Raw genomic sequence first — 144,179 nt, forward strand, 5'->3', positions numbered from 1 at the left:
GTAATTGACATTGGCTTAACTGTTTTTGTTTCCTTTGGAGATATACATATATCGTCCGCGAGTCATTATAAACTACCTAAAAATTCATATACATTTTGTGTGCATAGCATATCTAGAGATCTTGTTTTAATTCCAAATAAATCTTATTCGTAGAACCTCACGAACTTATTCTGTATGCCTAAATATACCCTAGTATAAATATTTTATTTTCTTATTTTAGATATATCGTATCCGTAGCACATATCTATGATTACATTTATTTACATTATGCCTCTGCATCGGGTGTGAACGATATTTTTCCACTTGAGACAGTTAAGGATGACTCTACCTAAGAATCATGCAATATGAAAGTGAATTCCCGATGTTAGAATTTAAACATTTTAAAACACGGGTCTCGCCGCGCGTTTTACATATCTAAAATTAAATGTTGAGTGAGGAATGATGTCGTACGTTTTACAGATAATTTTGTGGTGGAGTCTGTTTCTCTAATGTTTTTCTAACACTATGCAAGCAAACTTATTCCCTCTTTTCGAAAGGTCTGCAAAAAGGTGTGTTCTTACTATATGACGTCATCAGGCATGGCCGCCTTTTTCATGCCGTCACAATAGGAAAGTCAGAGGAAAGCAAGAACATTTGACGTCATAATCGGATGCTAACCAATAAAGAACTGAGATCAAACGAACCACACCTTGATAAATATTTGTATTTTGTATTTGTATGTTCTAATTTCAGATATATCGTCCACGAGTCATGAGATGTTTACCCGGATGGAGTTTATAATATTTATGGGAGGTGTAATAGCCGTGTTGTTTTACGTGTTACAACCACGTGTTAGTAGTAGGGATATAAATAATCTTAGTTATGTTGGACTGGACAAGATTGTAAGAAAACTATTACAGATCAAAGCCGGTTGATAATGCATTAAGGGATTTTTTTAATTTTAACGGTTAAGTAAAGTTTTTTTTTAGGGAGATTTTATGAATTAAACATAGTTTATTTTGTTTTATGAATTATATCATATCCTGTTTTTGTTAACTGTCAAGTGGCAAATATTTCACTACCATTTAGATGGGTCTCATTGGGGTCTAAGCGTGACGCGGGATTGCCGATTTTTTGTACAAAAAACACGCGACACGTGAAAGTCAAATTATTGTGGCGTGAAAACGGGAAATGAGGTCTTGCGGGACCGGGAAATGACAAAAAAATGAGATATTGCTTACGTATATAGTGTAAGCGGGGTACGGGACTCTGACACAACAGTAAGCGGGATCCGGGATCAGAACCCCCAATGAGACCCCCATTTAGGGGGAGAGCTGTAATTGTCATTGTGAGCAACAGTGGATGTCACCTGGTCTGCCAATTGCCACTTAACGGCAGCCATTTTGAAATTAGTATATATTGAATGAAATAATATGATATGCATCGACACAAAATTTCTCATTTGAACTGCTACTATGGCAACGGCGGTCCTTTTGGAAATTAAGAAAATGAATGTCATGTCTTCACATACTAATAATACTTACACAAAGTTTTATTCAATTTGATGGACTTTCTGATTTTTCACATTCTATCTATGTCAACGTCAGCCATCTTTGAAATGCAGACCCTCGATTACACATTTATACATGGGGGTTAACATTACGGTAAAGTTCAATTTTCATTGGTTCATACAATTCTGAGAAATATTCTGGACAAAAAACTATGAAACAATAAGAAAGATTACTAGATTTGCCATTGCAAGCAATAGCAGATGCACCCAAACCACATTGTCACTAAACTTGAGAATTTTTAAACAGTCATAACACAAAAAAAAAAACCCACTTCAACCTATCTGGCTGTAAATTTACAAAAGTTTGGGGCATTTTTCAATGTTTCACATTGTTGAAGTGTCCATGGCAATGGCGGCCATTTTGGAAATTCCAAGTTCAAAAGTCTTATTGTTACTTGCCTGTTTAAATTTATATCAATTTACAATAATTTTTTAGTCTTTTATTTTTTTATATTTTTGCTGTTTCCATGGTTACCATGGTAACCGTGCCAATTTCGAAAATTCCAACAGCAGTTTCAATATTGAGTTATGCCATGTCACATATATTCATGAATATGACATATTCATGAATTTTCTTTGAGCTTTATCTAATATTCCTTAAGAAAATGCTGCTTTGATGTTATTTCCCAAAGTTTACATTATCTTCAGTTTTCATGGCAATGACAGCCATTTTTCAATTGCTAAGTACTGTTAGTACCTAAGGGCACTACTTCCAACATTTGTATAAACTTTCAATAGGTTGGCTCTTATAATAAAAGATTTAGAATTTAGTTTTTCTCAGAATTTTCTCAGTTTCCATGGTAACAGAAGCCATTTTTAACTATTCCATTGCATTCATTGCATAATTTCACTAAGTGGTCTGTATTATGGTCCCTGAATTTGTTTTAGCGGACTCGAACCTGGAACATTTGTGTTAATAGTCCGATGCGCTAACCACTACACCACGTCTCTCGTTAAAACAAACTTGAATAGAGTACAGCACATTTAAAATGCCAGTAGGAAAAGAAGTAATGTTGGTTATAGGCATTAAAATAACATAGGTTTCGATGAACACCAATAAAATGCCGAGTATTACTGTTATTTTGTTACGGTGGAAAACAAACAAAAGTCCTACAAACATAATTTCTGAGCTATTTGTCAAATATAAAAGTAGTAGTAGGAATTATGATACATATAGTTGATGATAACAAAAATAATAATTGTAATTAGAACATGATATTAATAATATTGAAAACACAGCAATAAAACAAATCGTGGTTTTAGCAGAATCTATGTTAACACGACGGTTGCCACATTTAGAGCAAGATCGAATAAGCACCTGAGATCGCCCTGTTTTTATGGGGTTTGTGCTGCTCAGTGTTTAGTTTTCTTTGTTGTGTTTTGTGAACTATTGTTTGTCTGTTTGTCTTTCTCTTTCTAGCTATTGGGTTGTCAGTTTATTTTTGACTTGTCATTTTGAATTCCTCTGATATATTTAGTTTTTTTCATTTTGACTGCCTATCGCGAAACTAAGTTTTGCTATACATGAGTAAGCGTACATTAATTAACAAATCAGTGCTGCCTTACAAAGATCCGAAATGACAGTTGTAAAACAATCGATCGAGAACATCAGACTTGAAGGTTGCACATTATACCAAGATCTGATAAAATGTTCCACCTGTGCGGCTAAGTTCAGATCGGTGACGAATACCATTATATTATACCATGTAAATATTTCAAAGATGATAGAAACAAATATTTACCACAATATTGTAAATCTGATGTAAATGTTATAAAATTCGAACAAATATATTCAACCCGAAATTGTATTGATCTTGAGAAATTCTGAAGACTTATTAATTGTACCTCTGTCAAAGTCTTTCCTCCTGGTTAAACAACTATTATATATGTGTGTATTTATCTTTTGCCAAAATGTTTGAGGAATTACTTTTATAATTATAATAAAACTGAGAATAGAAACGGGGAATGCGTTCAAGAGAAAACAGCCCGACCATAATGCAGACAACAGCCGAAGGGAACCTATGGGTCTTTAATGCAGCGGGAAAAACCCACACCCTGAGGTGTCCTTCAGCTTGACCCTACACAAAAATGTATACCAGTTCAGTAATAATGGACGTCATGATAAAGTCTGGTCTACTATGACGTTGTGTTTCCGTTGTGTCGTTTGTTTTCTCTTATATTTGAGTGTGAATTCACGTTACTATAAGACGTGTCACGGTACTTTTCTATCCCGAGTTCATGTATTTGGTTTTGATGTTATATTTGTTTTCTCATCGGATTTTGTCTTATGCTTAGTCCGTTTCTGTGTGTGTTACATATTAATGTTGTGTCGTTGTTCTCCTCTTATATCTTATGCGTTTCCGTCAGTTTTAGTTTGTTACCCGAATTTTGTTTTTTGTTTATAGATTTACGAGTTTTGAACAGCGGTATACTACTCTAGCCTTTATCTATACACAAGAAACTAGAATTTAAAATGATGCAAGACTAACAAAGGACAAAGGCTCCTGACTTGGAACAGGCGCATAAATGCGACGGGGTTAAACATAGTAAAACTCAGCGTAAGAGAAGTCCGAGTCCAATGTCAGAATAGGAAATAAAAGAAATAAACGAAATAACAATCCTACATGAATAACAACAGACTACTAGCAGTAACTGACATGCCAGCTCCAGACCTCAATTAAACTGATTGACAGATAAACATATATCAAGTATAATCCTTGAATATATTAAAAATATATTATTTCAAAACCGAGTTACATTGAATCATTTGTGTGTGTGTGTGTGTGTGTACACATCCATTTGAATCATGCGTTCATTTATTACGTGGTATTATTAACAATATTAAAATTTCGTGTATATATAAATTGTTACAGTTCTTTTTCGGTTGATATCCTTTTCGGCTCTTTTTATTGTTGATTCTTTTCTGTTTGCAAATCGTCGCTATCTTATGTTCGACCGTCAAAAAAGTGGTGCACACGTGTTATTAAAAAGTTGTTAAATTAGTTATCAAAGGTACCAGGATTATAATTTAGTACGCAAGACGCGCGTTTCGTCTACACAAGACTCATTAGTGGCGCTCATATCAAAATATTTATAAAGCCAAACAAGTAAGTCTGTCCTTCTTATTTAATTTGACAAAGGAGTAAATAATGATACAAACGTTGATGACGTCGAGGTCCCATGACAACCATATGTCAATGGGCTGATAGACAGAACACGTTTAGCCAATGAGAAAGGGTGTTTTGTAAATGTACTGCAAAAGTAAGAATTATCCTAAATACTAAGGACTTTTTTATCCTAGGCATAGTTAACTTTAGCACAACTTTTTGGAAATTTGGGTCATCAATGTACTTCGACTTTGTACTTCTTTGGTTTTATTACTGTTTTGATCACAGCGTCACTGGTGAGTCTTATGTAGACGAAAAACACGTATGGTGTATTAAATTATAAGCCTATTACCTTTGATAACTATCAGCATATGGAAATATCCTATTGTAATGTGTATTTGTTTATTTCTTTGTCCTTAAGTTCTTGCATTTATTTGTACTGTAGTCCTGTCATGTAAAGTTGTCATTTTAGTGTTATATTTAAAATTAGTTTGTAAACCGGATTTGTTTTTTCTCTATCGATTTATGAATTTCGAACAGCGGTATACTACGGTTGCCTTTATTAATATTTAACATTGCCATAAAAGCGCGAGGTTTGGCTAGCTACAAAACCAGGTTTAACGCATAAGTTTTTCTTTACATGTCCTGTACCAAGTCAAAATGGCAGTTGGTATCTTATAGTTCGTTTCTGTTTGTGTTGCTAAATCTGAAAATAGTTACTTTTTTATAAAATAATATCATGTGGCAGTCAAAAACTACTGGCTACTGTTCAAATCGAAACATACAAGGCTCCTTAACTGGAATACGCTTGTATTACGCTACACTCGAATAACCGGTAAGGCCTAATATTGTAGGGCAAAAATTTATCCTGCAGATTTAAACGAGATTGAACGTTACTTTGTTACATAGCAACGTACAATATCAGAACATGTTAACAAACAGAACAGTGTGTCCCTATGCATAGAAAAGCATTTATTTAATTAATGCTTAAAATAAATTCCTATTCTAAATTCAAATAATATATTAATTACTAAAAGGAAAAACTATCGAAAAACGTATCAATTAGACATAACATAAATTCCACTAAACTTATGAATGATATTGGTACATAAACGTGACGTCATACAAAATGGAAACTTTTGAACTGATCGTTATGGTTTCGACAATACATTTCAACCTGTAAAAAAAATTGTCTCATAAAATTGCTGGGAGGAAAAAGTATATTCCTTCTGATTTGCGATAACATTTCATGGATTGTTGCATTAAATAAAACTTCATGTTTACAATGTGAAGTACGGTATAATACAAGTAATTTGATTGGACGACTAATCAGATTGTACAATCAATAGGATCTCACCGGCAGTCTATATACAAAGTGTAGTAGTCAACCGCAGACCAGCTTAACAAGGCTCCGTGTTGAAGGCTGTTCTTTAACCTATAATAGTTTACTTTTACAAACTGTGACTTGGATAGAGAGTTGTTTCATTTGCACTCATACCACATCTTCTTATATCTAAATAGAAATCTCAAATTGAACGTACTACTATTATTGTAATAAAACAATTATTGTATTGCTTTGGATATTTTCTGATTTTCAAGATGTTATATTTATCTTTGATTTTGTATGCTTTCTTAAAATAAAAATGGTTGAAGATCACAAAGGGACATGTGAACGACAAACTAACCTTATAACTTATAAAAATCTAGATTTATAAAACCTGAAATTTTCGTACTTCCAAACGAAGTAAAGGTGATAATATCTATTAAATCAAATGTGTTGCAAATAATGAAATGCCTGTATGAAGGCATCAACATGACATTTGTTTTTTATTCGTTTGATGTGTTGGATCTTTTGCCTTTGTTAATTGATAGGTGAGTTTCAGTTTAGAATTTTTGTTATTCGACTTTTTACGAAAGTTAGTATTTGGTTTATTGATTAGTAAAAGACCATTCAAGGTCCGTTCTTTTAATTAACAAACAGGTAAATATCATCAACAGGAATACTGGTTGTGTCGGTGTTTCTTGCTATGCATGTACTATCAGCAAAAATACTGTATGTGTCGGCATATCATCAGCAACAATACTGATTGTGTCGGTTAATCATCAGCAGGAATACTGGTTGTGTCGGTGTTTCTTGCTATGCATGTATCATCAGCAAGAATACTGTATGTGTCGGCATATCATCAGCAAGAATACTGGTTGTGTCGGTATATCATCAGCAGGAATACTGTATGTGTCGGTATATCATCAGCAGGAATACTGGTTGTGTCAGTATTTCTATCATCAGCAGGAATACTGGTTGTGTCAGTGGGAAATATCATCAGCAGGAATACTGATTGTGTCAGTATATCAACAGCAGGAATACTAGTTGTGTTGGTGTTTCTATCATCAGCAGGAATACTGGTTGTGTCTGTGTATCACCAGAAGGAATACTGGTTGTGTCGGTGTATCACCAGAAGGAATACTGGTTGTGTCGGTGTATCACCAGAAGGAATACTGGTTGTGTCGGTGTATCATCAGCAGCAATACTGGTTGTGTCGGTGTATCATCAGCAGGAATACTGGTTGTGTTGGTGTTTTCTGCTTTGCTAGTATTACCAGCCATGGAAAATTGATTTTAAAGGCCAATTATTCCTGGAGGGATCAATTGACACTTTTGATCATTTTGATTTATTTGTAGATCTTACTTTGCCTAGCATTTGCTGTTTATATTGTATCTCTATCTATTATAATATTCAAGATGACAACGAAAAACTGCAAACGATTCATAAAATTACCAATTTAGGGGCAACAAACCCTATATATTTGGGATTTAAATTTATACTGTTTTAGTTATTTCTATTAAGAGCTTTCATTGGCAGTTATTGCACGTAGATATTTAAGATAACCCTTTTTATCATCTTCAACAGCTATAACAAAACAAAATTACTCATTAAAGGGTGGTCCATTTACCATAATGAAATGATTTGTTCTCAATTCAAGACAATATGTGTCAGCCAAGCAATGCTTCCCTCAATAACCATCATTGCATAAACGTTATTGTTAGGATAGATACACCTCAATATGAGAACAGCCATTAAACAACACAACAAGCGAAAGAGATCTCGATGTAGTAATAACATCTTAAACGAAAACCAAGGGTATCTGCACTTTCCTCTTTTTTTTTATTGCCTTTGTCCTGTTATCACTTTTGGGCGGCCCACATCTTTTTAACAAATCATGAAAACCCAAAAGCTAGAATTAAAAAAAAACACCAACAATTACTTCAAAGTGTTTATTATAAAGCAAATGGGTACATATGATATTAATAAAAGCTATTTTAACATAATAAGTAAAATAATATATTTCTACATGAAATGGTTTATATTTCTCGACAGAATCAACAAAAAAAACCCCAAAAAAACTGTGTAAATAAATTTTAAAAAACCCATATCATTGGGTCTGTTACAACACCATGGGGTCTATTGCAATGAAAACAATATGTTTTACATGTTTTCATGTTTACCTTTAAACTTTTTATTTGTTCGGCTTTCTAACTATTTTGATGTGTGCGTTACTGATGAGTTCAATGTAGACGAAAGGCGCGTCTGGCGTATCAAATTTTTAGCCTGGTACCTATGCTAACTATTTACACATCAAATCTACAAAAAGAAGAAATACCAGGATCATTTCCCTCAGTTCATATCGTACCCTTCGGAACTGTGTTCCGTTATCATAGTCCGTCAGCTCTTTTCGTGTACGAAAACTCCATTGAAAACTCACAACAGAAATTTAATGCAGACTTGTAGTTAAAAATGAAATACTTTTTCTATGCATATATCTGTTTATTTATTTTCATTTATGAATTATGAGTCTTTGCAGATAATAAGTACGTACACGAAGACGCTTGTAAAAATTAATATCCCGAAATAACTGAGGGATCAGTTGACTCTGCTAGGAGTTATAAGTCCTTGAAATCAGGAATATTGTGATATGTTGTTTGCCAGGTGAGGAAAATGGGACGTTAGGTACGCCTTCGGATTGTTATCTTCAAGATTTTATGATACATCATTTGAACATTAGCATATTGATGTCACCAGCTTGAGACCAGCAATCTATCTTTTGTTTAGGACTTTCTCTAGTGTAAAACATATTCCGGAAAAAAATAAAGTAATAAACATATGAATCCCATAAAAACGATACATTGATTGTTTGCTGCCAGGTCAAACAATGAAACATACATTTCCGTAACAAACTTAGAGCTTATTGATAAGAAGATAAAACAAAGATATACGGATCTAACACTTCATAATGAAAACAAGAGCTACTACATGAAAACAAATAATTGACTAATTAACTTACAAAATACAAAGCAAAATATATATTCCTTTGCAATAAAAACACCTCAATATGTATGTATTTACGTTGCTGTAATATTGTTTTCTGTTATTTAAGTATTTCATAATTCTAATAATAAGCAAACCAAATAAAAAATAAGCAACAACAGATCACTAAAAACACATACGGATGTCTTGTGTTTATGTTTTAAAGCTTGTTTTGATAAATTATTGTGGAGTAACTTTGTACATATAAGGATGAAAAGAACACGAACAGTAAAACGCAAATAACTTGGTTATTATAAAAAAGTGCTGGTTATAATTCCGTCTCAAATCTGAGGTACCTGCATGCTCATTACACGTATATTTTTTTTATAAACTAAATCCACGTTAACTTGAACGTTTTTTCTGCGTTAAGACTGGCAATGTGCGTTTGATTTTTAACTTTTTGATAGATACACGTTTAGTATCAGTAATGAACGCATACCATCCACTGTGTCATTGTATCTAGGCCACATTCATTCGCAAATCACATGAACACTGCACTACTAATGGTTATAATTAACTTTAGTTTAGTCATAAAGAATTAAATTGCATATATAATACAATATGTCTATAATAATACACAAATTGATATTTCAAAAGTCAAAAAATAAATAAAAAGGCATTAAGTTTCAAATAAGTATTATATGATCTTGAATAAAATGTGTAAAATAAAAAAATAAACATTATATACATGTATCTTCAGTGTGTATGAAAACAATAAAAAGATAAGCAAAACAAATTGTAAGACACGTCCAATTCAGAAAGCCGAAGTCAATTTTAATTGTTTATTTAAAAAACCTTTTATGTAAATAAAAATAAATCTGTATTATAGATTTGAAATAAAATACAATAAAGCTTTTATAATATACGTTAAGAAATTAAATGAAAAACATGGTGCTACCGAACTTGTTTTTTTCTAGAAGGCAAAAAAAACCAGAGAATTTTCTTAACATTTATTTATAAACAAAATACGATTTGTGTTATCTCCCCTGAAATGCGAGAGTTGAAAAAATTGATTCGAACAAACAGAAATATTTGATGATTGTATAAACAGTCTAAATAATAAAAACTTCACTGAGGTGTCTTACAATAATTTACAGATTTAAACACAGAAATTGATCGTTTGCGTACTGCTTTTATTTTATAATCCAATAAGAAGATTTCTCCATTCAGAATTCATATAAGTGTGTGTAACAATACATTAATATTTCAAAGAATTTTCTATACGTATTTTCCTGTCTTTTGATCAGTTTTCAATAGATGCGTACAAGAGAAAATCATTCTTGAATTAAAATATAAAAAAGTTAAAATAAATCTGACAATGTGTTTTCAACGAGTTTTATATTTTTGCCAATGTTACTGAATGCACGTGCAATTTTCCTCAAAGTTGGTTTCAGATTGTGCATCCTACAAAACTTGAATCTCCATTCTTCTAAGATATCCTGGTTCAGTCTAAACAAATCTCTATCATTTTGTCTGTGGCTGATCTGTTCCCAGGTATTAAAATCCATTCCAATTTCGATAAGGAACGGGAGGGAGTATTTCCCTACTAATGGAGCCAATCTGTCAATGTGTTCTGCTGTGGGTACCAGATCCCACTTCTCAGGTTCCATGTCTGCGTTGTTAAAATATAGGGAAATGATTGCAACATAATTTAAATGACAAGTAGAATATTACAAAAGAAATATGCAATTGAATGTAGAAAATATATCAAATATTGGTCTTATTTTGTGAAATGCAATACTTATATCATGCGAATGTTATGTGTGTTTCTATTTCATACCCGATAACAATCTAAATGGAAGCTGACATAATGTATATATTTTTAATTCCTATTGATGAAAGGACATATATTTTACATTACATTGTATGTTATAGGCATGATTGGAGTAGTTTGCATTTTTATCTGCATAATCGTGAAAAATACCAGCAGATATATCATAAAGAGGTAATTTGACAATAATCAGAACGTTGTATTAATGTCTGACCCTATTGCACTTACTTGCTGTACGTTTAATATTGCTGAATGTATGCACTATTCCCTTTTTAACTAAGTTTTATAGAACCTTGTTGACTGCCTACGTAGCATTGTCATAGAAGTCAATACTATGTAATAGAACACATTCATATCTTTATAATACTTCTTAATTTTACAGACAATCAGTTTCCACGTTCATATTACTACATGTTTTGGAAAATAATTGATTCACGTATATTTGTACTTACCATAATTAATATTTTCGCTTTTCACAAGCTGCAAAAAAGAAAAACCTATTATTGTCACCACTGTCATAATTGAAAGCATTTGTATTGATGTACAATACAGTTAAATTGTATTTGATATCATAAATATAAGAAGATGTGGTATTAAGTGCTAATAAAACAAGTCTCCATCCAAGTCACAATTTGTTAGTGAATTTACTTTTAACTATCATTGTTATTCTCAGTGTCTTTATGTAAATCTATCTATGTTCACCAATATCATCTTAAACAGTTTGCATACGTTTGTTTCATTCGTTATATTTTTTTAGAGAACTTAGTAGGAATTGTATTGTATTTCATAACGATCAATCTTTTCATTTTCTTCATTTGTGTTATAAAGACATATATCAATAGAAATGTATATTTCGACTGCTAAACACCATCGATATTCAAACAGATTATCATAAGGACTTTTTTTCTTTTACTAAAATTAAGTTTTGTCTTTCATGTTATGGCTTTTTGATTGTGTTTTCTTTGTACATTCATAGTTATCCTATTTACATGATAAACATCTTGATATACATAATCAGTTATTGGATGTGTTTGTTAATATGAGTATATGTTGTAGTAAACATTGTTATATAAACATATAGCATTAGATTAAACTAACAACAATTACAGGCAAAACAAGGTTACTTTATTTGATGATTCATTAATATATATTTACCTTACAAAGAATATGAATACTTTCTTTACCAATACTTTCTATCGCCTCTTTGATGTCGTTAAATGTCACCATCCTGCTATCTCGACATCGTAGAAAAATTGCAAAGCTTGATGTTAAGGGATCTTCAGTTTCCAGTATGACATTAACTTCCCTGTTCGAAAATCCTAAATGTATTGCTAGTTCTGTGGCCTCGAATGGACTGTACAATAACGAGAGACGTCGTAAATGTATGTCTGATGGTGTCGCTTTCAGAAATTCATCTTTGGTAACTGTATCAGAAATATTGCATATTATTTAAAATACCAAAAAGTAAAATCATAAAAATACTTATCTCCGAGTAAAATTCAAAACGAGAAGTCCCTTATCAACTTACCGAATTTGTAATCACTTAAGCAACACGACGGGTGCCACATGTGGAGCAGGATCTGCTTACCCTTCCGGAGCACCTGAGATCACCCCTAGTTTTTGGTGGGGTTCGTGTTGTTTATTCTTTAGTTTTCTATGTTGTGTCGTGTGTACTATTGTTTTTCTGTTTGTCTTTTTTATTTTTAGCCATGGCGTTGTCAGTTTGTTTTAGATTTATGAGTTTGACTGTCCCTTTGGTATCTTTCGTCCCTCTTTTATCAAATGTAAAAATCAAAAGCTCAAACATATGATACGAATGGATAACAATTGTATTAATTATGACTTGATACATACATTTTCTTATGTAAAAAATGGTGGATTGAACATGGTTTTAGAGCTAGCTTAACCTCTCATTTGTATGACAGTCGAATCAATACCATTTTATTGACAACGATGAGTGAGCAAAATCAAACAGACATAATAGGTAAAATTGTCAAACATACAACAGTCAACCTTTTGTTATAATCTTTATCATCAAAGAAACAAACAAATATGTAACAAATAAGCACACACTGGTATAAAGACCAAAAATATAAGCACAAAATAAAGACATGAATACACACATTTGCAATTATACAATAACACAATGATAAAATGTATAAGTTCAAAGCCACGGTATATATGTTACAAAGAAACATAAAAAGGCATATAGCCAAAGCACAAAAGCAAAAAGGAATACACACAAAGCACATCAGCAAAATGTTTTTTTTTTATTAACACAAAATAGCCATTAAAATCTTAGAAGAGATACGTCCTAATAAAACGATGTTGCTCAAGTATATACTACTGTGATATAAACAACACTATAAAAAATAAGGACGAACGCATTTTGTGTAAAAACAAAATAAAACAAGGAAAATTATACGCACAACACTATTGCAAACTAAAACTTATATTTAGAAATATCTTCAAACCGGGCGAAACCATAACGCCGGGAAATGTTCAGATATTCTTAACATTCAACTAAACCAGTGAGAAGTCAGTCCCTATCAGATGGAAAGAAGGTCAAGCAGCAAATGCCTACGGTATTATTCTAGACACTGTTCAGGTAACGGGTCATATGTTTATGATTCGGAAACGTTATTATACAATGCATTTCTTCACATGTCAGCCGTTTGCCTTGAGAAAAACAAATATTAACTTTCGAAATGATTTGTTAAAGGATAATCATGTTATTAAACGAAACATTACGAATTTACGTATTTTAATTGAACAAGGATTATGTTAATAAATAAATACAAGAGTCATATGAAATTAGTTTTTTGTTTATTTTAACTATTGCAATGTACAAAGTTGAGAGGTTCCTGTTGTATTAAAGTAAGTAGTTCTCCACAAGATGCGATCAAAAACATAATACTTAAAATTGAAATAACACAATATTCAACATTTGTTATACATTACCTGTGCACCCTGGTTTACACTTTTCGTCTTCCTGAGAATAAAAGGTAATTATAAACTAATTGAAAGTTACTAATTTTATTTTGTAAATCAATTTGTTATACATTATTAGTAGATATGTCATCAAACTGATTGGGTTAAAATTTAAAACCGTTTGTAAAAGTCAAAAACTGTCTTTTTCTATTAGCGTATATCATGTATATACAAGCTTTGATGGGCTTTGTTAATGGTTAAAGACCGTACGGTGACCTATAGTTGTTAATTTGTGTGTCCCTTGGTCTCTTGCTTATGGAGAGTTGTATCATTGGAAATCATACCACAACTTCTTTTTTTGTATTTGAATACAGAATTATCAATATGTAAACTTTAATTCATTGTCAGAGTATATATTTGAATAGTAATTTCCATTTTTAAATGTGTATTCATTTAAAAGACAGCTGATTAACAAGGAAAACACAATTCCTTGCATTTCATAAAAGGAAGGGTATTTAGTTTGATCTTTATTTTTATCGTTTATTTATTATAACATTTTGGTTAACTAAAAAACAAAGCATTGCATCTTTGGCAGTTCATATTTTTTCGGATCTTATTGGTAAATTTGATACAATTCAAAATGATAAGCGAGTTTATCGATAACAAATTAGAATGTCGAATCGAACTTAATGTGTGTTTATTTTAGCATTCTCCCTGCTATCCCCTCTTAAGGAAACAATTCATAACATAAACTACTACCTTTTCTTCAATCCACGATGTAATTGTGTGTATGCTGTGTTCAATACCATGTGAAGGACATATCCATATTTGGTCTGTGTGAGCTAGATCGTTGTCAGAAAGAACACATGCGTTAATTGGTGAGTTACAACATATCCTTGTCATAAAGGATGCATCGCTGGTTTGAGCCTGATCACTACTTGTTCTGATATACAGCTGACTTATTTTCTCCAAGGCTGATATAAGGCATTCATAGATGCTGGAAGCTACATCCCTCATTATAAGTGTGCTTGATGTGGCATGAACAAGACGGACAACAATCCTTTCATCTTCGCAGGCAATGTACATATCTAAAGACGAATCAATGGTAAAGACCCCTGACCTATGGAACAGCATTTCCTTGTTGATATCTCCGTATGTTTTCACCGCCCAGACATATAGACAGTAACTAATAAATCTAAAGGATAATGCAGGCGGTATCATCAATGATGACGATTGAAAGGCTATGGCAATACTCCTGGTTGTAAAGCCAGCTGATTGGAGGTATCCAGAATCATCTTTAGCTCGTACCATACTTGCTACATAGTAGAAGTCAGCAGGTATACGGTTGTGATCTAAGTCGTATCTTTTTGGTTCTACCAATATATCCAGGTGTGTCATAACTTCCAGTAAATAATCTTTATCTTTGTAGAATTTCTTATATTTCTGTTTCTTCCAAATTTGTTCTATTATTTGTTTTGAGACTACTCCTTTCTTGCTCATTACATCCCACAACTCCTCTCTCTGTGCATCTCCTTGACAGAACCTTCTATCAGTTACAATTGATTTAAATGCATCAATGAGAAGAGTGGGAGACAAAATTATACGGTCGTCTAATTTATGTTCATCAAAGTACAAAAGCTTGCCAATGGAATGTTGGAATTTCAGAAATACCTTCAACTCGGTTTCTGATAACGGTCTAATAGGTTGCAATGCGTTTATTTTCCCAAGATGCTCTAGTGTAATCAGAGGAATGCCTTTTCTGATCAGCGTTGCAAATTCTAACTCTAAAGGGATAAAGCACTTTGGAAGTGGTTCACCCCATGTTGGTTGCCTCTCTGATTCGCTTATAATAGCAGCCTTGATCTTCGTCATTTCTGGGTCATATTTGTCGTGTGCGTTTACAAATATTTTATCATCAAGCACTAAATGTTGCATTAACGATGTCTGGTGAAACATCTTGTTGATTTCTGCAAACATTTCATGTCTTCTTTGTTCAACCTCATTCTAAGAAAAAAATGCATTTTTTGTACACAATATCTATAGTAAGAAACAATAACCTTAATCGAAATGACATGTTTATGGTAAAAGGATTGTAAAGTGTGCATATTCTAAAAGCAAATACGCCAGATACAGAATAAGTATACAGATAGTATACTCAATGCATTTTTGTAGCATACAATCTATGACAAAAAAAAATCAAAAAAATTGATACACGGTTATATAAAGACAGAAATCATAGATAGATATATGAAGATGTGGTATGAGTGCCAATGAAACAACTCTCGATCCTTATATAGACAAAACACAAGTCTGGCGTACTACTGTATAAGCCTAGTTCCTACGTTAGGTTAGTTTAAGACTATTCCATATACCACATAACACGGAAAGACACCTACTAAAAGGAAATAAGACAAAACATAAAGAAGACCATACCTTGGCAGTTTATTGTTTAATATTATATATAGTTTCTATACCATTTAGTTAAAAGCAATATACGATTAGCATTTGCCAATGCTTTCTTATCTGAACTGATCTTAAAAGACATTACATTACATATAATATACCAGAAAGAAGAAATAGTATAAGTTGATTGCAAGTGTTTAATGCGGCAAACCCTTTACTGTTAAAACAATTCACTGGCGTAGTCAAATAAGATCGGTCTAGTCACGGGTCAAGAGTGGTTACATACATGAACACTACAATATTTTATTGAAATATATAAAAATTTAAAAAAAAAAACATTTAAACAAATGATAACCAGTCATAGATTGACCAGCAGGCAAAGCTTGAGTAATTACTTAAAAAAAAAATAACAAATATTTAACCAGAAGTGTTTTACTTATTCAGGCTTTCAGGGGGAATTTATCGGATATGTTCCTTACGTCGTAACTACTATCCCCTTCTCTTGCATGAATGTGACCTACCAATTAGACTATTTACCGGATATAACATAAGTAACACGACGGGTGCCACATGTGGGGCAGGATCTGCTTACTCTTCCGGGGCACCTGATATCACCCTTAGTTGTTAGTGGGGTTCGTGTTGCTTATTCTTCAGTTTTCTATGTTGTGTCATGTGTTCTATTGTTGGTCTTTTTTTTAATTTTTAGCCATGGCGTTTTCGGTTTATTTTCGATTCGTGAGTTTGGTATTTTCGTCCCTCTTTCAGATAAACAAAGATGTTTAAAACTAATCATCATTAATAATAGTCGCGGACTTTTAATTGCATTTAACATGTTCGCTTTGAATATATTATGTTTAAAACATCTATTATTTTTGTTGTCAAAGATGTAAACCTCAACTTATTGCACTGATTATATATAATAACAAACATAAAATATTAGTACACATACATACAATATTCTTTTTTTACATAACATCCATATTAATCAGAGTCAATTGACTAGAGTTAACTGATGCATTATAACATACTTACAGCTGTTACCAGATCTTTGTGTGTTAACACAACCAGAATTTTAGGAAATCCCTGTACGCTTCCTTTGCAGTATGTTACAATTGTGTTGATCCAAAAGAGCAGGTAATCTGTTAGAGTAGAGAAAACGTATAAGGGGGAAAGAAATAATGAAATTAAATGGTCACGTTCCGAAAGAATTAAAAAAAATAGAGGTAAGTTGGCCACGAGCATCACTGAAGAGACATGTATTGTCGAAATGCGCATCTGGTGCAACAAAATGGTACCGTTAATTTTATTATTACAAATTATTGCGCCTATAGTCTAAACATGAGCATATTTTAGCTTCCAATGTGTCGCTCTGACGAAATATGCGGATTTTAATTTGTTCCTCAGGTGTTTCACACTAGCGTGTATTGAAAATGAATGTATATGTATACAGTAAGATGTTTTGATGTAAATTTAAAAAAGACAAAAAGTATATTTTTTAACAAGCCAGGAAAATTTTTAAAATGCTGTTTACATTTTGGAGGTAAAGAGATTGAAAGTGCAAAATTATATAGATATCTTGGAATCACATTTACTTCTAGTGGTATATTTAAGCAGTGTAAAGATGAATTATACAACAAATCTTTAAAAGCTTGTTTTAAGCTACAGAGATGCTTGTCATCATCTAACCCTAGTATTGCCACTTTTTTACATCTTTATGATCATACAATTAAACCCATACTATTATATGGCAGTGAAATATGGGAAATGTTTAGAACGGATTCAGCTGCTTGTAAAAAAGATAATGATTATATATTAGAAAAAGTCTTTGGTCAGGATTCTTCTGAAAAAGCTCATACCAAATTTATGAAATATATTCTTGGTGTAAACAGAAAGTCAAGTAATATTGCTTTAATGTCAGAGCTTGGTATGTTTCCTATGTATTTTACTATAATCTTATCAATGTTAAAATATTGTCATAGACTGGAACATTTGAAAGAAGGATTACTATTTGATGCATTTATATGTTATAAACAGTTACATAGCTCTATTGTAAATACATGGTATTCTAGTATAGATTATATTCAGAGAGAGATTGAATTACCAAATGTTGACCAATCAATTGGTTCTTTATGTCAGTATGTTAAAAATAAACTATGTAAAAGTTATTTCACATTTTGGAATAAACTTAAGTATCAAACAATTAACTCCCAAAAAGGAAAGCTTGGTACTTATTTATCTATAAAAAATTGTTTTAAAAAAGAAAAATATTTAGAATTGCAGGACTTCAAAAAAACACATTCAATTTGTAAATTAACAATAAGTGCTCACTCTTTAAAAACTGAGACAGACAGATATTCAAAAAAACATATAGAAAGATCTCAGCGTCTTTGTTCTTATTGCTCACTTGGTAAAGTTGAAGAGGAGCTTCATTTCTTATTACAATGCCCTCTTTATGATATTCAAAAGGACGATTTTTTTAAAGACATTTCTAACAATTGTTGTAATTTTATAAATTTAAATAAATCTTCTAAATTTTTATGGCTCTTGACCCAAGAAAATGTTACTCTTATGGAAAACCTGGGCTGTTATATTTGTGACTGTTTTGAATTAAGGAGATCAGGTATGAACACTGACACTAAGTCAAGTAAATAATTTGAGAATAAATATATATACATGTATAATGTAATTTTATTATTCTTTTATTCACAATATATACAATGTATGTGGTTTTGAGCTTGATTCTGACCAATGCTTATATTCCAAATATATATATATATATATGTATATGCCTCTATTGTTGTTGTTACCAATTATGTAAATCATTTGTATCTGATTTTATGCCCTTTATGGGCCCTGTAATTTGGGAAATAAAAATATTCTATTCTATTCTATTCTATACATACCTCTACCTGTTTTATGTCCACTTTTACCTGGTAGGTATTGTTCATAGGGACATAGATCATCAAGTTTTCTACTTCCATCCAATACAATTATGTAAATAGCTCTGTATGTTAGAAATGTCTGATGTGTTGAATAGAAGACATCCTGGCCACCAAAATCCCAAATAATTATTGGTGCTATCTTTTTGTTGTGTAACTGCTTTTTCCCGACTTTAGAGGTCTTCTTGAGAAAGTAATCTTTCGTGATTGATACTTTGACTTCTTTAACTTTTTTCGAAACCCCAAACATTTGTTTTAACTTTCTGATCAATCCAGGTTTAGTTACAGTTTCTATGTGCACCTCTCCAGCGTTACCTGACTTTGCATGATCCGAGTCATCCATTGAAATGTCTGTATATAGCAAATCTTCACCTATATATTTGTCTTTTGAGAAATCCGTATAATCTTTTCTGGTTGGACTATCCTGTATCGCTTGTATATTTCTATTTGCAAATCCCCCTGACTTTTCCCCGTCCGAAACTAGTAATCCTGATTGGTTTCCTGAACTATAGGTGCTATCTTGTATGACTGTCTCATGCTTGTCATCGTTGCATTTTGCTCTTGCGTTTTGCTTACATAACTGAACTTCTAGTTTTTTGCTTATATTCCCGTCCATACTGCTAATATTAACTGGTATGGTTTCAAATTGATGTTCAGACCTGTTCAATCCTGTTTTAAAGCTTTTAGTGGAAGACAAACTATCCGAGTCTGACCATTCTGACCATTCTGACCCTTCTGGTGTTGTAACTGACATTGGATTTTCCTTTGATTGATGTCCAAGTTTTTCTTTACTGGACGACAATGATAATGCTTGTGACATGACTGGTAGATCTTGACTCGTTGTCGTTGATTGACGTCTTAGTTTTTCTTTGCTGGACGACAATGCTATTGCTTGTGACATGACTGGTAGATCTTTGCTTGTTAGTGTTGTATCATCTGACTTTATAGTTTTCATTGATTTGACTCCTTTTAAAAGTGATCTGCTAAAGGTTATTTCTTCCAATGAGAAATCTTAAATAAGACAAAATGACTAGTATTATATAATAGTATAATACCAGATTCATGTTTAATTTTGACGATTTTCCAGCATTAAAACAAAGCAGTATTTTCGTTCTATTTATTTATAATTAGTCAGAAGAATTAAAACGTTAACCTACATTTGTGATTTTCTTCAGATTTAGTGTTTTCTATGCCAATTTCCAACCATCATATTGTCTCATATAGAAAACACACCGTGTTAATAGAATGAAATGCTTGTTAAATGTGTCAACAGTTGATTCTCCTTGCAACCGTATTTTCATGTTTTTGTAACGTGTCAACTTATATAGTAAGTTCACACTTGATAAAATAGTTTGCGTGCAATAGATACATGAAAATAAATGAAATCAACACGATATAAATGAAATGAGCCTAAAGCGCTTTCCTGGATTTACCTTCGTCAGTAACGGCCAAGGCCGAATATTTAAAAACCTAGAGTGTATAGGAGCCGAAACAGATGAAGAGCTGAACAAAAGCACACATAAAATAGCCACAGGCATATGAGAGCAATGTTACCTAAAAGAGTTATGAAACAAGATAGAACGGCTACAGTGGCTGTCCTTGATATATTGTAAAGGTATTTAGAAAAAATTTACAAAGATATTTCTACAATCCACGCGTCCTCTCGAAGTACGCGATTTATTTGAATCCAACTAATGATATGTATTGTTTGAGCTGTACATTTATACACCGTATGTTTTCTTTTTATTGAGAGTTTATGGAGGACCAATTACACCAAACACATGAAAAAGGAGACCTGTTATGGTTTAGTGGAATTTTTTGCGGTCCACAACTCCTCCGCAACCACTAAATGATCGAATTTAAAAGCTGTATAACACGTGAATAAAATATGCAAGTTATGTATCATACATTTATATGCAAGGTTCGATCATTGGTGGGTCCAAAAAGGAGAAAAATCGTTGTTATAGGATAACGCCTACTAAAACACATTTTTTTTAAAGTAAGAAATGTAGCACTGAATATTTAAACAATTTGTCGAAATGGTATTTGTTTCTCTTTATTATAGATATATGAGAAGGGTTTAGGAAATTGCAATAGTTTTGCCACTTCAGATTATATACTTTAAAAACTCAGGAATTTTCATCATTTCAGCAGTTACGTTAAACTTCAGGTATTTACAGTTTTTGACTTTTAAAAGTTAAGATCCAATATTACAACATAATCTTACAAATAATACAGTAGTAAACAGTTGTGTGTTAATAAACTCTGATATTTGTCAGCTTAAAACTACTAAAGTTGTCTAATTGTAAGATGTATGTTAACCATAGGTGGCTATACATCATTTGTACATAGACGGGGCTCCTTAAAGAGAAAACCATATAATATTTTTTTCAAATAGTTACACACAGAGCAGAGAAGTTATTTTGAAGCTACCATGTATGCAAAATTTCATGTCAATAAAACAGCTTTGCATTTGGATCCTATTGCATGGGTAGCTTTCATACTGGTTCTAAAAAAATAATTTTAAAGATATTGTGATAATTTAATTCAGTTCATAAAAATATTATTTTATTGATGATTAATGATTTGCATGTTCTGTTTTGCATTAATTTGATAATTTACCTTGCTGTCCACCAAGCCAGTCTTTTGATTCACGGTCCATATAAGAAAGACCGTTGTATAGTTCTATCCCATCTGTAGACATTCTAAATCTAGTAGGCTTTTTCCCAACCAGATACCTGGCTATAGTTGTCTTTCCTGTTCCCTGTTCGCCAGCTAACATTACTCTTGACTCATAGTGTGGATAACTTTCTTCCTCTAATAGACTAGAAAATACCTGTGCTGACTTCGTATCGAATTTTTTAACTTCAATTGGAAGACCTTAACATCAAAATATTTGAATGTCAAATGAACAATTGATACATTGTATATTAACGTACACATAAGTCAATGTACCTTTTAAAATAAATTTGCAGTTGATGGGTAAGTGAACAAAAGTTAGTTTCACAAATCTTGATTTTCTAATTACTACTATGCGGGCCCTATGTACATGTACTAGTTCGGTAAAGTAGATATTATTTGATCATTCATACTGAGAGAAATAACGTTAAACTACTAGGGAACAGACCTAGCCGTGACTTAAGGAAACGCCGTATGTAGTTTTACTTTATCGTTTGTTTCCATAAAGATTAAACATCAATATGCAAAAGGTATCATACCAGCAATTTTAATTTTAGCACAGTGATCAGATTGCTAGCGATGTTGAAAGAGGATATGTTTTGTTGTTTTTCAGTGGCAATTAGTGCCCTATGCAGATTAAACATCATTGTCTTGACTATGCGAATTTACAGGTTATTAAATTCTATTTTTTTAGTCTTCGTACTGCTGTTTTCTGAGTGTAATGATTCACAGCAGAGATATTTACCTGTCGATGTAATTTGCCTTTGTTAAGAGTTCATCCGAAATCCATAGTTTTTGAACGGATTACTTTGAATTATGTTCGTACTTAATTAATCGGATTAGAGCAGTTTAAACGAATTTTGACTATATGTAAGTAGAACATCCGTGATTAGTCGTACGTAGAACAAATAGCTCATAAGAAATTATCTGTCTCTTTTTTTCTAATGTTTTTTCCTCTTCCTGAGAAAGGGAAAATCTCTGAATGCATTTGACGTTCTTTTTTTTTTTTACTATTTTGTGTATTTGTTTATTTCGCAGCTATAGCAGTATTGTTAGTTTAAAAAAAACAAATATCGGATTTCAAGGTAAATTTCAAACAGAAAATAATGACAATATAAAAAGCTCAAATGAATGAAAACAACTGTTATATTTCTGATTTTGGCATTCCCTTTCAAAAGTAAACGGTGGATTAAACATGGTTTTCTAGCTAGTTAAATCGCTTGATTGTATAACAGTCGCATCAGATTATAAGGTACTGACCACAATATGTGAGCAATACGACACATCCATAATATTTTTTAAATGCCAAACATTATGTAGCGCAATCAACATTGTGTTATAATCTTATTAATTTTAAATACAAATATCTCAATATATATGTAGGACTGTCATTATGACTATAATACTTTCCGTTGTTTAATATTCGAATTTTGAAATAACAAACAAGTAATCTTTCATCTAGATATATTTGTGTACAAAGTCATCTTCCTTAATCCTGTTCGTTTCGATTAAATTGACACTGCTTTATCATGAAAGCATCTGACGTTTCGCGATCTAAAGTTTATAGTACTATTAAAAAATGTTTAAAGTATAAAATTTGACTGTACTTTTTTTTAATATATTTCCACTGTTAGCATATACAACACATTCTACAATTGAACCATTATTCTTTTTTCGATTTGTATAATGTACATGGCTATATAGTTTTTAACATCGTCCAAAAACCAATTTCTATTATTCTTGTTGATCGCAGTTAAAGATTCGTATCAGAAGCACACGTTTGTTGTACTTAAGGGCATACGATACAGTTATGATCCTGTATTTTAAAGTTTGAAGAAAATTTCCATATAGGCTATTTTTTGCCTGATTAATTCAAATATGAAATAAAAGATATACCTTCATGTGCTACTTTTGTAGTTAAATGAGATCGAAATTTTGTATATTTGCTCAAAATTCGGATTTGTGGCCATATTTCCCTTTTCGAAAGAAAGACATAACTTTTTTTTGTTTTAAAAGATAAAATACAAATTGTTTTTTGTTAAATAGTTTGTAAATTCTGTATTTTATAAGTATCCTAAACATTTATGCATTTTTTATTCAGAAGCAACTCATATTTATCAAATGGTCATGAATTGAAAAAAAACGTCATTTTTTGCTGTATATTTATCTAAATAACAAAAAATTGCACTATTTACAGTTTTATAACATTTGATCCACATAATCTCCCTGCAAAATGAAACAAAATATCGTTTTAGGAAATAGGGGTCCATGCACTCGTTTTCAAATTTAATCAGTTTGAATGATAAAAATCAGTCGAAAAATGCATTTTTCCCGATGTGTCACAGTTTGACGTCGCAAAAATAACATTTTACGTTAGCAACGTCATTACCTCCCCTGTAACTGTATCGTATGCCCTTAATAGTCTCTTAGTTCTAAGAAATATTACGTGGTTAGTTGTCAATGTAATTCATAAATTGACTTATTGTCCAAACAACGTCTTCATTATATACATTGTAATAGATCATGAATGGTTATGAACGATGGAATTTTAATTTACGTTACATATCTTACAATGCATATAAAGTGTTTATGTAGTCGTCCGTATTTCATCGAAATCTTCAAGAAACGTATCTGAAGTGTAACTTGATTCATGGCAATCCATCTCATGGAGTTGAATTAACTTTAATATTTCTTATAAACTATATTTTAAAATGAATCTTCAGATTGTTTTTTTTTACATAAAGCTCTTTTTGGAATACTCGTTGTTTTATTTTGTTTTCAGTCTCAGTATGTATTGAAAATATGCTTTTTGTGAAAACCAAAACCAGCTGATTTGTTTATAACACTATAGTCATTGATAGATAAAAGTTATGGAAATATATGATGAACAATTTTGCTATATCTGAATCATTAGACTTTTGAGATGTTTAAAATGGACTTTTAATACCAAAATTTATTTATGTTATATTTTGTTTTGAAGATACTTTACACTCATTTTGCCTTGATGAGGAAAATTGTTTTCATTTGTTTAAAAAAACCTACCGATCTTCACACAGGGTATCGTCAAACAATCATTACTATATTTCGTATTCCAAGAGAGAAAATGTATGTAATGACCATTTGTTACCTAAACCAATAATGCACGTAAGAGGACGTGACTTCTTGTGCGGCGAATATTCTTTTTATTGCAGGAGAATATGCTGATTTAAACGAAATCCAAACTATATAGACTGCAATTTGTTTGAGCAACGATATATCTACACAATAACACTTTGTTGTCGCTTTTAACATGTTTAAGTTAGATCCGAATATTGTTTTTCTTATAAGCGATAGTGTTAAACGGTTTTTCATTATGTTCATATTTACACCAAAAAAATAAAATAAGAAAAAAAAAACGAACTGCCAGGAAATTTAAAAACGGGAAGTCCTTTATAAAATGAAAAAACAATTAAAAGCTTAAACAGATTATACGCCTTACTTGGTACACGCATTTCCTTATGTAAAACTTTTGAATAAAACCTGCTAGCTAAATTTCATTTTGTATGACAATGGCATTGGATTTCGTTATATTGACAACACTGCGTGAGCAAAACAAACCAACAAACATAATAGATAAAAACGTTTAAAAGGGACAATGAAAACTATTATTATAACTTAATCTTAATCACTTATAAACAAGTAACAGTTTTAACAAAGATTTATAAGATGGGATACAGCCAAGATGGTCTATAAGCAAAAACTTTCTCAAACAACCTGTTAAAGATTACTAATAAAAAATACTGAAAACCGAGGAAAATTAAAAACGGAAAGTCCCTAATCAAATGGCAATATCAAAAGCTCAAACATAACAAACGAATGGATAACAATTATCATATTCCTGATTTGATACAGGCACTTTTTTAAGTAGAAATGGTGGACTTAACCTGGATTTATAGCTTCATGTATCTAAACCTCTCGCTTGTAGACAGTCGAATAACAATGTACATATGCGTGTGAAGCTTATATTTATAAAGTGGTTGTTTGACGTGAATGTTGGCAACAAGTATCCTTATTAAACAAAATATGATTTTAATGTTTTTGGCAGTAGATAACCAATGTCCATTACAAATATTGTTCTTTTTCTTTATTTCTGATATGCCACGGTACAGGAGTCGATAGATTGTAGATCCATGAAAGTGCATAGTGTATATAACAATAGTATCTAGTTTGCTTTTAATTTACTGATAACAAAATCAATATTAATACAAAAAAAAAACAATATGCAAAGATCGAACGACAGTGCTGAAATGGTAACCTTATAGAATAAGTTTATTTAAAGTATCGATAAGTTTATTTAAAGTATCGATAAGTTTATTTAAACTATCGATAAGTTTATTTAAACTATCGATAAGTTTATTTAAAGTAAAATTGAGGATGTACTATCCGTTTGAAATATGTTTTCTACAGATACAACCGTTAAGAACACATAAGTATCAGTATTTATTGCTGGAGTAAGCCGGAGAGGCCGGAGAGGCCGGAGAGAACCATCAACCTTCTACTGTTCAACTAACAATTCTGGTCAATTTAGATTCGAGTCAAGCATACCTTTTACGTGTGAGATTCGAGCTCAAAATCGCAGTGTTGACATGTTACAGAAACAGTAGTTAGACCACTAAGGCATATCGGTCACGAAGTACCACCCCCAGATGAGTATACACAATCACACTTTTGTTCGTGCAATTGTTTGCACCTTTTCCAAATCAAGTACCTGTTATGCAAAAGTTGTCATGTGTTGATGTGGTTCATAAATATTTCTCATATCTCATTTTATTATGTAGATTTGACCGTTGGTTGTCTTATTTGAATTATTTTACACCAGCCATGTTTTGGGCCCTTTATAACTTGCAGCTCAGTGTGAGCCAAGGCTCCGCATTGAAGGTCGTACTTTTACCTACATTAGTTTATTTTTCTAATTGTGACATGGAAGGAAAGTTATCTCATTGGCACTCATACCACATCTTCTGATATATACGTCGTGGCGATGCGTTTGTTTTTCGGGATATTTAGTTTCATTCAACATTAAATGCTATTCAGTGTGCAAAAATAAAAAGTTACATACCAGGTAAACAATTCTTTTCAAACTCCTGCAATAAAAAAAAATAAGATATTGAGATAAATGTTTTTTTTCTTTTTATTTCAATAATTAATAAAAAATAAAAAAAATTATACATAATAATAGTAGTTTAGATACGCCCTCGTATTATTCTCTGATTATGCAAATGTAAGTGCCCAGGAAAAATTTGCAGTCAGAGTTTCATACGTTGCATCCATCGCACTGTGCATGTAAGTACCAATCCTGTTTTAAGGACGCATATGTGATCCCTGTAAGGTCATCAAACCCATGATAACGTCCGTTAAAGTTTCTCAGGCATTTCGAGCACTTTAACCCCTCAGTGGAACATCTTCTCTTATAAACAGTAACCCTCTATCAATGACATGTTGCTATGAAACACCAGCTTAGGAACATCTTATACACTAAACGATTCTGAAATAATGTTACATGAACTTTCGGAATATGAAAGCATCTAATAATGTTGCAATAAAGTTTTGGTTCCGGATTTTTAATTACTAGGTGTTAGTCAAGGTATTACTCAGACTTAACATTTTCTTGTATTTGGATTTAAAAAACTGAAGTTGGTATAATTTTTTTTGTCATATTAGGTGCTATTAACATATATTTACTAAATATATATAAGTTCTTTGCTGCCCAATCTTTGAAACATGAATACTCTACGGATATGATTTTTGTTTATATTATAAACATCTAACAACCCATCAAACGTTTTAGTTTTACCTTAAATAACGTTTTACAAGCCGCACTCCTGGTCACATCTATTGGCTTCTTCCCCTGAATCACAAAAAAAACCATTATAATATATTGATGTCAGCTTAGATTGTGTTTATTAAAATGCCTCTTTAAAAGACTAATTTCTGGCAAAAGAATTAAAACACGATCATATGAGCAAGAAGCTGTATAAATTACTAGATGTACCTCATTTATACTGAACAATATCGCAAAAAAGGAGCCGGAACGACACATTATGAAAATACTTTGTAAAGATTGGGGAAAAAAGAGTAAAATATACAAGGAACGTAAATCATGAATGAGCTTGGCGCATCAACTTCCGGAGAAAACACTTGACTTCATATTAAAGAAAACTCTAAAGCTGAAGATTATTCCGTTTCTTATAGGCTTCAAATTTAAATAATACGTAATTAAATGATGTGTTAAGGTAGGGTTATTTCATTTTAGATTGTTCTGCATTAGTTAAAGATAACCTGCAGATTAAGGAACAGTTCGAGAATTCTAAACTATCAGTGAACAATTGTTACACGTGAAATAGCGTGCACACTTTTGCTCTTCAACATTCATGTTGCTACAGTTGTTTCTATGATTAATAAACTTTAAATAAGTGCTCAATTCTCCCCCTTATTGATACATCAAATTTAACGTTGCTGTAGACAAAGATCCAAACAGACACAGCCCACGGAAACAGATCTCCTCTAATGAATTTAACTGGCGGACGAGAGAAGTCAATGGATGTAGATATGGTTTACCCTTGAAAAGTCCTTTAGGTCAGTCCCCAAAGAAATATTTGAACACATAATATAATATTTCCTATCAAAATGCATGCACTAATTCGGCTGCCGTTTTAAACAATCAATCATGGATGAGACCAATATTGCTAATAGTTATCAAAGGTACCAGGATTATAATTTAGTACGCCAGACACGCGTTTCGTCTACATAAGACTCATCAGTGACGCTCATATCAAAATATTTATAAAGCCAAACAAGTAAAAAGTTGAAGAGCATTGTGGATCCAAAATTCCTAATCTAGACATATTTTTGCACAATTATATATTTAGACCTCATTAAACAAATAAATTATATCCATATAAAGGCAACACAATGCGTTTATTCCGCTGGTATTTTGGATTTAGTGACATTTTTCTTACGACATTCTCGGTTTTTTTTAACAATGCATCACATACAAATTGAGAAAGTAAACGAATAATATATAGCGACAAATACCAGATCAAGAAGCAGAGACATGCATCAATCCAGCAAGAAAATTCCGTTGTTATATATAGTTAATGTACCACAGTAAAACATTTTAAAATCGATTCCCTGATAAGGTGGCAGACTAACGGGACTCAATGTTGCTTTTACACGATACAATGTGTCCAGTTACCTGTTGGATTATACAGTGGCTGCAATGTTAACTCAATCTTGTTTGTCTTGTCTTCCCCTATACAATTCTAAACTTAACTAAGACCTATTTTACTTTTGTAGTTCGACCTGACGGAGTCAGATTTAAACTGGATAATAATAAGCCTATTTAAAATGTACTCGTACGTGTAAAGAAAATCGTTACATACATTTGAAACTTGGCATAAGGGAGTTTATTAGACTGAAATTCGTTATTTGTTGAGTGCTTATGAAGTTTGTATAAATACTACTCGAACATAGGGTGAATAAAATCGTCGACTTTCTGTCGGTCCGGGTTAAAAAATGTATATGTATATATAAGTACGTCTGAACTAGTGACTACTCTTCAACAGATTTTATCCATCGGATCACCAGCAGTGATGGTGATATAAGGCTGAAAATACATTCTGTATATAACATTCGTCTAAACATCAGCCAAACAATATAAAATCTGTAAATTTGCTTTCGCAAATTTTTGGGTCTTCCCTAATTCCGGCGAGGGAATAAACAATGTATAAAATGACTGAATAATAGCCAACGAGAATTCTTACGGGAAGATGAATCATCTAATTATGACAAAGAACACTACAAAATGAAATATATAACAAGTCCAAAAGGGTACAACATCACCATAAAATAACAATAAAATGAACAAATGTTAAATATTTCGGATAACAGATATCCTTCATCAGTATGAAAACGATGTAAAATGAATTAGTTCAATCTATTCTGATTATTAAACTATAACAATCTTGAATTCTATACAATAACAAAAGTGAAACAGTTTCACTCGAACATAATATGTTGAGACGCTAGTAAAATTTTGAAATTTAAAAAGAAACGACTCAAAGACATGCATAAAATAAAATAGTAATTAGAAATTCCAAAAAAGACGTCAGTTAAGATGTAACAATAACTGCGTGTAAATACATTCCAAATAAACAGCACTGATCGATCTGAGCTGGTGAAATATTTCAAACAGAGGCTGCATATTTATCATCCCAAATAAATAGCTGTTTAATAATGATAAGAGAAAAATAATAGTTGGCTAAGGTTAATAATGGAACGTGGATGCGTACTTGTACATTTCTACCAAATGAAAAGAACCCTGGTATTTAAACTAGTAAAATTCCCAAACTTCCCCAAAAAACCTTAAAACTGTAAGAGTCAAGTAAGAAAGTGATGTCAGGACAATGAGTGATGGTATGGAAAATGAATTACTCATTTGTTATGATATTGTAATTATTATGTTTATTTATGTTGGCCTAATTTGTGTTGTATGGCCTGATAGTTGTTTACCAAATAATCCTATTTAAATATGATGTAGTCGATATAACTACAATCTTAGTCGCCTATTTAAATATGATGTAGTCTATATAACTACACCCTTAGTCTCCTACTTAAATATGATGTAGTCTATATAACTACACCCTTAGTCGCCTACTTAAATATGATGGAGTCTATATAACTACACCCTTAGTCTCCTATTTAAATAGGATGAAGTCTATATAGCTACATCTTAGTCGCCTATTTAAATATGATGTAGTCTATATAACTACACCCTTAGTCTCCTATTTAAATATGATGTAGTCTATATAACTACACCCTTATTCGCCTATTTAAATATGATGTAGTCTATATAACTACACCCTTAGTCGCCTATTTAAATATGATGTAGTCTATATAACTACACACCCTTAGTCTCCTATTTAAATATGATGTAGTCTATATAAAAAGTAAAAATATGAAAAAAGTAATAAAACACACAATACCAGTATATTATTGAAATAATGCAATTGTTTGTGTTTATGTATACATATTGTCAGAAAATCGATAGTGTAGGAATGTGCGTATAGATTTACAATATTCTGAGCTTGTTTGTCTTCCTGTCATCCTCTAGTACATGTTTTGGATTTTATTGATTATTTGTCTTTTTTTTTTCCTTTTTAGGTTATGATATGCCCGTAATCGTCAGCTTGTAAAACATCAAAAAGATAAATTGTATTTTCTTTGATCCTTCTTTTTATTTACATTTTTTTTATAATGCTGTACATTCAAGCATATTTTTTTACTCAAGATACCGTTTTGATGGGTGACAAATTATTGTATTGTTAGGTGACTTTAATAAAAAAAAAATATTTGTCTTTTGTTCTTTGATTGTATTTTTGGTTTTTTGAAAACAATTGGGGCAATGAATAGTGTTTTTTTTTATTTCAGTGATTGAACTATCAATAACCTGTAATAATCAGTTATACTATCTTTAGCTGTCCAATATTTCTAAGAAAGAGGACGGTTATTCTTAAGAAATATTGGTCTGAGAAAGGTAACATAATGGTTTCTTAAAGGTAAATGAAAGTCAATCACTGAAATAAAAAACGGGGAAAACAATTGAATGACGATACAACAATGTTTTAATGTCTAATCTGATAGAGATATGTTTTATACTCAGCAGCAGGTGAATAATACAACAGGTATATTTTACATGATTTACCTGTTCGTGGATGGCATAATTGAATCGTTCAAATTTTATCATTTTAGAAATACCGAATATGACTTAAAATATTTATGCAGCATAGTTGTAGACATATGTGTACATACACAATGGCCTCGATTTCCTAACCTACTGTCACGTGCATATAACATCTAAGGATATGTAACAGTCCCGCGAATGATAGTAACCATTCAATGTAATGACTACACCTTATATCAGGGATCAATTTCAAGTGAGAAAAACACTAAAAACCACTTCTTAGTACAAAAGGGCGCATGTTTTTAGTTTTGAAGAAACTTTCCCAAAGAACTGTACATCTTTCAGGTATCCCAGATTTTTCTATATTCCAGGACATATATCTTCTTTATTTTAAAAGTTATTGCCCCCCCTTCTTTTACAGTTGATCAAAATATTATCAAGCCCTATAAAGGTCTTTTTTAAAGTTAAATATTTAGCATTTGTCGAGTCATTACAATGTAGACTCTAAGACAAGTTTGAGAGAATAATCATAGACAGCACTTGGACAAACTCATCTTATTTAGGGGGGGGGAGACAAGGGATGATAATTTTGAAAGAAAAATAGATTTGTGTTACTTGGGGAAAAAATTAATAATTTGGCGAAAAATATATGGTGCTGGCGATAGAGGTGGCGAAAAAAAAATAATTGACCCAGGGGAAACCCTGGTTGTGTTGCAGCACAACATAAGAATGAAGTGTTTTACATCCGTTAAAAAGGGACTTACTCATTTGAACGATACAAAGCAGACACACATTAATAAATAAAGACCAGACTCCCTTTGAAAATAGATATTACATAATTAGTCATAACACATCATGTTTTCAGTAAATTGTCGTGTATGCATCCCAGTGATGCTGATATGCAAAGGATTCAAATCCTACGCAAACCTGGTGATTATTAGTAATGTGGATTACTAACTCTGATTGTATTAATGAAAAGTTAAGGATGTTTCAACTGCCAGGAATTATAAAGCGTATCTAGTAAAAAGTGAACTCACAAAAATATTGAACTCCGAGGAAAATTCAAAAAACAAAAGTTCCTAATCAAATGGCAAAATCAAAAGGACAAACACATCAAACGAATAGAAAGCAACTGTCATACATGGTACCTTTTGATAGCTATTATTCGGGTGTTTCTCTGTCTTATAAGTTCTCCCAATTATTTATATTGTAGTCCTGTCATGTAATAATGTCATTTTAATGTTATATTAAACATTGCCATACAAGCGGGAGGTATTGCATGCCATTAAAAAGGCTCAACCCACCATCCTTTTTTAAATGTCCGGTACCGAGTCAGGAAAATGGTCATTGTTTTATTATAGTTCGTTTCTATGTGTGTTACATTTTAATGTTGTGTTACTGTTGTGTCGGAATCCCTTCATTGATTTGATGCGTTTTCCTCAGTTGTAATTTGTAATCTGGATCTGTTTTTTTTCACAATAAATTGATGAATTTCGAACAGCAGTATACTACGCTTGCTTTTATTCATGTTCCTGACCTGATATAGACAATTTTATGTAGAAAATGGTGGACTACATGTAGCTTAATCTTTTACTTGCATAACAGTCGCATGTAGTTCCATAATATTAACAACGATGTGTGAAATAAAAACCCAAACAGACATAGTCGGTAAAAAGATGTAAGCAGCCAACATTGTGTTAAAATCTTAATCACTATACAAAATATTAATACAGAAGCACACAATTGCATATTAACAACAAGCTAAAAAAATAATACACAATTATCATGATAGTAAAATAACACAATGGTGGGAAATATAAGTAAAGAGTAAATGTATTCATTCGACTGGAAATATGTAAAATTGTCCGTCTTGTCCATGCTTAACAATAGTCATATTTCATTTTGTGCATTTCATATATTCTTTATTTTCATATATGTATTTGGCTGTTTGTTACAAACATGCAAATACAGTTGCGGAAGAGAAACATAGCAAACCTACATTTCGTTCGTGTCGTTATCATTTAGGTTTTGTCTATGTTTAAGTTTTATTTTAAGTTAATGTTCAAAGTTCATGACATTTATAAATCTACTAGAATTACCAATCCAGAAACAAAGCTTCATTGAAAGGTTTTTAAAGGCATACACTAATGGCCGGTTTCATGCCATTGTTTACCCCTGTTATAATGCAACCTGCCCTAGTACATTGTAGTACACGTTTTTCAAAACACCATTTAATTGTAGTCGAGTGTTGTTATCAAAAGAGACTTTCCCATCCCATTGTCTGAAATATTCCTTCAAGGTTTTGTATGACATTCATTAAATCGGCCTACTAGATCTGAACACCGATTATACTTATCCGAGATAAGATTGTATAATATTCGATCTGATTCTCAATGACATTTAACCAGGGAAAACATAACTGCCCTCATATTAAGGAAATATAATTAATTTTTTACCAAATTATCAACTTGTATTTTTACATACTGAAACACTTGTCTCATGATGATTAACTGAACAGTGATATATATCTTTTGTGAATTGTATTTCAAAATGGTAAATGCGCTATGGTCTTTGTTGTATATCATGTACATATATGCATGAAACAAGAATATCCCACTTTATTGTGATTAGTAAAATGCGATAAATTATGTTTGCACTTTGTAAATACATCTGTTTCACAAACCACGCCATTTATGGGGATATGTATATAATTTGTGTTTTCTTTACGTACTGGATCTCTTCAAAAAGACATAATTTGGAAATTGTACCAGTATGAATACAAAACAACAAGCTAGAGATACAAACATTACCTCAATAAAATAAAATAAATACTAACGTGTTCTATCATTGATATGTATTAATTATTCAATATTCACAGAACCATCAGACAATATTAAGCAAATGAGTTGCCGCATTGACAACATGGGAAAACAGAGACAAATGCCCGACACCATTGTTAAAAAAAAAAAAAGATCATTTCACCTGTCAATGCTGGGTTCTCATGACTAAGGAGTTATGCAAATCAATTTATCTGTGAATACAATTATTTTATAGTTATAAAGGTATTTTTATAGTAAACAATAGCTGTACTAAGGAGTCAAATAAAACAAACCAGATGCTAGCAGTCAGTCCTATAAAGTTTTTAATGAATTCATACATCAGAGTGGTAACCAAATAAAAACAAATTTTGGAAGTATGACTTTTCTAAACACATCTAGTTCATATATTGGCTACATTATGTAAGATGTATGATATTGTTATGACACGATTATTAAACTAGCCATTTAACGGCAGAAATTGTAAACGTTTATTGATAGATAGTCATACAGTGAGAGGTGGACTGGAGACAGATGACGAATTTAATACTTTCTATGATCTTGAATGTAGGAATGACCTACTTATATACCTTACATTTTTTTTCTTTGGTTTAATGAAAAAGATATAGGAAGATGTGGTGTGAGTGCTAATGAGACAACTCTCAATCCAAATAACAATTTATAAAAGTAAACCATTACATGTGTTAAATCTGTTATCAAAACAGTTTCAAACCTGTTATATAGACATTGCAGGTCTTGTCATATTTTGTATTGTCTTATTGTTAGTAAATGTTACAAGGAATATTTTGTTAATGTCTACTTCTTTTATTATTGTTTTAGACTTTGTTGACCGGTAATGATTTAAACTGATCTAATAAAAGATGTGCACATCTTTTTGTTTGATGAAGAAACATTTACAGTTGTCAGTGTGTCTTTTTCTAAATTTCCCTAGTCTAAAATTTTCCAAACAATAGTATAATTCAATCTACGTCATAGCCATAAATGCTCTGACTATTTTTAAAATAAAATGTATACTTTGAATTGTGTTTAATAGTTTTGAGAAAATTGATACTAAAAGGTGTTCCTGTATTTTTGTTGCTCACTCTATGCAATCGTGTTTTCTGTTATTCTATGTAAAATCTCATATTTTGTGTTAGATTACAAAAACAGTGCAATTTCAGTAGTTTCGAGTACTTATATCAGTGTGCGCTCATATAATTTTTGTTTGGTTTAATTTTTCAGTACATGTCAGTTGAATATTGTTTATGTTTTATGTTTTTGATATAATCTCATCACATTTAAATTGTCATTGTGAGCTCTATCAATAAACTTGTGACAACAGAACCTTGTGTTTTCTCGATAAAGTGTGACCACAACCTTAGGAATATTTTTAAGTCAACTTTTCAAATGTTCTGCATTCTACAGTGTTTGTTATGGAAGATTCTAATTTGTCACTGTTCACTAATTTTGCAACCTTACTTTACTAAAGAGTATCCACACACACACACACTAGAAAGCTAATTGCGTCTAGTTTGACATCAAATATGATGCAGTAAATGAATGTTTTGTTATTTTAGATAATTCAATATAATTGTAAGTTTAACTTATAATCCACTGACCTTATTCTGTATATTGAGAGCAATGCCACCATCAATCAGCAACTTGACCATTTCTGTGTTTTTATGCAATACAGCAAAGTGCAGAGCAGTGTCACCATACTGGATAGAAAAACATAATTATAATTTTAACAAGATAAGACACAAAACAGGAAACAGTAACTTGACGATTAATGCGTATCTGTGATCTACAGCAATATGAAGTGTAGTGTCACCAAACTGGATTGCCAAAAACACTATTTTAACATAATATGAAATAAAACAGGAAGCAACCTATTGCATTAAAGGAGGTAAAACAACATAGACTGGCACTAAGCGTAAAGTCAAACTGGTGCCCGATATCAGAGTTTTATACGAATTTGTCATTAGTTAATATTGCATGGTGCATGGATGCATTTATGCTTAAGGGATATGCATAGATTGATTATTGTTTAGGGATCAGCTAAAGCCCGACTACAGCTTTGGGAGGTTTTTTCGCTGTGTTGAGGACCAAATGGTGACATTGATATTGTTTTTTCACAGTACAGTATAAAAGGAGATTTGGTTTGATTGACATCGAGACCCCAATCCACCTACGTTTAAATGAAGTGGATGTAAACATTTATAAGAAATCGTAAGGCCTTCAACAATGAAGACAAACCATAAAGCACTTGGCGGGGGTAAACGTATTTATATGCTCTCGTCCCTCTCTTAACATGGGACAGTTGTTTAACAACACAGTATATGAACACACTAATAAATTCAAAAAGGTTTAAATCATCAGATTGGAGAAAAACACCAAACAAAAATATATAACTGATGTGTTGTTTTTGCATCTCTTGTCTCTGTTAACAAAATAACCCACATATTACAGATCCACGAATAGCTTATCTATGAATACAAACGTATTGATGACAAAGCAACAGTATTGATATTTAAAATGTTCCTACCTGTACAATCGTAATAACACTACAAATTGATGTCCGTTGTGTTTTTTTTTCAAAACAATGCTAAATTATGTTTTCTTAATGATATATACAAATATAGTGTCTTAAAAAATAGAAGTACTAGGCACAATATAACAGGCATCAAAAATTATTTCAGCATATAAACCACGAACAACTATCAATACCAAAGACTAATACGACTTTCCCGAATGATGACGACATTAACACAGAAAATGATGACCCTGTCGATGAAGCGTTTTCTAGAATATCCTCCATCAAGAAAACTCAGACATATGGATGCGTCAAACGGTGTAATGTGTGTTTGTGTATGAAAAAATAGATGCTCAAGATATGGCTCGATCAATTTTGTCAAAGTATATATGGTGCAGTTAACAAATAGTTATAACATACAGATCTCTTAATCAATACAAAAAGAGTGAGGTCAATTTAATTTGAAGAAATAAAACGGTATACTATGTTAACAAACATTGTTATTTGTCGTTGCAAATATAAAGACGTAGTACATAGTTTTGTGTCGGTTTTGTTGATCATTTACTTACTCTGTTCTGTGTATTTAGATCAATACCAGCATCAATAAGCAACATGGTGAGTTCTGTGTTTCTTTCTATTGCAGCATTGTGAAGTGCAGTTTCACCATCCTATACAAAATGACATACAATAGTTTTAACATATCATGTAATGATAACGATAGCAGATTATGTCTAATAAGAGAATAAAACAACACTGTGTCAATAAAATGTTATTAAAAAAATTAACTGCAAAAAAACTTATTATCATTTAAACGAATGTGTATGTGTTTGTGTATTATTTTAGTTAACGATTAACGTGCAGTGAAAGTTAATTATGTTAATGGCGGTGTTATTGTCGCCGTCATATTGTTCAAATTGGGTACAGATGTGCGGTCAACGTTGACTATCGAAACATAACTAACTACAATATGTAGTTTTGTTGCTCACTCTATGCAATCGTGTTTCCTGTTATTTTATGTAAAACATATCATATGTTGTGTTAAATTACAAAAACAGTGCAATTTCAGTATTTTCGAGTATTTATATCAGTGTGCTCTCATATACTTTTTATTTGGTTTAAATGTTCAGTACATGTTAGTTGACTATTGTTTATGTTTTATGTGTTTGTCGTATGATATTATCTCATCACATTTAAATTGTCGTTGATTGTAAGCGTCACCACTAGAACTGTTACAATTTGCCCTTGTGTTTTCTCAATATATTGTGATCACAACCTAAGGATTATTTTTTAAGTCAACAAACTTTTCAAATGTTCTGCATTCTACAATGTTCGTTATGAAAGATTATAATTTGTCACTTTTCACTAATTTTGCAACCTTACTTTACTAAAGAGTATCCACACACACTAGAAAAATAATTGCGTCTAGTTTGAAATCACATGATGCAGTAAATGAATGCTTTGGTATTGCCGATCATTCAATATGATTGTAAGTTACTGACCTCATTCTTTATATTGAGATCAATGCCACCATCAATCAGCAACTTGACGATATCTGTGTATCCGTGATCTACAGCAATGTGAAGTGCAGTGCAACCAACCTGGATTGAAAAAAATACAATTTTAACATACTATTAAATAAAACAGGAAGCAACCTATTGGACTAAAGGAAGTTAAACAGCATAGACTGGCATTTAGCGTAAAGTCAAACTGGTACTCGATATCAGAGTTTTATACGAATTTGACATTAGTTAATATTGCATGGTGCATGGATGCATTTAGGCTTAATGAATGTACATAGATTGATTATTGTTTAGGGATCAGCTAAGGCTCGACTACAGCTGTGGGAGTTTTTCTCGCTGTGTTGAGGACCCAATGGTGACATTGATATTGTTATTTCACAGTACAGTATAAAAGGAGATTTGGTTTGATTGACATCGAGACCCCTGTCCACCTTTAGTATTGTTCTACACTTTGTTTACCAATAAGGATTTAAACTGATTTCATAACATAATTGCGCATCTTTTTTGTTGTTTCGTGAATTAAAATTTACAATTGTCAGTATGTCTATTTCTAAATTTATCAGTCGACACCTTCCTCTCTTGTCTTTAAAATTAAAAAAAAATGATATAATTCAACGTACGTCGTAGTCATATGGCTACCCAGAGTGCAATGCTCTGACTATTTGTAAATAAAATGTATTCTTTGAATTATTTTTAATAGTTACGACAAAATTGATACTAAAATATATTCCTGTAGTTTTGTTGCTCACTCTATGCAATCGTGTTTTCTGTTATTCTATGTAAACCATATCATATGTTGTGTTAAATTACAAAACAAGTGCAATTTCAGTAGTTTCGAGTACTTATATCAGTGTGCTCTCATATAATGTGTATTTGGTTTAAATTTTCAGTACATGTCAGTTGAATATAATTTATGTTTTTGTCGTACGATATAATCTCATCACATTTAAAGTGTCGTTGATTGTAGGCTGCACCACTAGAACTGTTACAATTTGCCCTTGCATTTTTTCGATATATTGTGACTACAACCTTAGGAAATTTTGTTTAAGTCAACAAACTTTTCTAATATTCTACAATCTACAATGTGTGTTATGGAATATTCTAATTTGTCACTTTTCACTAATTTTGCAACCTTATTTTACTAAAAAGTATCCACACACACACTTGAAAGCTAATTGCGTCTAGTTTGACATCACACATGATGCATTAAATGAATGTTTTGGTATTGCCAATTTTTCAATATATATATAAGCTTAACTTATAGTCCACTGACCCGATCCCTTATATTGAGATCAATGCCGCCATCAATCAGCAACTTGACGATTTCTGTGTTTCCTTCTTCTACAGCAATGTGAAGTGCAGTGTCACCAACCTGGATTGAAAAAGATACAATTTTAACATAGTATGAAATAAAACAGGAAGCAACCTTTTGGACTAAAGGAAGTAATACATCATAGAACATTTCGAACCATTTGCTTAATATATATAACCAAATTATTCAAGTTCGACATACAAAAATGCTGAAATAAGGCAATGTTAGTCCTACGTGTGTGTACCGATACTGTAGCTGTAGTTGTTGGCAATTATGTCCATGAAAACACCAGAATTCGACACAGGTTACACATAGTAAATATTGAATAGATGGAATCTTCTAGTTCAGTAACTTTAGATAAATTAATAATTGGATCAAACTAGTACATAAACGACATCATGACTACATCATGTCTGTGTGAACTATCTGTATGTGCAGCTTATTCATGTTTCGTAGTCATACAAATATGTTGTAGTTGCCCTGTTTAATTGCATCAACAAAATAATATTTGACTAGATGAAGTAACTTCATTGCTTATGGCATGCCCTGAGGTCATGCCAAGCATCATATAACTTCAATTATGTTAAGATTATAACTATGTCCTCTTTCACATAATCATAAAAGAGATGTTTGAGTCTAGAAGTTTTCATTCTAGTTTAGATATTTGAAAAAAACGCCAGTGTCTTCACGTCATCCCTGTTGTATGCTACATTTCTGCAAGAAGGGTATCACAGTAACGATTTTCCATAATTTCTTCGCAAATATTTTAATGTTGAGAGAGCCAATGTTGCTTTGCTTAAGTATACCATGTATAAAAATGTGGCATGTATCAAAGGACACTTAGTGTTACTGATGGTATGTCAAGACAAAACTCTTCGTAACTATATGTAATGTATATGTGTTGATTTTGATATCATATGGCGACCATTTTGGAAAAAATCGCCATTTTGAAATTTAAACTTTGTCCATATATAGGTATTGTTGTACTAATGATTCAGGACTACTCGCATCCCAAATTTCAACATGTATAAGTGAAATTTCTGATTTTGATTTTTTATGGCGGCTATCTTACAAACAAACACGCCATATTGAAATTGCAAGATGTATTCATAGTCTATACTTTTTGAAACACCTCTCACTACTGTCACACAAAATTTGGATTTGAAACTGACCTCATATAAGTTATTTATGCATATTTTGATATTTTATGGCGGCCATTTTGAAAAAAAGCCGCCATATCAAAATTGCAATGTGGGTCCATAGCTAATATGTTTTGAAATACCTAGAACTACTACCATGCCAAATTTGGTTCTTTTATCCATCAAACCCACAATTTTTTCACCAATCAGCCGGAGTAATATATATGCGACGTCAAATAGTAAGTGACAGCGGCACATATGATTACGCGGCGTAATGCTTCCGCAATACTCGACATCCTAAACACGGCACCAATGTTAGGTTTTCAGTTCTAAAATTCGCGTTGCTTTACGGGTACGTTGAATACTACTGTATATTTTGATATTATCTTCAAATTCAAGCACTACCATAGTTACGATATTCTACATAAATACGTAACGTCACATATATTTAAGCAGTTTGTTCCTGTAATCTGGGACATTTGAGCCCAAAACTTTACAGTGCACATGTATATAGTTATATTGGATCATTGGCGGATCCAGGGTGTCCGGGGGTTGGAACCCCCCTTTTTTGGCTGATCAATGTATATGCATGGGAGCATATAGCTATAACCCCTCCCTTTTCACTCTGGGTTTTGAACCCCCCCCCTTTTTAAAATGGCTGGATCCGCCCATGTGGATAAACAGTCATAACCAGTATCGTGTATAAATATATCAAAGAAATGTATTTTGGACTCGCCAGTATAACACTTTTTTTCACAAGTTGATTGATTGGAGATTTAGCAGCTATTATCTTGCCTAGTAATTTTCTCTTTGCCCGGTCCCATGTTTGCAATCAAACTAGTACACTTTTCAGTGTTTTGACCAGCTGAAGTCCGTCTACAGGTGAGGACTTTTTCGCAGTGTTGAAGACCCACAATTTGGTGGCCTTCAGTTTTCTTTTTTTTTTACTCTTTGGGCGAGTTGTTGTCTCTTTGACACATTCCCTATGTCAGTCTCTATTTCACATTGACTTATACATCGACAAAAAAAGCTTAGCAAATGAGTTTTGTGTAGACCATCGCACTTCACCGTTACCACCATCGTACTTCGGCGTAGCTATCAACAATGACACCATTGAACTTCGGCGTGATCAAAAACGCACTTAAGGTGGATCGGCCCTTTAACAGTGCGCATATTTTAACGCATATTTCTTACGACGAGTGCCTTGGAAACGGTTGCCTTTCGGGGTATTCTCAAAAATAGCTTTGGCGACCTTGGAATGCGAGCGTGTATGAAAACACCCTTAACGATGTAAATAAGCGATGCAAAACGTTCTACAAAACAGAAAAAACGTACGGTCAGAAATATATAGTGCTTTATTTTTCACATAATAGTTTGAATATACACGATTTTCAAAGCATAACATTATAAAAAGGAAAATATAAATACTGACATGTACGACGTCGACGGTATCTGATGCGTTTGATTCCAAACACACATTCTCATCATACACGTTCAGCCCTCAAGACCGTTCAAACTTTTTTTCATCAAACTACTGACATATTGATGTCTTTAAGATTTATATATGATTAAATTCTCCCTCGCCATGCTCGGTCGAATTTAAAACATTTCTTTGCTAAATCATTTGTATAATAAATAAAACAAGACTCTAGATATAGGTTTAGTTGCTCGCAGTAACTTCGATAATGTCGACACCGTCTGTCGATAATTCGGTATTAACACCACTAGATTTTGTCGGATAGCGTATATCTAGGTCTGGATCGGAGTTTGACATAACGTTCTCAGGAACCCAACCTTTTAAATCGCCAACGTATTTCACGTGCATATATTACCCGTATATATTTTTAATCAAAACAAGAACTCGTTATACAACTACTCTCACTAACTAGTTTTAAACTTATAAATAGTATAACTATAACACAGGGGAAACCCCACCTCTCGACGAACAGACATTTAAAAATATCTTGCTGATGACGCAATGTTTACCCGTAAGCATATGATAGCGATTATCGATATAAACAACTGCATGTTTACAATAATCGTACGGCTTCCAAAAACAAATAAAACCCGTATAGTATGCTTTGAAGTCACCGGGGTTTAATTTCAAGCTATCTTTTAGCGTTTTATAACATTTTGTTACTGTTATATTAATTATTTTTTTTACTTGAAAGATCTTTTGTTAGGATTTTATTCCCGAGAATGTGAAAAAAAATATTTAGAATTACAGGACTTCAAAAAAAGACAGTCAATTTGTAAATTAAGAATAAGCGCTCACTCTTTAAAAATTGAGACAGACAGATATTAAAAGAAAACATATAGAAAGATCTGAGCGTCTTTGTTCTAACATTTTCATTTAATCAAATAATGGGCACAAACATATCGAACAAATGTTCTCGTACCATAAGTCTATGAGTTTCCCGAACACTAGTCCTATATAAGACATCGGCGGCGTAAATGTGTTCTATTTAATATGATATTTTCCTATAACATATTTTGCTAACTGTTATTTTGTTAATTTGCAATTTTCTGCTGTAAAAAAGAGGAAATATCAGCTTGAAAACTTTAGTCCTGAAGAAAGTGTCATTAAAATAGACCAATGGATCCAGCAACACATTTCACTACATTGATTATTTATTTTACGCAGAAATAAAAGAACACTTCCATAGTTTTCTGTTTTTCACTTTTTCATGTAGATTAAAATTGACCAATCGTAACCGGGACGTGGAATTCCGACCTTATATCGATCTATGATATTATCCCTCAATACTGCATGCTTTGCGGAGGACAGCAAATTGTTCCGTTTGACATGCATGTCCATAGTTTTAATAAAGGACACACACCCGTAGTTACCGGGCAGTTTCAAACACTACTAAAAACTTGATTAATAAAAAAAATCTAATTACTAGGTTCAGGAAAAAGTTAGGATTGTAATTTTAAAAACTTGCCCAGTATACAGGGACGCTATATTACTAATTAGTCGATGATGTTGGCAAACTTTAAGTTCTGTCTTACTTTTTGACATGCGTTTTTAAAAGGGAAGCTAATAAAGAGAGTATCTGATTAAAGTGGAGTGTGTCATTGCGACCAAAAATACGAATGACAATTTATTTTGTAAACAATGGTTTGATCCACCTGATGCAAAGAAACGTAAAAACTTTATCGATATATGCATGATGATATAAACAGATGTTTTTTTATGACATTGACCTTTAAATTTGAACTTTTGTTGATAGTTGTCCATTGACAATCTTCTTATTTTCATATCGTATAGGGTTAACATAGACATATGCAAAATCTGAAAGATTTTCCGTTGCTTAGACAGAGTGTTCATACAGCTGGATGTATAAATACGAAGCCTCGTAGTATAAAAAAGGGGGAATTTGCACATACCAAGCATACATTATCGAATCATTTTCTTATGGTAGTGCATATATCGAACTCCTCCTACTTTGCATAACTTTCATGAAACTTATCATTTAAATGTTTTCATCCGTATTATGCTTGAAATATTTTTCAGTGAAAGTTCAGTATGCACACATTAAATTGTTATTTATTATATGCAATACATACAAAAGAACATAATTTCTGGGCCTTTTATCATAGCTGCCTACGCCGTATCGATTTTTGTCATTGGTGAAGTCTGAACGGTGACCTATAGTTGTTATCATCTACGTAAATTTGTCTCTGGTGGAGAGTTTCCTCATAAAAATTATACCACATCTTCCTTTTTTATATGTATATTTCACACATCTCTCTAACCTTTGTAATTGAAAATACGGTATTAAATCAAATGCTTCGCTGAGTGCAGCCTGATACAACCGCAGATGACTAACCCCGAACAGTTTGGGCAAATTTGGACCCAATATTTAAGCTCGATAATATCTTAATTTGGATTGTGATCAAATTTTTAACATAATATAGGTTTCTGACACAAAAAAAAACGTGGTCAATGATCTTACATGTACAAATCTATCGCACAATATTGTTAGTGTCCAATTGAAGATATCGTCTTGAAACATTTAGAAAATTTGAAATTTTTATCCCCTTAAAACATTGTGAACGAAATCCCCCCCCCCCTCCCAAATCCCAGCCTTTCCTTAGTAGCACAATTCCAGAGAGATCCATACACTTAAACACAAATTATTGTCTGGAAACGAGAAAAATGCTTTTTTTTGGACCTTTTTCGGCTCAGAATTCCTACATGTTCGAGGCAATTAACCCCAAATTCAATCCCAGTCTTTCCTTTGTTATATGGAACATTGTGGTACAATTTCAGAGAAATCCATACACTTGCACACAAGCTATTGTCTGGAAACTTTAAAAATGCTGGTTTTTTGCCCCATAACCCCTAAAATGAATCCCAACTTTTTACTTGTGGTATTCAGAGCAATCAAAACAATTATACACAAGTTATTATCTTGAAACTTAAAAAATGCTTCTTTTGGGCCCCTTATTCCTAAACGGATTGGACTATCATCACCAAAATCAAACTCAACCTTCTTTTTGTAGTATTGAACCTTCTGAAAAATATTCTAAAAAATCTGTTCAGAACGATGACGACATCATACATGTACCATTATACGATCCTAGAATATTTGTTGCAGTCGTATGAAAAGAAAATGTGGTATGATTGCCAATGAGACAACTCTCCACATTAGATAAAAAATGACACAGAAATTAACAACCATAGGTCACAGTACAGATATACCCTGCAGTATATAGGCATATTTGTTGTTCATTCATTATTTTGTACATAAATTATGCGGTTAGTTTTCTTATTTTAATGGTTTTAAGTTGTTCATATGTCATTTTAAGGCCTTATATGTAGGATAGGTTTTATTCATTGTTGAAGGCTGTTTTGGAGACCTATAGTTATTTTTGTGTTATTTGGACTCTTGTGGAGAGTCACATTTACAATCATATCACATCGTCGTATTCAATATTTCAATTTATACATTTAATAATCATTCCAATACACCAAATATAGCAGAACTATTGCTTACACTATGTAGCATACACACATGGCTTTCCTAGTGCATGTACATGTACTGTTAGTTTTAGCAAAAAAACACAAACTTTCAAAACTTGACTTTGACAATAAAATACATAATCAAGTAACTTCAACCTTGATCACTTATCTATGAATTTAAAATAAGGTTGAGATCTGTGTTGCAATCTCTCTCAATTTAAGTGATATCTAATTTTACAAAACAATATTTATCTAATGTTATGATCAGTCATCTGGATCTTTATGATACTGTTAATTCAGAAATTATTGTGATGTTTTAATTCATGCAAATAATGCGAAGGGGTTATTATCTCAATAATAAGAACGCGCATTCTGATAACTGAATATTAAAGATCTTTGTGCAGAATTATTGGTAATTACAATAATTGAACTAAACATTTAGTCTCATCGTGAAACATTGTAATAATTTCAGAATTTACTTTTATAGGTAAATAGGTTATCAGTTATCATGGTTATATGTAGCCTGGTTATTGAGACACAAGTTGTTTTCTTTGGTTGCTGTCTCATTATATCCAGAAAATATAACTTTCGAAATAGAAACAGAATAGCATCTGGATGGACAACAAATGCCAAATGGTGTAAAATAATTCAAGTGGCCATTTGGGTCAGAGGTTAAAGATGAAACAAAGCATGTGCATTTACCACAACTGCCACTTGGTATTATGATCTCCAATATTTCAAAATATATCATAAGCTGCCTTCTGTATTAAAGACAACTGCATATCATGAATCATGTTTTCAGAAAAATTCACAACAGGCAACTGAAAAAATAATTAAATTAAAACAGGTCTTTTAAAAAAAAATTGAAACATTTTTGATTTTTATTCCTTTTATCATATGAGATCAAATTTATAAGACATTTATTTACATTGTTAATTTCAATATACTAGTAAATATTGAAATGTATACATGTACAATCCTTCGCTGATCAGTTCTATATATATTTTTCCATTATTTCTATATATCAATATGCTTCTTCAGTGATTTTTTTTACAAGACTCAATAATCTGTATTCATAATTAGGACAGGTAGATAAAGTAGGACATTTTGTGATCTTGTATTTTTTTATGGATTTTGCCAGCAGTAAAGCATACAGTCCCAAACTATAATTGATCTTTGGCTTCTTGAGAGCATGGATTCTGACAACACATGGCATATAGACACCAAGTGTAGATTGATTCCCATATGGATTCTGACAATGCATGTACTTTGATTATTCTATACATGGTGATGTAGTTCCAAATATTGTTGATCTTGGCTTCTAATGTTGTTATCAAGTTTCAGCAGTTTACATATAATTCCCAATTGCAAGACAAGATGATACTGGCTTCGGGTGTAAATTCTGCCAGACTCAGTACTTTGCCAATATTTTCCAAATAAAGTTGAACATTTCAGGATGTTTTACAAAATACAAAACTTGGAAGAGTGTTCAAAATGCAGTTGCGAATATAAGACCTCGGGCACTGTTTTTTTTTAATAACGAAATATACGTTTTGATCGAGGACAATATCGTTCATGATTCTTCTATATACTCTTGTTTATATTTACGGCTTACTTATATACAATTTTGAAATCTAAAATGTAAAAGTGCAACAACACTATCTACACACTTTAGACAAAGCAAGCAATGATTTTTTTATTCAGGAAAACATTTATTGTTTATTATTATTCCCCTCGGGCGCTTTATTTTCTTCCCCGGGCGCTTTTTTCTTTCCTCTGGGCGCTTTTTAGTAGGACCGTGTGTACAGACTTACCTGTGCAGTTTGGGTAGTTTTAAATGTTTTTAGATAAACAAAAGATTTAATTTATTTTGCATATCTGAAAGATATAATCTGGATCTAAAATAATTTTTCGTCCTATGCTTGAACTGGTATTTTGTTCATCAATTAGTGAATTGGAATTCTTTTATTAAAAAGAAAAATACCATACCCCTTCCTGCCTTTTGAAGTTCAATGATCATTACCTAAACATTTTTCATCTGAACTTATTATTTTATTTTAGACAAAAACTATATGTTAATGTAACCTAGGACATGCATGAAATATTTGCCACTGGACGTTAAGCAACCAACAACCAATCAATATATAGAACATTGTCTTGGTATAAAGCTGGCATTTAAGGTAACGCCTTCCTCATATTATAGATATAGGTGACCGATCCCCTCAAGTATTATTTTGGTGTTTTTTTTCATTTCATAATGAACGTGATAAAGTTCATGAAGAGCGCTGGAAAAATTATCGTCACCATCTTTCTGTTAAATGACATTATTATATATGTTTCCATAATGATATATAAAAAATGGTGTCGTATAAAATAGAAGGCATAGGCACAATATAACAGACATCGAAAACTATATTAGCATGTAAACTATGAACAACTATCAAAGTTAAAGGCTTATACGACTTTCTCGAATGATGACGACTATAACACAGAAGATGATGACGCCGTTGATGAAGCGTTTTCTAGAATGTACTCCATCCGCAACACTCAGACATAACATTTAAGTACAGCTATTTGTAAGATCCAGACAGGGGGTGGTTCATGTATGTCTCAGAACTGCTTTATTCTTTTATATAATATGCAGCTAAGATTGAAATAAAGTTTGCAAGCTTATTTTTTTTATTTTGCTGAACGGTTGCTATGGAAACATGCAGCCATTTTTTTGAGGAATTTATGATGAAATCAGGCATGAAAATTGGAAAATGTCAACTTATAATTAAGCATTATTTGAAGTTTATATTTCGATGTTGAGGTTGTGAATTTTTTTTTGATATAAGACTAAAATGGTATTCAAAAAGGTGCAAAAATCTGTATTTTGACATTTTCTGAAAAAGCTTAAATATTATATTTTAAATCATAAAAAAATGACATTGGGCATCTTAAAGTTCATACATTTAATTATTAATTATATACTCAACAGTTAGATAGTTAATTAACACTAGATCTGCTTTTGGTTACCATGGGAACAAAAAAGTTCAGATTTGATACACAACCATTATGTACCTTATAATATCTGTTTTGCAGCCCTGTAAATGGACTTCTTTCAACCATAATCAACAAGCAATTATATTTCTCTATATTTACAACTCGTCTCTCTTAATTCATGAAAGGATTATTTGGTTATTGTAATAACAAAATATGGCATAGATGGAGAGACATAGTTAATAATGTAGGACTACTGCATTTGGTGCATGGTTTCATAAAAAATTGTATTCCTGGATTTTTCTCAATATCACAAAATTCAAATTTTATTTTGGTCTAGAATCGTAAAAGTGAACGGTACGTCTAAACACTGCTAAGGACTCCTTAGTGCACTCAAGACCTATACAATGCAACTAAGGACTAGAAAGATTGCTGTTATATGTATTATTTTTACATATTATGGTAGAGATAGATATTTAATGCAAAATTTCAAATTTTATAGAAAAATAATCATAAATAAATAAGATATTTTACATTATTTAGACTGTTCATTCCTCCTTTTCCCACTTTTTTATAAATCTGTAAGAAACGTTCAAATTTCATGTTGGAAAAGGAGGAATACTTATGTAAAATAAAGGCAACAGTAGTATACCGCTGTTCAAAACTCATAAATCCATGGACAAATAACAAAATCGGGGAAACAAACTAAAACCGAGGGAAAATCATTAAATATAAGAGGAGAACAACGAAATAACACTAAAATGTAACACACATAGACAAAATCCCACGAGAATAACAAATATAACATATATACATAACATCAAAACCAAATACTGTGGATTCATTTATTTTCGTGGGTATCAATTTTCGTGGATAGAGAAAAAAAGACGTTTCGTGGTATACGTAAATTCGTGGATCGCTAATTACAAAAAAAAATTCAGATACGTAATTTGTGGATTTCTTTTTGATTCAGGAGATCATATAACCTCCTTGGTTTGGTCAATAATGAAACAAACAAAAAAGAAGGAATTCATTGAAAAAGTTTTGAATTGTCAAAATCCTCCCTTGGTCATTCTAGGTTAAAGTGTTCATTGATAACTTCTATTACAATAATGGACAGAGACAACTAATTATTTGTTTGTTTTACAATTTATAAATTCTTTTCGGAATTCTATAAGGCATTCAAAACTTTATGATTGAAAGCTCATTTCCCTAATCACGATATAATAAACAGTCATATAAGTATAAGGTGTGAAAATAAATGTTCCTGTCATAAACAATATTACCTACGGGCAATATCCCCGTACTTAATCCTATTGATTTTAAATCACTAGTAACCAAACTATGACACGGTAATTAACAACTTGCAGTTATTTTCCATGAACAGTGTTAATCAATTTTAGAAAGTAAATTATCACTGATATTCGATATATTTATTATTGATTTAATTAAAATATTTGTATTTTCTTTCAATAAAAAACACGTGTTATGTTACAATGTTTATCGCTAGTCAACACTATACTAGAACTGCATAACATAACCGGAAATAAACATCCGACTCCATACACATTTCTCGGGATTATTCTTCGTTGAATTCTTAAATTCGTGGTTCGCTGTGACCCACGAAACCCACGAAAATTGGTATACCACGAATAAAAATGAATCCACAGTACATGGATTTGGGATATACAAGTACCGTGACACGTCTTATCGCAATGTGAATTTACACTAAAAAATAAGAGAAAACAAACGACACAGCGTTATAATGTAATACACACAGAAACGAACTATAATATAACAATGGCCATATTCCTGACTTGGTACAGGGCATTTTTAAAGGAAAAATGGTGGGTTGAACCTGGTTTTGTGGCATGCCAAACCTCCCCTTTTATAGCCATGTGAAATATAACATTAAGATGACAACTCAACACTACAGGACTACAATATAAATAAATTGGAGAATACAATTGACAAAGAAACACACGAACAACAGCCAACAAAAGGCAGCAAGTTGAAAATTTAAATACGCCAGAAGTGCATTTTATCCACACAAGATCTACTAGTGATGCCTAGATACAAAAGTTTGAAAGCCGAAACAAGCACAAAGTCGAACAGCATCGAGGACCAAAAGATAAAAAAAGGTGTGCCAAAAACGGCCAGGGTTTTCTGTTAGTTACCAGAACATCCTTATCATTTAGAATAATTTATACTTTTGCAAACAGTAAATTTATAAAATTAATAAACAAAGGCTGTACATGATAGAACTGAAATATTAACTAATTACAGGAAACAACTGAAATACATTACATAACCAGACATTTGCAACACAGTATGTAGACACATCCGAATATGTATAAACCTCAACGCCAAGTGACGTCAAATGTGAAATTGTAAAAAATGACAAAAAATGATGACGTCATTTGAATTTGTAAAACAAAGGATTAAACTTAATCAACTTTTAATTGGCCAATGTTTTTTTTGGGGATAGGAAATAGGTTATTTTTGTATATGTTTGAATTGTGTGTTTTTAATTCAAATTAAAATGAAAGAAATGGAATAAAATTGAGAATGGCAATTCTGAATAAGTGAAAGAGAAAAAAACGCGACCATATAGCATAAAACAATCGAAATAAAGAAATGTAGCAAATTATCTTATATTTCTTTTATAACTCAAATTCCCAAGTGAAGTCACACAAGCATTATAATATGAAACAAAAAATATAAGTAAACAGCACTAAAACAAATCACACATTGTAGCACACACATCAGAAATCAACCGTATATTAGTCTATTAAAGTTTATTAATATATTCAACGTGAATAAGGTGAGTGGCTGCATTGCCACACTGAACTGTTGTTTCTTGGTGGGGTATTAATGCTGCATAGTGAATCATGGTTGAGGCCTAGATTCCTCATGTTTCAGTAGTTTTATTTGTTTAAAATGTTTGGTCGCGGGTGCTGGAATGTGTCGTCGACTTGCTTTGCCATCCTTTCAGATGATGTGTAGTCTCAGTCCCAGTATTGTGTAATGATCCCATCAGTATTTTGTTTCATAATCAGTTAAGGGCATGCAGTCTAATTAGTTGCGTAATTTTTCTATTTGTTGTTTTGGCTTTAAATTAGCTTTCAGTAACTGCAAATACTCTCAGATATGTACTAAGTGTCTTTTGTTGTTGGTATGTACAAGTAAACGGCCATGTCCACTTTATGTTTATGTTTTACGGGGAGGATTGGATTCCCACTTACATGTTTCACCTTGCCACATTCTGTATGTATGTGCATTTCCCAAGCCAGGAGCCTCTATACACAAAGATTTATTCAAATAGAAAACTCTCTAAAATCAGTTTTTCTCACACTAATACTCATTTATCAGAATTATAGCCTTAAAGAAATCACTGTGTATACTCTAAGTTTTTTTTTGACTGAACATTTTATACCCCCTCCCCTGTTTCAATTTTTAAAAGAATTTGAAAACAAGACTTTAATTATTGCCAGCTTACCCTATTTGCATATTTTCTAATATAAAATGCCTAAAACCTGCTTAAAACTAATTTGATATTGAAAGCATATCAGAATACTATAAATGTAATGTTTAGCAGTCAATCATTTCAACATTCGAGATAATATAAAGTATCCAATCCTGCCTCTGTCTCCGGTCCACATTTTACTGTATGCCTATGTGTCAATTAAAGTTCACATTTTTTACCTCTTATGGTCAATTTAGAATTCTTGTCACAACAGTATCATCTGTAACCATATATCTGACACAATTTACCTAATAAATATACTAGAAGTGTTCAAACAAAGCCATATTTGCAATAGTTGTATGTATGCAGATACCAGTCTGAGATATAAATTCACTTAAAATGTTATAGAGATGACTGCTAACATCCGATTTTTGCATATGTTCCAAGCATAGTTATTGTTTTCTATATCAGGAACTTAAAAAACAAAAAATCATAGCATTTACAAGTCAAATTATTTGTTTTATGACCCAGGGGGTAGGCAATTTTCCATGTTTTTTGCCCCAAGGGCCTCAAATTTTTAAGTTATTCTGCTGTTTTTAGCAATTTGGAATATTTAGTACATATTCAGGATAGAACACACTATTGTTAGTTTGGTTTAGATATTTTTGTATTTCTAGCTTGTATTATTTTATGCCGTGGTGACAAAAAAGCAGATTTAGGTGCTACGGCTTACTTTTGGGTGATCGACAGGACACAAACACTCCATAAATAGTATTCAGGAAGGATCGATGAGTTTCAATGACTGCAAAGAGTAAATGTAAGCACTTGCTAACAATTTAACTTACATATATGCAAATATGATGAATACATTTTGTATTCAGGACTTTAAGTAAACTATGCATACTGCAAACTGTGAATTTATGCTGAGTCATCATATCTAAGGCCCAGGATTCTACCAATCTTCATGAAATATTTATAAATCTTCATATTTGAGTTAAATTCTTAAAAATCTGTGAGATAAGCAAATTTGGTAAAATTCTGAATGTTCTCTTTTTTTCACCCTATATAGGTTGCATTTCTGTAAATATTGACAATGCAATTTTCCATAGGAACTCCTCTTACGGCTAAAACTGTACCACTTTTACTATGAAGTTTTGAAAAAAATCAACGTTTATATGCCTTGAACTTTTCAGAGTTTAAATAAACACTAATTTTCTCAACTACACCTTCCTCGAATGAACGGTTACCACAGATTTCAATGTAAATAATATGCACGTGTATATTTACTGGTAACCTTCCAAAGTTATGTCTCTATGAGATGGAACACAGAGAGCATAACTGGAAACCAGTATGTAAACAAAATTAATTTTCTATGAATATTCTTAATCTCCCCAAAAGAGGCGTGGTTAGAGAAACAGCTGTATTCACAAAGTGCAACCTGTAATACAGTGGTTGTCATTTGTTGTGTTACATAACTAAAATATTTGTTACATTGATTTTTTTGTTCATTTGTGATTTCGGGGCCCTTTGTAGCTGACTGTGCAGTATTGGCTTTGCTCATTGATGAAGGCCGTACAGTGCCATATAGCAGTATGGAACCTAAATCCCTGTTCGTTGTGCTTTTCTCCAGATACTATGTGTGTACTGGAAACAATAGTTTCCAAACTCGATGTTTTTTTAATCATATATCACATACTTCTGTTTATCTGACTTATTCTTTATTTTAAGGTATGCTTTGAAGAAGAAAACAAAAAACAGTTTGCAAATGAACAGTGTATCAAATTTTTATTAAAGTAATATACTTCAACAGTGTATCAACTATATTTTCTTTTAAAAAATACAAGTAAATCTTAGGTGAATTTTTAATTAACCTTGATTGTTATAAAAACAATTAATAATTAATCAAAACAACTATTGAAGGAATAGTGATTTTTAAAAGTAGGAATAGGAGAAAGACACCATTTAGACACGTGCCTGTTTTTCTTTGATATACCGATTGACACGTGCCAAATAACATAACTATGATAACAAGAGTTACTGATTAAACAATCATGATCTTTTTATTTTAAGTATTTTGTTTCAGCTTAAGTTTGATATCTGTTTACAAAGCCTTCATATGGTACTATGTGATATGTGCTTTACTCACTGTTGAAGGCCGTAGGGTGACTTATGGTTATTTATTTCAGTTTCAATTCGTTTCTTGTGACGATTTGTCTCATATCATAAGTTTCACCATCGTCCGTCAGTACTGTAGTTGTCACGAAGTTGGTTTCCATTTTCTGATGTTAGTTTGCCTCAACAAAATGTTATGAAACATATACACAATGCTTATTACCACAAAACAGAGATCAAGTTTGAATTTTGTTGGCGTCACTTTAACTGTTCCCGAATTATGCCCCTTTTGCGTTACTTTTCTTTGTTTGATACTTTAAAAATTGTTAAGACCGAGTACCTGATCAGTTTAGAACAGTATAGTTTACCTTAAATGACCTGGTTAACTGAAGAAATTTCTAAAAGTGACCAATTGATCTTTAAGGAAAACCTTTCTGGAGCCCTTTTTTTCTGTCATACATACCATATAATATTTTTCGACTTTCATGTATTTAATTTTTTATTATTTCTGTTGATATAAAAACAGAAGATGTGGTATACTTCCCAATGAGACAACTCTTCACAAGAGACCAAAATGACACAGAAATAAACAACTATAGGTTATCTATCATACGGCCTTCAATATTAGGCATAGCCCATGCCGCATAGTCAGCTGTAAAAGGTTCCGAAATGACAATGTGAATCAATTCAAACAAGAAAATCTAGCGGCCTTATTTATTACAAAAAGTGTACGAAACACAAATATGTAACACATAAACAGACGACAACCACTGAATGACAGGCTCCTTACTTGGGACAGGCACATACATAGAGAATGTGGCGGGGTTAGATATGTTAGCAGGATCCCAACTATGTACAAATTAATCCTCAAGTTAATCTTTATATAGATAAATTAGTAATGATTAAGAATTTGACATATTGTGTAGACACCTATAACTACTAGTATTGTTGAAATCTTTATGTTGCCTGCTAAATGTCATTAAGTGTTTCATTCGTTTGAATGCTGTGTAATGGACGTATAACCTACATCTCCTACAGTTTTAGTTCTATGTTGGTGTACTTTCAAAAAGGTGTATGAAAAATTATAACTGAATATAAATGTAATGCTTTTCCTCCCCTAAGTAATATGCTTAGAGAAAGATGAACCAATGAGAAATGTACCTCAATTTAGAAAGTTAAATAAACAGAAAAAAATGTTTCACTTTCCAATCTTAAACTCTCCCTATTTTTTCCATTTTTCGTTCAATAAATTGTTTATATTTATGGACGGGAGCTCACTTTTAATTTGTATACGTTTTAAATCAAGGATAAATGTGATTTTATTCATAAAAGGGGGGGATATTCCAGTTTTCAGACAATGCTTTGAGCAGTTATGAAACTTTGGTGACGAGTTTATATCTATTAACATAACTTCCCTTTAGTTTTTCATGAATTTGTGATATGACATTGAGAAGTTATTAAACTTTTATTATTCTTTGAAAAAGCGACGGGTGTAACATGCCTCTTGGCGCAGCTGTTTATTTTTGTTTTTTGGAATTACACCCCTTTCAAAGTCTATGATCAGTTAAGAGTACATTTGAACTTTGCAGTATATCTGAGGTAGTTAATGTACACCTTAGCTGTGCATTATCCTGATCTGTGAAAGATTCAAACAAAAACTACCCAACCTCCACTCCTCCCCCAAAATGCAACAGGGTATATATTTAAATTTGTTAAGTCTTTTCAATGAGCAAAGACAGTCATGACAGTACTGAGAGTGAAACAAAGCAAAGCATGCAGTTATATTTCCATTAGAAACATGAACATTATTAACATAATTATATGTAATTCTGTACATAAACTATATTACATATCATTTGATTGTCTGTTATGGGTGATATTTGTTACCATGGCAACTGTTGTATTAATACTTAGTTTAGAGCTTATATATGCTTCAATGCATGTATTTTCATAAAGGTTTGGAAACAATTGAGAACATTGAAATCCCTAGACTGCAGAATTCAACAAATAATAACTATTTTTCCAAGGGGAAAATACTAACATTGTGATCAAATTTAAGAGAGCCCCACGCAATGTTTTATTCATTGTGATCAGGTAGTATTCAAACTTTGTTACTATAATGCTAGCTTTGTTTTACATATTTTCAATTTTAGGAAGAACACACGAGAAAATTTGATAATTTCACAGTACTTGATGATTCAGATTCAGATTATTTTTTTTTGTATTTTATAACAAAAAATCTAAAAGTCGGGGTTGAACTGCAATACTAACTAAGCTCTGAAGCTAAAACCAAGTTATATCGACGTTATACATGTATATGAAATTTCTGAAAATAAAATTGATTCTATTCATAATCATGATTCTATTCGCAATCAGGCTCTCCGAATCTACATGTATGATTTTTTTTAAAATAAACCTACCCCCCTTTTATTAAACCTTCGGTTCTAACCCCAATGTTTCATTACATATTACATTTGTTGAACATTCTGAAAAGAACAGACTAGACTGTGAGTGAAGCACAGCATGCAGTCATATTCCAATTTGAATATAAACACCGTCTATATATAATATATGTATTTTTTTACATAAGTTTCTATTGATACATTTTAAAATAGATGTTGCTATGAGTAATATGTATTTCCATGGTAACTATTGAAGTCAGCAACTATAACGATGGTAATTTAGAGTAAGATTATGCTAAAATGTATTTTTTTTTATTAGTTATGAAACAATTCAGTACATTTAAGCTCTAAAACTGCAATATTATATTCCAAGGAAAAAAAATTAGTTGCTATGGTGATAAAACTAAAGAAAGTCCCAATATTTTTTCTATTTAATTTGGTAAAGTGGTATCCAAACTTCATAACTAAAGTGCTAACTATGCTATACACAGTTGCCCTTGTCTGAAAAACACCACAGACAATTTGATAATTTCGCAAAAATCCCAAATTCAAAAAAGTTGAAAATATGCAGTTTTTGGCAAAAATTTTCAAAACATTTACAAATTTGGTTTACATGCAATCTTAACTAAAATGATGCTTAAACCAAGATGTATCAATGTTGCATATGAAAATTAATGAAAAATGCTTGATTCTATTCATATTCAGGCACTGAATTGTAGTGATTTAGCTAATTTTTAAAAGATTTTACTATGCTTCACAACCAAAAAATAGAGTGTCCGTTACCATGGCAACTACTCGTATTTTCCAACTCATATTTTTTTTAGCAGTATTCAGTTACTGCTTCTTCTATGCAATTTATAGATCAAATCCGAAACCCTCATAAATCACATGTATATGGCACCCTGCCTGGTTCTTATAAAGAGCAATGGAGGCGTCAAACGGTGTAACGTGTGTTTGTATATGACAAAATAGATGCTCACAATATAGCTCAATTAATTTGGTTTGGTAAAGTGGTATCCAAACTTCATAACTAAAGTGCTAACTATGCTATACACAGTTGCCCTTGTCTGAAAAACACCACAGACAATTTGATAATTTCGCAAAAATCCCAAATTCAAAAAAGTTGAAAATATGCAGTTTTTGGCAAAAATTTTCAAAACATTTACAAATTTGGTTTACATGCAATCTTAACTAAAATGATGCTTAAACCAAGATGTATCAATGTTGCATATGAAAATTAATGAAAAATGCTTGATTCTATTCATATTCAGGCACTGAATTGTAGTGATTTAGCTAATTTTTAAAAGATTTTACTATGCTTCACAACCAAAAAATAGAGTGTCCGTTACCATGGCAACTACTCGTATTTTCCAACTCATATTTTTTTTAGCAGTATTCAGTTACTGCTTCTTCTATGCAATTTATAGATCAAATCCGAAACCCTCATAAATCACATGTATATGGCACCCTGCCTGGTTCTTATAAAGAGCAATGGAGGCGTCAAACGGTGTAACGTGTGTTTGTATATGACAAAATAGATGCTCACAATATAGCTCAATTAATTTTGTCAAAGTATATATGGTGCAGTTAATAAGTAGTAAGAAAATACAGAACTCTAAATTAATATAAAAAGGGTGAGGTCAATTCAATTTGAAGAATTCAAATGTTATACTATGTTAACAAACATTGTTATTTGTCGTTACATATATAAACATTTAGTACATAGTTTTGTGTCGGTTTTGTTGATCATTTACTAACCTCGTTCCGTGCATTTAAATCAATACCAGCATCAATAAGCAACATGGTGATTTCCGGGTTTCTTTCTCGTGCAGCATCGTGAAGTGCAGTTTTACCGTCCTATACATAATGACATACAATAGTTTTAACAAATCAGGGAATTATAACGATAGCAGATTATGTCAAATAAGAGATTAAAACAACACCGTGTCAATAAAATGTTATTAAAAAAAATAACTGCAAAAAAACTCATTATCATTTAAACGAATGTGTACGTGTTTGTGTATTATTTTACATGTTTTAGTTAACGATTCACGTGAGTGAAAATTAACTATGTTAATAGCGGTGTCATTGTCACCGTCATCTTGTTCAAATTGGTTACGAAAAGATGTTCGGTCGACGTTGACTATCGAAACATAACCAACGTCATTATGTAGTTTTGTTGCTCACTCTATGCAATCCTGTTTTCTGTTATTCTATGTAAACCATATCAAATGTTATGTTAAATTATAAAAAACAGTGCAGTTTCAGTAGTTTCGAATACTTATATCAGTGTGCTCTCATATAATTTGTATTTGGTTTAAATTTTCAGTACATGTCAGTTGAATATTATTTATGTTTTGTTTTTGTGGTATGTTATTATCTCATCACATTTAAATTGTCGTTGATTGTAAGCTTCACCACTAGAACTGTTACAATTTGCCCTTGTGTTTTCTCGATATATTGTTACCACAACCTTAGGAAATTTTGTTTAAGTCAACTAACTTTTCCAATATTCTGCAATTTACAATGTTTGTTATGGAAGATTCTAATTTGTCGCTTTTCACTAATTGTGCAACCTTACTTTACTAAAGAGTATCTACACACATACTATAAAGCTAATTGCGTCTAGTTTGACATCACGCATGATGCAGTAAATGAATGTTTTGGTATTGCCGATAATTCAATATGATTGTAAGTTTAACTTATAATCCACTGACCCGTGTCTTTATATTGAGATCAATGCCACCATCAATCAGCAACTTGGCGATATCTGTATTTCCGTGATTTACAGCAACGTGAAGTACAGTGTTATCAAACTGGATAAAAAAAACAAAATAACTATATATTAACATAATATGAAATAAAACAGGAAGCAATCTATTGGACTAAAGAAAGTAAACCAGCATAGACTGGCACTTTGCGTAAAGTCAAACTGGTACCCGATATCAGAGTTTTATACGAATTTGTCATTAGTTAATATTGCATGGTGCATGGATGCATTTAAGCTTTATGAATATACATAGATTGATTATTGTGTAGGGATCAGCTAAAGCCTGACTACAGCTGCGAAGTTTTTCTCGCTGTGTTGAGGACTCGATGGTGACATTGATATTTTTATTTCACAGTACAGTATAAAAGGAGATTTGGTTTGATTGACATCGAGACCCCTATCCACCTACGTTTAAATGAAGTGGATGCAAACATTTATAAGAAATCGTAGGGCTTTCAACAATGAAAGCAAACCAAACGGCACGTGGCGGGGTTAAACGTATGTATATGCTCTCAAATTTCCCTAAACATGGGACAGTTGTTAAACAGCACAACATATGAACATACTATACTAATAAATTCAAAAAGGCTTCAATCATCAGATTGGAGAAAAACACCAAACAAAAATATATAACTGACGTGTTGTTGATGCATCTTTTGTCTCTGTTAACCAAAAAAAAACCCACATATTACGAATACACGAATAGCTCATCTATGAATACAAACGTATTGATGAAAAAGCAACAGTATTTATATTCAAAATGTTAAGTCCGACATATAATGCTTCAAATTTCTTTTTTTGCGCCAATTGTTGAAGCTATAATTCCTACCTGTACAATCGTAATAACACTACATATTGCTGTTCGTTGTGGGTTTTTTTCAAAACAATGCTAAAGTATGCTTCCTTAATGATGTATAAAAATATAGGGTCTTATAAAATAGAAGGAATAGGCACAATATAACAGGCATAGAAAACTATATTAGCATGTGAACTATGAACATCTATCAAAGCTAAAGGCATATACGACTTTCCCGAATGATGAGGACTATAACACAGAAGATGATGACGCCGTCGATGAAGCGTATTTTAGAATGTCCTCCATCCGCAATACTCAGACATAACATTTAACAAACATGGACGCGTACATAGGTGTAACGTGTGGTTGTATATGACAAAATAGACGCCCACAAAATAGTGGGATTAATTTTGTTCATGTAGATATGGTTCAGGTAAGAGGTATTAATAAAATACAGAACTCTAAATTAAGTATAAAATGGAGGTAGTCCATAACATTTGAAGACATCAAAAGTTATACTTAGTTAACAAACATTGCTATTTAACGTTGCACATATAAGCACGTATTATGTTGTGTTTTGGTTTTGTTTATTATTTACTAACCTTGTCCTGTGCATTGATATTAATACCAGCATCAATAAGCAACATGGTGATTTTCGTGTTTCTTTTTTGTGTAGCATTGTGAAGTGCAATTTTACCATTTTGTACATAATTACAAAGAACAGTTTAAACATATCAGTGAATGATAACGATAGCAAATTCTAATGCAACAACGTTTGTAACGTTTATTTTGATTGGATAACGTCACTTATTCACATGGCATCAATTGACAATTGATGCTATCGGACGTACGCGCAAGCGCAGACGGCATATGACAGATTTAAAATGCATGTTTTAACGTTGTTTTCTGTCAGTTTCATTAGAATGGAGATAACAATACTGTATTTTAAGCTCCGACGGCATCAATTGTGGATTTGATGGTCGCAAATATCCGTTTACTGTCTCCGCTAACGCGTCGCCAGTAAACTTAATTTGCGACCATCAAATCCCCAATTGATGCCGTCGGAGCTTAAAATACAATACAGTTATCTCCTAATTATATCCTATAACAGAATAAAACAACACCATGTCGCACTATTACAAGTCAATAAAATGTTATCAAGAAATTATCATTAGTACATTATATTTTTATGTAATTTGACGAAAATAAGTTCAATAAATTAGAATCAAAAAGCTCATCATCTGTCGTGTTATTTCTTTGTTCAGTTCGCTAATGATGGAAGGTTATCATGACTGAGGAAGAATTTCAGATATGATTTCTGACACACTTTTGTCATAATATAAATTCGATAACTAATAACATTAGACACGTGATACATCATAATAACTACGTTATAAATGATAAATACTAGTATTATCATTGACGTCAATAGCTTTGATGTTTTAATAATTAGATGATTTTTTTCGTTGAAAAACTTATTATTTAATAAAATCAGTTGAGTGAATAAACCATTTTCTTTGCAGTGATTTTTTTTTACTTGACGTGAAATCTCTGAATTGCATTTTAACAGATTAAAGGACTAAATGGTATCGACTTTAGCAGTTAATGCATATTATAAGGTTACGGTCTGCAATTCTCTACAATGAGTCAACATAACAGATGATTATTTTACTTATCTTAGATTTAAAGTTGGTATAGCGGTATGTTAATTTTGGAGACCTTTTTTTAGACCGAATGGTTAGTATTCTCCTTGTAGCTCCTACTTTTATCCCCCTTGCTTCCAGACAAAACAAATGACAAAATATATTTCCCAAATTATTCATCCTTTCTCTTTCATGCCTTTTATTCTTTTCAAATTCTTGTCCTTTCATCCGAATCCGTGAAACTGTGATTTTCAAAAATTTATCAAAGTCAGGAATTTCAGCAAAAAATAACGAGGCGGAAGGAGACTTAAACTTTATCGGTAACTAATTATGGTTAACTCACATACCAAAAACCAGCCTTATACACAGGAAAAATTTTCAAAACATATGATAAACATATGTTTACAATCATATGTTTTATGACATATGTGAACATATGTTTATAAACATATGAAAAACATATGATTTTCATATGTTTTCATATGTTTGGAAAAACATTAATGAAAATTGGAGAAAATGTCTAAATGAGTATTGAAGCATATCATCCCAACAGCAGAGCTTTCTAATTCTGAATTAAACAGAATGTAAAATAAGTGAATGAGTTATGATTAATAGATAATAATATGAATAAATATTCTTTACTTTTTATAGTTTGTTCTTTATTCTTAATTAATTTTTTTTATTGATTATCCCATTATTCTCTCTCTGTTCTTTATTATTTATTTTTTATTATTTATTCTGCATTTTTCCCCCTTATTCCCTTTTCTTAAATCCTTAATTTTGATTCCAGACCCTCGTATTACGTACTTGTTACGTCGAATTCGAAAACCGGGAAAACTCGGAAATATTTTCACCGTTATCGTTTTGTGCACTATGACGCAAACCATGGACGCTCACGCGATCATCTGCAGCAGTCTAAGCTGTTTATTTAAGTTTTAAGAATGGACAGAGATAGATTCTACTTCTTCTTCTACTTATAAACAGATAAATTGAATTGAGTGGCTTGTCGATCAACTAGAAGAAATCGGGATACGAAACATGGAAATGAAAGTCTAGAGAAATTCAAGGCAACAAAAGTTCGAAATGTCGAAAGTGTTTTGTTTTCATGGATTACGTACATTAATGTACATGTACCTTGGTAAATATAATAATGCAACTTTTTTTTTAATCATAATTGGACAAAAACAGGAAGATGTGTGTGCAAATTTTTCACAAAAAAACTATTTGACTGTTGATTGTAAACCCGAGAACGATATTGTAATGTATATATCCGATAGTAATCAGTAATTGCATTTATTAATCATCTGTTTCATTATCTATCATGAGGTTATTTTTTTATTCATCCCAAATAACAATATTTGTAAACTCTGTAGAGATTAGTTAAATTTTAAAAAGGGGGGATCAATACTGAATGAATGGATAGATGTCAGTGAGGTTCTATTACTCCCATTCTTTTCATATAATTTAGATTTATAAAAGGTATACAGCTTTTCATACATTGCATAGCCAAAGGTAATAATGTTCATGTAATTTTTTCCCAAATTTTTTTATGATCAAGCCAAGGACGTATATATTAGTTATACATGTACATCCTTGGATCAAGCTGAGACTACAATTACACTGTTATCAAGTGGTTCCAAGACGAGAATCAAATTCCAGCATATCAAGAAAATCATGATTCATTACATTTGATTGAAGCTCAAATTATTATGAGTGCATGAAACTGAAAGGTCTACTTAACATGTACATTGTACTTAAGTGTACATGAAAATATAGAAAAAAAAACAAGATGTGTTTGTCATGGTTGTCAACAATTATATTTTATTTTTGGTGGATACATGCCACTTTTAAACAACGCATATAGGCTATTTTAAGGCGGACAGTTTTTATTGGTGGAGGAAGCTGGAGAAAAACTACCAACTTTCAAGAGGAAAACTGACAATCCTAGTCAATTAAGATTGGAGTCAAGTGCAACCGTACTAGCAGGGTTCAAACTTACAACCTCAGTGTTGACTGGCTAGTGATTTAATACAGTAATAACTACATAGACCACTCAGCCACGGAGGCCTGCCAACAATTATCAGTTAAAATACAAGTACAAATGTAGTCCTAATAATTATGAAGTCTTGAAAGCTATTATATTAAAATGTACTTAATTAAGGTCTTTCCTTTTTCAAAAGGGAAAGACCTTACTGTATTTCTTCTGTTTATTATTATTATTAGGTCTTTCCACTTTTCCGTGGAAAGACCTATTGGTTTTCTTCTGATTATTAGGTCTTTCCACTTTTCCGTGGAAAGACCTATTGGTTTTCTTCTGATTATTAGGTCTTTCCACTTTTCCGTGGAAAGACCTATTGGTTTTCTTCTGATTATTATTATTAGGTCTTTCCACTTTTCCGTGGAAAGACCTATTGGATTTCTTCTGATTATTATTATTATTAGGTCTTTCCACTTTTCCGTGGAAAGACCTATTGGTTTTCTTCTGATTATTAGGTCTTTCCACTTTTCCGTGGAAAGACCTATTGGTTTTCTTCTGATTATTATTATTATTATTTTTTTTCTTCCGCCAACTTTTTGTTCCTTCGCAATTTTTTTGTTTCGCAAGATGTCGCTTAGACATATGGTATATGATATCGAACAGTTATTACGCTTTTGTAACTGACACCGCGTAACCAAAATCTTTTCAATGTAAGAGTTATCTCCCCGAACACTGTTTTTCTTGTGATCACTTAATATTCGCAACCGTATAAGATACCGACAAACTTATTTTACCAAATTGCTCGTTACATCCTCAAAATGATTTGATTTAGTTCGACGGAAGCCATCCGGAGACTGCATATGCGAGTTATTTCCCCTTTTATATTTGATATAAGTGATATGCATTTTTAACTGGAAAACCATAAGTGTTAGAGGCCTAGGGTCTTTTGATTTGAGGTCCTTGGTCCAAAAAAATGAAAATGAGGTCAAGGTCAAAGGTCAAGGTCATGATTAAATTTTTGATTTTGGCTTGTTATCTCTTATTTTCAGAAATCTTATAAGATATCGACAAAATATTTTCACATAATTAATAGTCGCGACATGTTGTTACACATAAACTTTAGTCGAAAGGGTACGTAAACATTTGCTGCGAGTTTTCTCCCCTTTTATATCTAATATCAGTCGTATGGTAATATAACTCATTAACAATATAAAGTAAAGACCTAGAGTCTTTTGATTTGAGGTCCTTGGTTCATGACCTTGAAATTGAGCTCAAGGTCATATGTTAATTTAACGTTCTAGATTTTGACCTTTGCTTTTACCTCATATGTATTCATGTTAAAGCTATTAGACTTTTTGCAGTAGGTTGCAAGCAGTATGACGTTGAAAAATCTAACCGGAAGTGATCTTTTGTAAACCGGAAGTAGCTAATTTTTGTAATAAATTATTGTAAAAGTATGTAAAACCATATATTTTTTGAATCAGCGTCAAGTAAACTATAAGACAGTACTGGAAGTAACATATTTTGAACCGGAAGTAAAAAAATATCTCCCTTATTTATATCTTATTGTATAGAAACCTTATATTTTTGGAATCAGCGTACAATAAGTTGTCATTTGACGTTGAAATTGACATTTAAAACCAAATTTTAACATTTTCATATAAAAAAATCATTACTGGTGGAAAGACCATCAATGGTTCTCTGAACAATTGGTTTTTAATTATTATTTTTTTTCTTCCGCCTAATTTTTTTTGCTTCGCTAACTTTTTGTTTCACAAGATGTCACTTAGATATTTTGTATATGATATCGAAGAGTTAATACGCTTTTGAAACTGACACCGCGTAACAAAAATCTTTTCCATGTAAGAGTTATCTCCCCGAACACTGTTTTTCTTGTTATCACTTATATGTCGCAACCATATAAGAAACCGACAAATTTATTTTACCAAATTGCTCGTTATATCCTCAGGATGAAATGAATAATTTTAGTCGAAGCTATCCGGAGACTCCATATGAGAGTTATTCCCCCTTTTGTATACGATATAACTGATTTGCATTTCTAACTGGTAAACGATAAGTGACATAGGCCTAGGGTCTTTTGCTTTAAGGTTCTTGGTTCAAAAAAATGAAAATGAGGTCAAGGTCAAAGGTCAAGGTCATGGTCAAAATTTTGATTTTGGCTTGTTATCGCTTATTTTCAGAAATCTTATAAGATATCGACAAAATATTTTCACACAATTGTTAGTCGCGACATGTAGTTACACATAAATTTTAGTCAAAAGGGTACGTAAACATTTGATGTTAGTTTTCCCCCCTTTTATATCTAATATCAGTTGTATGGTAATATAACTCATTAACAATATAAAGTAAAGACCTAGAGTCTTTTGATTTGAGGTCCTTAGTTTATGACCTTGAAATTGAGCTCAAGGTCATATGTTAATTTAATATTCAAGATTTTGACCTTTGCTTTTATCTCATATATATTCATGTTAAAGCTATTTGACTTTTTGCATTAGGTTGCAAGCAATATGACGTTGAAAAAGCTAACCGGAAGTGACCTTTTGCAAACCGGAAGTAGCTAATTTTTGGTATAAATTATTGTAAAAGTATGTAAAACCATATATTTTTGGAATCAGCGTCAAGTAATCTATAAGACAGTACCGGAAGTAACATATTTTGAACCGGAAGTAAAAAATTATCTCCCTTATTTATATCTTATTGTATAGAAACCTTATATTTTTGGAATCAGAGTACAATAAATTGTCATTTGACGCTGAAATTGACATTTAAAACCAAATTTTAATATTTTCATATAAAAAAAATCATTACTGGTGGAAAGACCATCAATGGTTCTCTGAACAATTGGTTTTTAATTATTATTTTTTTTCTTCCGCCAACTTTTTGTTCCTTCACAATTTTTTTGTTTCGCAAGATGTCGCTTAGATATATGGTATATGATATCGAGCAATTAATACGCTTTTGAAACTGACACCGCGTAACCAAAATCTTTTCAATGTAAGAGTTATCTCCCCGAACACTGTTTTTCTTGTGATCGCTTCATATTCGCAACCGTATAAGAAACCGACAAATTTATTTTACCAAATTGCTCGTTATATCCTCAGGATGATTTGATTTATTTTGACCGAAGCTTTCCGGAGACTCCATATGAGAGTTATTTCCCCTTTTATATTTGATATAAGTGATATGCATTTTTAACTGGAAAACCATAAGTGTTAGAGGCCTAGGGTCTTTTGTTTTGAGGTCCTTGGTCCAAAAAATTGAAAATGAGGTCAAGGTCAAAGGTCAAGGTCATGATCAAAATTTTGATTTTGGCTTGTTATCTCTTATTTTCAGAAATCATATAAGATATTGACAAAATATTTTCATAAAATTGTTAGTTACGACATGTAGTAACATAAATTTTAGTCGAAAGGGTACGTAGACATTTGACGTGAGTTTTCCCCCTTTTTATATCTAATATCATATGTATGGTAATATAACTCATAAACAATATAAAGTGGAGGACTAAAGTCTTTTGATTTGAGGTCCTTGGTTGATGACCTTGAAATTGAGCTCAAGGTCATTGGCAAAATTAACGTTCTAGATTTTGACCTTTGCTTTTACCTCATATGTATACATGATAAAGACATGGGACTTTTTGCAATAGGTTGCAAGCAATGTGACCTTGTAAAAGCCAACCGGAAGTGACCTTTTGTTTACCGGAAGTAGCTATTTTTTGTTCTAAATAAATGTAAAAGTATATAGAACCATATATTTTTGGAATCATTGTCAATTAAACTATCAAACTATACCGGAAATTACGTCGTTTGAACCGGAAGTTAACAATTATCTCCCTTATCTATATCTTTTTCCATAGAAACCATACATTTTTGGAATCAACGTTCAATAAGCTGTCATTTGATGGTTCAATTGACATTTAAAACCAAATTTTTAATATTTTCATATAAAAAAGATAATTACTGGTGGAAAGACCATCAATGGTTCTATGAACAATTGGTTTTTAATTAGGTCTTTCCACTTTTCCGTGGAAAGACCTATTGGTTTTCTTCTGATTATTATTATTTTTTTTCTTCCACCTAATTTTTTTTGCTTCGCTAACTTTTTGTTTCACAAGATGTCACTTAGATATTTTGTATATGATATCGAAGAGTTAATACGCTTTTGAAACTGACACCGCGTAACAAAAATCTTTTCCATGTAAGAGTTATCTCCCCGAACACTGTTTTTCTTGTTATCACTTATATGTCGCAACCATATAAGAAACCGACAAATTTATTTTACCAAATTGCTCGTTATATCCTCAGGATGAAATGAATGATTTTAGTCGAAGCTATCCGGAGACTCCATATGAGAGTTATTCTCCCTTCTGTATATGATATAACTGATTTGCATTTCTAACTGGTAAACGATAAGTGACATAGGCCTAGGGTCTTTTGATTTAAGGTCCTTGGTTCAAAAAAATGAAAATGAGGTCAAGGTCAAAGGTCAAGGTCATGTTCAAAATTTTGATTTTGGCTTGTTATCGCTTATTTTCAGAAATCTTATAAGATATCGACAAAATATTTTCAAACAATTGTTAGTCGCGACATGTAGTTACACATAAATTTTAGTCAAAAGGGTACGTAAACATTTGATGTTAGTTTTCCCCCCTTTTATATCTAATATCAGTTGTATGGTAATATAACTCATTAACAATATAAAGTAAAGACCTAGAGTCTTTTGATTTGAGGTCCTTAGTTTATGACCTTGAAATTGAGCTCAAGGTCATATGTTAATTTAATATTCAAGATTTTGACCTTTGCTTTTATCTCATATATATTCATGTTAAAGCTATTAGACTTTTTGCATTAGGTTGCAAGCAGTATGACGTTGAAAAAGCTAACCGGAAGTGACCTTTTGCAAACCGGAAGTAGCTAATTTTTGGTATAAATTATTGTAAAAGTATGTAAAACCATATATTTTTGGAATCAGCGTCAAGTAATCTATAAGACAGTACCGGAAGTAACATATTTTGAACCGGAAGTAGAAAATTATCTCCCTTATTTATATCTTTTTGTATATAAACCTTATATTTTTAGATCAGCGTACAATAAGTTGTCATTTGACGCTGAAATTGACATTTAAAAGCAAATTTTAATATTTTTATATAAAAAAAATCATTACTAGTGGAAAGACCATCAATGGTTCTCTGAACAATTGGTTTTTAATTATTATTTTTTTTCTTCCGCCAACTTTTTTTTCCTTCGCATTTTTTTTGTTTCGCAAGATGTCGCTTAGACATATGGTACATGATATCGAACAGTTATTACGCTTTTGTAACTGACACCGTGTAACCAAAATCTTTTCAATGTAAGAGTTATCTCCCCAAACACTGTTTTTCTTGTGATCGCTTAATATTCGCAACCGTATAAGAAACCGACAAATTTATTTTACCAAATTGCTCGATATATCCTCAGGATGATTTGATTTATTTGGACCGAAGATATCCGGAGACTCCATATGAGAGTTATTTCCCCTTTTATATTTGATATAAGTAATATGCATTTTTAACTGGAAAACCATAAGTGGTAGAGGCCTAGGGTCTTTTGATTTGAGGTCCTTGGTCCAAAAAAATCAAAATGAGGTCAAGGTCAAAGGTCAAGGTCATGATTAAAATTTCGATTTTGGCTTGTTATCTCTTATTTTCAGAAATCATACAAGATATCGACAAAATAATTTCACACAATTGTTGGTTACGACATGTCGTAACACATAAATTTTAGTTGAAAGGGTACGTAGACATTTGACGCAAGTTTTCCCCCTTTTTATATCTAATATCATACGTATGGTAATATAACTCATTAACAATATAAAGTAGAGGACTAAAGTCTTTTGATTTGAGGTCCTTGGTTTATAACCTTGAAATTGAGCTCAAGGTCATATGCTAATTAAACGTTCTAGATTTTGACCTTTGCTTTTACCTCATATGTACACATGATAAAGCCATGGGACTTTTTGCATTAAGTTGTAAGCAATGTGACCTTAAAAAACACAACCGGAAGTGACCTTTTGTAAACCGGAAGTAGCTTTTTTTGTACTAAATCAATGTAAAAGTATATAGAACCATATATTTTTGGAATCAGTGTCAAGTAAACTATCAAACAATACCGGAAGTAAACTTTTTAAACCGGAAGTAAAAGATTATCGCCCTTTTCGATATATTTTTTTTATAGAAACCATATATTTTTTTGAATAAGCGTTCAATAAGCTGTCATTTGGCGCTAAAATTGACATTTTAAACCAAATTGTAATATTTTTATATAAAAAAGGTCTTAACTGGTGGAAAGACCATCAATGGTTCTCTGAACAATTGGTTTTTAATTATTATTTTTTTTCTTCCGCCAACTTTTTGTTCCTTCGCAATTTTTTTGTTTTGCAAGATGTCGCTTAGAGATTATGGTATATGATATCGAACAGTTATTACGCTTTTGTAACTGACACCGAGTAACCAAAATCTTTCCCATATAAGAGTTATCTCCCCGAACACTGTTTTTCTTGTTATCGCGTAATCTTCACAACCGTACAAGAAACCGACAAATTTATTTTTGCAAATTGCTCATTATATCCTCAGGATGTGCTGTTTTATTTTGACCGAAGCTATCCGGAGACTCCATATGAGCGTTATCCCCCCTTTTGTATATGATATAAGTGATATGCATTTCTAACTGGTAAACCATAAGTGATAGAGACCTAGGGTCTTTTGATTTAAGATCCTTGGTCCAAAAAAATGAAAATTAGGTCAAGGTCAAAGGTCAAGGTCAAATTCTAAATTTTGATTTTGGCTTATTTTCACCCAATTTCATTAACCTTATAAGATATCGACAAATTGTTTTTACTAAATTGTTAGTTGCGACATGTCGTAACTTAATAATTTTGGTTGAAAGGTTGCGTAGACAATAAATGGGAGTTTTAGCCCCTATCTTATCTAAAATTATGCGTAAAGTGATATAACTTATTAACCATACATATTAGAGACCTAGAGTCTTTTGATTTGAGATCCTCAGTTTATGACCTTGAAATTGAGGTCAAGGTCATAGGCTAATTTGACGTTCTAGAATTTGACCTTTGCTTTAAATTCATATTTATACATCATAAAGCCATAGGAACTGATATTTTCAACTGAACTTTAATATTTTCATATAAAAATAGATCCTTACTTGTGGAAAGACCTTCAATTGTTCTCTGAACAATTGGTTTTTAATTAGGTCTTTCAACCTTTCGGATGAAAGACCTATTGTTTTTGTTCTGATTATTATTATTATTATTAGGTCTTTCAACCTTTCGGATGAAAGACCTATTGTTTTTGTTCTGATTATTATTATTATTAGGTCTTTCAACCTTTCAGGTGAAAGACCTATTGTTTTTGTTCTGATTATTATTTTTTTTTTTCTTCCGCCAAATTTTTTTTCCTTCACTGTTTTTTTGTTTCCCAAGATGTCGCTTAGATATATGGTATATGATATCGAACAGTTCATACGCTTCTGAAACTGACACCGCGTAACAAAAACCTTTACCATGTAAGAGTTATCTCCCCGAACACTGTTTTTCTTGTTATGTCTAAGGCTTCGCAACCGTATAAGAAACCGACAAATTTATTTTTCCAAATTGCTCGTTATATCCTCAGGATGTTCAGTTTCATTTGGACCGAAGCTATCCGGAGACTCCATATGAGAGTTATCCCCCCTTTTATATATGATATAAGTGATTTGCATTTCTAACTGGTAAACCATAAGTGATAGAGACCTAGGGTCTTTTGATTTAAGATCCTTGGTCCAAAAAAATGAAAATTAGGTCGAGGTCAAAGGTCAAGGTCAAATTTTAAATTTTGATTTTGGCTTATTTTCACTTACTTCATTAATTTTATAAGATTGCGACAAATTATTTTTACTAAATTGTTAGTTGCGACATGTCGTAACTTATAAATTTTGATTGGAAGGGTGCGTAGACAATAAATGGGAGTTTTTGCCCCTCTTATATTTAGAATTATGCGTAAAGTGATATTACTCATAAACCATACATAATACTGACCTAGGGTCTTTTGATTTGGGATCCTTAGTTTATGACCTTGAAATTGAGGTCAAGGTCATAGGTTAATTGGACGTTCTAGATTTTAACCTTTCTTCGAAATTCATATTTTTATATCATAAAGACATAGCAACTGACATTTTCAATTGAATCTTAATATTTTTATATCAAAATAGATCCTTATTGGTTGAAAGACCTTCAATTGTTCTTTGAACAATTGGTTTTTAATTATTATTATTTTTTTTTTTCTTCCGCCAACATTTTTTTCCTTCGCTGTTTTTTTGTTTCGCAAGATGTCGCTTAGATAAATGAAATATGATATCGAACAGTTTATGCGCTTTTGAAACTGACACCGCGAAACCCAATACTTTCCCATATAAGAGTTATCTCCCCGAACACTGTTTTTTTTGTTATCGCTTAATCTTCACAACCGTTTAAGAAACCGACAAATTTATTTTTCCAAATGGCGCGTTACATCCTCAGGACGTTCTGTTTTTTTTTGACCGAAGCCTTATAGAGATTCCATATGAGAGTTAATTCCCCTTTTGTTTTTGAAATTTTGAAATGTATTTTAAACTGGAAAACCATAAGTGATAGAGACCTCGGGTCTTTTGATTTGAGATCCTTGGTCCAAAAAAACGAAAATTAGGTCAAGGTCAAAGGTCAAGGTCGTATTTTAGATTTTTATTGGTCTTTGATTTCCCTATAACTTTTGAATGGTTATAGATACAGAAAATTTTCATAGTGAAAAATGTTTGGTACCTCAAGGGGCAACTTTGTTACATTTCGACTGCATTGGTTTTACCATTGTGTAAGGGACATAATCCCCATTGATGGTTTAAATAAAGCCTGCCAACCAACCAACCAACCAACCGACATACCAACCAACCAAACAACCAACCAATCAATCAATCAATCAATCATGATCAATCAACCAATCATGATCAAACAATCAATCATGATCAATCAATCATGTTTCCGTCTCATGTGTTTAATATAGGGTTCAAGATCTTCTTTTTCGTTGTTTCAATTGACCCTATCCAACGTGTTTAACCAACCAACCAACCAACTAATCAATCAATCAATCAATCAATCATGATCATGATCAATCAATCAATCAATCAATCATGTTTCCGTTTCATGTGTTTCATATAGGGTTCAAGATCTTCTTTGCTTCTTTTTCGCTGTTTCAATTGACCCTATCCAACGTGTTTAACCAACCAACAAACTTCCGCCAACTTTTTTTTCCTTCGCTGTTTTTTTGTTTCACAAGATGTCGCTTAGATATTTGGTATATGATATCGAACAGTTAATGCGCTTCTGAAACTGACACCGCGTAACAAAAACCTTTACCTTGTAAGAGTTATCTCCCCAAACACTGTTTTTCTTGTGGCCACTACTTCTTCGCAACCGTATAAGAAACCGACAAATTTATTTTTCCAAATTGCTCGTTATATCCTTAGGATGTTCTGTTTCATTTCAACGGAAGCTATCCGGAGACTCCATATGAGAGTTATCCCCCCTTTTATATATGATATCAGTGATATGCATTTCTAACTGGTAAACTATAAGTGATAGAGACCTAGGGTCTTTTGATTTAAGATCCTTGGTCCAAAAAAATGAAAATTAGGTCAAGGTCAAAGGTCAAGGTCAAATTCTTAATTTTGATTTTGGCTTATTTTCACCTTTTTTTTATTAACCTTATAAGATATCGACAATTTCTTTTTACTAAATTGTTAGTTGCGACATGTCGTAACTTATAAATTTTGGTTGCGAGGGTGCGTAAACAATAAAAGGGAGTTTTCGCCCCTCTTATATTAAGAATTATGCGTAAAGTGATTTTACTCATGAACCATACATATTAAGGAACTAGTGTCTTTTTATTTGAGATGTTTAGTCTATGACCTTGAAATTGAGGTCAAGGTCATAGGTAAATTGGACGTTCTAGATTTTGACCTTTGCTTAAAATTCATATTTATACATCATTAAGCCATAGGAACTGACATTTTCAACTGAATTTTAATATTTTCATATCTAAATAGATCCTTATTGGTTGAAAGACCTTCAATTGTTCTTTGAACAATTGGTTTTTAATTATTATTATTAGGTCTTTCAACCTTTCAGTTGAAAGACCTATTGTTTTTGTTCTGATTATTATTTTTTTTTTTCTTCCGCCAAATTTTTTTTCCTTCACTGTTTTTTTGTTTCACAAGATGTCGCTTAGATATAAGGTATATGATATGGAACAGTTGATACGCTTCTGAAACTGACACCGCGTAACAAAAAGCTTTACTTTGTAAGAGTTATCTCCCCGAACACTGTTTTTCTTGTTATCTCTAAGGCTTCGCAACTGTATAAGAAACCGACAAATTTATTTTTCCAAATTGCTCGTTATATCCTCAGGATGTTCTGTTTTATTTTGACCGAAGCTATCCGGAGACTCCATATGAGCGTTATCCCCCCTTTTATATATGATATCAGTGATATGCATTTCTAACTGGTAAACTATAAGTGATAGAGACCTAGGGTCTTTTGATTTAAGATCCTTGGTCCAAAAAAATGAAAATTAGGTCAAGGTCAAAGGTCAAGGTCAAATTCTAAATTTTGATTTTGGCTTATTTTCACCTTTTTTCATTAACCTTATAAGATATCGACAATTTTTTTTTACTAAATTGTTAGTTGCGACATGTCGTAACTTATAAATTTTGGTTGCAAGGGTGCGTAAACAATAAAAGGGAGTTTTCGCCCCTCTTATATTAAGAATTATGCGTAAAGTGATTTTACTCATGAACCATACATATTAAGGAACTAGTGTCTTTTTATTTGAGATGTTTAGTCTATGACCTTGAAATTGAGGTCAAGGTCATAGGTTAATTGGACGTTCTAGATTTTGACCTTTGCTTAAAATTCATATTTATACATCATTAAGCCATAGGAACTGACATTTTCAACTGAATTTTAATATTTTCATATCTAAATAGATCCTTATTGGTTGAAAGACCTTCAATTGTTCTTTGAACAATTGGTTTTTAATTATTATTATTTTTTTTTTTTTTTTTCTTCCGCCAACTTTTTTTTCCTTCGCTGTTTTTTTGTTTCACAAGATGTCGCTTAGATATTTGGTATATGATATCGAACAGTTAATGCGCTTCTGAAACTGACACCGCGTAACAAAAACCTTTACCTTGTAAGAGTTATCTCCCCAAACACTGTTTTTCTTGTGGCCACTACTACTTCGCAACCGTATAAGAAACCGACAAATTTATTTTTCCAAATTGCTCGTTATATCCTTAGGATGTTCTGTTTCATTTCAACCGAAGCTATCCGGAGACTCCATATGAGAGTTATCCCCCCTTTTATATATGATATCAGTGATATGCATTTCTAACTGGTAAACTATAAGTGATAGAGACCTAGGGTCTTTTGATTTAAGATCCTTGGTCCAAAAAAATTAAAATTAGGTCAAGGTCAAAGGTCAAGGTCGAATTCTTAATTTTGATTTTGGCTTATTTTCACCTTTTTTCATTAACCTTATAAGATATCGACAATTTTTTTTTACTAAATTGTTAGTTGCGACATGTCGTAACTTATAAATTTTGGTTGCGAGGGTGCGTAAACAATAAAAGGGAGTTTTCGCCCCTCTTATATTAAGAATTATGCGTAAAGTGATTTTACTCATGAACCATACATATTAAGGAACTAGTGTCTTTTTATTTGAGATGTTTAGTCTATGACCTTGAAATTGAGGTCAAGGTCATAAGTTAATTGGACGTTCTAGATTTTGACCTTTGCTTAAAATTCATATTTATACATCATTAAGCCATAGGAACTGACATTTTCAACTGAATTTTAATATTTTCATATCTAAATAGATCCTTATTGGTTGACAGACCTTCAATTGTTCTTTGAACAATTGGTTTTTAATTATTATTATTTTTTTTTTTTTTTTTCTTCCGCCAACTTTTTTTTCCTTCGCTGTTTTTTTGTTTCACAAGATGTCGCGTAGATATTTGGTATATGATATCGAACAGTTAATGCGCTTCTGAAACTGACACCGCGTAACAAAAACCTTTACCTTGTAAGAGTTATCTCCCCAAACACTGTTTTTCTTGTGGCCACTACTTCTTCGCAACCGTATAAGAAACCGACAAATTTATTTTTCCAAATTGCTCGTTATATCCTTAGGATGTTCTGTTTCCTTTCAACGGAAGCTATCCGGAGACTCCATATGAGAGTTATCCCCCCTTTTATATATGATATCAGTGATATGCATTTTTAACTGGTAAACTATAAGGGATAGAGACCTAGGTTCTTTTGATTTAAGATCCTTGGTCCAAAAAAATGAAAATTAGGTCAAGGTCAAAGGTCAAGGTCAAATTCTTAATTTTGACTTTGGCTTATTTTCACCTTTTTTCATTAACCTTATAAGATATCGACAATTTCATTTTAGTAAATTGTTAGTTGCGACATGTCGTAACTTATAAATTTTGGTTGCGAGGGTGCGTAAACAATAAAAGGGAGTTTTCACCCCTCTTATATTAAGAATTATGCGTAAAGTGATTTTACTCATGAACCATACATATTAAGGAACTAGTGTCTTTTTATTTGAGATGTTTAGTCTATGACCTTGAAATTGAGGTCAAGGTCATAGGTTAATTGGACGTTCTAGATTTTGACCTTTGCTTAAAATTCATATTTATACATCATTAAGCCATAGGAACTGACATTTTGAACTGAATTTTAATATTTTCATATCTAAATAGATCTTTATTGGTTGAAAGACCTTCAATTGTTCTTTGAACAATTGGTTTTTAATTATTATTATTATTATTAGGTCTTTCAACCTTTCAGGTGAAAGACCTATTGTTTTTGTTCTGATTATTAGGTCTTTCAACCTTTCAGTTGAAAGACCTATAGGTTTTGTTCTGATTATTATTAGGTCTTTCCACTTTTCCGTGGAAAGACCTATTGGATTTCTTCTGATTATTATTATTATTATTATTATTTTTTTTTCTTCCGCCTAATTTGTTTCCTTCGCTGTTTTTTTGTTTCGCAAGATGTCGCTTAGATTTTTGGAATATGATATCGAACAGTTTATACGCTTTTGAAACCAACTCGTTTTAACCGAATACTTTCCCAAATAAGAGTTATCTCCCCGAACACTGTTTTTCTTGTTATCTTTAAGGCTTCGCAACCGTATAAGAAACCGACAAATTTATTTTTCCAAATTGCTCGTTCTATCCTTAGGATGTTCTGTTTTATTTTGACCGAAGCCGTATATAGATTCCATATGAGAGTTATCCCCCCTTTTATGTTTGATATAAGAATTTGCATTTCTAACTGGTAAACCGTAAGTGATAGAGACCTAGGGTCTTTTGATTTGAGGTCCTTGGTCCAAAAAAATGAAAATAAGGTCAAAGTCAAAGGTCAAGGTCATATTATAAAATTTGATTTTGGCTGATTTTCACTTATTTTCAAAAGCCGTATAACTTATCGACAAATTATTTCCGCTATTGTAGTGAAGATATGCTACATTTAGTCTTATACAATTAAATGGCATCTTATAGGAGTTGATGCCCCTGAAATGTCTTGATATGAGGTTATTTGATTATGACTTCAACTAAGTTCATTATAAAGGCATTTGACCTTGTACAAAAGATTAGGTGACAAATGACCTTGAAAAATGACTACCGGAAGTGACCTTGAGAAAACCGGAAGTAGCCTTTTTTGCAATTTTTTCATCTCAAAGTACCCAGAATCAATATATTTTGTCATATAGATACATACACTAATTACTGGAGACGAAACATGACTTCCAACAAACCGGAAGTGGCCAATTATTACCCCTTCTACATACAATAGTATATAGAAACTATATATTTTTGGAATCAGTGTGAAAAAAGGTATCATATGACACCGGAAGTGACATTTATTTCACGGAAAGTAGCATATTATCTCCCTTTTATCACTCAAAAATATCAATAAACCATTATTTAACTCATCAGTATGAAGAAACTATCTTCTTATCCAAATTTCTTTGTTGTGGAAAGACTTTCAATTGTTCTCTGAACAATTGGTTTTTAATTATTATTATTATTATTATTATTTTTTTTTTTCTTCCGCCAACTTTTTTTACCTTCGCTGTTTTTTTGTTTCGCAAGATGTCGCTTAGATATATGGTATATGATATCGAACAGTTTATACGCTTTTGAAACCAACTCTGCTTAACCGAATACTTTACCAAATAAGAGTTATCTCCCCGAACACTGTTTTTCTTGTTATCTCTAAGGCTTCGCAACCGTATAAGAAACCGACAAATTTATTTTTCCAAATTGCTCGTTATATCCTCAGGATGTTCTGTTTTATTTTGACCGAAGCCAAAAAAATGAAAATGAGGTCAAGGTCAAAGGTCAAGGTCAAATTCTAAATTTTGATTTTGGCTTATTTTCACTTATTTTCATCAACCTTATAAGATATCGACAAATTATTTTTACTAAATTGTTAGTTGCGACATGTCGTAACTTATAAATTTTGGTTGCAATGGTGCGTAGACAATAAACGGGAGTTTACGCCCCTCTTATATTTAGAATTATGCGTAAAGTGATATTACTCATGAACCATACATATTAAGGAACTAGTGTCTTTTGATTCGAGATGTTTAGTCTATGACCTTGAAATTGAGGTCAAGGTCAAAGGTTAATTGGACGTTCTAGATTTTGACCTTTGCTTTAAATTCAGATTTATACATCATAAAGCCATAGGAACTGACATTTTCAACTGAATTTTAATATTTTCATATCAAAATAGATCTTTATTAGTTGAAAGACCTTCAATTGTTCTTTGAACAATTGGTTTTTAATTATTATTATTATTTTTTTTTTTCTTCCGCCAACTTTTTGTTCCTTCACTGTTTTTTTGTTTCGCAAGATGTCGCTAAGATATATGGTATATGATATCGAACAGTTAATACGCTTCTGAAACTGACACCACGTAACAAAAAACTTTACCTTGTAAGAGTTATCTCCCCGAACACTGTTTTTCTTGTTATCTCTAAGGCTTCGCAACCGTATAAGAAACCGACAAATTTATTTTTCCAAATTGCTCGTTATATTCTCAGGATGTTCTGTTTCATTTGGACCGAAGCTATCCGGAGACTCCATATGAGAGTTATCCCCCCTTTTATATATGATATAAGTGATTTGCATTTCTAACTGGTAAACCATAAGTGATAGAGACCTAGGGTCTTTTGATTTAAGATCCTTGGTCCAAAAAAATGAAAATTAGGTCAAGGTCAAAGGTCAAGGTCAAATTTGAAATTTTGATTTTGGCTTATTTTCACTTACTTCATTAATTTTATAAGATTGCAACAAATTATTTTTACTAAATTGTTAGTTGCGACATGTCGTAACTTATAAATTTTGATTGGAAGGGTGCGTAGACAATAAATGGGAGTTTTTGCCCCTCTTATATTTAGAATTATGCGTAAAGTGATATTACTCATAAACCATACATAATACTGACCTAGGGTCTTTTGATTTGGGATCCTTAGTTTATAGCCTTGAAATTGAGGTCAAGGTCATAGGTTAATTGGACGTTCTAGATTTTGACCTTTGCTCGAAATTCATATGTTTATATCATAAAGACATAGCAACTGATATTTTCAATTGAATCTTAATATTTTTATATTAAAATAGATCCTTATTGGTTGAAAGACCTTCAATTGTTCTTTGAACAATTGGTTTTTAATTATTAGGTCTTTCAACCTTTCTGTTGAAAGACCTATTGAATTCGTTCTGATTATTAGGTCTTTCAACCTTTCAGTTGAAAGACCTATAGGGTTTGTTCTGATTATTATTATTATTATTTTTTTTTTTTTTCTTCCGCCAACTTTTTTTTCCTTCGCTGTTTTTTTGTTTCACAAGATATCGCTTAGATATAAGGTAAATGATATCGAACAGTTAATACGCTTCTGAAACTGACACCGCGTAACAAAAAACTGTACCTTGTAAGAGTTATCTCCCCGAACACTGTTTTCTTGTGGCCACTACTCCTTCGCAACCGTATAAGAAACCGACAAATTTATTTTTCCAAATTGCTCGTTATATCCTTAGGATGTTCTGTTTAATTTCAACCGAAGCTATCCGGAGACTCCATATGAGAGTTATCCCCCCTTTTATATATGATATCAGTGATATGCATTTTTAACTGGTAAACTATAAGTGATAGAGACCTAGGGTCTTTTGATTTAAGATCCTTGGTCCAAAAAAATTAAAATTAGGTCAAGGTCAAAGGTCAAGGTCAAATTCTAAATTTTGATTTTGGCTTATTTTCACCTTTTTTCATTAACCTTATAAGATATCGACAATTTTTTTTTACTAAATTGTTAGTTGTGACATGCCGTAACTTATAAATTTTGGTTGCAAAGGTGCGTAAACAATAAAAGGGAGTTTTCGCCCCTCTTATATTAAGAATTATGCGTAAAGTGATTTTACTCATGAACCATACATATTAAGGAACTAGTGTCTTTTTATTTGAGATGTTTAGTCTATGACCTTGAAATTGAGGTCAAGGTCATAGGTTAATTGGACGTTCTAGATTTTGACCTTTGCTTAAAATTCATAGTTATACATCATTAAGCCATAGGAACTGACATTTTCAACTGAATTTTAATATTTTCATATCTAAATAGATCCTTATTGGTTGAAAGACCTTCAATTGTTCTCTGAACAATTGGTTTTTAATTATTATTATTATTTTTTTTTTTTTTTTTCTTCCGCCTAATTTTTTTCTTGAGTAGTATTGTTGTTTAATAAGTTGTCGCTTATATATTTGGAATATGATATCGTATAGTTTATACGCTTTAAAAATTTACAACTGCGTAACAAAATACTTTACGTTGTAAGAGTTATCTCCCCAATCACTGTTTTTCTTGTGGCCACTACTCCTTAGCAACCGTAAAAGATTATGACAAAATTATTTTACCAAATTGCTCGTTACATCTTCAGGATTAGGATTTTAATTTTGACCGAAGCTATCCAGAGACTCCATATGAGAGTTATTCCCCCTTATGTATTTGATATAGGTGATATGCGTTTCTAACTGGTAAACCATAAGTGATAGAGACCTAGGGTCTCTTGATTTGAGATCCTTGGTCCAAAAAAATGAAAATAAGGTCAAGGTCAAAGGTCAAGGTCATATTCTAAAATTTGATTTTGGCTTATTTTCACTTATTTTCAAATACCGTATGACATATCGACAAACATTTTTTCCTAAATTGTTAGTTGCGACATGTCCTTACTTGTATATTTTGGTTGAAAGGGTGCGCATACAAGAAATGGGAGTTTTTGTCCATCTTACATTTAGAATTACGCGTAAAGTGGTATTACTCATTAACCAAACATATTAAAGACCTTGGGTCTTATGATTTAAGGTCCTTGGTTTGTGACCTTGAAATTGAGGTCAAGGTCATAGGTTAAAAGGACGTTCTAGATTTTGACCTTTGCTTTAAATTCATATAAATACATCATAAAGCCATAGGAACTAACATTTTAAACTGATTTTTCATATTTCAATATCAAAATAGCTCTTTACTAGTGGAAAGACCTTCAATTGTTCTCTGAACAATTGGTTTTTAATTATTATTATTATTATTATTTTTTTTTTTTTTTTTTTTCTTCCGCCAACTTTTTTTCCTTCACTGTTTTTTTGTTTCACAAGATGTCGCTTAGATATATGGTATATGATATCGAACAGTTAATACGCTTCTGAAACTGACACCGCGTAACAAAAAATTTCACCTTGTAAGAGTTATCTCCCCGAACACTGTTTTTCTTGTGTCCTCTAAGGCTTTGCAACCGTATAAAAAACCGACAAATTTATTTTTCCAAATTGCTCGTAAAGTCCTCAGGATGATCTGTTTTATTTTGACCGAAGCTATACGGAGACTCCATATGAGAGTTATCCCCCCTTTTTATATGATATAAGTGATATGCATATCTAACTGGTAAACCATAAGTGATAGAGACCTAGGGTCTTTAGATTTAAGATCCTTGGTCCAAAAAAATGAAAATTAGGTCAAGGTCAAAGGTCAAGGTCAAATTCTAAATTTTGATTTTGGCTTATTTTCACTTATTTTCACTAACCTTATAAGATATCGACAAATTATTTTTACTAAATTGTTAGTTGCGACATGTCGTCACTTATAAATTTTGGTTGCAAGGGTGCGTAGACAATAAATGGGAGTTTTCGCCCCTCTTATATATAGAATTATGCGTAAAGTGATATTACTCATGAACCATACATATTAAGGAACTAGTGTCTTTTGATTCGAGATGTTTAGTCTTTGACCTTGAAATTGAGGTCAAGGTCAAAGGTTAATTGGACGTTCTAGATTTTGACCTTTGCTTTAAATTCATATTTCTACATCATAAAGCCATAGGAACTGACATTTTCAATTGAATTATAATATTTTCATATCAAAATAGATCTTTATTAGTTGAAAGACCTTCAATTGTTCTTTGAACAATTGGTTTTTAATTATTATTATTATTATTTTTTTTTTTTTTTTTTCCTTCCGCCAACTTTTTTTTCCTTCGCTGTTTTTTTGTTTCACAAGATATCGCTTAGATATTTGGTATATGATATCGAACAGTTAATGCGCTTCTGAAAGTGACACCGCGTAACAAAAACCTTTACCTTGTAAGAGTTATCTCCCCAAACACTGTTTTTCTTGTGGCCACTACTACTTCGCAACCGTTTAAGAAACCGACAAATTTATTTTTCCAAATTGCTCGTTATATCCTTAGGATGTTCTGTTTCATTTCAACGGAAGCTATCCGGAGACTCCATATGAGAGTTATCCCCCCTTTTATATATGATATCAGTGATATGCATTTCTAACTGGTAAACCATAAGTGATAGAGACATAGGGTCTTTTGATTTAAGATCCTTGATCCAAAAAAATGAAAATTAGGTCAAGGTCAAAGGTCAAGGTCAAATTCTTAATTTTGATTTTGGCTTATTTTCACTGATTTTCATTAACCTTATAAGATATCGACAAATTATTTTTACTAAATTGTTAGTTGCGACATGTCGTAACTTATAATTTTGGTTGAAAGGGTGCGTAGACAAAAAATTGGAGTTTTTGCCCCTCTTATATTTAGAATTATGTGTAAAGTGATATTACTCATGAACCATACATATTAAGGAACTAGTGTCTTTTGATTTGAGATGTTTAGTCTATGACCTTGAAATTGAGGTCAAGGTCATAGGTCAATTGGACGTTCTAGATTTTGACCTTTGCTCGAAATTCATATTTATACATCATTTAGCCATAGGAACTGACATTTTCAACTGAATTTTGATATTTTCATATCAAAATAGATCCTCATTGGTTGAAAGACCTTCAATTGTTCTCTGAACAATTGGTTTTTAATTATTATTATTTTTTTTTTTTTTTTTCTTCCGCCAACTTTTTTTTCCTTCGCTGTTTTTTTGTTTCACAAGATATCGCTTAGATATAAGGTAAATGATATCGAACAGTTAATACGCTTATGAAACTGACACCGCGTAACAAAAAACTTTACCTTGTAAGAGTTATCTCCCCGAACACTGTTTTTCTTGTGGCCACTACTCCTTCGCGACCGTATAAGAAACCGACAAATTTATTTATCCAAATTGCTCGTTATATCCTTATGATGTTCTGTATCATTTCAACCGAAGCTATCCGGAGACTCCATATGAGAGTTATCCCCCCTTTTATATATGATATCAGTGATATGCATTTCTAACTGGTAAACTATAAGTGATAAAGACCTAGGGTCTTTTGATTTAAGATCCTTGGTCCAAAAAAATGAAAATTAGGTCAAGGTCAAAGGTCAAGGTCAAATTCTAAATTTTGATTTTGGCTTATTTTCACTTATTCTCATTAACCTTATAAGATTTCGACAAATTCTTTTTACTAAATTGTTAGTTGCGACATGTCGTAACTTAAAATTTTTGATTTGAAGGGTGCGTAGACAATAAACGGGAGTTTTTGCCCCTCTTATATTTAGAATTATGCGTAAAGTGATATTACTCATGAAACATACATACTACTGACCTAGGGTCTTTTGATTTGGGATCCTTGGTTTATGACCTTGAAATTAGGGTCAAGGTCATAGGTTAATTGGACGTTCTAGATTTTGACCTTTGCTTGAAATTCATATTTTCATATCATAAAGCCATAGCAACTGACATTTTCAACTGAATCTTAATATTTTCATATCAAAATAGATCCTTATTGGTTGAAAGACCTTCAATTGTTCTTTGAACAATTGGTTTTTAATTATTATTATTTTTTTTCTTCCGCCAACATTTTTTTCCTTCGCTGTTTTTTTGTTTCGCAAGATGTCGCTTAGATAAATGAAATATGATATCGAACAGTGTATGCGCTTTTGAAACTGACACCGCGAAACCCAATACTTTCCCATATAAGAGTTATCTCCCCGAACACTGTTTTTTTTGTTATCGCTTAATCTTCACAACCGTTTAAGAAACCGACAAATTTATTTTTCCAAATGGCGCGTTACATCCTCAGGACGTTCTGTTTTTTTTCGACCGAAGCCTTATAGAGATTCCATATGAGAGTTAATTCCCCTTTTGTTTTTGAAATTTTGAAATGTATTTTAAACTGGAAAACCATAAGTGATAGAGACCTCGGGTCTTTTGATTTGAGATCCTTGGTCCAAAAAAACGAAAATTAGGTCAAGGTCAAAGGTCAAGGTCGTATTTTAGATTTTTATTGGTCTTTGATTTCCCTATAACTTTTGAATGGTTATAGATACAGAAAATTTTCATAGTGAAAAATGTTTGGTACCTCAAGGGGCAACTTTGTTACATTTCGACTGCATTGGTTTTACCATTGTGTAAGGGAAATAATCCCCATTGATGGTTTATATAAAGCCTGCCAACCAACCAACCAACCAACCAACCAACCAACCAACCAACCAACCAACCAATCAATCAATCAATCAATCAATCAATCAATCAATCAATCAATCATGATCAATCAACCAATCATGATCAAACAATCAATCATGATCAATCAATCATGTTTCCGTCTCATGTGTTTAATATAGGGTTCAAGATCTTCTTTTTCGCTGTTTCAATTGACCCTATCCAACGTGTTTAACCAACCAACCAACCAATCAACCAACCAACTAATCAATCAATCAATCAATCATGATCATGATCAATCAATCAATCAATCAATCATGTTTCCGTTTCATGTGTTTAATATAGGGTTCAAGATCTTCTTTTTCGCTGTTTCAATTGACCCTATCCAACGTGTTTAACCAACCAACCAACCAACTAATCAATCAATCAATCAATCAATCAATCAATCAATCATGATCATGATCAATCAATCAATCATGTGTCCGTTTCATGTGTTTAATATAGGGTCCAAGATCTTCTGTTTCTTTTTCGCTGTTTCAATTGACCCTATCCAACGTGTTTAACCAACCAACCAACCAACCAATCAATCAATCAATCAATCAATCAATCAATCAATCAATCAATCAACCAACCAACTAATCAACCAATCAATCAATCAATATGTATGACTGTTTATTTATGACAGTATAGTGAAGGAACAAACTCTCAATTATTCAAGAAAAATTGAAATTTAATATTGTTCTTACGTCTCTTCTGAAAAAAAATCCACATGTACTCTGAAACTACAAGTCCAATCGACCTCAAAATTTGCAGTCAGCAGGGCATACATGTAATAAAGGTTCATAAAAAAACTTGGTGCAGATATCTCTCAAGACTTTTCCTAGAGAAAAGATATGGCAATACCTTAAAAATCGCTTGCTAGGTCCGTAAATCTCAGTAAAAACCTACAATAAAATGTCCGCTCCGAGATTGAAATACTAATCTGTGTTACAAACAGGTGGTGAAAAATGTACATTATCAGAAAATAATCATTAAATGTGTTTTCAAGTTACACCGGATCGATTAAATCCAAAACATGCACTGACCGTGACCTGTGATCAAAATGTCAATTTCCTACAATGACAAAAGAAATTACATTGTGTGCATTCCGTCTCTATACATGTTGTCTGTTCAACGTCCCCACCTAAAAAGAAATAAAAAGACTAAGTTTTCGTTATTATAAACCCGTGTCACGTGATGTCGCGCGCGCTGTACCTAAAATAAAAGAAACACTTTCCAAACTAAACATGAAACTTCTCCGGTAACACAATCCTATAGACCCCTACACAAAACAAACAAACAAACAAACAAACAAACAAACAAACAAACAAACAAACAAACAAACAAACAAACACACACACACACACACATCAATCATCTTTTTAAGGGGGTGAAAGACCGTTCACAATTGCTTTTTAAAAGCAATTGATTTATATTTATTATTTTTTTTTCTTCCGCCAACTTTTTGTTCCTTCGCAATTTTTCTGTTTCGCAAGATGTCGCTTAGATATATGGTATATGATATCGAACAATTAATACGCTTTTGAAACTGACACCGCGTAACCAAAATCTTATCCATGTAAGAGTTATCTCCCCGAACACTGTTTTTCTTGTTATCGCTTAATATTCACAACCGTATAAGAAACCGACAAATTTATTTTATCAAATTGCTCGTTATATCCTCAGGATGATTTGATTTATTTTGACCGAAGCTATCCGGAGACTCCATATGAGAGTTATTTCCCCTTTTATATTTGATATAAGTGATATGCATTTTGAACTGGAAAACCATAAGTGTTAGAGACCTAGGGTCTTTTGATTTGAGGTCCTTGGTTTAAAAAAAAGGAAAATGAGGTCAAGGTCAAAGGTCAAGGTCATGATTATTTTTTGATTTTGGCTTGTTATCTCTTATTTTCAGAAATCTTATAAGATATCGACAAAATATTTTCACATAATTGTTAGTCGCGACATGTAGTTACACATAAATTTTAGTCGAAAGGGTACGTAAACATTTGTTGCTAGTTTTTCCCCCTTTTATATCTAATATGAGTCTTATGGTAATATAACTCATTAACAATATAAAGTAAAGACCTAGAGTCTTTTGATTTGATGTCCTTGGTTCATGACCTTGAAATTGAGCTCAAGGTCTTATGTTAATTTAACGTTCTAGATTTTGACCTTTGCTTTTACCTCATATGTATTCATGTTAAAGCTATTAGACTTTTTGCATAAGGTTGCAAGCAGTATGACGTTGAAAAATCTAACCGGAAGTGATCTTTTGTAAACCGGAAGTAACTAATTTTTGTAACAAATTATTGTAAAAGTATGTAAAACCTTATATTTTTGAAATCAGCGTACAATAAGTTGTTATTTGACGCTGAAATTGACATTTAAAACTAAATTTTAATATTTTCATATAAAAAAATCATTACTGGTGGAAAGACCATCAATGGTTCTCTGAACAATTGGTTTTTAATTATTATTATTATTAGGTCTTTCCACTTTTCTGTGGAAAGACCTATTGTTTTTCTTCTGATTATTTTTTTTTTTTCTTCCGCCTAATTTTGTTCTTGCGATAAACATTTGTTTCGCAATATGTCGCTTAGATATTTGGTATATGATATCGAACAGTTTATGCGCTTTTGAAATTTACCCTGCGTAAACGAATACTTTTCTTTGTAGGAGTTATCTCCCCAAACACTGTTTTCCTTGTTATCGCATCTCCTTCGCAACCGTAAAATATTATGACAAATTTATTTTACAAAATTGCTCGTTATATCCTTCGCATGATTTGTCCTATTTTGACGAAGTGATATGATCGCTCCATATGAGAGTTATTTCCCCTTATGCATTTGATATAAGTGATATGCATTTCTATCTTGTAAACCATAAGTGCTAGAGACCAAGGATCTTTTGATTTGAGGTCCTTGGTCCAAAAAAATAAAAATTAGGTCAAGGTCAAAGGTCAAGGTCATATTCTTTTAATTTGGCTTATTTCCACTAATTTCCAGAAACCGTATAAGATATCGACATATTATTTTTTCTAAATTGTTAGTTGAGACATGTCGTAACACATAAATTTTGATTGCAAGAGTACGTTAAACGTAAAAGTGAGTTTTCTCCCCTCTTGTATTTAAAAATACGCGTTTGATGATATAACTGATTAACCAAATATTATTAAGACCTATGGTCTTTTGATTTGAGGTCCTTGGTTTATGACCTTGAAATTGATCTCAAGGTCATAGATTAATTTGACGTTCTAGTTTTTGACCTTTGCTTTCAGCTCATATGTATACATGATATAGCCATGAGACTTTTGGCAAAAGGTATCAAACCATTTAACCTTGAAAAAAACAACCGGAAGTGACCTTGTGTAAACCGGAAGTAGCTATTATTTGTACTTTATTAATAAAAAAGTATATAGAACCAGATCATTTTGGAATCAGTGTCAATTAAATATTCAAATATTATCGGAAGTAACATTTTTCAAACCGGAAGTAACAAATTATCTCCCTTATTTAAAAAAATATTGTATAGAAACCATATATTTCTGGAATCAGCGTCCAATAACCTATCAGTTGACGATTAAAATGACATTTTAAACTTAATTTTACAACTTTCATATTAAAATACATTGTTTTCTATGGAAAGACCTTCAATTGTTCTCTGAACAATTGGTTTTTAATTATTATTATTCTTTTTCCGCCAAACTTTGACGAAGTTACCAGCCTTAACCGTAAGACGTGTCGCTTTCATGTTCACACTTTGTATCGGTGTCATGAATTTCTATCCCGAACTCACCTGTTAGTCGAAATATTTTGTCGGTTCGGAGTAATCCCTCCGAAACCCAAAACCCTTGTTATCGTTCCAACACCATAACCGTAATAGGTAGAAAAAAAACGAAGGGTGAAATTTGTTCAGGACCAGACCCTGGTTCTTCGTTACATTTGGATCGAAAAGATTTAACGACTTATTGGTAGGGTTATGCCCCTATGAAAATTAACCGGTGTCGGTTGGCCACCAAAACTCAGAAACCGCAAGTCGTAGACACCTAGGATCTTCACCATTCATCATCAATTCATGTGACTTTGAAAAATACCTCAAGGTCAAATGTGTATGTTGACCTTGACCTTTGACCTAACACCTTGTTATGGGATAATCTCAGAAACCATTATACTTACAGAAGCTTTGACTAGTGGAAAATGTTTGGGTCATTAAGGCGCAACTTTGTTACATTTTGAGCGAAGAGATTTGACCTCTCTGTAAGGGGCATAACACCTGATTTAGGTTTCTGAAAGACAAAATCAGCTTTTACTATATAACCAAAGGTCCTAGACCCATGAGGTCTTCAGCAATGACATTGGGGACTAATGACCTTGACAAAGGTCAAAAGGTCAAAGGTCAAGGTCATGTACCATAGAGCGAATTATGTGTTTTTGACCTTATTTAAAGGATTTTCAGTGTGTTTTAAAGCTTTACAATACATTCTACGTCTATTGGAACATGTATTTTACATTACAAAAGGAAAGACCTCTCAATTGTTCAAGAACAATTGCTTGAACAATTGACATTTTAATTTTATTTACATGTATGTCACAGAATGGCCGCGTCAATGCAAAAATTAAAAATAGCCTTTCTAGACGTCATTATAGTTTGGACTACATGTTCATTTGTATCTTACAAGTTGACCCCAACAATGAGCGAAATGCATAATGCAAAGTCAGCTTTAAAAGACGCAAAATGTAATGATGTAAACAATTCAAATGAAGGAACTTACAGACTGATAATGATTTTTAAACAAAACAAGGAACAAATAAACAAATATGATATATTAGTATAGCAACAAACTACAACATGAACTGCTAAATAACAGACTTCTGACTTGGGACAGAAACTTACAGCATGTACAGGATGTGATGGAGTCAAACCAGTTTGTTGGTGCCAAATTAAACCCCCTTCTAACCTTGGATAGTGGTGTCTAGAATTCAAAACTTGATCTGTGTTACAAAGTGTAAATTTTATGTGGTTTAATATAAGCATTGCGTGTAATTTTGTTTGCATTTGGTCAAAACAAACGGAAACTAAAATAAGAAAATGGAAACTAAAATAAGAAAACGGAAACAAAAAAAAACAGTCATTTTTCAATTTGTAAAGTGATGCCACCAAATTATATAGTTTAAACATATTGCATTTGCAGAATTAAAGCAAAATGGATTAGACACAAGTAAGTCATACTTATGAAGTCTTCTCCATAATACAATATAAAGTTACAATAATAGTATAATATAATGGACATGCATATAAAACAAACAATTTATGCAATATAATACTAGCTTTGATAGGTGAACAAAGAGGATAGAAAGTAAAAAGAGAAATAGAAAGTTTGAAAAATCGTATAATTCTGTGACGATGACTTGTGAATTGATTATATTCAAGGAAATTATATGAACTCGATCTGAATTTATAAATGTGGAAATAAGTGGTGTGTATAAGTTTCATAACATTTAATTTGGTTGAGGCAAACTAAAATTAGAGAAAAGAACAATAAAAATTCAGCAATGCATAACTGAAGAAAGGTAAAAGTAACACCAGTGACCACCCAATTTTTTGGGACAGACAACAAAATGTATGAACTGACGGATGGATGGACAAGGTTAAAATTTACCCCCCCCCCCCCCAAATACGACAGGGGCATACATGTAACAAAATGCATGTAATACATTGTTTATACTGAAAATTGTTATTACAGCATCTCTAAATAACTTCAAAGCTTTTGCTCAGACATATATATATATCAGTATATCATGCTTTGAAAATCACAATGTATTTTAAGTTATTGTATTACAGTAGGACATAATGATCATGATGATCAGAGCATGCTTTCCAGTAATTACCAAAACTGTCTCATATAAAACATGTAATACATTAATACATGTATGTAATAACCATGATAACTAGGCCTTACATGTTATACATGAACAAATGTAACAGCTAAGTTTAATCCCTTGAAATCCTTTGTCTTATTGACTAAAGAAGTTACCATGGTTGATTAAAAATGTATTCATTTAATTTGAAAATTAGTTATAAAGGCTGTGTATTTAGTTACTGCACATATAAAAGTTCAAAAATTCCCTAGTGCACACCAAAAACAACAAAGATATGTTACTACCGAAGAAAATTTTAGAAACGAAGAGTAGACAACTCATGAAATTATCTGGCATAACAACATGCATGTTATTTTCACTAATAACTTATTTAATATAAAAAAGAAGATGTGGTATGATTGCCAATGAGACAACTGTCCATATGATAAGAGACCAAAATGACACAGAAATTAACAACTATAGGGCATCGTACGGCCTTCAACAATGAGAAAAGCCCATACTGCATAGTCAGCTATAAAAGGTCCCTAAATGATAAAACAATTCAAACAAGAAAACTTGTTTTTGTAACAAAAATGAACACAAAACAAATATGTAACACATAAACAAACGACAACCACTGAGTTACAGGCTCCTGAATTAAGTTATCCCCTTGACCATGTACATTTGTACTGTTAACTGATGAAAAAGATTGGCATTATACATTTGTAAATCATAACAAGAACTTATTAGGGCCCCGCCTTTAGGCGGATCGCCTTATAGTGATCAGTCTGTCCGTCCGTAACACTTTAACTTTGTGTTCGCTCCATATCTAGAGAACCATTATGACTTTATACTTTACATGTTTATTAACCACCACCAGAGGGCGTGTCATGATGTATGTACAACTTCCGAGGTCAAAGGTCAAGGTAAAAACAACTTTGGTTTCAGTTGACAACCCCGTGTCCTGTGGTGAAGATCGTGTCCGCTCCATATCTAGATAACCGTTATGATTTCAAAGTTTATACTTGACATCCATTTTAACCACCACCAGAGGGGTGTCATGATATATGTACAACTTCCTAAGTCAAACGTCAAGGTCAAAAAAACTTTGGTTTCAGTTGAAAACCCCGTGTCCTGTGGTGAAGATCGTGTCCGCTCTATATCTTGAGAACCGTTATGATTTCAAATATTATGCTTGACATCCATTTTAACCAACACCAGAGGGTGTGTCATGATGTATGTACAACTTCCTAGGTGTAATAACTTCAAATAATGCTTCATATCAGATTATCCATAAAACTTATTTACCCCACGTTATTGACAGCGGGGCCCACAGAGATGGCTCCCATCTCAATGGTATCTAGTTTAGTCAGAGATCAAATTTAACCACTTTGATACACCATTGAATTCATACAACAGGCATATGGATTTAATAAGATGGATTAGAACATTCAAATAATTTAATACTTTTATATTATACTGTATATGTACTAGTATTATTTTTTTTCAGGGCAGGTCTAGATCTGTTGGTCTTGTTTTAAAAGATCAAAATAAGCCAATTTTGCGATATAATATGTATACAAATATTTAAGGCAATTTGTTAGATATTTTAACTTCATTTCATTTTACATTATTTCTTTTAGTATTTTCTATGGAAGTTCATGTACTTCAAGAAGAAGAAGAAGCTAAGCAACAGAATGGAATTGTCTGAGGCATTGCTTTCTAGATTATATGATCATGATGATGGATTCATAGTTTTTCATATTGATTTATGTGCATATAAAGAGCAGCCGGCAATTATGTTATGACGAGAGGTATGTACATGTAATAAAAAGGATAACTTTGTTTGAATATTTTGTTGTCAGACTATCTACATGTTACACATTTTGATTTCGTGTAAGCAGTGAAAAAATATTTTTTCTACTGGACCATTTTATTGAAAATAGCATTGGAAGCTCTATATACACTCCATTGCTTGTTCTTTTTATACAACCGCAAACAATTTTTGGGGATTGTATAATGGTAAGGTGTTGTCGTTATCTGGTTTCCGAACAATAACTTAGGTTTAAGTGCATAAATATTGATGAATTTTGTTGAGAAGGTCCAATACCACAAAAAAAGGTTGGGAAGATTTTGGGGATGATGGTCGGAAGTCTCAACCGTTTAGGAATTTGGGGCCCAAAATGGACAAAAAACAAGCATTTTTCTAGTTTCAGGATAATAACTTGTTTATAAGTATTTCAATTGCTCTGAAATTGTACCACAATGTTTAAAACCACAAGTAAAAGGTTTGGATTCAGTTTAGGGGTTATGGGGCCAAAGTTTAGGAATAAGGGGCCAAAAACAAGCATGTTTCTAGTTTCCAGACAATAACTTGTGTGTAATTGTATAGATATCTCTGAAATTGTACCACAATGTTCCATATAACAAAGGGAAGGCTGGGATAGAGTTTTGGGTTAGTTGCCCAAAATATGTAGGAATTAGGGGCCAAAAAGAAGCATGTTTCTAGTTTCCAGACAATAACTTGTGTTTAAGTGACTCATAGGCGGATTTGAATGTGAGGCCTAGGCGGCCCTGCCCCCCCCCCCCCCCCCTCCCCGGGAAAATTTTGGTTGATTATATAGGGAATCACTGAAGCATGTCCGGATCAGCCCCCCTCTTAGGCAGTCACTGGGCCCCCACTTATGAAAATTTCTGGATCCGCCACCGAGTGTATGGATCTCTCTGAAATTGTACTACAAGGTTCCATACTACAAAAGAAAGGATGGGATTGAGTTTTAGGGTTATTGCTCCAAGGGGGATTTCAATAAGTTGAGGGGGGGATAGTTTGTTTACAAATTTTTTAAGGGATTCCTTTTTTTTTCAAAATTATTTCATATTTTTGATTTTTGAAAAGTTTCATGCAATAATGTTCAGCAAAGTAAGATCTACAATGGTCAACATAACCAACATTTTCAATGGACCCCTTAAGCAGTTGTTGCCCTTTATAGTCAATTTTTAACAACTTTCTCGTAAATTTTGCAATCTTTTCCTCTTTTGTGTTTTGAGCAAGAAATAAAGAAGATAAAGAGAAACTTAACAGGCTATTAATAAAATATGTTTACAGGAGTTTTGTTTCTTGGAAATAGATATTGAATTTGTTAGGAAAATTGCATCCCATACATGTCTACTTTTCTTGTAGATTATTTTTATAATTTATGAAAAATGTTAAAAAAAGAACAAACTTATTTGTTGTGGTTATTGCTTTTTGACAGCAAATTTTATTTATCATTCAGTTGGTGAGGTACATTGAAACACTGTTCTTTTATTAAATGCACGAAGTATACAGATGGTAACACAAATGACAACATGTTATGTTCATGAGTTTAATATTTATATATATAAATGTTTTATTTCAACAATTTCAACAACATCAAAGCCTATGAAACAGCAAATCAAGATTTAATAAACCGGAGTTAATGCCTAAATGGATTTTTTTAAACTTAGGCAGAAGAATAGTTTATTATATATACATGATATATTAGAAAGTTCATGCTATACATATATTTGTTGATTGTTTATAAATTGTTTCAATTAACTCAAAAGTAAAAGTATCAATTAGTGAGCATCAGTTCATACTACATGACATGTAGTTTTTGTCTGGACTTTTGGATTAACTTAAAATTTATAATTTTAGCTTGTTACCAAATGAAAGGAAAGTGCAGTATTATAATCACGGGTGTACATGTTACGGTGTACATGTACATGTAGGCGCAGATGTCCTGTAAAAAAAACTGGTACCAAAGTAAGTTCATAAGTAGAATTGTATTTGATTTAAATAATTTAATGTTATCTATTCAAAACTTTTTCAAGTGTAATTGTACATGTATACAGTTGTTTATTTTTCTGTCTTTTTGATGTCAAGTATGCATCGAGGAATCCTTACCAGTCTCATCTGCTTCTGCTGCACACGCATGAGAAATGAGAAGCTCAAATAATTATAGCATTTGCTTCACAGACTGTATATTATGAATTGTATATTTAACATGATCAAAAGTTCTTGTCTTGAATATACATTAAATATTTGCCATTGTACATTAAAATAAACAAGAAAAATTAATTTAATAATTTTCTTTTAACCGTAGAGAGTTTTTAAAGAACTAGAATATTGATATAAGGAGATGGTGTATGAATTCAATGTGACAACTATCAATTAAAAAACTAAAGAACGAAGATAAAACATCTACTGGTCACTGTTCAGCAATGAACAATAATCAAAATCCATACCATAAAGTAACCTTCAACTTGTTTAAGGATGCAAAATGTGAACCATTGAAAAATTAAAACTACATATTGTATGGCAGACATTAATTAATATGTTTATAGAATGATTGTAAGGTGTTTATATTTGTCTTGCAGGTGCAATTCTTGCCAGATTTTTATAAAACTTATACTATACTTTAATATCAGCAATATCTTGGTCAAGTTCACTTCTTTTGACCGATTGACTATTTTCAAAAGAATTATGCCCCTTGAAAATATTAGATAAAGGAAAATGGCCTTGTATGCGCTCTCATCGGTTCAATTTTTTATAAAACACATAGTGTATTGTAAGTAATGCCCTAGAAGGTCTGTTTGAAATATTTCGTATACAAGAAAAAGAACTTTTTTTCCGAGCACACTTTTTTATTTATAATTTTATTCAAGTGCCTTTTTTTAGCTCACCTGGCCGGGGTAATATTGTTCATCAGGTCAAGATCAGACATTTTGTTGTTGGGTTGCTGCCCCTGAAATGGTAATTGTAAGGACATTTTGCTGTTTTCGGTTATTATCTTGAATATTATTATAGATAGAGATAAACAGCAATAATGTTCAGCAAAGTAAGATCTACAAATAAATCAAATGACCAAGTTGGTCAGTTGACCACTTTAGGAGTTATTGCCCTTTATAGTCAATTTTTAAAATTTTTCGTAAATCTTAGTAATCTTGTAGAAAAATCTTCTCCTCTGAAACTACTTGGCCAAATTTAACCAAACTTGGCCATAATCATCATTCGGGTATCTAGTTGAAAAATGTGTCCGGTAACTCGGCCAACAAACCAAGATGGCCGCCATGGCTAAAAATAGAACATGGGGGTAAAATGCAGTTTTTGGCTTATAACTCAAAAACCAAAGCATTAAGAGCAAATCTGACAGGAAGTAAAATTGTTGATCAGGTCACGATCTATCTGGCCTCGAATTTTCAAATGAATCGGATAATCGGTTGTTAGGTTGCTGCCCCTGAATTGGTAATTTTGAGGAAATTTTGCTGTTTTTTTTTATTATCTTGAATATTATTATAGATAGAGATAAACTGTAAACAGCAATAATGTACAGCAAAGTAAGAACTAAAAATAAGTCCGTATGACCAAAATAGGCAATTGACTCCCTAAGGAGTTATTGCCCTTCATAGTCAATTTTTAACAATTTTCTGAAAATTTGAAGATTTTCAATAACATTTTCCACAGAAAGTACTGTTATAGATAGAGATAATTGTAAGCAGCAAGAATGTTTAGTAAAGTAAGATCTACAAACACATCACCATCACCAAAACACAATTTTGTCATGAATCCATCTGTGTCCATTGTTTAATATTCACATAGACCAAGGTGAGCGACACAGGCTCTTTAGAGCCTCTAGTTAATTATTGCCCCTTGCTAGATAAAATATGTGCAACTCAGTGGACATTGAAACTCTGTTCTGTTATTTTTATTTTCAGGAACTGAAAAGTAAAGAAACAGAACCAAAGAACATTCATTTTAAATTAATACAATATTGAACTCAAAAGTCAATCTAGTTGTCTTTCTTAATTATAGATATAAGAAGATGTGGTATTAGTGCCAATGAAACAACTCTCCATCCAGTTTATAATTTGTAAAAGTAAACCATTACAGGTCAAAGTACGGTTTTCAAAACAGAGCTCACATGAAACAGCAAGCCATTAAGGGCCACAAAAGCGGCAGCATACACTAGCACCTGTAATAGCTAGCAGTGAAGACAATTACAATATACATATCAATGTGTATGGTGATATAGCAATAGAAATATCACATCCATCAGAGGGAAATAGAATATAGACAATAGAAATATCACATACATCAGAGGGAAATAGAATATAGACAATAGAAATATCACAGACATCAGAGGGAAATAGAATATAGACAATAGAAATATCACATACATCCAGGCCTCTACATTAACATTTTTTCTAACTTGTCCCTTCGGACAAGTGGCAAGAAAATCAGCTTGTCCGAACTCTTAACTCACTTGTCCGAATTCATAATTGAAAATCTAACATATTGATGATTTATGCAATAATAACACTTGGGCTTTGATTGTACCTAATAAAAGGAGCATTTTGTAATGTTATATGAATACCGCATCAAAATACATTTCATTATTTCAGAATGAAAGTTTTTTTGCAAGACTGTGTTCTCTGACTTAATGTCACTATCATTTGTCAATCATTAAATCATCATTTCTTCCCAAACCACTACGTTGCCCTATGGACCTATTCATTCTTTAGTAGTGGTATGGGTTAAACCAAGGATGTAAATACACCTGGCCACCTTGAACATGTATATGAGTAAACCTTTTTAATTTATTGATGATGTCAAAACAAGCTTTTGCGATTTATTTTGATTTGTTTATACATTGATATATGATCATGAAGTACATACACATTTCACTAAAAAATCTGCCTTTTTAGATTTTTTTTTTTTTTTCATCTTTAATTTTTATATCATAGATCTTATCAAATAAAACCTCTTTTAATGTATTGTTATGCATAAAAGCAAAATCGAATGAAACATACTTTAATTTAATATTTTAAAGTTTAGGTAAAACTCCATATGGAGGTGCTCCTAATTCAAGGAAGCTTATACTAAGAAGATACATTAACATTGGTTTCTTTCCCCTTACTTATATCCCCCTGGTCAATGGCTGCCAGCATGTTCAATACTCCAAATCAGAGACATATTATACAAGTTTTATATGTCTCTGGTTCAATCAATGAATAATTATTTCATTAAGTATGATCAATAAAACAATCATTCATATTTTTGAGAATGTATAAGTCTTGAATTTGATCTATTTTTATCTGACCTTGATTTTTCACTAGTATGGTGAATCTACTTGCCCGACACCTGTGTCCACTTGTCCCGGACAATCGGACAAACGTTAATGTCGAGCCCTGACATCAGATTAGAATAGATTATCAACAATAGAAATGGTGTACGTCACAGAGACAAACATATGAAAATAGAATATAGACAATAAAAATTTGATATGTCATAGAGATGAAAATAGAATATTATAGACAATAGAATTAGGGTATGTCAAAGAGGCAAACATAGAATGGGATATGTCAAAGAGACAAAACCATGAAAATAGAATGTAGACAATAGAAATGGGATATGTCAAAGAGACAAACATATGAAAATAGAACATAGACAATAGAAATGGGATATGTCAAAGAGACAAAAATATGAAAATAGAAGAGACAACAACTTAATTAAAAAAAAGTTTTACTAGATATACAATACAAAGTATGGAGCACTGACTGTGATAATTATTTTTCTGCATAAAGGAATGCTAATGTATACAGTTGCTTTTTATTTGTTAGAGCTTTTGATTTTGCCATGTATTTTCTGTGGAGTCAAGTATTTGGGGTTATTCAAATCATCATATTGAAGTACTTACACTCAAAATGAGTTCCTGATAGAAAAAAAAGATGATGAAGAAGAAAAACATCAAAAACATTACCATTAAAAACAAACCAAGCAAAAATACATATACATGAAAAAATAAATGCATTTGAAAAATGAAAAATTAAAAAAAACATTAAAAAAATATATTTTGGACCAATATAAAAACATATGAAAATATATGTTTGGGCCGAACATATAAAAACATATGTTTAGGTCTGGGATGAAAACATATGAAAAACATATGTTTATAAAAAACATATGTTTACATGTATGAAAAACATGTTTTTCATATGATTTTATAAACATATGTTTTTCATATGTTTAACATATGTTTTTCATATGATCAAAAACATGTTTTCATGTTAAACATATGAAAACATATGTCGCAATTTTTCCTATGTATCTGAGGGCGTTTTGAAAAAAAGGTCCGCATAACTGGGATTTTCAACAATTTATCAAAGTCGAAAGCCCGTAATTTTGGCAAAAATAAGCAGGGAACGAAACTTAAACTTGATCTGTATCTCATCATGGTTAACTCACATAGAAAAAATCAGCCCAATATCTGATGGCGTTTAGAACAAAAGTCTGTATAATAGTTTGGTGTGGAATGACGGAATGACGGTACTCGTATTTGTCTGTTTGTCTTTTTGTACCAGCCAGGGCGTTGTCAGTTTAATTTCTATCTATGAGTATGACTCTCTATCTGGTATATTTCCTCAAGTGAATAAATTGTTATTAAAACATTTTCGTTAGTACATTATATTTAAATGTAATTTGACGTAAATATGTTCAATAAATTGGAATCAAAAACTAATCATCAAACAGATAAAAAGAAAAAAAAGGTATTATTATTAACAATTAATGTAAACTGAGACCTAATATTCCTTTGACACCAACAGTGTTTAACTTCATATCGATCAATTATTGAATTATAAATTCGATAACTTATAGCATTTGACACGTGATACAACACAATAATTACTTTAAAAATGAAACAACATTAGAAATTATTATTTTACTTATCATAAGATTTAAAGTTGGTATAGCGTATGTTAATGTTGGAGACTTATTTTAGACCAAATGGTTAGTATTCAATGAAATATTGTTTCACACATATGGTATGCCTCTAATTTTGTGTATAGCAATAAAGTAGTCGCGTAAGTAATATCTTTTGAAAACGTTATCCACTGCAGATGTAAGTTATTCCAAGTTCTACGACTGAATTGCTGACATATACGTAAGCATGCTTAGTTTATGATTACGCTAAATTCCGTTTGAAATGTTTTTAACATGATAAATGGGCATATTTTAGTTTCCTCTTCCATTTGAGCTTTAAAAAATGATATCCAATAAATCAATTGTGAGAAGAAGTTTATTTAGAATATGAAAAAAAATATATTATATTATAACTAGTTACTGAATTACCTAAAAGTATATAATAAAAGGAAGTGCATACAGATTTAAAAGAAACAACACATTTGTTCTAAAAAAACCAAGTACAAGCAAAAAACTAGTGAATATTTAATGAGTGATATATCTCATAATCAACATTATACATGGATGCTTCACGCAAGTATTCCCCTTTCCCAAACTAACAGCAAAATTGAAATATTCGGTATTGATTTGTTTCATTAAATGAATGGCCAACGTAGATAAACGTATCCTGTCTTAGTAAGGGACAAATTTTACTTTGTTAAGGATCACTCAGATTCAGACAAAAAATTATCTGAAACAGACAGTATCCAGATGCTTAATTTCTTGATTAACAAGATATTTGTTACGTTTGTAGGACTTGTTTTCAACAAACTGTCGGTTAACTAATAGAAACCAATTGTGCACCTCTTCTTGCCAACTTGTTTCTTTTATTATTATGAGGCTGACTGCAACAGAAACTTCTTAGGAAGAAAAATAATCTATTTATTACTATCTTTTAACTTTACTATATTTTAAATAGTCTATAAAATGGTATATTGATAAATGCAGAGTGTTAGTTAACAATGTATTTTGTCTTGTTCTACCTCTACATTGCCAACATATTTGACAAATTTGGTTCCCCATGCATGGTAAGCGCATATCAAACTAACATTGACTAACACATTCTAATTTATGATGATGCATGGATCTAAAAATAAATTGGCGATGTTCAAAATGACAAATAACTTCCTATTCTAGCTACTGAAAATCTTATTGTAAAGGCATGTACTGTCATTATCCTTTCTATATAGTTGGTTACATACACAATTAATTTACATATTGAAATATATTATGATATTGTTACACTGCTCTGATATTTGTTGTTACCTAAAAGCATCGAAAACATGACATATCAGTCAACAATTTGTAATGCTCCTATATATCATCACATTACGAATCAATTACACACTTGGTTTGCATTGACCTGCACTCTACAATGATTGTCACATTCTGGCTTTATATCAGTAGTTCGCGTGTTATATTGTTAATGTACAACTTGCCTTGTTATGTCCATTGATCTCAATAAGCAATACATTCATAAAACATAATTAAAGCTAAGAAGTTGTTACTGTTAGCATAACGGAGTTACTTCCCTTTTAAAACAAAAAAAAAAAGAAATCTGAAAGGATTCAACAGACGCAGAAATAAATACGTGTGATACACGATTGAAATAAATTCATACAACACAATTAAATCTAAACAGTTGTTTTTGTTTATGATTGTTTTCGGTATACACAAATAGAAGTATACGATCTTAATACTAAATATTGAAGACTTGATCACTTTGATAGGCCGCTAGTCAAAATAACACATGTGAAGATAGTCTGTAAGATGAATTCGTTACACTGTGTGCTAATGACCTAATACGAGATATATAGGGTCTTATCCCATATGGCTTTGTTTGACTCCATATATCTCATATTAGGTCACTAACACACCATGTAACTAAAATTACCTAACTGTATATTTGTAAAAATTTTCGTTTGTTCCATACTTAACACAGTCAGTGTTTTCCATTCGGCATTTAAGCCGGGTGTGCCGACCACCTTCTTTTGAAAGCCGACCACCTTTCGATTTTAGGAGGTGGTCGGCTTTTTTTTCAAAATCCGGATTTTTTTCGGTTCCGTACCGTTAAAATTTGAATACTAATCCCGCCTTGTTTTCATTGACAAAGATGGCGTCCAATCGTCAAATTTCAATGTTTTCATTAATCAATCGGGGGGAAAGAAAGGCAGATGACGATGATGATAAAGAAAATACTAGACCAAATAAGTTAAATAAAATTGATAGTAAAGTTGAAGTTGTGGAAATTGAACAAAAATCAACCAAACAACGGAAAAGACACGCAAGTGAAGACAAATATGAGCAAGACTTCAAATGACTTATAGTCACAGAGGAAGGATACTACTAGCTGTTCTGTTTGCCAAAAATACGGCACAAAAGCAAGAAACAGGACAGAAACCTGGATCGAAAGGCCTTAAATCCATGCTGATGCATAAAATTGTAAATGAAAGAAGAGATAAAAGAGATAAATTTTTGAAAAAATAAAATCAAAGAATATTTGACAATTAATATGACTACTTCTATTTATGTTTGTTCAACTCCATTAAATGTGAATATTATACTAACCTTTATTTCTGTGACCCCCACAGTAAATTAAAAAAGGTTGGACATTTAAAAACAAGAGTGCACACGCTGAAATGTCTCGCCTTCTATACTAATCATTGATATTATGTTGATAGTCCTAAGTATGAAGCTAAGCTTTATTACAACTGTCACATAAACTTAACATTAACCAAGATAACTAAACAAAGACCAATGAACCTTGAAAAAGAGGTCCAAGTCAGATGAACCATGCAAGGCAGACAGGTACAGCTAACAATGCTTCTATACAACATATATAGTTGACACATTACTTATAGTTTAAGAAAAATAGACCAAAACACAAAAACTTAACACTGTACAATGAACCGTGAAAATGAGGTCACGGTTAAATAAAACCTGCTCGACTGACATAAAGATCATAAAATATTTCCATACACCAAATATAGTTGACCTATGGCATATAGCATTAGATAAAAAGACCAAAACTCAAAAACTTAACTTTGACCACTGAACCATGAAAATGAGGTCAAGGTCACATGACATCTGCCCGCTAGACATGTACACTTAACAATCATTCCATACAACAAATATAGTAGACCTATTGCATATGGTATGAGAAAAACAGATCAAAACACAAAAATTTAACTATAACCACTGAACCATGAAAATGAGGTCAAGGTCAGATGACACCTGCCAGTTGGACATGTACACCTTACAGTCCTTCCATACACCGAATATACTAGCCCTATTGCTTATAGTATCTGAGATATGGACTTGACCACCAAAACTTAACCTTGTTCACTGATCCATGAAATGAGGTCGAGGTCAAGTGAAAACTGTCTGACAGACACGAGGACCTTGCAAGGTACGCACATATCAAATATACTTATCCTATTACTTATAATAAGAGAGAATTCAACATTACAAAAAATTTGAACTTTTTTTTCAAGTGGTCACTGAACCATGTAAATGAGGTCAAGGACATTGGACATGTGACTGACGGAAACTTCGTAACATGAAGCATCTATATACAAAGTATGAAGCATCCAGGTCTTCCACCTTCTAAAATATAAAGCTTTTAAGAAGTGAGCTAACGCCGCCGCCGTAGCCGCCGTAGCCGCCGCCGCCGCCGGATCACTATCCCTATGTTGAGCTTTCTGCAACAAAAGTTGCAGGCTCGACAAAAAACCACCCGGTTGCAAGTTATTTTTTTAAAACACCCACCTTACCTTAGTGAAAAAAGGAATAAACAATATTATCATTTGATATTTTGCAGTACATATATTATCTTTTGTTATAAACAATGTGTTATTTGTGATAAACATGCAAAGATAGTTGTGGAATATAAAGAATGCAGACCTACATTTTGTTAGCGTCGTTATCTTTTGGGTTTCGTCTTTGTTTACGTTTTTTTCAGACGTAAATATTCAAAACTTTATGAAATGTATAAAACTTATAGAAATATCAACCCGGATACCAATCTTTATTTGAACGTGGTGTTTTAATCGTTCAATTAATTACATGTTTCATGTCATTTTAACGCAATTATAATGTAACCTACACTAGTAACATTTTTTAAAACACAATTTAATTGTGATCGTGTGTTGTTGTCAATTGGTATACCATTGTTTGAAATATTCCTCCAAAGTTTTGTACAAAAACAATCCATTGTTCGATATATACTTCTTATGCGAGCTAAAATTGTATAATATTTTCTCTAAGTCTTACAAGATTTATCTGTATGCAAATTTTATGTAGTCAATGTGTGGTTCGTTTGATCTCAATTCCGTATTGGTCAAAATTCGATTATGACATCAATTTTGTTTTGCTTACTTCTTAATTTCCTATTGTAACTTCACATTAAAAGACGCTCGCGTTTTAAATTTAAAATTTCAACTGTATCGAGTATATAACTATCGTATCAAACTTGAATCAGTGGTGAAAGGATCTATATTTAGCTGATTTTCAATGTCATTTAACCGGGGGAAACATAACACCCCTTATATAAAATTAACATAATTAATTAATTACCAAGTTATAAACTTGTATTTTTACATACCGAAACACTTGCCTCGTGGTGGTAAACTGAACAATGATATGTATCTAGATTTGTGAGTTGTATTTCAAAAATAAGTGCGCTTTTGGATTCGTTATACATGCACATAAACGCATGAAACAAGAAATCCCACTTTATTGTGATCGGTAAAATGAGATACATTATGGTTGCACTTTGTAAAACAGCTGTTTCACAAACCACGCCTCATATAGGGAGATATATAATATTCAGAGATATTGTGTTTTGTTTACGTACTGTATATGTATGTTTTATTCCATAACAACATGATTTGGGAATTTTACTAGTATAAATACAAACAAAAGCCAAGCTAGAGATACAAATATACCTCAATGAAATAATTACTAGTGTGTTATAATATACATATGTATTAAATATTCCATATTCACAGAAACAACATAATATTCAGCAAATGTGATGCCCCAGTGGCAAAAACAGAGACAAATTTCCAGCCCCTAGGTAATTAAACAGATAATTTAACATGTTAAGGATATGGTGTTATCAATATAAAGGTGTGATGTTCGGTCAACGTTGACTATCGAAACATAAACAACGTCAATATGTAGTTTTCTTGCTCACTCTATGCAATCGTGTTTTCTGTTATTCTATGTAAACCATATCATATGTTGTGTAAAATTACAAAACAGTGCAATGTCAGTAGTTTCTCATCACATTTAAATTGTCGTTTATTGTAAGCTTCACCACTAGAACTGTTACAATTTGCCCATGTGTTTTCTCGATAAAATGTGACCACAACCTTAGGATTTTTTTTTAAGTCAACAAACTTTTCCAATATTCTGCATTCTACAATATTTGTTATGGATGATTCTTATTTGTCACTTTTCACTAATTTTGCAACCTTACTTTACTAAAGAGTATCCACACACACACACTAGAAAGCTTATTGCGTCTAGTTTGACATCACATATGATGCTGTAAATAAATGTTTTGCACTAGTAGCACGATTTCAGTCTGCAACGGTCATTTTGGTCTGATCGTATCTTAATTGACTGGATTTACCGCTAGAGGAAAACGTCAAGACATGTCAGATCGTTAAGTCTCCATTCGGATCGATAGTCTCATTAGGTAAATTAGTCCGTTAAGGCATGTCAAGATATTTAAGACTGTATCTTCTAGCGAGCTGTTTAGATCCGTTAAGACCGTGTCAGACCGAAACAGATCAAAACTCAAATTCAACTTTCAAAAGTGTCAGACCATGTTTAGATCCGTTCAGTATGCCGATATGATACCACGAGTTACGCCCCTTCTGCTTGATTAGTGCATTTTAGATTAATTATATATTTATTTGAAGTTAAAGTATTACATCATGTATATCTCTCGAATAAATAATAAGAATAAAAAAGTAATTAAAGATTAAATCCTCTGTTGATTCTTTATTTCTGTTGTTATTTGTTGGGTAACTAATAAATTATTCGTCTATATATGTTGCTTATTTTCTAATAAATATTAGTTTATGTATTTATATTAGCTATAAAGTGCAAGGACGTATGGTAATTATATAGACATGAACCCTTTGTAAACATATTTTTCGTATTTGAAAATTAGAAACGGAAATATCTTAAACATAATCTAAAAAAGGCGATGTTGTATATTTGCCAACGAGACAATCAATTGAAATGAAGCCAAAGCAAAAAATAACAGATGCGTATTTTTGTTTTAATTCGTATTCTGTTGATATGTCCTACTTTACTATTACCGTTTGAGCTGGGTTTTTTTATTATTATTTTCATCCTAGTTATTCTGTTAAAATCGGAAACGCTTCTATTACCATAGCTTTGTACTGTACAACCTCAGAGTGTACAACATATCATTAAACAATTATTTATTTTACACAAAGGTGCGTCTAAACACCACCAAGGTCGCCAACGTACATGAAGCTGATCATGATACTGCATTCAGTCGGTGTAGAGATAGTGTTAAAACTATAAATAAAGTACCACCGTATAAAGATTTTCATCCAAACAATTAATCACGTTATCCTTATGTTTATTTTCTAACCCATGCATATGTATATAGCAGCAGTGGCAGATTAACTGACCCCCCCTTCCAATGCAGGTTCCAAAAAAATGTTCTAACATAATTTGTTTGCCACTTCTTGTCTAGAGCGGAAATTCATCACAGCAGAGCTTGATTTGACTTCTTAATTGACCGTTATTTAATTTAATTTATTTTGCAAAATTAAGGTGGTACCTAACACTTCAAGGAGATAACTCTGTAAAATGAGCTAAACGTTTTAATTATGTTGCGTTGTTAAGGGAATATTAAGCTTTTCAATGTTCAAAATAAGTGTTTATCAAAGTGCTATATAACCAGTGTATTTTTTCTGATCGAACGGTTGGTTCAAATTTTTTGAAATTTTTATATTTTTGTCAAAGGTCAGAGTAAATACTTTGTCAAAATTTTATGAAAATTAAACGAGCCAAATTAATTTTAGTGAAGGTGTTGGGTACCACCTTAATTTGATTTAAAAAAAAAGTTTCTGTTGAAGTATGTTATATTTGTATATTTTGTTGCTTTCATATTTAATTCAACAAATTATTAACCAACTAAGTGCATTATTGCCAAAAGTGACTGTTTATTAAAAATTACATATTTTCTGTAATTGCCCTGTTTTTCTGTAATGGCCCTGTTTTTTTCTGTAATGGCCCTGTTTTTCTGTAATGGCCCTGTTTTTCTGTAATGGCCCTGTAATAATGCCCAGTTTGTCTGTATTAAGCCCTGTTAGGGTTTTTAATAAATATAATAAAACTAAGTTGTAAAGAGTATAATACCTTTTTGTATTTTATTTAATTTAGTAAACAGCAACCAACATTAAAGAACCATATAAAGGGATCACTGTTCATCCTGTTTTTTAACACATATCCAGGGCTCACACTACTTCAGAATTATCGGGAGAAGTGACTTCTCTTTTTGAAACTGATAGGGAGAAGTGGTGAGATTTGAAAGAGAAGTGCTCATTCGCGCGGTGCGCTGCAATGTTTGGATTTTACAATAGTATAAAGGGCAATATGTAAATAATGTTCTTTTTATATTGTTCAATTCATATCTAAGTAAAAAAATTACAATTAAAGTTACATTTGAAATTAAAAGGTGTTTAAGTTTTACCATTTTACTAACGTTCTTGTGAAAAACTACCAACTAAATATCTAGCACTAAAAAAAAAAAAAAAAAATAATTTAAAAACGTAAAGAAATTATTATATATCAATTACAATTTAATTTAAAATTATCTTGTGTATGAAATTCAGTGTTTCTAATAAAAAAAATATAAAAGTTATTAAGCTGGGCCATAATATATTGATATTAGTATGCTAGTCTCAGAGTTAAGCAACTTTAATCAATAGTTTGAAACAATCCATAAAAAATATAGGGAATTATATACACCAATCAATTAGATGTAACCAAAAGTCTCTTTATGCGTGTGGAATGCGTAATTTTTCCCTTAGGGATCAATATTCTTCTGTCAGCTATTCCATCCGTGCGTCCGTAGTTATTGTAAAAGTACGGATTTCGGTCATAGCTGCTCCTGTTCAGATCCGTTGTTTAGAAATAGGACGAATGCAAGAAAATTTACAAAAATAAACGATGTTTGACAAGTTATTTTGAAAGGAACATGACGTTTATAATGCAATAAATGGATTAAAAATTTACTGGAGGCAACTTTTATCACGTTTAAATGAAGTAATAAACTTATTTTGCCGCCGAAATTTAGGTTGATGTACGTTTTCGAGTAACAACATGAACAAGCACCGGAACTTGCAGAAATGCACGAAGTGATAAAAAGTTGTATTTTTATCAAATAACCTGCTACACACTGCGAAGACAATGCTTCAACCTCTTTTCTAAAGATAATGAATCGTTTATGTCTGAATTTCTTTAATTATCAATAAAAAACTGATGTTTCATCAACTTGGTAAAAATTGAAAATGTCAGATGAAGGAAGCGACTGAAAGCGAGTATCGTCATGGACAGGGCAACTTGTTTTCGCTTTTGGGGGTCGGGGAAAGCGAAGTGACGGTCGGGAAGGAGACTTCTTCGCCCAAGTCGCCTGGTAGCGTGAGCGTGAGATATTATCTCTTTCAACTTAATATCTTGGATATTTGGTATATGTAAAGCTTTATAAGGTGAAGTACAAATTATTTTGTTCAAACTAAACTGTCATTAAAAAAGTAAGACAGTACATCGAGTTAGCAGCAACACATACACTTTTGTTCAGTTGGTTAATAAATATATTAAGAAATGGGTGTTTTTATAACGGCCCTGTTATATGTCCTCGGTCAGTAATAATGGCCTCGGATGTCTGTAATAGCCCTCGGCGTTGCCTCGGGCCATTACAGACTTCCTCGACCATTATTACAGACCTTGGACATATAACAGGGCCATTATAAAAACACCCATTCATTAATACTATAATAATGAAGAAAAAGAAAAAAGAAAATTGCACAATTGAACGTCTCTTTTTTCTCAAGTATTGTTATGTGATTAATTTTAGAAATTTAGTCTTATTTCATTTTGATAATAATTTAATATTTATACTTAATTTTGCTAAAATCAAGGGTTCTATTGTTTATAATTCCATTTTTTTACTACAACATAATTTTGCAAATACTTTATTTTTGTTTGTGAATTTTTAAGGAGTAATATTTAATGCGAAATAAACTGACTGTATTTTACCTTTTATTAATTGATAATTGTTATAACAACACCTTTTGTATTTTGTTTGTAGGCATAGGTTGAATATATTTTTATCAAATGTTGGCATAGGTTGAAGACACCATACAAACGTCCAGATGTATGTGTAGTTTATATATATACGTGATTAATGACAACTTATCGGTGGGTGTGTAAATATTCACAACTGTGTGTAATGTCTCTGCAAAAGTTTTGATGTAAAATACATTTACATGCATGTTGATTTGAATAGTACGAATTTATATTGGTTTATAATACAATACAGATTAAAATCGATTTACAGGTGAAACTTCTGGTCTGTGTTTAAAAGAATTGTTACTTTGTGGATGTTTTTTCCTTATTTATTTCGAAAACGTCTATTTGTGAATTTATTGAGCAACAAATTAAACTGGCTATTTTTTTTAAATACCATACATGTACAATATTTGTTTTTTAAACGGAATGTCGTATTTCCTTCCCCTCTTATTCCCTCCGATCCAAGGAAAATTAATTCAATTTGACATTAATCAAATGCTATTTTTGTTCACAAGATCTACTTTGGAGCAGAATCTCGGACTTTCTCTAAAAGCATACAGTTTTAAATTTTGTGTGTTTTCTTGTCTCAATTACCATGTATATGTATATCTATATAGAACATGTATGAGGATAAGAATAGGTCACCATTTATAAAGATAGAAAGAATATATAGATGATGAAATATAAAGAACATATTGATTAATTGTTTCGTTGTTTAACATCCAAAGGCACATATTTGATGCATTTAGGGCAGGCAAATATTCAGTGTAAAGATAAATGGTAAAAAAAATAAAAGATTTAGATATAGAAATATAGAAATTATTATCTGAGCTCACCTCCGCTAAAAAAACTCACTCGTACTTGCATACATTCATCTAAAAAAATATGGATCCGCCCTTGATATATATGGCGTAAATTAAAAATTTCTGTTTTAGTTAGTAACCGGGCCAACAGGTAACAAAATCAATGATCCATAACGCAAGAAGTAAATGACTATTTTACAATATACAATAAAAAGGTGCCGTAGGGCTAAAAGTAAAAGAATTGATGAATTTGTGTATACGTAAACTATTAGTATTAAAGCTGTTGATGTTTGACCGTCAGCTTTAATATATGCTATATAAATGTTTTATATTCAATAAAATAATGAATCTGAATCTATTATAGCTTAGATTAGTTTAAAGATCTTTATACAATATCAAATATTTCTAAACCCGATACCAAAAGATAATGCTGAATATTTGAGCGCTGCATGGCAAACCATTGTTTAGTTAAGAGAGTCTTTAAATTTTGTCAGTTATATTAACACAATGTGGGAACAGAACTGTACGGTTGTGAAATCATTTGGTCATTCGAGAGACTGTCAAGCATGGCTCCTACATTGGAAAGATAACAAGTTGCTTGAAACTTTGATGAACTCTTATATTACTATATAACATGTCTGCTTCAATGATTGGTAGCTAAAACATTCTTTATGTAAATATGAACCAATACAATAATAAGAAAGATATATGCTTTCAAACGTTTTCCTTAGAATGGTGGAGCTCCGTGTAAAACGATCAAAATAGTCGCACAACAGCGATCAAAAATGTCAAATAAACATCCAAATCAATGCTTGCTACCTGAATTTTCACATGTACCTTTTCTGATATATAAATTCTGCAAGTTTCAAAGCCATTGTCCCAGTAGAAATCCAAATATATTCATTTTCTCTATGTCGGATATTTGTATTACCTGTACAATCGCTTGCAAGTTAACTGTACAATTACTCGGGGCCTTCCTGTACAATCACTTAGAGCTTTCCTGTAGAATTGCTTGGTCAAATTTATTAAGTACATTGCATATGCATTGTATTGGTTGTTCCTTGTCTGTCCTATTACATTCATCTATGGTATTTGAAATGAAAATAACCACAAAACCAGTCATTTTGGCAATTAAGACCCTTTTAATGTGACTATATCAGAGACAAAACAAAATGTGTACAATAGATATAAGAAAGAAGATTTTGTATGATTGCCAAAGAGACAACTCTCCACAAGAGACCAAAATGACACAGAAATTACCATATAGGTCACCGTACGGCCGTCAACAATGAGCAAAAGCCCATACCGCCTAGTCAGTTATAAAAGGCCCCCGAAATAACCATGTAAAACGAGAAAACGAACTGCTTATTTATGTACAAAAATGATCGAAAAACAACTACTGAATAAGTTTTCAACACAAAAAGAAAGCGACAGTACAAATCATGTTAAGAATCTAATCTAAAATAAAAATGAGAATAATGCTCGTACAAAATAAATATTTATATATTTCGAAAAGGTGACTTTATTTACCAGCAATTTAACAAATAATAAATACATATTTGAACAATACAACAATGAATTTTTCAACACAGGATCAGTATAATTTAACTTGATAAAGGAATTCGAATATGGAATGGTGGTAGTTTACAACGGATCCAAGAAAAGACACGTATAGGTCAATAAACATGCTGTTAAAATAAGAACATGTGGTATATAATTTCAAATGAGATGTCTGTTTATTACAAGCTATAGCTACTGGTAGAAAAAGCTCCAGTAAAATTAAATCATATCAAGGATGGGAGAGAACTTAATATCTGAAAGACAGAGAAAACACAAAATCCTTCAACATGATTTTTTATTATATCAATGTCATGATTAAGGAACTTTTCAATATTCCTATAGCATCCGACGAACGAACGAACCAGTTTGATTTTTTTAGTGAGAACAGTATTTTATCAAACCACATTTATATATCTTCAATATAAAATTAAGGAGATTTGATATGATTGTCAAAGTTAAAAAAATAAATGGATTAAAGGGAAAATTCGCAAAAAAATTAAATTTGATATTATGTTTATCCTAAATATGAAAATGTCTGCTTAAAATGGTCTCTTTTTTTTCGTCTCGCTTCGCTCAGCGTTATTTTTGCATGCACATAGTTTCAACCCTGGTTACGCCATTGGGATGGTAGTACACGCTTGTCCTTTAAAGTTAGTCTGTCTGTTTGATAATTTTCAGTTTAAGGAGAATTATTCGTCTTGTGCAAAGAATATATAAAGAATAGTCTGAAAATGTACTTGCGATTTCATTCAGGCAGAGAGAAATATGTTTTTATTTTATTTCATAGGATTATTTAGTACAAATATAAAAATTGTCTTAATCTTTTATAATTTACAAATATGATTTGGTAGTGTGTTTTTTCATGCACATGGTACATGAAACTTGTATGATCGTACTTTTGTCAGAGATCTATGAACTAGAAAACGAGTAGTGATTATGTAACTAACTTTTTTTCATAGGACATTTGCGTTTGTTTTTTTTTTTTTGGACACTTGCGCTTCAAAACATAGGACATTTGCGCTTTTTACATATGACATTTAAGCTTTTGCAATTTTTGGTTGTTATGAATTCCCTCGTCTTTTCCAGGGTTAGGTCCGGTAGGATTGTAATTTCATCAGACTTCCCAGTCAACACAATAAATACAAGGGGAATATAGTTCCCATTTTTAAATCCATGACTCAGTCTGGTACAAAGCTGGTAGAAAACATTTGGGCAACAATTAAATGTTCCGTCCGTTTGTGAGTGAATATGTTCATTTTTCTGACTAAAAATATTAGTATTCCCATTGTTCGTTTTAATTCTAGCATTACACTTTTTCACGGTACAATTCCATGAAAGGTCTTCACTTTTGAAAGTTTGATCAAAACGATACGAAAATCCATCATGACATGTACATTTTTTACCTTTAATAAATTAAAAGTCTCTATAACTTTACACTGTATGTCTAAGACTTTGTTAATGCGAACTAACTTATACCAAATATAAGTTGATTTTATTTACGTAATGATTACTTCTCACTAAAAATTTACAGGTATACGACTATAGGTAAAAAGCGCAAATGTCCGGTCAATTTAATACAGGTTAATCAAAATTTTAAGTGCAAATGTCCATAGTGTTTGAAGCGCAAATGTCCTACCGATTTACAGGTAAAAAAGCGCAAACGTCCTGTGCCCATAAAAATAGACAACGCTTATATTTAAAAATAAAAAAGTAAAGAAAAGAAATATTACTATACATTGTACGGACGTTTAGACTAATTCGCTAATACAGCAAAAGAAATAATGTCGATCGTAGCAAGGATAAAAAGTCATACCAGATTTAAAAAAAAAAATGATAATTTCTGAAAAAAAATTCCCGTATTTTAGAATCACGAATTAATTGAAATTGGATTTAGATTAGATTTGTGATCATTAATTGGAATTTATTAAGACTCTTTAAAATATCTATTGCTTTCTCTTTATAGTAACTTTTTTAAATCGAAATTAATGAGATACGTTTGCAATTCTCATTTTCCGTTCACTTAAAGTTTTTGACGGTCTTCTTTTTTTATTTATTACCTTCAAAAACTGCTCAAACTTGTTTTCTCAGACTAGACAGCATTTTTATAAGTCAGTGTACACACGGTGTTTTCCAAACTTGGTAATTTCTTCGCCCAGGGATATGAATTTGACATTAAAAGTCCCTCAAAGCTTTACAATACCCGGTCGTGTCATTTAGGAGATAACTGTATTGTATTTTAAGCTCCGACGGCATCAATAGGGGATTTGATGGTCGCAAATTAAGTTTACTGGCGACGCGTTAGCGGAGACAGTAAACGGGTATTTTGCGACCATCAAATCCCAAATTGATGCCGTCGGAGCTTAAAATACAATATTGTTATCTCCATTCTAATGAAACTGACAGAAAACAACGTTGAAACATGTATTTAAAATATGTCATATGCCGTCTGCGCTTGCGCGTACGTCCCATAGCATCAATTGTCAATTGATGCCATGTACGAAAGTGACGTTATCCAATCAAAATGAACGTTACAACGTTGCTGCATTAGAATTTCGTATATTGTAGATGGAACGAGTGATATACATACACCAGACATACATGTTCCAATACGGGTAAATTTTACCTTTTTGGAGGATTCCTAAGTGTGGATGCGTTGCATGTGTGCTAATCTAAAACAAAATCTTTTATTTTTCTAAACTGCGTTACATGCAAATGCGAAATAATTAGTGTTGTTTGTTCAGTCAAATTTATTTATAAATATTAATTTATTCTTTTGAATAAAAAAATAACTACGCATGTTAACTTCAATGAATACAATAGTATTTAATACTAGTAGCCTAAATGTAAAACAATTGCAGCAAGATTTGAGGTTGAAGCGGCTCGATCAAAACGTGAATAGATGAGAAATTGTCATCATTCTTCTAATTAATTACAAAGTATTTTGTGAGAACAAATACTTATATTTTAGTGATGGTGATTCATTGTTGTTTGCCTCAGTCACCTCCAGTGGCAAATATTTCATTCGTGTTCATAACGAGAACACAAGGTTTAAATATAATAGGAAGAACTTCAAATAGTCGTTCGACAATAAGATTAAAAGTAAACTTGAAATACCTCTAGATAATGAGAGAAGATTTAATAAGGATAGAAATTTAGCCTTGCAACAGCTCGCTACAGTGGGACTACTAACATAACCGCATTAGTAACGGTGATAATTCTGTTAAACTGTATTGTTTATTATGCTCGAGTTGTTGGTATGACTATGCGACCTCTCTCCTGGTTGGTCTCGTGAGAATAAGTTCACCTCGACAGCGAGAGGACTTTAGTCCGAATCCCAAACGGGTTTAACAAAGAGTTTTTTTCTTTCTTTCGAACTGCTAGCTGGTGAACTTACACGTTAAAAATCCATCTCAGTGTGTCGGTCTAGTACAAAGCAGGCTTAATTTTCATATTATATTTCCATATCATAGTTTTGTCCTAAATCTACTGATTTATATCACACCTGCTATAATTTTCAACGATCGAAATGAAAAAAAAATGGTACCTGAAATATTTCTACGGAACACTTGCATTTTTGTCTAAAAAAACTCACTGCTTCCGTATTATTTAGTCTTGTTGCGGTTTAGGCTTTTTATTCTGTATAGGTTTCTTTCTATTACAAAAATCTGTGTATTGACTCTTAATGTTTTGATTTATATGAGTCGTTGGGTTGATGTCGTATTAATGTATACCTTTAAAATTGTTTTCAAAACCAAATGATTGATTGGGTATAGAAATTATATTCACATCTCTTGACTTACCCCGTTCGACAGTATATCTTTGCTAAAATTGGGTGCGGACGTTTGGTTGTTCGGGTGTATAAATAAGCAGCCGCATTTGGTCGAGAAAAAAAAATAGTCTATGTATGGTATAGTGAGAGTTTCGCGCTATCTATACGTTAAAAAAAATTGAATAAATCGTTGAAGGGATATACGAACTTCGATGGAAATTTCAAAAAACGAAAAAGGTCACCTGAATCTCCAAGTAAGCCAGTCGCATGGTTGAATTTAACACTTTAGAAGAAACGAAACGGCCAAAATAAGTTTAGTCTTATTATAAATTGTTGCCAACTTTTTCGTCCGTTTTTGCTTTTATGACAACTTTACCAGATATATATATATATATATATATATATACAGATTTGACAGTCATTGTTTCACCAAAACGAGCTCAACTACATGTCGTTGTTTTACGCTTCAACATAAATGCATATGTATGTATACAATGGAGACTGTTTTCTGTTCTACTGCCCTTGTCCTAGATTGGCTGTATACAATCTAACCCCTGACATGGACTACTTTATTAAATATTTACAAACAAATAAATGCAAAGAGAAAGATTCGGAAAGAAATTCTAAAATTTACGCTAAAAAATAAAATAGACAAAAATGGAAACAGTTTTAGACAATTATTATTTGAGAACTATATATAATTAGCATGCATCACTAAATGAAACTGATAAATTGATTGCTCCCTTAATGTCCAGTGGCAAATATATCGCGCATATTCATGACGAGATGCGAAATGGATCGACCTGAAGCAAATGATTGATACATCACCAAGACAGAGAGTTCGCTTAGGTAAAACGTATGCCGTACTAGAATAAAGTTGAATATGACCAACATCTTGAGGTAAGCTATTGACCACCTTTTTTCTCCACAGAAGACGCACGCCAAAAACATAACATGAGAATTAGAAGATATAGGTTGGAAAGTCACAAAAACGCCGAAAAGGACAAAACGTCAATACATGTATGGATTGTTTTTTTCGGGAAATGTTTTTTTTTGGGGGAAAAATTTAATTTTAGATCTTTATGCTTAAAAAAATAATTGGTTGATAAAAGTCAGACATATGTAATATTCATTCATATTTATATTGATATATGTATTGGAGAAAACGTTGCTAAGTTAAAAACTTCTGTCTAACATGTCTAATCCATTTGTCATTTTTTAACAATAAAATATGTTCAAACTAAAGAATCTTGATATGATTTTAAAGAAAAGAAGAAAAGCAAACAAATTTTTTTTGTTAATCAAAATTGAAAATCCAACTGATTAAAAAAGTCGTTTTGCCCCCCAAATTTCTATCATAGAAAAAAATACTATTGTTTCTCAAAATGTCCAAATATAGCCCATATTATAACCGCGCATTGGACATAATCGTTATATTTATATTCAGACATTCCACATTTAATCAACCGTTTCAGAACGATTTTTTGAAGATTACAAATCCATGGCTTCATTGCACATTTAACGCAAAATACATTTTTCATTTTTTTATTTACACTCAAACACAAATATGTGTTAAATGAGGACAAATTAAAAATCAAATGCAATAAATGACAGAATAGACAGGAAACTAATAACTAATAATAAGTCATGACCCAATTCATGAGGTCGTGTCAAATTGTAACGAATGTCCAATCAGATTTTTCTGTTGTTCAAAGTTTGACGTGCGGTTATGGTTGAAGTGTTGAGTGTATTTTACATTTGTCATTTCAGAGTCTTTTTAAAATATCTAACTATGCTGTATGGATTTTGCTCATTGTTAAAGGCCGTACGATGACCTTTAAACGACTTTGACCCCCCCCCCTGCAGAGCTATAGAAAAACAGTACATTAACGGGTGTTACACAGACTCTTTTTCGATGATACACAGACTCTTCTTAGTTGTTACACGGACACTTTTTATGGATAGAATCACTCGTGCATAATCAGTGAGTTCATGGGCACTTTAATTTTCAGTAAGATTTGAACTTTTTGGTTCACCGCCTTATTTCCTGGGATGGGAAACAGACATTCTTTTAAATGTGGCCTTATTCATGATCTTTTTATTGAAATTCTGTAATAAGAAGATTTTACTAGTCTATAAGTATCACATAAACTTTACATTATCAATAATCCATTAAAATGAAGTCCAGTCAAAATAACCATGCCAGACAGATACATGTATATGACAGATAATTTCATGAATTTCTGAATTTACACAGTTCTTCCATACCCCAAATTTATGGTTAAACGTTTATAGTAACCATAGAAACAGAAAAAGACTAAACATAAAAACCATGAAAATGGTGTCATTGTCAGATGAAATAAGCCATTCAAAAATGTCAAACATGTACAACTTACATTTATTCCATAATTATGCCAAAAAAGAATGATCCTATACATGTACAATGTAGCTTATAGCTTATGAGAAACATTGATGACCTTCGGCTATTGTCTGCTCTGTAGTCGGGTTGTTGTCTTTTTGGCACATTCCCCATTTCCAGTGTCAATTTTATTAGGAAGTGTAAACTGAGAAACAAACCTAACCATGTTAACATTGTATTAAACTGAAATAACCTTGATCACTTAAATTATCCATGAAATAAAGTCAAGGTCAGGTCAACCAAATCTGATAGACAAGTAGATCTTTCAAGATACTCATATACAATAAAATGTATCCAATTACATGTATAAAATATACAGTATAAGAGAGCATTTCATTGATTAGGTAAAAGTATATTTTACATGCAGTCATTGAACCATGAACATGGGGTCAGGTGCAATGTACATATAATGGCAAACTGAAACATCATAACATATTAATTAGCTACTAGCATCTGAATACAAGACAAGAAATATCCAGCTCTTTTAGCTTTTAAAATGTAAAGCTCTATAAAATAGCTGACATCATCACCCCAAGACTGAATACAAATTGCTTATATACAACCAACTTTCATGACTTTTGTGTAAGGCGAGACAAAATAAAATGATACTTTGAAGTACATGTATTGTTTAATATTTTTGACTACTATTATAAAATGCCAGTTTCAGAATGAACAGTAATTTAGAAGATTATTAAAATATATGTAGATACATTCAGACTATTAAAACTATACAGCAAGCTGTCATTTGCCTCTAACCAACAACCATGCCAGGGCTGTAAAGCTTGTCTAGGTTGGTAAAAACTTCCATCATCATGCATATATATGACACTAACCAATAGTGATGGACCGTGACAGACCCTCATGGAAAGTAAAGGAGGTTTAACACTCCCTGGTGGTACATGTAGCCAACAATAGCAATGGCAGCATAGAAACTCTTATTATATCCAAATTCTTATTTCAAATGAATAATTATCCAAGGTGAATCAGATGATGTATGATCATGAAGCTGCACTGTTAGTATTGACAATGATTGATATTCACTGAAACTAGAAATTTCCATTATTCCAATTTTCTATAATTAATGATATAAATATCCAAGATAATCATGGAATTAAGATATGATGCACTACTAATATTCCTAGAAATCATTAAATTCTCTTTGTTTCAAATTGTTAATATTACTTATTTCAAATATATATCTATATATATCAAAGGTATGCTCTGTCACCTACTTAATGTAGTACATTGTATTTCCTACATTTTTTTCTATGAATTGTAAGTTTGCTATTTGTTCAATTCACAATTTTCTTTTTGTCCAATCAGATCACCCCATCAACTGTACATCATGACATAATGCTGTTAGCTCGTTATTTCCAAACCAATAAGTAACACAAAATTATGAATGAATCCACCATTTCCCAATTTATAGCTACAGGTACAAATGAGGTACCATATGAGAGTAACTTAGTGACACTATATATTTCCTATATATACATTAATATACATGATATATGCCGCTTCATAATCTGGCTGGGAATCATGCTTAAACCAATGTGATATCTTATCTACAAAAAAAATATACATTAAGAATAAAGTATTTATTATATACATGATATATAAACTTGTATTTATCTAGAAGAAAACTAGCAATCATAATTTGCTTGACAACAAAGTTTAATGATGTAAAGAAATGAATTTATGACTTATACAATTTAATTGATAAGTCCCTTATGAGAAGAAGAATAAAACCCTTTTTTGAGGTTCTATTTCTAAAACAAAATGTTCTCTCTTTCTACATCAATGTGTTCTTAGGTGTATACTTCAGTGAAGGGTTACTGTCTAATAGAGGCTTTAGCACTATACTTGTTGTGATCAATTTATAATGCTTTTTAATTTTAAAATAGAATTTGTTGAATATTACTACCAACATGACATGGTGACAAAGCAAATAGTATTTATAAGATTCTTCTTCATCTTCTTCTTTATAATCTATCAACATACTGATGATAACATGTCGGGCACTTATTTAACTATGCCGCGCATGCGTGGGATCTAATTTTTATTTAGTCATGACAGTCATGACAGTGAATAATATACAAAAGATAAAAATAAAAATTTCAACATAATTTCTTTTTCTTCTGTTATAACATATATTTAAGTTTTACAAAATTTAGAGCATACCAAATCATTTATAACAAAATAATGAATCATACCCGGTAAAATCTTAAATTTCTTATCACAAAAGATAAAAAGTGTTAAAAATTGTTGTTAAGGACGCAATGCCGTCTCATCATTTGGAATCAGGCATGTTAGGTCACAATATCAATATACTCTTTTTTTGCCCCAGCAATTTTGAGGTTATTGCATATATACAAACCCAAGCCTTGAACATGTTGAAGGTATTCATAACACATATGTGACAAATTATAATTATTGTACATCACCCACCAGTGGCTATATAAATAGGTATATCATCGTCGTAACTAGTCCGAGATTACTCTGACGTCCAAACGGCTGTTTTGCCAGACAAGCTTGTCTGTTTTGCCAGACAAGCTTGTCTCGGACTACATCCTAACATGTGAAGATTGGTTGGTTATTGGTTAATAAAAAAAAGTGACAAATATTTCATGCAAATTTAGGACGTGACAGTTATCAATACATTAACATACAATATGCAGGAATACTCGATCAGGGGTTTGGGTCTTGTAACTGTGGTCATCCCACACAACCATACCATTGTGAATACCCCACATGTCAATGCATGTTAGGCAATAAACAGGGGTGGATCCAGCCATTTTTAAAAGGGGGTTTAAACCATACTAGTTTATATGTAACTTTTCAAATCATGCATTGATCTTCCAAAAAACATGAAAGGGGGGGGGGGGGGGTTCCAATCACAGGAACAATGTTTTAACAAGCCCAAATTCTTTTTTTTTTTTTATTCAACAACAGTATTGCTCGCTGTTAACAATTACTCCACTGACACAGCTATCTCAGTGAAGGTCCCTGTTTCATTAGTACCAGAAGTTCAGGGATTCTTCAGGTAGATAAACTGCATATTGTTAGTCGTTTACAAAATATTATAAATATTACATCAATATAGATAAATAATGCTATTCTAATTAATAAAAGTATTTATATTATCTGGTCTTATTTTCGGAAAATTTTCATAGTTCATCCGAGTTTGGGATGACTTCTATCAGTTTCCATGTGTTTCCGGATAACGTTTTTTTCAATCAATATCGAAAAAGATTGTAAGTATCTTTGATCTACATCATTATTCAGGTAAGACAGCTATAATTTGAAAGAATAATAGTCTTACGGTAATCAAAGAACAACTATGCTGTTTTTTGGGTTTTTTTTGTAATGTATAATGCCGCGTACCAGATTATAATATAAATATTGTAATTAATGTATATCAAGCATCATAAATAAATACAAAATTAGATAATAAATTAATTAATACACAATGATAACTTTACCAACCATGTTATCAGTTCAAACAATTCAAATACACTTAAATAATTTTCCTAATATTCCTTTTCTTTCATGATTAAAAAAATTGTTTTGTAGAACGAGCCTATTTCTAAACTCAGTTTTAAAAACAGAAAATACATTTATCTTCTTTGTTCTTAACTCTGACAAATATTGTATTTTGTGAATTGAAAATATAATAACTGTAAGAAAAAAATTAATATCATAATATTCTATATCATTTATTTTGTAACCCCAAATCAAATTTTTTAGTGTTAAAATGTGTTTTCCAAGTTTAACTTTTTCTAACAGATTAAATATGTCTTTCCAAAATTTATCAAGAAAGTGGCCTGTAATAAAAAAGTGTTCATAATCTTCTGTAATGTAACAGTGATTACAGTCTGAGTTTTGGCATATTTTCCATTGTTTTAATAAAACTTTGTTTGGAAGAATAAAATGTAATAGTTTCCATCTAAACATTTTTTAATTTATTTTCTTTCAAATAATTATGAACAAATTTTAGTATGTTTTGAGCTTTATTGTCTATGTTTTCAAAATTTAGTAGTCTCTTCCATTTGTAAAAGCCAATTGGTATTTCTTTATCTTGTTCTAATAGTATTTTGTAAATTTTACTTGTTTCTAATTTATTTATAATTTGTTTAAAGTTATCTTTGTCATAAATATACACAACATTATCTGTTAGTACATTAGTTGTTCTTGAACATTGTTTAGCTAATATTTTAACCCATTCTTTTGGTATAGCTTTTTTTAATTTTAAAAATTCAGTAATCCAGTTTGTCTTTTTATTAAGTTTTTGTCTAATAAATATTTCTGTTATATATTTCCAGATTCATCTATGATATCATTTATGTATATTATGTTGCTATCTATCCAGTTTTGGAATAATAATGTTTTTTCTTGAAATTTTATCCACTGATTTCCCCAAATAACTTGTTGGCGGATTAGTCTGTAGATTTTTGGGTATTTATTAATATTATTTTTGTTCTTGATCCAAACTTTGATTTTATCAAGATAAAACTCTGGTATCTTTTTTATATCTGGTATTGAATTTATACTATCCAGATTCATTTGCAATATAAGAAGATTATTTCCAAATTTGTTTAAATAAAATTTTGGTATTACCGTCCAATTTAAGAATTGCTCTGCATTTAATCTTTTAATCCAACCTATTTTTATTGTTTCTATGTATTTCTCTAAATTAATCATTTTTAATCCCCCATTTAATTTTTCGTAACTTAGTACGGCGCGTTTAACTTTTTCTGTTTTGTTATTCCATAAAAATTCATATATCATTTTTTTAAACTGGTTTAAATACTCTTTATCTATGGTTGAGACAGATGCTAAAAATGTAATATTAGGAATAATTAATGATTTAGTAACTGTTATCCTTCCTATCATGGTTAAGTTTCTCTTTTTCCAATTTAGAATAATTTTTGCTGATTTTTCTAAAAGTTTTTCAGCATTTAATCTTTGACACTCTTTTTTATTATGACCAAAATATATACCTAGGCTTTTTACAGGTATATTTGTCCAGTTAATATTTTCATGTTTATCTTTGCAGTTTTTTTGCTTCCCAAGCCAAACACCCTCAGTTTTAGCTCTGTTTAATTTCAAACCTGACAATGTTCCAAATGTTTCAATCATATTAAGTGCTTTTGAAATGTCTTGTTTTGTTCTAAGAAAAAGAATGGTATCATCTGCTAGTTGACTAATTTTTAATGTGTGAGTTTTGCCATCAAGTTTAATTTCAAAGCCTTTGAGGTCATGATCTTGTCTGATCCTACATGCTAAAATTTCAACAGCAATTACAAAAATTATCGCACTGCATGGGCACCCTTGCCTAATCCCACGAAAAATGCTTATAGGTTTTGAAATCCAACCATTGTTTATAACTGAGCTTTTAATATCAGTATATAGAACTTTAATCCATTTCAACATTGAACTTTTGAATCCAAATTTTTTTAAAGCTAAAATCATGAAATCCCACTCTACAGAATCAAAAGCTTTAGAGAAATATAAGAAAAGAAGAGCTCCCTCTATGTTGAATTTTTCTGCAAAATCAATGATATCTTGAATTTGTCCAAGGTTATATCCAATATATCTATTTTTTAAAATACCCATTTTGATCCCCATGAATAATTTGTGGTAATATTTTACTAATTCTTTATGCTAATGACTGAGCTACAATCTTTGTATCTACATTTAATAATGTTATTGGCCTATAGTTATCTAAAGATAGTGGGTCATTTTTTTATGTAGAAGGGAAATAACTCCTTTTTTTTGTAAATTAGTTAACTCCCCTTTTTCATATGAAAAATTGAATGTATTAACAGCAAATTCTTTCAGATCTTCCCAAAATATCTTGTAAAACTCTACACTTAAACCATCAATGCCTGGGGCTTTATTGAGTTTCATCTTAAATAGAGATTCTGTGCATTCCTGGATACTTAATAGACCTTCCATACTTTCACTTTCTTTATTGGTTAATTTATGATCAATTTCTGTATTCATAATGTAATCTTTAATATAAGTTATGTTAGGGTTTGAACTTTTGTATATATCTTGATAAAATTCTCTTTCAAGTTGCAATATTTTTGTAGGATCTCTGTGTATCTCCCCATCTTTATCTTTAAGGGCTGTTATTGTTTTTTTTGTTTGCCTAGATTTTTCTAATCCTAAAAAGAATTTTGTATTTTTTCCCCTTCTTCCACCCACTTAATTCTAGATCTAATTTGTGCCCCTTTAGTTTTCGCTTCATATAAATTACTAAGTTTGTTTTCTAATTTATTGATTTCATCATCGAAATAGGCAATAACATCTTCTTGGCACTTCAAATTTATACATTCATTTAATTTTTTAAGTTTATTTTCTAAAATGTTTATTTCTTTTACATTGTTTTGTGCTTTCCTTTTACAGATTGCTATAGTATAGTCTCGCACCTCTGTTTTAAAGAGATCCCATTGAAGCCCAACGTCATTGTTAAGTAATACTTTACATTCATACTGTTTTATAAGTTTTTTAATTATGTTTTGATACTCATTATTTTCTAAAACACTATTATTTATTTTAAAATATCCTTTTCCTTTTTGTTGTGATCTACAGTTTATCATAAGAGATATTGCTTGATGATCTGTATGGGTTATAATGGCTGGTCTTATATCTGTTGATTCTATTTGAGTTCGTATTTCAGGACAGGTTAAAAAGAAATCAATTCTTGATGCTTCATTGATGTTATTTTTCCTTCTCCAAGTAAATTATATTGTTTTACCATGTATTTCTCGCCACATATCACTTAACTTATGCATTTTTATTAAAGATTTTAAGCTGGGTACAGCCTTTTTTTCTTTAAAGGACTTTTTTGACATATTATGCTTGTTGTCTATATTAGTTAAGGTGTCATTCATGTCTCCTCCTATAATGACCATTCCTAAGCTATTTTTAGTTATAACATCTTTAACTTTTTTAAAGAAGACATTTCTTTTTTGGGGTATGTTTGGTGCATAAATATTTACCAAGGTATATATACTGTCTTCAATTTCAATATTTAAAAGGATTAACCTGCCTTCCTCATCTTGAAATTTATCTATAAATTTACAATCTATCTCATTATTTATGAAGATTGAGACTCCTTTTGATTGTGAGGTTCCAAAGCTGTGATATTGTTGACCTTTAAATTCATATTCTAAATTTATTTTCAATTTGTCTGTAAAATGACTTTCCTGTACAAACAATATGTTACATTTTTGATACTTCATCCACATATATAATCTTTGTCTTTTCTCTTTTGCACCAAGACCCTGACATTTTAAGGAGCAAATATGTATTTTTTTGGTCATAATTTTCTAATTAAAATTGGTATGTGTTTAAAATACTGGCATGTTAACATATTCAAGCTAATAAATTCCTGTATGACAATACAGATGCATATATATATATATATCAAATAAACTCAAATCTATATAAAGTATTTGTTCCATACATACATGTATTTTACTTTTAGAACATGAATTAATATCTTCTATATAAAATGAGCAGTATCTTTTGTGTAAACATGTACTAAATTTGACAAGTAATATTAAGCAATATAAAATTGTCTGCTTATATTCGTTTAGGTAGGATATATTCATTTCATTCTTTTGATTAGTGATACATTTTTTGGAAACATATTTTCTTGGTTCAATAAATAGCACGTCTTGTTTTCTTTTTTCAGCTGCCTAACGACCTTGACACTGATAAAGGCTTGGCATGAATAAAAACAGTGATCGAATATCGTGGAATCGAACTGCTTGTAGCTGTGTTTATAGAATATGCTATAAGTGGATTTAATTTGAAAGAAACTGGATGTATTATGTGAATAGTGAAAGATAATAATATCACCTGGAATGTACTTAGCAATCGTCGAGATTATTCTATTTTTAGAATTGGAATGTATTTTCAACAAATTAGTTATCAACGGAAAATCCCTTTGCGTAGCTGATAAGTGAGACATAGTTATTGACAAATGGACATCTTTAATTAAACAATATAAAGAGAATGTCCTATGTGTAATCAAGCATTTGAACATGTAATGTTCTATAAATAGATTGTACAAAATGTGTGATATCAGAACTTTAAGTCTGATGAATATGACAATAAATAATAGATATGAATATACTGTTTTGGACTTGTATTTATATTTATATTTCTGAATTCTAATATCTTGAATTATATCAAATAAATAATCTGTATTATAATTGCTGTTATTATTCATACATGACTCAATGTGAGGCGATTTATATACAAATTCATTCTTTTTGTATCTTGTGTTACATTTAACTATTTCATATTTTCTAGTTTCATGAATATTCATCCCTGAATGTATGTAATCATTTATTACATCACACTCATTTTTTGTTTACTTGTGATAAAAATAAGCTATCTAAAATAATTATATTCAAATATTTACAATTGCTAATCATGATTGTTTATTTTGATCTTTTGGTATTACATAACTTTATCGTTTCTGGACTTAAGTTTTAGTCTTTTGTATGAGTCCAGCATCTTTATGTTTATCTTCTGTCGGGGTTGTTGCATTTCTCTTGCCTGTGTTTTTAACTTTAGGTGTATCAGTATTTTCAGATGCTTGTCCATTAAAATACTGTTCAATATTTCCTTCAGGTTTATCATTCTTTTTGTTTTTGTTGTTTCTACCCCTTCTGTTTCTACTACGGTCTCCTACAGGATCTGGTAGGTCTTTCACATTATCTCCACTTTTTTTTGCAGGTGATTTATTGCCTTGATCTAGATTTATGCTGAATGACGCCATTGAGGTTAATGGCTGAAGTATCGATTGGAATTGAGGTGCTTCATTGTCTTCAGTATCTGCATCATTGGCATCTGATTGTTCATTAGTAGCGTCCTCGTGATTGCTACTTAAATCATCTGTACAATCTGCTTGCTTATGTCCAAATTCTTACTTTGCCTTTAAACAGGCTACTATGCAAGAGTGTGGAGTATTGGAACGTCGATTCATACCTGTACGCACAAATTTAACAAATGTGAACATTTTTCCTTCAAACTCTTGGATGATGATCCATGATCAATGATTATTCTGATAGACATGTATTAAAATATTATTCATTTTTACTCACCAATTGCAATTTCCAGCTCAGCTTATATTGTACTATAGTTTCCTTCTACCATGTCAACGATTTTGTGTAAAATAAATTTGGTATTAGAAGCGCTGACACTGCCGACACACATGCGGATTGCAACAAAAATAAAGAGGGTACGGTAACGTTAAATCGTTTACGGGCGAAGAATTATTTTCCGTTTTTAATAAAACTTGTCAGATTTGATTAATTATCGTCGAAAAATGTCCCTGATGGATAGTCATTCAAATTAAACCAGCTTTATTATGCTGTATGCATGTAATATATATGTAACCTGGTCTTTAAATGTAAACATTTTCTTGATTATTTATCCTATTTGAAATATAAATTTGAATGAATTTATCAGCCTTTTTCTGCTATAATATTCAAACTTTATTTTTTAACGAAGGCTTCTGGTATTTGGTTTTTTTTACAAAAGGCTCTCGAATTATAGACACATTAAAAAATAAAGATCGAAAGTCAAACGCATGAGTCTGACAAAAATAAACGGACAATGTCATGACAATAAACGGAAAACGATAAAAGACAGAGTTATATATATATTTTTTTCCCTGCCTCAAATTTACTCAAATGCAATTTATATAAGTAACATAAAAAGATAAATGATTATGCATTCATTTACAATATTTAAAAATAGTTACGTCTGTTAAATAATTAAATAGGAAGAAGTTAGAATTCAAATTGAATATTTGTTTTATTTAAATAACATGATTAAGGGGACGTGGTAGACTTTCAGTTAAAAAAAATCGTCTTCTTTCACAGTTTTATTTTATTCTTGAAAGGGGAGCAACCCCTGATAAATAATGGGAAAGTTTCACTCGTTTTGTGTCCAAATTATTAAAATCTGAACACGACTGGACACGGTCTGACAACATCTTGACGTCAGTTTGTATCCATGGTCTGTTTTGGTCTGACACGATCTTAACGGATCTAAACAGCTCGCTAGACGATACAGTTTTAAATATCTTGACATGCCTTAACCGACTAATTTACCTAATGAGACTATCGATCCGAATGGAGACTTAACGATCTGACAAATCTTGACGTTTTCCTCTAGCGGTAAATCCAGTCAATTAAGATACGATCAGACCAAAATGACCGTTTCAGACTGAAATCGTGCTACTAGTGTTGGTATTGACGATTTTCTTATCCAAGGCATAGATTACCTTAGCCGTTTTTGGAATTTTGGATCCGCAATGCTCTTCAACTTTGTACTTGTTTGGCTTTATAAATATTTTGATATGAGCGTCACTGATGAATCTTGTGTAGACGAAACGCGCGTCTGGCGTACTAAATTATAATCCTGGTACTTTTGATAATTATTTGCCTAATTATTGATTGTTGTTCTTTGAATTGCAATTCTAGAAATACTAGCATCTTTACATCAGCTTTTTGTGATATAATTACAATGAAATGATAATAGTCTTTATACGGAGTCTTCCGAAAAAAAATTTGCTATCAGAATTCGGATTGGTGATGGAACGCGTGTATGTAATGTGTCATTTTTATATAAAGTTAATTGATACTACAACACATCTGCGATATCGCGGGTCCGTGACTGATATAAAGTCTATATCTATGTGTAAGCCCAGTAGTCAACAAACTTTTCCAATATTCTGCATTCTACAATATTTGTTATGGATGATTCTTATTTGTCACTTTTCACTAATTTTGCAACCTTACTTTACTAAAGAGTATCCACACACACACACTAGAAAGCTAATTGCGTCTAGTTTGACATCACATATGATGCTGTAAATGAATGTTTTGGTATTGACGATTTTCTTATCCCAGGCATAGATTACCTTAGCCGTTTTTGGAATTTTGGATTTTAAATGCTCTGCAACTTTGTTCTTGTTTGGCTTTATAATATTTCGATATGAGCGTCACTGATGAGTCTTATGTAGACGAAACGCGCGTCTGGCGTACTAAATTATAATCCTGGTACCTTTGATAACCAATTAGCCTGGATGTTTAGTATTAGTAAAAAATATCCTTTTGTTTTCTTGATATATTGTGACCTCAAATCTGGGAAAAATTTAAGTCAACACACTTGTCCATTGTTCTCTACGCTTCAGTGTTTGTTATGGAAGATACTAATTTGTCACATATCACTAATGTTGCAACCTTAAGTGATATCTTACTAAGGAGTATCCAGACCAGAAAACAAAATGTGTCTAGTAGTGTGACATGCACATATGATGAAGTTGATTTGCTTTTTGTTATTAATGATAATTCAATATAATTGTAAGTTAAACTTATAATCCACTGACCCGATCCTGTATATTGAGATCAATGCCACCATCAATCAGCAACTTTACGATTTCTGTGTATCTGTGATAAACAGCAATGTGAAGTGCAGTGTCACCAACCTGGATTGAAAAAAAAATACAATTTTAACATATTATGAAATAAAAAATATATAACTGACGTGTTGTGTATGCATCTCTTGTCTCTGTTAACAAAAAAAAACCCACATATTACAGATACACGAATAGCGTATCTATGAATACAAAGTTATTGATGACAAAGCAACAGTGTTTATATTTAAAATGTTAAGTCCGACATATTATGCTTCAAACTTATTTTTTTACGCCAATTGTCGAAGCTATAGTTCCTACCTGTACAATCGTAATAACACTAAATATTGCTGTCCGTTGTGTTATTTTTTTCAAAACAATGCTAAATAATGTTTCCTTAAAGATATATAAAAATAAAGTGTCTTATAAAATAGAAGGAATAGGCACAATATAACAGGCATCGACAACTATATAAGCATGTGTACTATGTTAACAAATGAATGTGTATGTGTTTGTGTATTATTTTAGTTAACGATTAACTTTGCAGTGAAAATTAATTATGTTAATGGCGGTGTTATTGTCGCCGTCATCTTGTTCAAGTTGGTTACGAAAAGATGTTCGGTCAACGTTGACTATCGAAACATAACCAACGTCAATATGTTGTTTTGTTGCTCACTCTATACAATCGTGTTTTCTGTTATTCTATGTTAACCATATCATATAATGTGTAAAATTACAAAACAGTGCAATGTCAGTAGTTTCTCATCACATTTAAATTGTCGTTTATTGTAAGCTTCACCACTAGAACTGTTACAATTTGCCCATTTGTTTTCTCGATAAAGTGTGACCACAACCTTAGGATTTTTTTTTTAAGTCAACAAACTTTTCCAATATTCTGCATTCTACAATATTTGTTATGGATGATTCTAATTTGTCACTTTTCACTAATTTTGCAACCTTACTTTACTAAAGAGTATTCACACACACACACTAGAAAGCTAATTGCGTCTAGTTTGACATCACATATGATGTTGTTAATGAATGTTTTGGTATTGACGATTTTCTTATCCAAGGCATAGATTACCTTAGCCGTATTTGGCACAACTTTTTTGGAATTTTGGATCCGCAATGCTCTTCAACTTTGTACTTGTTTGGCTTTATAAATATTTTGATATGAGCGTCACTGGTGAATCTTATGTAGACGAAACGCGCATCTGGCGTAATAAATTATCATCCTGGTACCTTTGATGATTATTTGCCTAATTTTTTATTGTTGCTAAACAATTGCAATCCTAGAACTACTAGCATCTTTACATCAGTTTTTTGTGATATAATTAGAATAAAATGATAATAGTCTTTATACAGAGTATTCCGAAAAAAAAAATTGCTATCGGAATTCGGATTGGTGATGGAACGCGTGGATGTAATGTGTCATTTTTATACAAAGTTAATTGATACTACAACACATCTGCGATATCGCGGGTCCGTGACTGATATAAAGTCTATATCTATGTGTAAGCCCTATTTTAGCCTGGATATTTAGTATTAGTAAAATATATCCTTTTGTTTTCTTGATATATTGTGACCTCAAATCTGGGAAAATTTTAAGTCAACACACTTGTCCATTGTTCTCTATGCTTCAGTGTTTGTTATTGAAGATACTAATTTGTCACATATCACTAATGTTGCAAGTGATATCTTACTAAGGAGTATCCAGACTAGAAAACAAAATGTGTCTAGTGTGACATGCACATATGATGAAGTTGATTTGATTTTTGTTATTATAGATGATTCAATATAATTGTAAGTTTAACTTATAATCCACTCACCCCATTCTTCGTATTGAGATCAATGCCACCAACAATCAGCAACTTGACGATATCTGTGTATCTGTGATAAACAGCAATGTGAAGTGCAGTGTAACCAACCTGGATTGAAAAAAAATAAAATTTTAACATATTATGAAATAAAAAATATATAACTGACGTGTTGTGTATGCATCTCTTGTCTCTGTTAACAAAAAAAACCCCACATATTACAGATACACGAATAGCTTTTCTATGAATACAAAGGTATTGATGACAAAGCAACAGTGTTTATATTTAAAATGTTAAGTCCGACATATTGTGCTTCAAACTTCTTTTTTTGCGCCATTGTCGAAGCTATAGTTCCTACCTGTACAATCGTAATAACACTAAATATTGCTGTCCGTTGTGTTATTTTTTCAAAACAATGCTATATAATGTTTCCCTAATGATATATAAAAATATAGTGTCTTATAAAATAGGAGGAATAGGCACGATATAACAGGCATCGAAAACTATATTAGGATGTGTACTATGAACATCTATCAAAGCTAAAGACTTATACGACTTTCCCGAATGATGACGACTATAACACAGAAGATGATGACGCCGTCGATGAAGCGGTCTAGAATGTCCTCCATCCGCAACACTCAGACATAACATTTAACAAACAGGGATGCGTCAAATGGTGTAACGTGTGTTTCAGTGGGAAAGCCACGGATCGGTTCTGCGCCTCCTTCAATATGACGTAACGGCCAAAAAATCAAGGGCGACAATCGCGATTTTTACATAGACGGCGACAGTATAGCCCCATCTCGGTAATTTGTTTACATCGTGTACGCGTGATTTTTCAAGAAATTTATTATTAAAGACAATTAAACTTGTGTCATTTCATCATTAAGTAGTTATATAGGTAAGTTTTACAGGTGAAGATGCTATTTTGTCTTTTCAGGAGATTTTATTTTACAAGAAACGAGCTTCTGAAAATGACAAGTGACTACGTTGTTTTGGAAGACAAAAATATGGCGGGTGTTTTCCCCTTCTGAAAATAACTGACACATTTGTATCCTAATCTATATTTGAAAATAAAATGACCAAAAATAGCATTAATGATGATGGATGTCCCCAATTATTTGCATAATTACCCATCACTCCTTGTCAAACTGCAACTGAGGCTTTGAAAAGGAAGCGCATCAATCATTCAGCGCCTTTTTCAACAGACATTCATAAATAGCAGGTTTCTAAGCTCACAAAATCCCATTATTTTTTCATCATAATTATTGATTCAAATGTAGAAAGGTCTGAACAATATTCCTTACATCATTTACATAGATCAGATCGGTATACAGCGAGATATTGACCCTTTTTCGAGGCTAAAATCCAAGCATTTTATAGACCGCATGGTAATTCAACGCCCCCGTCCTGCCATTAAATTTTAATTTTGTCAACACAAACTTTTGCTTTGTCATAATTTCATCTACATTTTAATTTCTTTATTGAGGTCGTGTGATGATAGTGTTTAGTTGTCTTGCATAGAAAAAAAGTTCAACCTGTACTAAATCATTTTTTTTTTCTTTTAAAAACTGAAATAGTTATGTAAAACCGAACCCACACAACTACCCATTGATTGTCAACAGCATTGCAATTTTGTTAAATATTGGTCCATTCTGGTAAAATATTTTTAACATATTTCAGGTTTTCCAGATTATTGACATCCTTATTGTATTCTTTGTGTTGTGTTTTATTTATGTTATTTGTTAAATTACGTTTGCAACTTTTGCATTTTAGTAACCATACTTGAATATACATGAATCCAGGGCAACATGAGAAAGTTCTTCAAGTTCATCATGTTCTAGCATTACATTTTAGAATTTAGTACCCATTTCAGTATTTCAATGAAAAGAATTATTTCATTGTTTATAGTTTAAAATGTTGTGTATTCATTTTCAGCATATATGTCACATAGCTTGTTTGTGGGTTGTATATGGCTTGGTATGATTTTAAAAATATCTAGTACAAATATAAAATAAATGTGAATACACATGTAGCAAACACAACATTTTTGTTTATATTCAGGTCCTTCATTAGGTACGCTCAGGTCCTTCGTCAGAAAAGCTTACAATTATGTAGGTCCTTCATCAGGTACGCTCGGGTCCTTCGTCAGAAAAGCTTACAATTATGTAGGTCCTTCATTAGGTACGCTCAGGTCCTTTATCAGAAAAGCTTACAATTATGTAGGTCCTTCATTAGGTACGCTCGGGTCCTTCGTCAGAAAAGCTTACAATTATGTAGGTCCTTCATCAGGTACGCTCAAGTCCTTCATCAGGAACGCTCGAACTTAAACCTTACCGAGATTATTTTGATAAATTAAAAAATATGTCTAAAAAGACCGACTGTTTTAAGACACATCCTGAAAGAGAGTCTGGACCTTGCATTCACTGTGAACGTCACAATGATAGGTATATTGATCTTATCCAGAAAAAGACTGATAATTATGACTTTTTTCAGTTCATTGTTCAGATGTATAATTATTCTGAAAGAGCTTGTATTTGCAGAACATGCGAAATGAAATTTAAACGTGCATTTGCAAAAGTTACTGAGGAAAATGAAATTGGAGTTTCATCATAAAAAAAAAATTGTTCAAATATAGATGGAGCAAATGAAAGTAAAAGTCCATGTTTTCTCCATAATTTTAATTTATGCTCAGAAAAAGGTGATCACTTGACATCTATTGATCCAAATTTACTAGAAAGAAAATTTGATATAAACTTTTTAGATAAATTTCCAGACAAATGTAATGTAAATGATATTTTATGTCATGTTCATTATAATGCTTTAAGTAATTTTAAAAGAGAAATATCTCAGCATGTTGAGTGTGTCATATGTGAAAAGTCCTCCAGTAAGAGGTTTATTTCTATAGTTAAAGAGAATGTTGATATTTTCACAAAATATTTAAAATTAGAATTACAACATGACACTGATGTAGATACTAGAGAAAAAATATTTTGCTGTTCATTATGTTACAAAAATTTCAATGCATTTTGTAGGTCTGATGCTGGGGAACATTTGAAATATCAAACTTCCCAATATATGTGTGAACAAGTTCATAAATTTAAGTTTGATGAGTCTGTTAGCCAAGAAAATATAGATCTTTATACTTTTGAGCAAATTAAAGATATTGTTTTATAATCCTTTTTGAAGGAAGAATCTTTGTTGCTTCCAAATATATATGAAAAGCTCAAACAATATTTACTTATTAATATAGCGAAATTTCAATATGTTATATCTGAAACTGATCTAAAAAAAATTACAGCACAACACTAAATGGATTTTTAGAATGTTGAAAATTAGATTCAGTAAGTGTTTACAGGTTTTTGTGCCTAAAAGAAAACAGGATGGACGTTTAATATATAGAAACGGGATAAATTTTATAAATTGTTTACATAGTCTAACTGTTAAAAATAACCAGCTTACATCTGAGAAAAATGATATCAGTGAACAGTTGATAGAAAAAAATTCTACCATTATAGCTATGAAAAATAAAATTACACCAAAACATGAAATTTTGAGTGAAGCACTCCAAATATTGAGGTCTTTTGTTAAATCATATACTGCAGGTAAGACCGCAAACTCATGTTTGCCTCATATACATGCTTTTGATGCTAAGCATGAAATAAATCAGATTCCCCCAGTTCTGTGGAACTTTTTATATAGGTTGAGTGCAACTGACAAAGAGGACAAAGAATTTGTAAAAACTGTTGCATCATGGGATCATCATTATATTGAGACCCCATTTAATGTAAATAGAGCATTTCCAAGATTGTATATGTGTAGCTGTATATTTAATTGTCAAAATGCTCAGTGTGTACAACCTTTACATCTTCTCGTGACTGATATTTGTGACAAGTTCTCTAATGCCTCGTCTACATTTCTATCAATAAATGCTAGACTAGGTCTTGGAGTGTCAAAAGATTCTTTAAGAAGGTACATTACCAACAGATGTAGGCAGTTAGAACAGCAGAAAAGGTTTCTTACTTCAAACAGTTTCGTTGTAGCTAGTTTTGATAACTTAGATAAAAATCAGTGTTATTCTGTTGTTGGTGTAGGTAAATATAAGAGTGGTTTTCATGGAACAACCATACAGGCAGTAACTCCTTGTCATTCTTTACTTACTAGTATCAGCAGTTCTGAGTCTTGTGGTACTGATTTAGATGATAGTGTTGTTCCTTTGCTTGTTAATGGTATTTCATCTGAAGCTAATATTATTACATGTACTTCAGACATTAAAAGCAGTCCATGTGAGGTAGACTTAATTTCAAGTGCTGTTGCTATTGTTGATAAAGTTTCAACTTGCACAGCGTTATCTAGAGATCGTTCCTAACATGCGACTTTATTTAGTCTATTGTAAATCCAGATGATAAAATTGGACCCTCCCGATCCAGGCAGGGGAATCAATTTGAAAACTTGACTGATTCATTTTTGGATGTTAACCCTAGAGAAGCTGCCTCCTTTACTGAATTCACTGACTTGGTACATAGGTATGGGTTTACCAAATGTTTGCTACATGACAAACAGATACAGATACCTGGAATTAAAACTTTTCTTTCCATTCCATCAGAAAAAACTGAGAAGTCTGATTTTACATCTGTTGCTGTTCTAGATGATGCTGCCGACAAAAAAGAAACAGTTCTTAAGGTGCTTAACATTTTGCACGATAAATTTGAAATTGGTAAATCGTGCAAATATATTGTTGTAGTAGGGGATGGCAAACGTTATGACCATTTGATTAAGTTAAAGAGTGAGTATGGTGCAAACTTGTCCTGGGTTCTTCCATACCCATGGGATTGGCACATACTCAACAATCTATTGCCAATATTTATGAAAGTGTATTTGGATGCTGGTCTGAAACAACTTGCATCCAAATTACATCATGGCTCAACATACAGAATTTTAACTGATTGTACTAAATTTGCTGTAACCCATAGATTTTTATTACAAGTATGGGAAGCTATGTTGAGGCACCAGGTTAGTTCTTTTCTTTCAGTTTCAGATAAAATCATAGATTGTAAAACCTCTTTTGAACACATATTAGATGATATGTTTTCGTCTATGAATATAAATTCTGTTGATGACGCAAATAATTGTGATATCGATTCTTTGTGGACTCAGATATGTTCTCAGAAAATAGAGATTTTTTCAGCTTTTTCAAATGATGTCCTATCAGAATTTACAAATTGGAGATATGACCAGAGTTCCAAAAGTGACACGTTCTCTTTTTGGGATTCTTTTATTCATACTGATTTTTTGAATTATCTTGGTTTTTATATGGCTATTAGAACCAGAAACTGGGAACTGAGAAATGCATGTTTGAAACAATTGGCTTGCTTGTGTCATGCCTTTGACAAGCATAACTATTTAAGGATGATACCTTATCACCTTGCAGATTTGCAAAACTTCCCGCCTGTTGTTTTTGACTTTTTTCAAAAAGGGTGTTTCTCAGTTTCCATTTCTGGGGAAAATTATTTCTCTGTAGCTCTTGATGAAGCTCATGAGATGCAATTAATTTGAAAACAAAGAATGCTTTAAATTCATTCAGCCAGTCTTCACTGGCAACATTAACATATTATCTGCCATACAGAGCGGAAACACTTGATAATTTAAAAACCCAATTAGGGTTTAACAGAGATTCTCCCCATCATACTGAAATGACTGTCCCATATGTACAATTACAAGAGAGAAATATAAATGAATACTTTTCTCAGTTGGAGCAGTCCACATTATTTATTTCAGATGATAAAAAAAATCTTCACCATATTTTTTTGGACATTAATGCAACAGACGAACAGTCAGACAGCCTATTGAATTACAGACGGTATGGACATGAGGACCTTATAAATTATGTACAGTGTTTTTTGGTAGCTTCTTCTTCTAAAAAAGCTCCCCAAAGAAGAAGAAGAAACCTTATTACATTTTCTTCTCCCAAGGTCACTGTTACTAAACAGAAGAAGGAAATAAAAGATCACAAGACAGGTATTTCCTGCCTGAGAAAAAATTTGGCTCTTTCCAAATTTACGAACAAAGCTGTTTCAGATTTAGACCAGTTTCTGCAATTACCCAGGGCAATATGTGATGCAGATGGAATACCAAAAAAAGGTCAGAAATCTTGGGCTACTTCTGTATTTAAGAAGATGTATCCAGTATCCTTTATTTCAAGTTTACCCCCACCCCCACTTAATACTGATATAGCCTATGTAATAGATGGAATGTTTATTATTAACACCATCCCCCTGTCTGTGCATAAAACATTTTTAGATTATGCACGGTTTCTGTTTGATAAGTGGGTTGTACGACCCCACTTTCAGTTTAAGGCAACTGAGGTTCATTTGGTATTTGATCACCCAAACAGACAGGGTACCAGTCCTAAAGACATTGAAAGACCCAGAAGAGATATATCTGATCAAACTGTTGAATTTGATCAATTATCCCCTGCTACTGATTTACCCTCTAACTGGAGATCCTTTCTGTCAGTCCGTAAACAGAAAAGGCTTCTGGTAAATTTTATTTCAGAGCAGTTCCTAACATTTGCAAATCAGAAATTTTTAAATTCTGAATGCTCATTCATAACTGGTGGTGGATTTGATAACCAGTTTAAAGATCAGGCTAGACTTGCTATTTCTAATACATCTATAGAATACATGATAGCATCAGGTGACCACGAAGAGGCTGACACTAGGGTGTGGCTTCATGCAGTTAATTCCACTGCTCAAACAGTTATCATTTATAGTCCAGACACTGATGTTTATTTCATAGGTCTCCCTCTTGTAAAAAACAGTGATAAGTCACTGTATGTACAGTTAAAAGATTCCCCATATGAAAAACTTTTTATTAATATGAATGAATTTTCTGTAGCCTTACAGAATGATATTTGTTTTCAGGGTATCCAAGATATTGAGTCATGTCTACAATTGCTGTATATATACAGTGGTTGTGACTACGTCTCATATTTTAAAGGTTTTGGAAAGAAAACCTTTTTTGATGTATTTAGGAAGCATGCTACATTTATCACTGGTACAGAAACTGCATGTTTGTTAGATTTTGATTCAGAGAGTGCACTGTTTGCATTTTATAGATTGATATCAGCAGTGTATTTTTCTAAATATTCCACTGCATTTTTGCCAGTGACTTCTGTGAAATCCTTATATGACAGTCTTCATGGTCAAAATATTCATGATAAACATGTATTATTAATATCTCAAATTAGGGAAAAAATGTGGGAAAGAGTCCTTTCAGAACAGGAAATCATGCCAAATTCTGAGGCATTGAAATTTCATTGGCTAAGATCAAGCTGGGTATTTCAGTTTTGGGCACCAGCTTCTGAAAATTTCCTTCAGCTCTCCCCTCTTTCAGATTTTGGATGGAAGGTAAGTAATAATTTACTTGAATGTATATGGGACACTGAAGGAAATTTTCAGAAAGTAGAGCAGACAGTTCAGTGGTACACGAAGGGATGTTCTTGTAAGACGGGTTGTTCCTCTAATCGCTGCAAATGCAGAAAATCTAGGTCGGATTCTAAGGATGGTTTTTGTGGTCCTGGATGTAAATGCACTAATTGTGTAAACCTGCCAGATAAGTCGGACACCTTAGATATTTCTCTCTCTGATATGTTATCAGATGAAGTTAGTGATGTTGAGATAGATGATGATCATGATGATGATGATGATGATAATGATGGTGTTGATGACCATGCCGAAGCACATCTGTTTTCAGACCTTGATATGTTTTATCTTACATCAGAAGACTTGTAATCATGTTACATATTTGTTTCATCAAATATATTTCATAGAGAAAGGATATGGACATCCATACACGACGTAAAATCAGGATATGCCCAGTGAAAAAAGGAAATAATGCTTTAATTGCTGTTCTTCATTTTGTTTATATTATATAGTCAAACTATACATCCAATGAATAACATCTACTACAAAAAATATTGGACACCATAACAGACAAAATAGATTGTGAACATATGATCCAACTTAAAATGAAATGAACCCTCGACTTGGTAGAGGCACAAAATTTCCATTACATTTATTGTTTTCCCTAATTTGAGATATTGAATGTTTCACCAGACTGCAGTATCTTTAGTTCCGTACAACTTTTTATATTTTCAGCTTTCAGGTCATATATTTATCAATCTTAATGACCCAAATATTGGTCACTGAACCAATTATTGGTCACAATTTAAAAGTCAATTCTGTATCATGATATATTTATTGGCACCAATAGATAGTAGTTTTTAATTAGGATCAAACTGACGGCATATAATTATATGAACTTATATGGATTTTGTTTTGGCATTAAATTTGCAACAAATGTTATATAAGCATTAAAGACCTATAGATGTTATATTTTTTTTCAAAATTGTTTTCCTAAATGTCATCATGATAAGTTGTCCATCATTGTGGATATATGGTTTTTCAAGATGTTACAACCAGGATATGTTATTCATATTTCCATGAAATAATGATCTTTTGATTTTAATAGTCCAAATACAAATTTATGGCCGTCACAAGCACAGTTGATTTAAATTATCTGAAAGATACACGTATAGTCTCTTTGGTGACTATTCTACCCTATATAAATATTTATATATAAATACAAGTTAAGGAAGATCACAAGAATATATATTTTTTGAGACAGATTTTTTTTATAATTTGCCAAAATGAAGATTTTTTTCTATGCTCTTTTCAAAAATTCAATAAAAAGTATGGGTCACCGTGCTATTTTTCAAGCTATGAGTCGTTGAAAATTTCCAAAATTTGGTTAGTTTGTTCATGAAAAAACACGTTAGTGTGCTTAAAAAAAATCTATGAGATAGAATTTTGAAATAAATTGTGAGAAGAAAGGTTTCATAATATGTTTTAAGAAAATAAAAAGAAAACTTGGTGTCATCGAACTTGTTTTCTTGCTACAAGTAAAAATAAAAAAAATCCCTATTCACCCAGTATAAATTTTGTACTAAAAGAGTTATCTCCCCCTAAATGACTCATTTGAAAAAAATGATTTTTAAACCAAAAAAATTGATATTTGTTAAAATATTTTGTATAATACAATTCATTCACAAGTTTTCTTTAAATAGAGAAAAACATTCTAACCATTGAATTGCAAATCTGTCTCCAAATTTGCAGATTTAGGCAAAAAACTAGACCAATTTTGTACTGTGATTGTACAATCCAAGATGGCGGTATGCCATGAATCTACCTTAAATTTACACAAAATTGTGACCAACATAATTTACTGATCACCTTTATTTTTGATGTCACACCATTGTAACTTTGTTTTTGTTATCAAATTAATTTGAATTCCTTTATTTCATCATGATACGTTGTCCACAGGGGTGGATATGTGACTGCTCATGATGTTACAGCCAGGATACTCTATATATTCAATGAATTTATTATATTTGACAAATCCCAGTATTACTTATTATATGAACAAAAAATAGTTGATTAGTATCTGCTTAGGTTTCTTGTTATATTGAATACAGTTTTTAATTGTCTCTAGTGTATTATTGAATACATTATGATACAATTGTTAGTATTATTATGACTTTAGAATATTTCCTTATAATGGTGGTATTTACTTTATGTGAAAGTCCTTTCAGGTCAGTTGAACTCAATCTATATAAATATCTTACAGTGTTATATGTTATTATATCTATATGTAAATATTGCTTACATAAATAGAATATTATGTTTTATGAAATGATTTTTTTGTATATAATGCTTATGAAACAGGGACTGAAATTTACACACACATTACTAAAGGAGAACTTCTATTTTAAAAGTTGTTTTCTAATTGATGTGTTTAAAGCTTAAACAAAGAAGACATTCTATGTATCATATTTAGTCCCTAACAGACATCTGCAGAAAAATAGAAATAATATTGATTATATAAAACCATTAATATGAATTTATTTAGAATTCCAAAGTCCTATTCGATTGCAATTCAGCTATATTATTTATGCATTGGATCCAGGGGGGGGGGGGGGGGGCAGGGGATGGAACCCCCCCTTTTTTTTTTAGGTCGATCAATGCATTTGAATGGGAGCAAAATTAAAATTTCGAATTGTATACATGTACTAGCCCAGTGTTATAATGTGAAACAAATAATGGCTAAAGTTATCACATGGTCTTAATATGGTTTTCATTGTGCATGTACATATATTCATATGATTAACAGTTTGCTTTATACCAGATTTCTTTAAAAATCTGCCTGCACAACATAATTATTCATGTTATTGTTGATTTGAATTTTTCTGATTGTATATTGTGCTTTTTTCTTATATTTTAAATATTAGTCTACTTAAATTTATTTGCATTGATGCTTGGCTCAGAACTATTTTGAAATAGCATTTACCAATAGAGAAAAAGTCAATCTTAGGGATGAAAATTGAAAGGTTCAATAAGTAGGACTAAAAAAACGCAAATTATAGATAGATATAATATATATCTGATGAATCGCTTGTTGATGTTTAACGCCACTTTTTATATGTTGTGCTAGCCAGTTTTTTTTGGTTCTAGAATTAAGAATGCTCATAAAGAATCCGTCATTAGGAGTCACCCTAGTCTATCATGATAGTGCAGTTGAGCGAACCCATACAAGGAGGGTTTAAATTTGCAACCTTCATGTAGACACATGACTGCTTTGGCATCTCCACAAGTAAAGTAAGGAGTAAATCTTAACAACTGCAAATTAATTTTAAGTGACTGCATTATTGTTTGTTGGAGTTTTTGTTTTAATTTATTATTATTGTAACATTCTTACATGTTGCATTTTAGTCAACAGAATTGATCATATAATGTTACAATATGAAGTTTAACTTTGTTATTTATAAATATATATATGACATGATTTCTATAATAAAAAAAAATCAATGTGTTAAAGTGGTCAATTAAAGATCAAGTATATTTATAAATTCATAGAAAAATGTCTTTGAGTATATATGTAATATGTAGTTGTATCATGATTATGTTAAAATTCTCCTTAGACATATCATATAGTCATAAACATAGGTGATTTATTTACATCCTTAGTCTAATTTGTTTATATATATTCTATTAAAGCTTATTTACTTTTGTTTATTTACTATTACAATAAAATTTATTTTAGTTTGATAAAAATGAGGATTACAAATATATTTTAAAAAGTCTGAGTGAAATTAGAAACATTCATTTTGAAATGTGAAACTAATCATTATTGTTGGACTGCATCAAAAAGAATCAGTAGACAATTAGAATATAACTATAATTTTATTACAGTTAACTAATACTTGCTTTAATTAGAAGTTGAAAATAAATCTTATTTATGTATCTTTTATTTTTACAGATAACAATAGGAATGAAGAAGAGCTTGGAATATTTCAGTTTTGAGAATTTATGAAACAGAGGACTATTTGACAATAGATGATGTTTCACACGTAGATGATGTTTCACACATAGATGATGTTTCACACGTAGATGATGTTTCACACATAGATGATGTTTCACACAAAGATGATGTTTCACACATAGATGATGTTTCACATGTAGATGATGTTTCACACGAAGATGATGTTTCACACAGACTTTTTTACATTAATGCATCTTACATTTTTAAGATACATTTGTATATCATTATTGGAGTTTTTATTTTTTATTTAGATTCAAAGTCTTAAGTATTTTTGTTTAATTTCTAAAAGTTTATTTATTTTTATACTTATTTAAATTTTTATTTACATATGATTAATTTTACTTATTTAAATTTTTATTTACTTATGTTTCATTTTACTTATTTAAATTTTTATTTACATATGCTTCATTTTTACCTTATTTTTATATTTTTCATCCTTTAACTTATTTTTGTTTATAAATATACACACAGCTACATTTATCATTTTCAGCAGAGCCTATTTGATAAAACAAGATCAAAAGGTACCAACTTCAAGGATATAAATTTTTGAATAAATTTTTCTTGTTGACAATTACTGTAGTTGAAACAAATTTTGACAAAAAAGTCAACCTAAAATGTAAAATATACTATAAGTCATTGTTGGGGATTTTCTTCCTGCAAGGAAAGACTACTGTTTCTGTAACCGAATGCTAGTCATTATATTTTGTTTAGGGAAAGACGGTATTGCACCCTAAGTACCTATAATTGTGAATGCTGGTCATTCTTTCTATGTTTTGGGGAAAGACGGTATTGCACCCTAAGTACCTATAATTGTGAATGCTGGTCATTCTGTCTATGTTTTGGTGAAAGACGGTATTGCACCCTAAGAACCCTATAATTGTGAATGCTATTCATTCTGTGTGTTAATTAATGCTAGTTATTCAGTTTGTAGTTTTTATCTTGACATTCATTTGCCAAGTACAGTGACTAAATTATCTGCAAGTTAATGGATTATGATCCATAGGACTGATTCAAAAGGACATATTAAATATGTTAAAGCTTGATAATGTAGCTGGTGTAATTTTGTTTTCTTTCATTTAAAAAAAATCCTCTTGTTTTTTAGTGTAATAAAAATTGAATCTTATGTATGCTTTAGTGTTCTATTTGGATAAACTAAGTGTTAACAAGTAATTTCTATCACCTATATCCAAACCCAAACCATCCACCAAGACCATTGTATAAATGGTAAAATAATCGGTGCAAAACAACTGTATCCAATGTTTATAGATATAGGAAGATGTTGTATGAGTGCCAATGAGACAACTCTCCATTCAAATAACAATTTATAAAAGTAAACCATTATAGGTCCAGGTACGGCCTTCAACACGGAGCCTTCTTATCTATATACAAAAAAAAACACAGGAAACATGTACAAATTACATAATCAAACGACAACTACTGTACATCAAATTTCTGACTAAGGACAGGTGCAAACATTTGCAGTGGGATGTAGCCCGATTGATTTTTCAATTTGTTTTACATTGACAATCTATTAACATTAATGGTTATTTCATGTTTCATCACAAGTTGGGGATTTGCATGGTCAAGTTTCAATGTATTACTGATATATAGGTGGATGTTATTAAAGGACAATTAACTGTAAGTTGAAAACTTGGATAAAACCATCACAAAAAAAAACATCGATGACATTCACATGACAATCATGCGTCTACTTTACAACATGGATCACACGACTCTAAGCAACATAAACCGCACAAAAATAAAGGTGATCTCAGGTGCTCTGAATGAGAAAGTTGATCCTGCTCAACATGTAGTATTAAGAATTATATGCCCAAGTGTTCTTTTCCCACATGGGATCACATGATTTGTGTAAAACCTTGGTTTTTTAATACTATAAATTCAAAAAGTATTGTGTGCATTTTTCTTCCTGTCTTTGAATAATGACCTAAAATGAAAGATTCACTGTATTTTAATCAAATTGATATAAGCTATCAG

General features: G+C 31.7%; 2 protein-coding genes across 2 annotated transcripts; both read right to left on the bottom strand.

Moving 5' to 3' along the window:
• Nucleotides 1-10,098: 10,098 nt before the first annotated feature.
• On the bottom strand, nucleotides 10,099-60,927 carry LOC139503414 (uncharacterized). The gene is made up of 17 exons (XM_071293194.1): nucleotides 60,883-60,927; nucleotides 59,432-59,530; nucleotides 58,473-58,571; nucleotides 39,606-39,704; nucleotides 38,312-38,410; nucleotides 37,382-37,480; nucleotides 35,899-35,997; nucleotides 27,576-27,629; nucleotides 26,841-26,865; nucleotides 21,686-21,943; nucleotides 19,028-20,074; nucleotides 17,157-17,263; nucleotides 14,481-15,725; nucleotides 13,752-13,782; nucleotides 11,946-12,214; nucleotides 11,243-11,270; nucleotides 10,099-10,631 (listed from the first exon to the last, which is right to left on the bottom strand). The coding sequence occupies exons 1-17, from the start codon at nucleotides 60,925-60,927 to the stop codon at nucleotides 10,321-10,323; spliced, it is 4,014 nt and encodes a 1,337-aa protein (XP_071149295.1). The 3' UTR covers nucleotides 10,099-10,320.
• Nucleotides 60,928-125,985: 65,058 nt separating this feature from the next.
• LOC139503415 (uncharacterized) lies at nucleotides 125,986-134,258 on the bottom strand. The gene is made up of 4 exons (XM_071293195.1): nucleotides 134,208-134,258; nucleotides 130,758-130,856; nucleotides 128,902-129,000; nucleotides 125,986-126,414 (listed from the first exon to the last, which is right to left on the bottom strand). The coding sequence occupies exons 1-4, from the start codon at nucleotides 134,256-134,258 to the stop codon at nucleotides 125,986-125,988; spliced, it is 678 nt and encodes a 225-aa protein (XP_071149296.1).
• Between the last annotated feature and the right edge of the window lie 9,921 nt (nucleotides 134,259-144,179).

Source organism: Mytilus edulis, chromosome 14 (genome assembly GCF_963676685.1).
Source record: "Mytilus edulis chromosome 14, xbMytEdul2.2, whole genome shotgun sequence".
NCBI lineage: Eukaryota > Metazoa > Mollusca > Bivalvia > Mytilida > Mytilidae > Mytilus > Mytilus edulis.

Excerpts from the sequence above, each read along its gene's own strand:
- LOC139503414 (XM_071293194.1), bottom strand. The coding sequence starts at position 60,927 with ATGTTGCTTATTGATGCTGGTATTAATATCAATGCACAGGACAAG. Across the intron at positions 26,866-27,575 it reads CTTGTAAAACGTTATTTAAG|GAGTTTGAAAAGAATTGTTT; the intron begins GTAAAACTAAAA and ends TTTTTATTGCAG. Across the intron at positions 13,783-14,480 it reads CATCGTGGATTGAAGAAAAG|GAAGACGAAAAGTGTAAACC; the intron begins GTAGTAGTTTAT and ends TTTTATTCTCAG.
- LOC139503415 (XM_071293195.1), bottom strand. The coding sequence starts at position 134,258 with ATGGTAGAATTTTTTTCTATCAACTGTTCACTGATATCATTTTTCTCA. Across the intron at positions 130,857-134,207 it reads TGATATCATTTTTCTCAGAT|GTTGGTTACACTGCACTTCA; the intron begins GTAAGCTGGTTA and ends TTTTCAATCCAG. Across the intron at positions 129,001-130,757 it reads ATCTCAATACGAAGAATGGG|GTTGGTGACACTGCACTTCA; the intron begins GTGAGTGGATTA and ends TTTTCAATCCAG.